The sequence below is a fragment of the Pongo pygmaeus genome, chromosome 12 (assembly GCF_028885625.2).
Source record: "Pongo pygmaeus isolate AG05252 chromosome 12, NHGRI_mPonPyg2-v2.0_pri, whole genome shotgun sequence".
NCBI classification, from domain to species: Eukaryota; Metazoa; Chordata; class Mammalia; order Primates; family Hominidae; genus Pongo; species Pongo pygmaeus.
Window position 1 is genome coordinate 124100745 of NC_072385.2, and position 144179 is coordinate 124244923.

Sequence of the window (144179 nt, forward strand, 5' to 3'; positions counted from 1 at the left end):
CAGGAGAATTTTGTGATAAGCATCAGAGGGACAAGAAGGGAAGCAGGTCTTGGAGTTTTGGGATTGCTCTTCAGGAGTGGCAGAGACTTGTGTGTGTTTGGCCTGAAATTATCATGGGCATAACCATGCTCTCCTGGTTTAGAACTGGGGAGCTCCTTGAGCATTATTTACTTAGGTATTGTGGTCCTTTTAATAAAAGTTCCTCAAGACATCATAAAACCTCAAGTTACTCTGCTCTGGGGCCATTATGGGGATCAGCAGACGGCAGGCACTAACTCTGACATGAAATTAGAGAGCTGTTCGTGTAGATGGAGGACCAGGCAAAATGCAAAAGCCAAATCTTAGTATGCATAGGATTCTTAATAAAGCTAAATGAATGTAGTCATTGCATTGAAAATGCAGAGAACAGCAAACCTGGAAAGTTTCTGATGAGCTGGTAAGTGGAAATTAATTGTATAAAACTTGTAATTACAAACTAGATGTGTAACATTTCCTAGATATGCTTCTTTGGCATGTGGCCTCTATTATCGTTGTGATATTTTTCCCGTAAGATCTCAAGTTTCTTAATCTTAAAATCTACCAAGCTGTCAGGTTGGGGAGGGAGCACTAACCGGAGTGCCTACCTGCCCTGTGGGTACTGGCGTCTGTGTGCACAGCAAGCTCATGGGCCAGCACAAGGAGGCTCCATCTAGAGACCCGGGCATGTGGCACAGACGGTGCATGCCCTTACGGAGGTCTGAGCTCTGTGCTTGGAAACCATGAACTCTGCTTGGGGAGCTGAGGTGGGGAGGGTTGAAGGGAGATGGCATTGATCAAGAGTCCTAAAGGAAGAAGAGAGAGGACATTTCTGATAGAGCATACAGCACAGGCAGAGGCCTCAGTGTGTGAGAGGCCATGGCTTGCCTGAAATCGAGGGTGCAAGGCAGGGCGGGGGATGGGAAAAGTGTTGGGGCCACACTGATGGCTCAACCAGAACACACTGTCTTGCCTCTAGGCAACAGGAGCCACGGGAAGATGCTGCATCTCGGGGAATGGGGCGGGGGTTTAGACCCGATTTGGGAAAATAACTGGCAGAGGGGCAATGTGTGTTGGAGGGGAGAGAGCTTTGCAGCCCCTGGGAGAACACGGGGAGCGCTAGAGCTGGGCAGTGACCATCGAAGGAGGGCGGAGTCCAGAGGTGCTTGGTGGTAGAAAGTCAGCGAAGTGAGGATGAGATTTGGAGGTGACAGGGAGGGAGGGGCTGGAGATTTATGACTTGGCGCAATTAGGTGGACGGGGCTGTCACTGAGTCAGGGAAGGCAGAGGAAGAACAGGTTTGGGGTGGAGGCATGGAGGAGGGGTGGTGAGGATATATGCTAGTTGTAAATGCTCTAGTTTTCTTCTGAGCAGCTTTTGGGCTCCTTAGATTCCAAACTGACATCACCAGGGGTTGAGTCTTGGTGAGGCAGCACGGTAGGCTGGCCAAGCCCACAGACTTCAGCCAACAGCCTGGAATCGGAGCCCGGCTCCATGCTTACCAACATGGCCCTGGGCATGTAACAACCTCTCTGTGTCTCCACGTCCTCCTTTGTACAATATTACAGGACCATAGGGCTGCTAAAAGTATGGATAAAAGAGTCCATACATGTGAAGTGCCTGGCCCACTCTAAGCACTATATAAATATTTGATATGGCCACAGGAATGCCAGGGGCGAAACTTAGGCCCGTTTCCTCCTTCTGTCTTCAAATAACTTCAGTTTGACTCAAAACCAACATTTGTAGGCAGACAACTGAGCCCATTCACAGAATGGTGAAATCACTGAATAGTGAAAACAGTACAGCAGTAGCTGATCAGAAAGTGGGAAGCTTTTTGTAATTTTCCCTTTTCTCATCACTACTTTCATCAAAGCATTTACTGAACATCTGTTGGATTTAGAGTTCTGTAGGAGCCGTGTCTCACGAAAGCCTGTCTAGTTAGTAAACCAGGACACACATAAGCAGGCTATGATAATGTCAAAAATAGGCTGTGCTGTAGGTGCGGAGGAATTGAAGGAAGTGAGTGGAGACACAGAATGATCTGAGGGGTGCAGGAACCTGGGTCCCTCCCCTTCCTGGGCAGCAGCGGGAGATGAGAGGGCGTGATAGAGCTGGGTTCTAAGAGGCCATTCCACAGCTCTGACCCTTGGGCTGTGGTGAGGAGGAGCAGGCGAAACCAACATTACTGACTTTACTACCTGATTCCCATTCCACATGAGGGCTGTGGGCTGCACTTAGCACGGGGCAATGGCAACAAAACAAAACAACAACAAAAAACAAAACCAGTTTTAGAGCAGAAGAGCTGACTGCAAACTGCTGTGGCAGGATGGACAGTGGAGGGGGAAGAGGCACAGAGCCCACCTCCCTACCCCCGGGGGCTCTGGGGCCCGAGCAGGTGACCGCTTGGGACCAGAGGAACCTTTCCAGGGAGACTTTTGTTCTGGTGTCAGTTGCTAAGGAGAGAAAGGTAAAAATAAGTATTCATGTTTTACAACATTTTCTTATCCTCGAACATGGCAAAGAATACATTTTTTTCCTACTTTAAACCTTGGGGGCAGTTTTAAAAATTCAGAGACCACCTTTTTCATTGTAGGTAATGTTTAACTTACTTACTTAATTTAAATTAATGTGGACAACAATGGTGACAAAAGGCAACTGCGTTTAAGTGGCATTCTAACTAAAAATTCCTTTAGGAGTGTCTGCAAGTCACCCAGTTCAACGCAAATATCCATAAAACATGTACTAATTGTCCCAGAAGGGAATGATTGTTTCAGAAGGGCAGAAGGCCAACTGAGCTGAAATACCAGGTTCTTAATTTATAAAGTCAATAAAAGCACTCTTTTGTAAGCTCTTCTGAAGTCATAGCATATTATCAGGTAAGTCTGGCACTAAAGCTCTTTATGCTTAAATACTTCACAAGGGCACAAAACAAGGGAACATACACTTAGAGCTGCTTGAATTCGTTTTGTGAGAGACTTAATACTGTGTGAATTTACTCAGCTTTCAGGAACACAGAGGCATTTTAATTTTTTTAAAAAGTCACCAGCTACATACTCAAGATAAAAACACACACTCTTAACTATCTGCAGTTTATAATAATCCACAAACTTTTACAGCAGGCATACTTTGGAAACTCTATTCAAGGTCTTGCTGAAGATTCAGGAAATCGTGCTCCTTTCTTATTTAAACAATATGTCTTCTCGTGTGAATGGAGGGATGAATTAATTCTCCTTTTTTTTTCTAGGTGGCTTTGCGCCAACGGAGGGAAAAAGAAAAGATAACAAAGAACTAGACACTGTGGGTGAACTCCCGGCCTCCTGCTGCGAGGCGCCTGAGGACCCTGGGCTCTCCCTCCTCGGTTTGGGCTTCAGAAGGTGGCTCCACTTCTGGGTGGCAGTGACAGGCAGACCTGCTGAGAGCCCAGAGAGAAATGCTACCCTGCAGGGAGATAAGGTCATCAACCTGCCACCATTGGTATATTCCCATAATAATGTCCACTGGTCCCAGTTGAGAGGCACCCACTCTTTTTCCTCTTAAGTCTAACACAGGAGTCTCAAGCTGCCTAAAGAAACCCATTTTTGGGAAGAGGATTAAAAACAAACAAACAACAAAACTGTGCTCCAAATGTATATAACCCTGTAGATTAATCAAATATTTGGGCCAAAGTTCTGTATTCTCATAGGCAAAGATTCTCATAGCATTAATATATTCACCGATTTTAACATTATTTTTAACTTAAAGGTTTTGTTTTAATCTGCTGTGACCAAATCTTGGATCACTACAGCTGTAAATGAGTAGATTTATCTAGATATGTTAAATGAACAAATGTAAAATGTTCGATACAGCACAGGTGCTTAATAAGTGGGCTTCAGAGCTGTGTTTTTCCAACATGTTCTGATGATCCAAGTTTGATACTTAAGACAATTAAAAACAAGAAATTTAACTTAGTTTCAGCACATTTATGGTATACATATCTGTACGGCTATGAGCTTAGGCTGGTCATAGACATAAGACAATTGAAGCACTTTTCCACAGGTATCGGCCGCGTTCTATTTCACTTCCTATAAGCATTTGATTGTGCACTACAGGTATTACAGTAGTTACTAAATCTGAGACCATTTGGAATCTCACTTAGTTTTATTTCCCTTTAGGGTAGTTGCCTAAATCAGAAAATTATGCTTCACTGTAGTGGTAAGAAATCTAATTGATTTGTTTATTTATAAGATGGAGTCTCATTCTGTTGCCCAGGCTAGAGTGCAGTGGCATGATCTCAGCTCACTGCAACCTCTGCTTCCTGGGTTCAAGCGATTCTCTTGCCTCAGCCTCCCAAGTAGCTGGGATTACAGGCACCTGCCACAACACTCAGCAAATTTTTGTATTTTTAGTAGAGACAGAGTTTCACCATGTTGGCCGGGCTGATCTTGAACTCCTGACCTCAAGCGATGCACCCACCTTGGCCTCCCAAAGTGCTGGGATAGCAGGCGTGAGTCACCCTGTGCCCACACCTGGCCAAGGAATAATCTTTTTAAAAAAAACATAAAATGTGTTCATGAAAGAGATTCCACCCAAATCAACACATAAATCACTCTAGTGGCAAAGTAGTTTATTTATTATGTTTCCTTAAAGGAGATTAAGACTCAACTCCTCTCCCGGCCAGGGCAGCCTGGGAACTGAGCGCCCCACTCCAGTGGCGCCCAGAGCCTCCCAGCGCCATGTCCATCTCTCTTCCTCTTGGCATCCATTGTGGCACTCAGCCCACCTCTGCCTCATCTCATGGTTGTGTGCTTTTGTAGTTTAGAAACAGCTGCGGCAAGCATTTAGGTAGAGGCCTCAAGCAGACAACCTACAGGGTGCTCCGTGTCAGTGCAGGTGCCTGGGCAGAGGAGCTGCGGCACAGCTGCAGAGGCGGCCCTGGGGGTGGCGGGGGCCTCTGCTATCAGGAGGATGTGGAAGGCCACTGTGGGGCAGCCCTGCAGGGGACGGAGGGCTTTTGGGACCATGGGAACTGAGAGGAGCCATTAGGAGGGGGTCACGGGCTGCAAGTTCCACACTGGGGCCCTGTTGTCCCAGCCGGCAGAAGCACCAGTGACTGTCCCACCCTGGAGCCTGGAGCGAACCAGAGGACTTGTTAAAACAGATTGTTAGACCCACACTGCGTTTCTGGATTGGGAATCAGGAGTAGGCCTGAGAATGTGCATTTCTAAAGAGTGCGCAGGTAATGCTGATGTCACTGGTCCAGGGACCACACTTTGAGAACCAATGTGATAATCAAGAAATGTCTTTTGAATCAAATTTACTAAAATATTCATAAACCTTTCTCCACCCGAAGGATGTGAATGAAAGGGAGACATAGAGACTGTCAAAGCTATAGGCAGTCTGCAGGTGATGATTTTTTTTTTAAAATGTGGTTTGGAATCTGGAGTCTGAGACCTGGACCCAAATCTCACCACAGCTTTGTGCTGGCTGAGCACCCCGGGAAGGAAGGTTACTTCACAGCGGAACCCCTAGCTCCACACCTATTATCTAAAGACGACTGCATGGCCCCCAGAGCAGCAGAGACTGAATTTCGTATGGCAGGACCTCATCTGAATATATAGTAGGTGCTCAATACGTGCTATTACCCTCTTCCCTTTTTGGCAGTAGACAGATAAGCTTTTTCTATGACCGATACTATTTTTAGATGTGAAAACACTGACTCCTAGAGAGTAACATTTCATCACTAGCTTTCAATGGTAATTCACAAAATTTGAAATGCATGGAAAGCCATATTTTTCACTTACTTCTCCTCTCTTGTTAATCTTATCTCATATTCATGGGTGGCCCAAAACTTCATAGCTTTGAGCGCTCTGTCCCAATATTTTTAAGTACATGGAACTTGTTAGCAACTTCGATTTTTTTATTCATATGAAGTGCCATAACACTTCAAATCATGTCAATTCCATGACTCATCTACAAAAAAGATCTTTCAGTTCAAATCTTAGAAAGCAAGTTTTTAAATTATAAAAGATATGCTTCTTATATTCTCCAAATCCTGCTCCTGAGCAGGGATATTGTTTCAATAGTTCATTCCTTTTTCACAGCTAAGTAGTGTTTCATTGTATGGATATACCACCATGTGTTTATCCATTCAGCTGCTGATGGCTGTTTGGGTTGTTTTCCTTTTTTTTTTTTGCTATTCCAAATAAAGTTGCTATGAATATTTGTATACAAGTCTTTGTGTGGAAACATGCTTTTATTTTTCTTGGGTAGATACCTAGTAGTGGAATGGCTGGATCACATGGTAGGTCTAATTTTCACTTTTAAGAAACTACCAAACCAGGCAGGGCGCAGTGGCTCACATCTGTAATTCCAGCACTTTGGGAGACAGAGGTGGGAGGATCACTTGAGGTCAGGAGTTCAAGACCATCCTGAGCAGCATAGCAAGACCCCATCATCTTTACAAAAAAATAAAATGTCTATTGAATCAAATTTACTAAATATTCACAAACTTTTCTCCACTCGAAGGATGTGAATGAAGGGGAGACAGAGACTGTTAAAGCTATAGGCAGTCTGCAGGTGATTTTTTTTTTTTTTAATGTGGTTTGGAATCTGGAGTCAGAGACTTGGGCCCAAATCTCACCACAGCTTTGTGCTGGCTGAGCATCCTGTATATAATTTAAATCACTGTATAAGTCTCATTATAAAAAGTTACAAAAATTAGGCCGGGCGCGGTGGCTCATGCCTGTAATCCCAGCACTTTAGGAGGCCAAGGTGGGCGGATCACGAGGTCAGATCGAGACCATCCTGGCTAACATGGTGAAACGCCATCTCTACTAAAAATTCAAAAATTAGCTGGCGTGGTGGCAGGTGCCTGTAGTCCCAGCTACTCGGGAGGCTGAGGCAGGAGAATGGCGTGAAGCCGGGAGGCGGAGCTTGCAGTGAGCCGAGATTGTGCCACTGCACTCCAGCCTGGGTGACAGAGTGAGACTCTGTCTCAAAAATAAAAGTGCAAAAATTAAAAAATATTAAAAGTTGTAGTCAGCCAGACGTGGTGGCTCACACCTGTAATCCCAGCACTTTGGGAGGCTGAGGTGGGAGGATCACTTGAGCCAAGAATTTCAAGACTAGCCTAGGCAACATACTGAGACCTCTGTCTCTATGAAAAATAAAAAATTTAGCTGGATATGATGGCACATGCCTGTGGTCTCAGCTAGTCAGGCTCAGGAGGAGCATTTGAGCCAGGGAGTCAAAGCTGCAGTGAGCCAAGGTCACGCCACTGCACTCCAGCCTGGGTGACACAGCAAGACCCTGTCTCAAAAAAAAAAAAAAAAAAGAAAAAAGAAAACCTTACAATAAGTGAAACAGGTAGAGAGTAACAAAATATATTCAATTCAAAATGAACTCTCTAACCACTGCCCACATCCCCACTACAGTGTACTCATCAGAGTAGTCAGTGATACTTTTATGATATACGTTGGATCACATCATTCGTTTAAAAATTTCCAGGGGCTTCCTGTGACATTTGAGATAAAAGCCAACCACGGTAAGGTCATCCTTACCATGACCTCAGAGCAACCTCTACCATCCCATCTGCCCATCTGCTCTCCCTCTCCCCTTTAACCACAGCGCTCCAGCCACTCTGGACACCTTGCCAGTCCTTGACTGCATCCAGTATGCCCCTGCTCAGAGCCTCTGCACGTCTTTCCTCTGCCTGGGCTGATCTCCCCCGGGATGGCTGCATGGCTGCTCGTGCTCGTGCTACTGTGTTCCAGGCAAGTTGGTCTCTGCTCTAATGCCACTGCCCCAGAGGATCCTCCCTCAGCCGCCCTTTATAAAATGGCTTACCTTATCATTTATCTTTTCTTGCTTTTTCTTCATTGTACTTAATTCCCCAAAAAATAATATATATTTTTACTATCAGCTTCCATCTAGTTGGAACCTACGGTCTTTAAAGGTGGGGGTCTTGTTCAGTGCTGTATCCCCAGTGCTTAGAACATGCCTGAACACAGGAGTTGCTATCTGTTGCATGCATAAATGAACTCAGAACAAGAATGCCTGATTTTCCAAAGTCCATAGCAGGTTTTATACATCTTTATAATCTTTGCCAATCCAATATGTGGGAAACAGTATTCATTTCAATTTGTATCTCTTGAGTATAAGTGAGGTCGAGTATCCTATCATGTTTTTTGGCTTGGCCTTCAGAAAACTAATTTTTCTTTTCTTTTTTTTTTTTTTTGAGACGGAATCTTGCACTGTCATCCAGGCTGCAGTGCAGTGGCGCAATCGCGGCTCACTGCAAGCTCCGCCTCCCGGGTTCACGCCATTCTCCTGCCTCAGCCTCCCGAGCAGCTGGGACTACAGGCGCCTGCCACCACGCCCGGCTAATTTTTTGTATTTTTAGTAGAGACGGGGTTTCACCATGTTAGCTAGGATGGTCTCGATCTCCTGACCTCATGATCCACCCGCCTCAGCCTCCCAAAGTGCAGGAATTACAGGTGTGAGCCACCGCGCCCAGCCTCAGAAAACTAATTTTTCATATCCCTTACTCAGTTTGCTTTTTTCCTTTTGCTTTGCAAGAGCTATTGATACATTAAATAAATTATTTCTTTGTCCACCATATGCTGCAAAAATTGACTTTGCTATTCCAAGATCATCAAAGCATTCATATTTGTTTTCTACTAATACTTTTATATTTTTACATATGAAAGATTATGTTTAGATCTTTGATCCATCTGGGATTTACTCTGGGGCATAAAGAATAAGGAAGGGATCTAGTTTAAAAAATAAATTTAGCTTTAAAATACAAAGAGTATACATTTCTGGATACAATTACACAATTTGCTATTGTTTTAACTTTCCCTTAGAATATTCATACTCTGAAAAATAAAATCAAACAAAGCTCACCTGCTTTACAATATACATTTTTCTAAGCACACTTGATGTATATGTAAATATGTGTCAGAGTCTATACATACATATGCAGTATTTTCCACAATTCTCTGGAATGTTATATTAAAATCTGATGTTACTATCACTATTAAAATATTTTTCCAGAAAGTTTCTATTTCATTTTCTCAATGTCGTCTCACTTTCTTGGATCTTGATTTCTTTCTTGTTACACTGTATTTTTTCTCAAAAAGTTTCTTCTCAACTAAGCTCACTTCTTCATGGAGAAGGGAAGTCTTTATTCTGAGCAGGAAGGAGAAGAGATTTAGTATAAACTGATAACTCAGAGAATAATTTGATTCTTCATAGGTTGTCACGTGTGTACAATAGCTAGAAGGGAAAAAGAAAAAAGAGTTTATCTTTAGATGGTAACCAAGAAATGCACACACTAACCCCTGAACATCCCCCCAAATAACTTAATATATATGGTTAGGCTTAAAACAGTACCCTGAGCTGGAAGGAAACTTAGAAGAATTTGTTAACTCCTTAACTGCACAAAGGAAAACATGTTCACACTGTCCATGGCTACCACACAAGGGCCACAGGTGGTGCTAGGAGCTGGTCCTTCAACTCTTTGCTCAAAGTTTCTTCACTCCAGATGGGCCACCACTCCACCTTCTTACCATGGTCAAGCAAACAAAAGCACACAGGGAGAGATTCTGAACAGATTTCTAAAACAAACTAAAGAAAACAAATAATCCCTGACTTCCACCCAAAATAAGACACTAGACTTTACAACGTAGCTTGCAATACTATATGTATTGTGAGAGAAGAGTTTACCAAGCCATTTCCATTATTTTAAAATAGTAAAGGCTTCCGTTACAAGATGGCTGAACAGGAACAGCTCTGGTCTGCAGCTCCCAGCATGATCAGAAGACGGGTGATTTCTGCATTTCCAGCTGAGGTACCTGGTTCATCTCACTGGGACTGGCTGGACAGTGGGTGCAGCCCACGTAGGGCGAGCCGAAGCAGGGCAGAGCATCGCCTCACCTGGGAAGGGATTTCCCTTTCCTAGCCAAGGGAAGCCATGACAGACTGTACCTGGAAAATCGGGACACTCCCGCCCAAATAGTACGCTTTTCCAATGGTCTTAGCAAACGGCAGAATGGGAGATTATATCCTCAGCCTGGCTCAGCTGGTCCCTCACCCATGGAGCCTTGTTCACTGCTAGTGCAGCAGTCTGAGATTGACCTGCGAGGCAGCAGCCTGGCAGGGGGAGGGGCGTCCGCCATTGCTAAGGCTTGAGTAGCTAAACAAAGCGGCCAGGAAGCTCGAACTGGGCGGAGCCCACCGCAGCTCAGCAAGCACTGCTGCCTCTGTAAACTCCATCTCTGGGGGCAGCACACAGCTGAACAAAAGACAGCAGAAACTTCTGCAGACTTAAACGTCCCTGTCTGACAGCTCTGAAGAAAGCAGTGGTTCTCACAGCATGGTGTCTGAGCTCTGAGAACGGACAGACTGCCTCCTCAAGTGGGTCCCTGACCCCCGTGCAGCCTAACTGGGAGACACCTCCCAGTAGGGGCCGACTGACACCTCATACAGGCAGGTGCCCCCTGGGACAAAGCTTCCAGAGGAAGGATCAAGCAGCAATATTTGTTGTTCTGCAGCCTCCACTGGTGATACCCAGGCGAACAGGGTCTGGAGTGGACTTCCAGCAAACTCCAACAGACCTGCAGCTGAGGGACCTGACTGTTAGAAGGAAAACTAACAAACAGAAAGGAGTAGCATCAACATCAACAAAAAGGACATCTACACCAAAACCTCATCTGTAGGTCACCAACATCAAAGACCAAAGGTAGATAAAACCACAAAGGTGGGGAGAAACCAGAGCAGAAAAGCTGAAAATTCTAAAAACTGGAGCACTTCTTCTCCAAAGGATTGCAGCTCCTCGCCAGCAACGGAACAAAGCTGGATGGAGAATGACTTTGACGAGCTGACAGAAGTAGGCTTCAGAAGGTCGGCAATAACAAACTTTTTTGAGCTAAAGGAAGATGTTCGAACCCATCGCAAGGGAGCTAAAAACCTTGAAAAAAGATTAGATGAATGGCTAACTAGAATAAGCAGTGTAGAGAAGACCTTAAATGACCTGATGGAGCTGAAAACCATGGCATGAGAAGTATGTGACACATGCACAAGCTTCAATAGCCGATTCCATCAAGTGGAAGAAAGGGTATCAGTGACTGAAGATCAAATTAATGAAATAAAGTGAGAAGAGAAGTTTAGAGAAAAAAGAGTAAAAAGAAACAAACAAAGCCTCCAAGAAATATGGGACTATGTGAAAAGGCCAAATCTACATTTGATTAGTGTACCTGAAAGTGACGGGGAGAATGGAACCAAGTTGGAAAACACTCTGCAGGATATTATCCAGGAGAACTTCCCCAACCTAGCAAGGCAGGCCAACATTCAACTTCAGGAAATACAGAGAACACCACACAAAGATACTCCTTGAGAAGAGCAACCCAAGACACATAACTGTCAGATTCACAAAGGTTGAAATGAAGGAAAAAATGTTAAGGGCAGTCAGAGAGAAAGGTCGGTTACCCATAAAGGGAAGCGGAAAAAATGTTAAGGGCAGTCAGAAAGGTCGGTTACCCACAAAGGGAAGCCCATCAGACTAACAGTGGATCTCTCGGCAGAAACTCTACAAGCCAGAAGAGAGTGGGGCCAATATTCAACATTCTTAAAGAAAAGAATTTTCAACCCAGAATTTCATATCCAGCCAAACTAAGCTTCATAAGTGAAGGAGAAATAAAATCCTTTACAGACAAGCAAATGCTGAGAGATTTTGTCACCACCAGGCCTGCCTTACAAGAGCTCCTGAAGGAAGCACTAAACATGGAAAGGAACAACTGGTATCAGCCACTGCAAAAACATGCCAAATTGTAAAGACCATCAATGCTAGGAAGACACTGCATCAACTAATAGGCAAAATAACCAGCTAACATCATGACGGGATCAAATTCACACGTAACAATATTAACCTTAAATGTAAATGGGCTAAATGCCCCAATTAAAAGATACAGACTGGCAAATTGGATAAAGAGTCAAGATCCATCAATGTGCTGTATTCAGGAGACTCATCTCACATGCAGAGACACAGATGGGCTCAAAAAAAAGGGATGGAGGAAGATCTACCAAGCAAATGGAAAGCAAAAATAGTATGGGTTGCAATCCTAGTCTCTGATAAAACAGACTTTAAACCAACAAAGATCAAAAGAGACAAAGAAGGCCATTACATAATGGTAAAGGTATCAATTCAACAAGAAGAGCTAACTATCCTAAATATATATACCCAATACAGGAGCACTCAGATTCATAAAGCAAGTCCTTAGAGACCTACAAAGACTTAGACTCCCACACAATAATAATGGGAGACTTTAACAACCCACTGTCAATATTAGACAGATTAACGAGACAGGAGGTTAACAAGGATAGATATCCAGGACTTGAACTCAGCTCTGCACCAAGTGGACCTAATAGACATCTATAGAACTCTCCACCCCAAATCAACAGAATATACATTCTTCTCAGCAACACATCGCACTTACTCCAAAACTGACCACATAGTTGGAAGTAAAGCACTCCTCAGGAAATGTAAAAGAACAGAAATCACAACAAACTGTCTCTCAGACCACAGTGCAATCAAATTAGAACTCAGGATTAAGAAACTCACTCAAAACCGCACAACTACTTGGAAATTGAACAACCTGCTCCTGAATGACTACTGGGTAAATAATAAAATGAAGACAGAAATAAGATGTTCTTTGAAACCAATGACAACAAAGACACAACATACCAGAATCTCTGGGACACATTTAAAGCAGTGTGTAGAGGGAAGTTTATAGCACTAAATGCCCACAAGAGAAAGCAGGAAAGATCTAAAATCGACATCTTAACATCACAATTAGAAGAACTAGAGAAGCATGAGCAAACAAATTCAAAAGCTAGCAGAAGGCAAGACATAACTAAGATCAGAGCAGAACTGAAGGAGATAGAGACACAAAAAAACTCTTAAAAAAATCAATGAATCTGGGAGCTGGTTTTTTGAAAAGATGAACCAAATTGATAGACCGCTAGCAAGACTAATAAAGAAGAAAAGAGAAGAATCAACTAGATGCAATGATAAAGGGGATATCACCACTGATCCCACAGAAATACAAAGTACCATCAGAGAATACTATAAACACCTCTATGCAAATAAACTAGAAAATCTAGAAGAAATGGATAAATTCCTAGACACATACACCCTTCCAAGACTAAGCCAGGAAGAAGCTGAATCTCTGAATAGACCAATAACAGGCTCTGAAATTGAGGCAATAATTAATAGCTTACCAACCAAAAAAAGTCCAGGACCAGACGGATTCACAGCTGAATTCTACCAGAGGTACAACGAGGAGCTGGTGCCATTCCTTCTGAAACTATTCCAATCAATAGAAAAAGACGGAATCCTCCCTAACTCATTTTTATGAGGCCAGCATCATCCTGATACCAAAGCCTGGCAGAGACACAACAAAAAAAGAGAATTTTAGATCAATATCCTTGATGAACATTGATGCAAAAATCCTCAATAAAATACTGGAAAACCGAATCCAGCAGCACATCAAAAAGCTTATCCACCACGATCAAGTCAGCTTCATCCCTCAGATGCAAGGCTGGTTCAACATACACAAATCAATAACATAATCCATCACATAAACAGAACCAAAGGCCAGGCACAGTGACTCACGCCTGTAATCCCAGCACTTTGGGAGGCTGACGTGGGTGGATCACGAGGTCAGGAGATCCAGACCATCCTGGCTAACACAGTGAAACCCCGTCTCGACTAAAAATACAAAAACTTAGCCAGGCGTGCAGGCGGGCACCTGTAGTCCCAGCTACTCAGGAGGCTGAGGCAGGAGAATGGCGTGAACCCGGGAGGTGGAGGTTGTAGTCAGCCGAGATCGTGCCACTGCACTCCTGCCTGGGTGACAGAGCAAGACTCCATCTCAAAAACAACAACAACAATAACAACAAAAAACAGAACCAATGACAAAACCACATGATTATCTCAACAGATGCAGAAAAGGCCTTCGACAAAATTCAACAGCCCTTCATGCTAAAAACTCTCAATAAACTAGGTACTGATGGAACATATCTCAAAACAATAAGAGCTATTTATGAGAAACCCACAGCCAATATCATACTGAATGGACAAAAACTGGAAGCATTCCCTTTGAAAACTGGCACAAGACAGGGATGCCCTCTCTCACCACTCCTATTCAACATAGTGCTGGAAGTTCTGGCCAGGGCAATCAGGCAGGAGAAAGAAATACAAGGTATTCAATTAGGAAAAGAGGAGGTCAAATTGTCCCTGTTTGCACATGACATGATTGTATATTCAGAAAACCCCATCATCTCAGCCCAAAGTCTCCTTAAGCTGATTAGCAACTTCAGCAAAGTCTCAGGATACAAAATCAATGTGCAAAAATCACAAGCATTCCTTCACACCAATAACAGACAGAGAGCTAAATCATGAGTGAACTCCCATTCACAACTGCTTCAAAGAGAATAAAATACCTAGGAATCCAACTTACAAGGGATGTGAAGCACCTCTTCAAGGAGAACTACAAACCACTGCTCAACGAAATAAAAGAGGACACAAACAAATGGAAGAACATTCCATGCTCATGGATAGGAACAATCAATATCGTGAAAATGGCCATGCTGCTTAAGGTAATTTATAGATTCAATGCCATCCCCATCAAGCTACCAATGACTTTCTTCACAGAATTGGAAAAAACTAAAGTTCATATGGAACCAAAAAAGAGCCCGCATTGCCAAAACAATCCTAAGCAAAAAGAACAAAGCTGGAGGCATTATACTACCTGACTTCAAATTATACTACAAGGCTACAGTAACCAGAATAGCATGGTACTGGTACCAAAACAGAGATATAGACCAATGGAACAGAACAGAGGCCTCAGAAATAACACCACACATCTACAACTATCTGATCTTTGACAAAACTGACAAAAACAAGAAATGGGGAAAGGATTCCCTATTTAATAAATGGTGCTGGGAAAACTGGCTAGCCATATGTAGAAAGCTGAAACTGGATCCCTTCCTTACACCTTATACAAAAATTAATTCAAGATGGGTTAAAGACTTAAATGTTAGACCTAAAATCATAAAAACCCTAAAAGAAAACCTAGGCAATACCATTCAGGACGTAGGCATGGGCAAGGACTTCATGACTAAAACACCAAAAGCAACGGCAACAAAAGCCAAAATAGACAAATGGGATCTAATTAAACTAACAAGCTTCTGCACAGCAGAAGAAACTACCATCAGAGTGAACAACCTACAGAATGGGAGAAAATTTTTTCAATCTACCCATCGGACAAAGGGCTAATATCCAGAATCTACAAAGAACTTAAATTTACAAGAAAAAAACAACCCCATCAAAAAGTGAGCAAAGGATATGAACAGACACTTCTCAAAAGAAGACATTCATGCAGCCAACAGACACATGAAAAAATGCTCATCATCACTGGTCATCAGAGAAATGCAAATCAAAACCACAATGAGATACCATCTCACACCAGTTAGAATGGCGATCATTAAAAAGTCAGGAAACAACAGGTGCTGGAGAGGATGTGAAGAAACAGGAATGCTTTTACACTACTGGTGGGAGTGTAAACTAGTTCAACCATTGTGGAAGACAGTGTGGCAATTCCTCAAGGATCTAGAACTAGAAATACAGTTTGACCCAGTGATCCCCTTACTTAGTTATATACCCAAAGGATTATAACTCATGCTACTATAAAGACACATGCACACGTATGTTTGCTGCAGCACTATTCACAAAAGCAAAGACTTGGAACCAACCCAAATGTCCTTCAATGATAGACTGGATTAAGAAAATGTGGCAAACATACACCATGGAATACTATGCAGCTATAAAAAAGGATGAGTTCATGTCCTTTGCAGGGACATGGATGAAGCTGGAAACCATCCTTCTGAGCAAACTATCACAAGGACAGAAAACTAAACACCATATGTTCTCACTCATAGGTGGGAACTGAACAATGAGAACACTTGGACACAGGGCGGGGAACATCACACACTGGGGCCTGTCGTGGGGCGGGAGGCAAGGGGAGGGACAACATTAAGAGAAATACTTAATGTAAATGACCAGTTGATGGGCAGAGCAAACCAACATGGCACATGTATCTATGTAACAAACCTGTACATTGTGCACATGTACCCTAGAACTTAAAGTATATGAAAAAATAAAAGTTAAACCTGAATCTGATCAAATCTCTAACTAATGCTAACTGCCAATCCTTTTTTTTTTTTTTGAGACAGAGTCTCACCCCGCTGACTGCAACCTCCGCCTCCCAGGTTCAAGTGATTCTCCTGCCTCAGCCTCCCAAGTAGCTGGGACTACAGGCATGCACCACCATGCCTGGCTAATTTTTGTATTTTTAGTAGAGATGGGGTTTCACTATGTTGGCCAGTCTGGTCTCGAACTCCTGACATCAGGTGATCCACCCACCTCGGCCTCCCAAAGTGTTGAGATTACAGGCATGAGCCACCGCACCTGGCCATAACTGCCAATCTCAAACTAACTACATCAACATATAGGCTATCCAGGGATAGAGGAAGAGGTTAGATGGCATCATATGGCACTGTCTATATGCAAAATCTGGACTATGAGAAATTGTATGGGACACATGACCAGGGTTACTCAATAAGTACATTGTAAGAAGAAAAAAGAGAGAGATAAAGAGGGGGGGCCTTAAGAACTGAAGCACTTACGAGCCACGTCAACCACTTGCAATATATGGGCCTGATTTGGATTCTGAGTTAAACTCATTCAAAAAATTATATGACAATTGGGAAAATCTAATCACTGACTGCATATTGGAGAATATTAAGAAATGACTATTAGTTTTTTATATCTGATTAATGGTATTATGGTTTTACTTTAAAAAATATGATGTTTGAGATCTGCTTCCAAATAATGGGGGGCAGAGGGGTAAGCCACGTCACAGTTGCTGAGATTGAGTGACAGAGACGGGGGTTTCTTTATTCTACTCTACTTCTGAGTATACCAGAAATTTCCCATCATCAACTTTAAAAAGCAAGTAAAGAAATAACACATAGAAGCTATAGACATTGAGATATTATGACTTACATAACACATATGGCCCTAAATTCCTGAATGTCTATGTTTGCACCACAAAACTCTGCCACTTGGTCGGGCGCCGTGGCTCATGCCTGTAATCCCAGCACTTTAGAAGGCCGAGGTGGGCGGATCACGAGGTCAGTTCGAGACCAGCCTGACTAACATGATGAAACCCCACTTCTACTAAAAATACAAAAATTAGCCAGGGGTGGTAGTGCATGTCCATAGTAGCAGCCACTCGGGAGGCTGAGGCACAAGAATCGCTTGAACCCGGGGAGGTCGCAGTGAGCCAAGATTGTGTCACTGCACTCTAGCCTGGGTGACAGAACAAGCTTCTGTCTCCAAAAAGAAACAAACACCCCAAAACAAAAAACCCAAAACCAATCAACCAACCAAACAAAACCCTCTGCCACCCATCAGCTGTGACTATGTATAACTACTCTTGGTTCTCTCATCTGTAAAACGGAAAAAAATAACAGTACTTACACTTTTCTGTTTTTTTTTTTTTGAGACGGAGTCTCACTCTGTCACCCAGGCTGGAGTGCAGTGGCGCAATCTCAGCTCACTGCAAGCTCCACCTCCCGGGTTCACGCCATTCTCCTACCTCAGCCTCCTGAGTAGCTGGGACTACAGGCGCCTGCCACCAAGCCCGGCTAATTTTTTCTATTTTTAGTAGAGACGGGGTTTCACTGTGTTAGCCAGGATGGTCTTGATCTCCTGACCTCGTGATCCACCCGCCTCGGCCTCCCAAAGTGCTGGGATTACAGGCATGAGCCACTGCGCCTGGCCAACAGTACTTAAAATTGACAGAGTTGACAAGATTAAATAAGAATGTATATTAAACACTTAACCCAATTCTTGGTACACAGCAAGGGCTCAAAAATGTTCACCTCCTCTACAGTCCTTTAAAATTAGTTTTTTTGTATTCACTTAAAATCTTATGGCTATTTTAATACTACACACAGTAAACCCAATGCCCTATTACTAGTAGGAAATATAAAAGCCTCAAATGTTTGTTCAATTGGCTTAATAAAGATAAAAAATAAGCCATTTACAGTAATTCTCGCAAAAATGGCCTCTTGCTCTTCTATATATATATATATATATATATTTTTTTTTTTTTTTTTTTTTTTTTGAGATGGAGTCTCACTCTGTCACCCAGGCTGGAGTGCAGTGGTGCGATCTCAGCTCACTGCAACTTCCATCTCCCAGGTTCAAACGATTCTTGTGCCTTAGTCTCCCAAGTAGCTGGGAGGCATGCCCCTCCACACCAGGCTAATTTTTGTATTTCTAGTAGAGATGGCGATTCGCCATGTTGGCCAGGCTGGTCTTGAATTCCTGACCTCAAGTGATCCGCCCACCTCGGCCTCCCAAAGTGCTGGGATTACAGGCGTGAGCCACTGCGCCTGGCTTAGAGATACATATTTTTAAGAGACAGGGTCTCACTATGCCCAGGCTGGAGTGCAGTGGCTATACACAGTCACAATCATTGTACATCACAGCCTCAAACTCCTGGCTTAGAGATACATATTTTTAAGAGACAGGGTCTCACTATGCCCAGGCTGGAGTGCAGTGGCTATACACAGTCACAATCATTGTACATCACAGCCTCAAACTCCTGGCCTCAAGTGATTCTCCCACCTCAGACTTTCAAGTCGCTGGGACTACAGATATGTGCCACCACACCTGCCTAAGCTAAGCATATGACATATTTGAGTCCTTTTTTTTGAGACTGAGTCTCGTTCTGTCACCAGGCTGGAGTGCAGTGCTGCAATCTCGGCTGACAACAACCTCCAACTCCCGAGTTCAAGTGATTGCCCTGCCTCAGCCTCCTGAGTAGCTGGGACTACAGGCATGCACCACCACGCCTGGCTAATTTTTTGTATTTTAGTAGAGACGGGGTTTCACCATGTTGGCCAGGATGGTCTTGATCTCCTGACCTCATAATCCGCCCGCCTCGGCCTCCCAAAGTGCTAGGATTATAGGTTTGAGCCACCCTGCCCGGCCTGAGTACTGTTTTTTCACTATAGTTTAAAAAAATAGTTAAAAATAATTTTTTAAAAATTAAAACCACATTTTTGTGGGGCAGCCAAAGCACTTCCATTTCCTGTGGAATGCAACTAAAGACCACTGCTCTGCCTCATCTGTGGAACTCCCAGGGAGGTCACGGCCACCACCTACAAGAAGTCAGGTCTTCTGACCTAGCCAACTGTTATAACAATTGGAGGAATAGTAAGGGCATTTCAATTCATTGAAATTGTTAACTCTGCCTCAGCTAGGAAGAATAAACAGCCTCCCATACCTGAAGTACTCTTGTGGCCTTTCTCTGCTTAGTTCCCAAGCTCTGAGTGTTTTCAGTTTTACAGCAAATGTTTTGTTTCTTCTGAACCCTCAGAAATGAGTCCTTCTGCCTAACAAAATTCTCTACATAGCTAAATATTTGCTCTCATAAGCATCACTTTTCATTGTAACCATTTTCAATGGTTGTCTTAGAGCATATTCAGCATATTTTAGCCTTTACAATGATATTATTACAGTTGCCTGTTTTTATTGTAGGAACATTAGAAAACATGCTAATAAAACCCACCACGAAGCCACACAGTGTCTTGGGACATGTGCTGTGCTGAAGCAGGGATGTGGTCCCCTTATGTAGTGGCATGGAGCCATGAACTTCAGGCTCTGCGACTGGAGCTCTGTCTGCTTTGGATTCTGATGCTGGCTCTCCTATTGTTGTCAAAGGGTGTCATTTATGTTTGCCATCAAGATTTCTATCAGCAGAGTGCTTCTCGGACCTCTCCTTTTGTTTCTTTGATGATGAGGAGTTTGGAAATCAGACAACTCAGCCTAAGGGCAGAGTCAGGGGTTCTGAGCGAGGGGCTAAAGGGCTCTCTGAGAAAAAAGGCTGAGTTTTAGTCACGGTCTCTGTGGCATTTTTACGGCCCAGCTGAAGTCTTTTTTGCTTCCTCTGCAGTTCTAGGCTCTGGTCTAGAACAGGTAAGGTTGACAGATAAGTTTGGTGCCTAAAGTCATGGTATCACTGAAACTTCATACAGTTACAATTTAGTTTTATACTTCATGCAGAGAAAAAAACCTCAGCAGTTTCATCGCAGACTATACTAAGCTCTATGTATAACTCCCTCCATTATACTGCAGTACTAAATCTGAGATAATCCACAATCCACCCTCGTGCCCTGTGAAAAAGCACAAAGGTACGGATCATGACATAAGCTGCTCAGGACCAACTCTGCAGCTGGAGGAGGCAGGGCGTGGCACACCATGTCTTCACTTGGAGTTGTGGGCAAGCACTCTTCACTGGGGACTACAACTCTTTCTCCTCTTCAGGATAAAATCTGAAAATCATTGACATGACCAATGCAAAGGAATCGATTACCTCAGACATGGAGCTGACCCTGGGTTGGGGTTCTGGCCTTTCCCTGTGGCTGCTATTAAGCAGTGCCACTCTTAAATCAATTTTTTTTTTTTTTTTTTGGAGACAGAGTTTCGCTCTTGTTGCCCAGGCTGCAGTGTAATGGCGTGATCTCGGCTCACTGCAACCTCCACCTCCTGGGTTCAAGTGATTCTCCTGCCTCAGCCTACCAAGTAGCTGGGATTACAGGCATGCACCACATCTCTGGCTAATTTTGTATTTTTAGTAGAGACGGGGGTTTCTCCATGTTGATCAGGCTGGTCTCGAACTCCAGACCTCAGGTGATCTGCCCGCCTTGGCCTCCCAAAGTGCTAGGATTACAGGTGTGAGCCACCATGCCCGGCCAACAGTGCCACTCTTTAATCACTGTAGATGCAGCTCAACTTTTTTTTTAAAGCAGCAAATCTTAATATAGACAACTTCATTTTATCATCTCCCACTGGATTTTCTACAGTTCAATGATCTTTGATTGATACCAACTTAAGAAATAAATTTTTTTTTTTTTTTTTTTGAGATGGAGTCTTGCTCTGTCACCCAGGCTAGAGTGCAGTGGTGCGCTCTCAGCTCACTGCAACCAATGCCTCCTGGGTTCAAGTGATTCTCATGCCTCAGCCTCCCGAGTAGATTATAGACGTGCACCACCACACCTGGCTAATTTTGTATTTTTAGTAGAGGCAGGGTTTTGCCATGTTGGCTAGGTTGGTCTCGAACTCCTGGCCTCAAGTGATCCACCTGCCTCAGCCTCCCTAAGTGCTAGGATTACAGGTGGAGCCACCAAGCCCAGACCAGGAAATAACATTCATTAACAGAAAATTAGCTTTGTTTAAAATAATAATGGTCATACTTATGTTTGATTGAGTACTTACTGTGTGACACACATCAAATACCTCATTCAATTCTCACAAGAACTTGGGGCAGGCCCTATTTTCCATTCATTCATTCAATAAATACTTGGTGGGCACCTAGTCTGTGCTAGGCCCTGGTCTAGCCGCTGGGATTTTTCATTAAATAAAACAGAGTCCTTACACTCTAGTAGTCCTTACATTCTCAAGGCCCTTACATTCTAGTGTGGGGAGATGGATGAATAAGCAAAATAAATATATAATAATATATTCTATTAAATAGTGACGAAAACTACAAAGAAAAATGAAATAGGCCAGGGGACAGAGAATAATGAGGGGTGTTGGGGGAATGATTGGAGCTATTTTAGGCAGGAGGGCTAAGAAAAATCTCTCCAAGGAAGTGAAATTTGAGCAAAAACCTGAAAGAAGTGAGCCCATGAGGATACATGGGGGAAAGAGCATTCTAGGCAGGAGGCACAGCAGGTACAAAGGCCCATGTGAGGAGTGTCTGGTAAATTCAAGGAGCAGCTGGGAGGTCACTCGGAACAGAGGGAGACAGCAGGGAGGTCAGAGGACAGCAGAGGGAAGGTCAAGAGGGCCGTGTTGGCTCCACAATGTTTTCTGGGTCTTCCTTTCAATGAGATGGGAGCCACTGAAGGTTTTGAGAAGAGGAAAAGATCAGTATTATCCCCACATTTACAACTGGGTCAGCACAGCTGTAGAGAAGTGAGTAACCTTCCTACAATTAGCAAGTGGCAGACTTAGGATAGAAACAGCCCAATTCTATGATTCTACAGCAAGTCCTCTTAGCTACTAGAAAATTTCCTCTTGGGCAATTTCTATGTCAATATGGGGATGAGATTACTTTAAATATAGTCACAATGAGAAAAGCCTTTATGTTTTTATTTTTCACACGTTAATTACTGAGAACTTTAGTGAGGGAATATTAGTCTAGTCTTTTTATTTTTAACAGGAAGACACTGAAAGATAAAGTAACTTCAAAGTCACAGAACTATTTATTGAATGGCCTTTTCACTATTATTATATACAACGGAACTAAAACTTAAAATAGGCAAGGAGGAAAAAACTTTATGGCATAGCCTGAATCTCTTTAGTTTTTCTCCTTAAACTTTATTATAAAAAATTTCAATCATACAGCAAAGTTGAAAGAATTTTATAGTAAACACCTATATACCCCACTGATTATCTCTGTAATTTTTAATCCATATACTCCTCTCTACAGCTATTAAGACACTACAGAAGGAAAGTGGGGAAAATATACTCTTATTAAAAAAATCTTCTCTTCAAGTGGACTTGGAAAACAAACTTCCTGAGTTACCTTTGTATCTATCTAGGACTTAGGATAATGACTTATTTTTCTCAAGTACTCAAAAAATACTTTTGGAGTTGATTTTCAGTACAATTAAAGAAAAACGAATGTGCTCTGGGGAGTAATATGTTCTTCACTACCTACTGCCTGAGGAAATTTTCTGAGTCATATGAAAATAGATGGCTGGGCGCAGTGGCTCACACCTGTAATCCCAGCACTTTGGGAGGATGGGGCAGGAGGACTGCTTGAGCTCAGGCATTTGAGATGAACCTGGGCAGCATAGGGAGACCCTCATCTCTGCAAAAAATAAAAAATTAGCTGGGTATGGTGGTGCACACCTGTAGTTCCAGCTACTTGGAAGGCTGAGGTGGGAGGACTGCTTGAGCCTAGGAAGTTGAGGCTGCAGTGAGCCATTATCGTGCCACTGTACTCCAGCCTGGGCGACACAGCAAGACCTCATAAATTACTTAAACAAGAATTTACACTGTATTATTCCATTATCTACCGTTTAGAGGGAATATATAACTCTTCTGAAAAAATAAAGCAAAAATAAGAAGGCAGCCTATTACTAAGCCGGAAGTCTAAGAGCCAGTATGCCACAGAGCCGATCATTAATTAAACCTGATGAAGTCAAAAGCCTGTGTCTTACTATTTAGACATACCAGTTTTCCACTATGTCCTACACAGATTCCTCTCCTCAATGCAGCTTCCCATCTTTAGTCCTACTTTATCCAGACCCAATAACCATAAAAGCGCGTGTTGTTTTCTAGACTTCACATGTCCACATTCGACAGATATGAGGACAGAACATAAAACATGAAATCAAGGGGACAAAGTTGAATGAAGATGAGAGTATTTCACTAGCCAAGTATCTCCCTGCAGATTTTTTATTAGTTGTAAGGGGAAACATAGTAACTACACTGTGGAAAAACCACACAGCACCTTGACTGGGTGATCACTATTAACACCTGAGGGGCAAATGGACCCCTAGTCTCCAGATGCCATACCCTGAGAAATGATACCCTGAGGAGGACACAGCACTTGTTTTGGCCAGGGATGCAGACCCTGAATCTAAACATGAGGAACCATCACAACCATACTCAGAAACATTGTATAACATCACTGACATTTCTAAAAAATACAGGCCAATGTCATGAAAGACAAAGAAAGGCTGAGGGACAATCAGATTAAAGGAGACCGAAGAGATAAAATCAATCAATGCCATACCTACTCCTGAACTTGATCCTGCTATAAAAGGACACTGGGGGTTTAATGAGTAAACTGGAATATGGACTGTGGGTGAGATAAAGGTATCGTATCAATATTAAGTTTCCTGAGTTTGATAACTGTACTGTGGTCACTTAAGAGAATATCCTTATTTTTAGGAAATACTTAAGGAAGTATTAAGAGGCAGAAAGACATGATAAAGGTAACTGACTCAGAGAAGTGATATGTACTAAAAAATACAGCACATTCTCCTGATCAGCATTTACAGCCACTTCTATTGCTTGCCTGCCACACTGCAGGTTAATTTAGGTAGAGGGGATAGTTTGTGCTAATTGCCCTGTATCCTCTTTCTTGATTTTTACCAGCTTTCCTAGAACTCTTACACAAAACTCAATTTATAATTCTGATTTTCGTGACTTTAAGCTCACCAGCTTCTAATTCCAACAAAAAACCTATCTGGCTCTTATACAGTCAACTACTTCAATTATATGTGACTTTTTCTAAAAGCACTGATTACCATCTGCAGAATTTCTGTGTACTAAGCCAATATAATGAATTCTTAGTTAGCAGTGATTGGCCTTTCTCTTTCAGGACTCCCTGAAGGCTGTGTCCATGGAAACACGTTCTATCAGTGTCTTCTTCAGTCCAGTTGAACTGAAAACTTGAAGGGCTTTTTTTTCCAGCAGTTGCTGTTGAATCAACCAGTGTGCTAAATTGTTTCTGTAGATTCACCACCATTTCTGGAAATGGAGAAAAAAAGGAAACAAAATAAGTAATGTTAAATCACAAATAAAGCCTGGAATTTACTTGATAGGAATGTACCAATATTGGTTCCTTAGTTTTGGCAGATGTACCATGGTAATGTAACAGGATAACGTTAAGGGAAAATGAAACTGGAAGAGGTGCGTGGGGGAAACCCTACTTCAAAAAGAATGTACAGTCTAAAAGGAATTCTATCAGCAAAGAATTCCCAAAATCATAATGATTTAGGATTTTAGATTTTGGCAGGAACTGAGGCTCTGTTTTGAAGAACGGCATGTTCCTGAAGTAGATTCCTGCAGAGATTTCTTGCAGAGCATGATGCTCCTTTGGATGTACACGTGCCCTGGAACGTTTGTTTAAAAAAAGTAAAAAACTTAAGCATTCAACATTTCAAGTCCAGATATTTAACTTTTCCACAACTGTGTTGCTACTTGGTATTAACAAGACAAAATTTGACTTACCTCTTTTTTTATATGCTACTGGTTTGTCAATAAACGAGTAGTAGAGTGGCTTTTCACTTTTCCACAGGTACCTGTACAAGGTAAAGAAACAGCTGGAGCAGGATGGAGATGAAACGGACATAAACACATTGTCTGAAGCACTATCTGAGATTTCTGATATTTCGTTATAGTTCTGGCTTAGAATGGCCTATTGGCACATGTCTATATTGTCTATTGAACTTAGGCCCTAGAAGGAACCACTGACTGAGAGCCCAGGCCAAGAGAATGGTGTGCTCCTCTCAAAAGCCACCCAGATGCTGTGACATCTTGAAGAAGCTATTAATTATACAAAAAACATAGAAACGGTTTCCTTCACCATAAATTTCCCTTGCTCCTCATTCTCATAAAGTGAAGCCACCTCAGAAACAACTGTTCCCCATTGCCTTTATCCCAATGCCTTTTTGCTGAGAGTTGTTAGTAGTACTTCTGATTCTGATAACTTACACAGAGTGAACAGTAAATGCGTCTCTCTGGCACCTGATGCCAGGAAATCTATTCTATTCCTGGTGTAAAGGAGAGGAAAAGACTGGATTCCAGGATGACACAGTCCCAGTAGTCCCTGTCCTGACTCAGCCTATTCTTGCCAAGGGAAGGGCGGCCAGGCAGTTTCCACTGTAAAATGGGGATCCTGGATTGCTCTGGCTCTTTGGGTTCCCTCCAGGACAAACACTAAGAGCCATCTAAGGTTCCTGCAGATTAGGGTGATCAGTTCCAGACTCCAAAAGGAAGTGACATGTTCTATTTCTGGTTCTAGTGGCTGTTGCTAAACTTTGCCAAGCAGACACTGCTGCTCTGGAACAGAGACAACAATGTTCATTCTTAGTCTCATTTTCATTATTTCTGTGTTCCCTAGAGCAGAGGACTTTCATAACTTATAATAATTTAAAAAATCCACCTTCTTCTTGATCCCAGGCCATTTCCTTATTTTGAAAGACACTGTGGCAACAAGAAAGAGTACTGAATCAGAAGACCTGGCTCCATCACTTTCTAGTGGTGTGACCTTGAATGACAAATTATGGAGGTTCTCAAAGGCAGAGACTGTCTCAGCCATCCTTATGCCCCTACTGTTATCAGGGAGTGGTGGATAGTAGGAACTCATTTAAACATTTGTTGAAGAATAATTGGGTGAATAAATGAACAAAAAAATGAATTTAGCATCTCTAAACTTATCCTCTACTTTCACAGGGTTATTCTGAGGAATAAGATAATGTATGTATCGGTTCTTTAAATCCTATACAATAATTAGAATTATTATTTAGTACTTGACAAAGTGCCTGGCTAGTAGATACTCAAGAAATATCTGTGAACTTTCCAGAAAAACAGATTAAAAACAGGAAGCCAGAAATACAAATATTTTTAAAATCTGTAGTATCTACAATACTTTCTCACCATTTATTTTTAATACTAGGAAGTAATACGTATATAAAAGCACACATTTTTAACAATATTTTAGTAATATCATTTAGCAAATAATAATTTTAACCAATTTAAGAACTGATGTTTTCAAGAATTTTAAAAAATACTTGATCAAGTCAGTAAAATCATGACTATACATAAAACAGATGTTGACTTTTTCTTTTGAATTTCTGCAATGATATTAAATGTTAAGAACAGAAAGGAGTCAGGCACAGTGGCTCATGCCTGTAATCCCAGCACTTTGGGAGGCTGAGGTGGGAGGATCACCTGAGGTTGCGAGTTTGAGACCAGCCTGACCAACATGGAGAAACCCCGTCTCTTTAGTAAATACAAAATTAGCCAGGCATGGTGGCACATGCCTGTAATCTCAGCTACTTGGGAGGCTGAGGCAGAAGAACTGCTTGAACCTGGGAGGCGGAAGTTGCGGTGAGCCGAGATCGTGTCATTGCACTCCAGCACTCCAGCCTGGGCAACAAGAGTGAAAATCCATCTCAAAAAAAAAAAAAAACCAGGAAATTTTTCTAATCATTAGGTAGCAGTAGAGATGTAATTAATGTTATACAGGAGATGGTTTCCTGAAAATCATGTGAAACTAAACTTTAGTGAACCATACAATATTTAAAATATATCAGAGAGTTTGTCATTTAATGTTATGGTAAATGAGTTAGCGATTCTTTAAAATATATTTTTTTGCTATTAATTTTCTTAAATAATAAAATCTCAAAGGATAAAGAAGTTCCCTAAACAGTCTAATCCCAATCCCTGGGCACGCTCACTGTTAAACATTCCTTGTGAATACCTAATCTAAACAGAAGTTTCTTATATGTTTACAGTAAATGCCTATGCAAGTGGCAATCATGCCACAGATCAAGAAAGCATTATGATGTCCTTGGGGTGATATGCCCCAAGAATGGGAAAGGTGATCTAAAATAAAAATACTCTAAGTGTTTAGATACCTGAAATGAAAGCTTCTTCCAAAATTGACTTTACCTTGCCTGCCTTTTCTCATTACATAAAACTACAAAAAGAGACACATCACAAACCATGTTTTCCAGCTAGATGTTATCCATATACTTCTCTCTTGTCTGTCTGCATATGTTTTCTCATTTTTAAAAATTAAGGTATAATTTACATTCAGTAAAATTTACTCTTTTTAGTGTAGTTCTGCTAGCACTGACAAACACATACAGTTGCATGTGTGTACTCACCACAATTACTATGCAGAACAGTTCCATCACTCCAAAATATCTCCCACATCCCTTGACAGTCAGCCCTTGATCTCAGGCAACTACGGGTCTGTTTTTCTGTCCCTACAGTTTAGCCTTTTCCAGAATGTCATATAAATGGAATCAAAGCATAAGTAACCTTTTGAGTCTTTCACGTAGCACAATGCACTTAAGATTCACTCATATTGCTGGATGCATCATAAGTCTGTACTGCTAAATGGTATTCCACTGTACGGATATAACAGTTTAGCCAGTTACCAGTTGAAGAACATGTGGTTTGTTGCCAGTTTTTGGCAATTATGAATGAAACCATTAGAAATATTCCTATGCAGATTTTTGTGTGAGCTCGTTTTCATTTCACTAGGGTAAATATCTAGGAGTGAAAAACACTGGATAACATAATAAATGTATGTTTAACTTTGAGAAACTGCCAACTTTTCAAAATAGCTGTACCATTTTGAATTCCCACACTTGGAATGATCAGTTTTTGTTTTTGTTTTGTTTTGAACCATTCTAATTGGTATATAATGATATGTCATTGTCGTTTTAATTTGCATTTCCCTATTAATGATGTTAAACATCTTTTCACATGTCATCTTGATACCATCTTTGGTAAAACGTCTTTTCAAATATTTTGCCATTTAAAAAAATGGAGTTTTTTTCTTATTGCCTAAGAATTCTTTATATACTCTAGATACAAATCTTTTAACAGATATGTGATTTGCATTTAATTTCGTCTAGTCTGTAGCTTCTTATTCTTTTAAGTTCTTTTGTGGAGCAGAGGTTCTTACTTCTGATGAAGTCCAATTTACCAATTGTTTTTCTTTTACAGATCATGCTTTTGGTGTCACATCTAAGAAATTTCTGCCTAACCCAAAAGGGAAGGCAAAAATTAGCAGTGAACTCAAAACCACAATGAGATATCACTATACACCAATTAGGGCATAGAGATTTTCTGCACAGGCTTAATTTTTCTCCATGTTCTTCTCAACATCTTCTATAACAGCTAGAAGTCATCAAAGTAGCCCCTTATGCTGTTTTAGGTTTTCAACTACTGTTTATTAGTGGTTTTCATAATCTCATGCATAGGAACCCATGCTCAGATATAGAAAATGTTTTAATAATTTTCATCTGATAACATGGATGATAATATTCAGAGAAACAGAGAAAAATTAGAAATTTATGTCAACATGGGGGTGGGGAAGGGTGAAACCGACAGGTGACCAGCACGCACCGGAGCTCTGTGCCTGAGCAGCAGTTGGTAGTGCTTCGCATATTACTCAGCAGTGACTCACATTGCACGTGTGTGTCAGCTCTCAGCACATACTCTAGGAAGAAGGACCTTGGAAAGGGGTCCCCTCGACAGCCTCCACCTTGGGGCCCGGTACCTCCCTGGAAAGTGCCATTTTATAACTAGACTTACTTTCTTTGGCCGATAAATTATTCCCTAAAGTAGCTAAAAGCCAGTAAGTCTTAAATGTGCAACTGATATAACACTGCAATAACGAACTGGGCCTCCAAGAGCTATGTTTAAAGTGTAGGCTGGTGTCTGGCTTGGGGTAAGGAAAGCCCTGTCACCACTGAGACACCAGGGTGGAATGGCCCCTAGGCACCCAGTCCTCAGGATCCGTCAGGACTAACCCCAGCTAGCACCACAGAAAGGAAGGCTGATTCTCCAAGATGACCTAAGACACATAACAAACTCTTATTCCTGCTGCTATTCTTGTGCCCACTGAGAGCCACTGACTGAAGAGCCACTCCTTCTCTGATGAGGAGGAGGGGGGCCTGGTTTCCTGGGAATCCATGGGCTGTTGGGATAAATTCACCTCCACCCCTCTTCTTCACTGTGCATCAATCCTGCCTACTGAGAGGGAACCTGTCACACTTCCCTGCTTTGGAAAGGATCATCTCCACAGTGCCTTTTCCACCCCAAGAATCTGTTTTTCTATTTAAAAGCCCTCTGAAATTTAGAGGAAAAATAATCTAGTTCTACTCTCATACTGGAAAATTGGGTCTTAATTACAGTATATAAGTGGGCATTATTATGTCTACTTTACTGATGAAGAAATAGGAGCTGAACAAATTCTCATTTCAACTAATTTGGGGAACCTTGATTTTTCTCAAAGGATATAAAATTACTGAGTCGAATTAGTATTACTGTAAATTTACATTAAATACAGAGATGTCACCTTTTTCTTCAAAGCCTCAAAGAGACTCAGACTCAACAAAAGGTTAAGTAACTGGCCCATGGGCACACAGCTAGCTTGTAATGCAGACAGGATTCAAACCTAGCGCTGCTTATGCTCTCTCTACTCTACCACAATGAGCCCACATCAGAATGACAGTTCAAAGAAAGGCAGTGACACTGGCTGAATCAAATGGACTTGCTATCTGCTTTCCTTTGTTTTAATTTTCACAGGGACCTTTATTTTGGGGGAACATTCCAATTACATATGTTGCAAGGTAACATCTGTAATCTTTTTAATATTGGGAAGCATAGATGAGAAATGACTAAATTTGAGAAAGGGAAAGAGGGAGGAGTATTAGAAATATAGGCAAGTCTCATGCAAATTATAAAAAGTTAAATTATAAAAAGTATACTGTGGTATCCTGCATTGGATCATGGAACAGAAAGAGGACATTAATAAAAACACTGGTGAAATACACATCAAATCTAAACTTTGATTAATAGTAATATAAAAAAGAGAAAAGTTAATTAGAGTGTCGGGCTAATATTTCCAGAAAAAAAAGTCACAATGCAGACCAGTGTATACTGATGAAGCTTCAGCTTTCAAATGTAAAGTAACAAGACACAGAAGTAAAGCAGGTGCATCTAAACCAGGAAAGAGAACATACTTGGCCCTTGCTTCTTCCCATTTTTGTTTTTTCTCATCAAAAGCTTTCTTCATAATTTGGTACCACTTTCTGAAATCAAACCATGGCTTATCTGAAAGAAATAAAATCCAAGATTATTAACGAAATAAACCACACTATAATAATATACATTGTTCATTTGAGTTTTCATTAATTGACATAGCTAAACATTTATATACTAGCTCTTGGAATCTATGGATGGAGTCATTGTCTCTCTACCCTAACAGGACTCTCCTGAGGAATCTGTCAATCCCTCCTCTAAGATCCTACCTATATTGCAGCCCCAACTAAATTATACTGAAATCATCTTTTTACATGTCTGCTTCTCCTAGACTTGACTATTACCTCCTTGAGAACAGAACACATATTTTGTTTCCCACTACAAAGAAGGCCTGCTCCTCCTCTCAAACCCAACACCCAGCACAGTGCCTGGCACACGGTGGTGTTCCAATATGATGAATACATGTATAAAGGAACAAATGATGGATAAATGTGTAAAATGATACTATAGTAGCTGAACCCAGACTTCCAGTTTCACTAGCTCCTATTCCCATTCTTCATAATCTTAATTCAAAGAATCTAGAGACAAGTAAGAAAGTGGACTGCATTGGACAGTTGGTGTGAGTGTGTGATCAAGATGTAGACATTAGAGAGACAACAGAACTGAATGCAGTAAAGTATAAAAACTCACTCCTCACTCTTTCACTCCATATAGGGATTATTCTCCATATTCTCTGGTGAAGGCAGTCTCTTTCCATGCCTAACTAAAAATCTTTTCAGCTGGTCAATATGATAATTGTTTAATCCAATATGACCTTGTAGACCATACAGCCACAGAGGAGAGGAAACTACCGAAAGAATTATAAGGATAGAGGAAGACTATAGTAATCAATAGAACTCATGGTTCTTTGACCTGGAGTAAATCACAACTTTTCTAAACCTCAATCTCCCCATCAATAATGCTGGGGGCAGGGGATGGTGATTAGCAGACAGAGCAGAGAGAAATGACAGTGATCTTTGTCCTGCTGACAGCATGGATTTATTTTGAGGCTTACAGGGAGACAGGTCAAAGCACTCTGTTTATTCTACATGTCTACGTAGTAAATTATCACCTTTTAGCATTAGAGGGGATATTAGAAGACAGCTAGTTCAACCTTTCACTCTACGTAGAAGTCAACATGAGCAATATACAGAAAGTAGTATTTTATTTTGCACATATTCTGGAAAGAACACACAAACTGATTGCTTCCAATAAATTCAAGCCTCTAAAACCAATGAACATAAATCCTAATGAGAACATTAAGAAACTGGAATTGAATTTAATAATTCACATATTCACCACACTTCACTGAGTTGCTCTTAGGCTAGTCACTATGTTGGGCACTAAAGACACATTAAAAGAAAAAAAAAAAGATATGATCCCTCCCTCCAGAAGCTCACACTTCACTTGTCTATCTGTCTATCACTTATAAAGTACTTACTAGATGCCAGATACTCTTCTAAGCACTTTACAAATATTGGCAATCTAATAGGGACAGAGGTACTTAGGCCATTAGTTAGACCTCAAGGCACTAAACATCTAGCAGAAGTCTGAACAAGAGTGACTGTGGCAGGAGTTATTAGTTCTGATTTGGGAAGAGGTGAAGCATTGTGAAGTGGATAGGTGTGAAGACCAGACAGAAGAGTGGTGTTTATGCTGCATCTTCAAGAATAAAGAGGCATTTGCCAGGGACTGAACAGGAGTTGGGGTAAGAAGGAAAGAGCATTTCAGATAGAGGGACCAACAAGAGCAAAGGCCGAAAGCATCAGAATAGACAGGATGGTCACAAAGCTGCCTGTAAATTCATGATCTAGCATGGCTGGTGAGTAGAAGTTGGGAATACAAAACAGCCTGGTCTTACATATAATACGGACTCACTGATATTTTTTAGTACCCTAGAGATACAAGTAGGTAATTATATGAAAAAACAATGCTGGTACAATATACAATTTGTATACATGTGTTTGTTTATGTGTATATGTGTATTTTTCAAAGTTGTTTGCCTACATTTATTCCATCTTTTAATCTATCATCTATAACCACTTTGAATTTGAATGATAAAAAATTAAAATACCTTTTTTGTTCTTTTCATTATGCTTTTCAGCAAGATTAGACAAAGACCTGGAGATAACAATAAACAAATCAATTTATTTAGAAGTCATGTATTTGGAAAGATAAATTCTGAATTCTTCTGAGAGAAAAGTATAGAACAGTATTTGAAATTGATACCATGTTTTAATGGAGAAGCAATCACTGAAACAGAGGAGGAGACACTATAAATACTGTCACTCTTTGTTGGCATCTGGGAGGGGTGACATATTAAGATTCCTTTACTTTCTAAAATAATCTTTGAGAACACATATTGCCAGGAGCCTAAAGGGATATAGATAGAGATTTATGAAGATACTTTAAAACTAGGAAATCAGTGGAGCAAAGAGGAACATTGCTACCTAAAGAATAACAGGTATAAAACATGATCAAACAACTGACAACCAGCTGAGTCAAAGTACTGTGTAAGAAATAATTGTGACTACTGGTCAATGTTCTGTAACAATTGAGAGTCTCCATTTTTTGAGATAACATATAATTAGGTAAATACAGTACAAATTTTTTCTTTAGCTCCTTTTTTAAAGTGTCTTCATGACATTTAAAGGTTTCTTAAAAAACTAAGATCGGCACCATAAAATGTTACTTGTCATAAAATTGACGTACACTTACCACTCGAAATTGTCATCCAATAGAAAGAGCAGTTTTAATACCACCACAATGATAGCTACAGCTTGTACATCGTACTTAACAGTTTTTGCCATTTTAGCTATAGGATCAAATGTCAGAAAATCCACTTCTCCCATTCCAGTCATTTTTACCACGTGGCAAGTTAAGCTATGCATTTCATCTGAAGAACAAAACAGTAAAATGTAAAGTAAATTATTTGGCAACTAGACCATCCCCAATGTATATATATCCATAAAATAACCTTTATCTTAAAACACGACACTATGCAAGAACTCAGAGACACACATTTTGTGAAGAAAACATCAAAACATGGCATCTGTATAGAAAAATGAATGGTAGAATCTTAAAACGGCGTATCATTCCCTATTCCAACTTCCTAAAACATCTACTATTTCTAGGACACATCCTGGCATCTGGCAGCCACATACCAGTTGTTTCATCCACATCTCTTGTCTGTGTTTCTATAGCAGTGTTTGCTCACCTAAAACTAACTCCCTATATTATAAGACCAAAAGCTTCTCTAGCAATGTATGTGCACTGGCTGGCATTCTGGCTAGCACACTGGAAGCCCTCAACAACTGTTTAACTAGATATATTGCTTTCCTAAAGAAATTATATGTTCAGCATAGACTACACCTATTACTCAAGACTGAATAATGTGGGACTTGGAACCAGAAAACCTAGGACCTATATTTAAGCTTTCCAATCACTAGCTTTGTGACTCTTGGATCAGAGTCACTTAGCCTCAGTTTCTTCACTTGTAAAATGGGTTATAATGAGAATAAATTCAGGTTATGCTCAAGTGAATAGACTTTGAAAACTAAACAAAAAATTTCTGTACTTCCCAATCTAAGTATGTAAGCTGTGACCACACCCTACTCTAATCAATTTCAAGTATGATAGCCATTTTTTATAAGAGATAATGAGCTTGCATGGAACTGAACTGAACCTTCTACATGCATTCAGTCACCATGTCCTGTTAATTCCATTCTCTCAATGTGGCATATAGTACCATGGTTGAGAATAGACTACGGAACCAAACTGCCTGGACTAGAGTCCCTGCTCCATCACTTACAAGCTCTGTGACTGTGGACATGTTATACAACCTTTCTGTGCCTCAGTTTTTAAACAATCTATCTAAAATAGGAATAAGAATAGTACCTGCTTCATAGCTATTGTGAAGACTGAATTAATCAATACACCTAAGGCACTTGGATCAGTGCTGACTGCTTTCCAATCCATCCCCTTTCTTCCCTTCACTGTTGCTCCTTAGGCCACCCTTATAACTGCTCTCCCTTTCTCTAGTCTTACTCTCCTGTGGCCCAATCATCGTAGTCCCCTGCTCTTATGAACTCACTAAAGCTTTTAGCTCCCAGCCTAATCTCCATAGTTCCCCCAAACAAGCCATATTCTCACTTGCCTCTCTGCTTTGCACAGCTACTTTTGCCCCTTTGCCTAGAAAGCCAGTTTCTTTCCCCCATTCCTCATCTCAGGCTCTGCCTGGCTGAAGCTCACTCATCTTAGAGAACTTGGTTATACCAGTGACCTCCTCTAAGAATAGACATGATACCACAGCCTCCTGTGACTGGCCCTCTTCTGAGTGCTAAAGCAGATGTCCTGGCAGGTACCCTTCTACTGCACACAGTTAAGGGTTTATCTTTCTGTTTTCCTCTTAAACTTGAGGGTGACTCAATCTTGTTTTATTTATCTTCCTAACTGCTACAACTCACACATAATTCGTACTAATTACATGTTTATGACAAAGAATAAATAAAACACAAAATTAATTTCTTTCTTGAAACATTTAAGTAAAAAAATTTTGCTGATTAAAAAATGCTTTGTTACATAGAAACAGAACACATATAACAATGATAATTCAAAATATCGCATCAAAGTATTTTTATATTTACCAGATTCTGATAGCTTGGCTCAAGTTTTCACTTGGCTTTTATTCTTCCAACAAACATTTATTGAGCAACTAGTGTGTTCTGGGTACTTAAGACACAGATACAGTCCTTTTCCTCAAGTCTTTTTCCTAATGAGAATGCAGTATGGTACAGGCTATGACAAACATGGGATGGTGCTTTCAGGAAATGCAAATAATCCAACAAGGCTTTAGTGTTGAATGTTAAGAGGCTGGCAGGGCCAGACAGTGCAGGTCTTTGTGAGGCAGAGAATTTGGACTATTATACTATTAAGATAATTTCAATTTACAGATGTCACCTGAATTTACTCCCGGGCTTTATTCAGATGCAAAAAGATTAGGAGATAGAAACTTAAGCTCAATTCAACAAGCATTTACTGAGTGTCTACTAGGTACAAGACACTGTGCATTAATATAATGGAGGAAATTAGAGAAATGAATGATAGGACTCTTGCACTCAAACATGTACACTTCAAACACGGAAAAAATTAATTTTAAAATACATTCACTAAAATTTTAACCATTATCTATATTAGGTTGCAGAAGGTATAGTCTCTTCTCAGATAATTTAAAAATCAAAACCATATTAGTATTATTATTCTAAAAAATGACATTTCTTGAAATATTTCTCCTTTTAAAATTAATATCTTGGCCAGGCGTGGTGGCTCATGCCTGTAATCCCAGCACTTTGGGAGGCCAAGGCAGGCAGATCACCTGAGGTCAGGAGATCCAGACTATCCTGGCTAACACAGTGAAACCCCGTCTCTACTAAAGATACAAAAAATTAGCCGGGCATGGTGGCGGGCACCTGTAGTCCCAGCTACACTGGAGGCTGAGGCAGGAGAATGGCGTGAACCCGGGAGGTGGAGCTTGCAGTGAGCGGAGATCACGCCACTGCACTCCAGCCTGGGTGACAGAGTGAGACTTTGTCTCAAAAAAAAAAAAAAAAAAAAAGAATTAAGATCTTGAACTGCTCCCCTTATGCCAAAAGTATAGACTAATAAAAAAAGCAACTGGAAGAAATGATGAGAATGGTAGCAAGGACAGTATAGGGTCTTGGAAGGGAGCAGAGGGTGGGAAGAGCACAGGCCCTGGAAGGGGAAGACTGGGTTGTAGGAATCTACTCTGCCATCTACCAGCTGGGTGTCCCTGAACCGCCCTAAGCCTTATCTGTCAAGGGGAAGCCTGCTTGCCCTCTCCTCCCACCTTCACAAAGGAGAGAATTTATATATGGGCACTTTGGAAACTTCAGAAATTACATACATGAAACAGAAATTACATAAATGATCACGAACGCCAACAGAAACTCTATCCAGCAGGCTCGTGGGTGACCATGGGAGGAACCATAGTAGAGGGTGGAGAGTGCATCTGAGCTCATTCGTGGCCATCAAAGGGGCAGCGCTTACTCAGGCAGGGTGTGTGTGACATACTTGCCGAAACCTTTCCCCGAGCCCCAGAGGCTACCTGGTCACCTTTAAAGGCGTTGAGGAGGGGCGGCTATTGTCCCAGCATGTTTAAAACCACTTTTAGCTTTCTGGGAACCCTAACCCTCTCTTTGTAAAAGTACCACGTACATAGATCTCTTCTTTTTGATCAATGGCACCGCACAACTGATGGCATTACCAAGAGCAATATTTGTCATTACAAATGGCACATTCTGGAAATACTCTTATAATCTTACGTATGGGTGGTTTGCAAACCAACTGTAAACATTTTAGAATCTACATCCTAAGGTATAGGGACTATCATAACTTAATTTGTAGATCTATTTTTTGTTAAAAAAAAAAAAAATAGGCCAGGCTTGGTGGCTTATGCCTGTAATCCCAGCACTTTGGGAAGTCAAGGCAGGAAGATGGCTTGAGCCTGGAGGTTCAAGACCAGCCTGGGGAATATGGCAAGACCTCGTCTCTATTAAAAATAATAACAATAAAAAAACTAGCCAGGTATGGTGGTGCGTGCCTGTAGTCTCAGCTACTCAGGAGGCTGAGGTGGGAGGATCACTGGAGCCCAGGAGTTCAAGGTTGTAATAAGCTATGATCACGCCACTGCACTTCAGCCTGGTCAACAGAGCAAGATCTTGTCTTCAAAAAAAAAAAGAAAAAGCTTATTGCACTCCCCGTGCCCACTAATAAGTAATACAACTCAATATAGGATATTTATAAGATACATAAAGGTAGGAGAAGAAAAAAATAACATGTGTTACCCTAACGTAGAAATAGCCACTTTAACATTTTGGTATATTTACTTCTAATCTTTTCATGAATGTCTTCATTTTCTGTAGCTGTGGTTATGTTATACATAATTTTGTAATTTGGCTTGTTTGACTTTTTATTATAACATAAACATTTTCCATGCTTTTATGAACTCTTCATAAACATTATTTTAAAAGCTACATACCTAAAGTTCCACTGAACATACACAACACTGTTTACATAACCCTTCCCTTTCTTTTGGATATTTAAGTTGTTTCTGATTTTTTAATATTATAAATAAAGAGACTAATGACATTTATGTGTAATTTTTTTCTATAGTTCAAATTATTTCTATTGAACAGACTGTGAAAAGTGAAATTTTTCTACCTCCATTTATTATAATACTGCCTCCAAAAAGTCACTTAATAAATATCAAATGACAATAATGTCTCTCTGCATATTATAATGGATTTATTTCTACTCCTTACTCACAGGAAATGTTAGGCAAGAAATACAGTTAAACTATAGATATCAGCCAGAAAACCTATCATCCCCTCTCTGTCCAATAATAAACATGTGAGATAGATGCTTGCTTGCTATTAACCAGGCTGCATCAGTTATAGACGCTTGCTTGCTATTAACCAGGCTGCATCAATTATATTTTGATAATCCCTGGTATTCCTTCCATAACCCAGTATTCTCTCTATAAACTCACGATTTAGAACATAACACAGCATACAAGAACTTTCCGCACTTGAGAGACCCATCAAAGAAGCAGAAAGAAAAAAAAATCCAAAATAGTAATTCTGATCTATACAACATGTCCAAATGCAGAAATAAGATCTTCCAAATTCTGGAATCTTAAATAATTACTGATTTCTGGAATCTCAATAAGAGCCATATTCCTTAGCTTTAGAAATGTTACATTTGAAAAATTTAAATTATTTCTGTTCCTGTTTTAAAAAATATTTTTAAATTATGACAATACTTACATTTATATACATGTTACTACATATTTATATTCATATTTATAGTTACTGTACATACAATTTCATATATTGCTTTTTTCACATAACACATGTATTTTACTCTCCTATTAACAATACATTCAATCACATTTTTTACATTGCTTCAGCAATGGTATAGTCACACCACGTTTGTATTCTCTCTTAAGAATATAAGTCCAAAATTTCTCACATTTCTAGTCTAACAAGAAATTCAGGACTGGATTCCACCAGCAGATTCCATTGAGGTTACCTGTGTGTTCGTATACTACGAACCAGGTATAGTGAGGCTCTTTTTACATTCTATGTTTCACTGCCTTAAAGAGTTCAATATGATCTGACCAGACTTTGATCTCCATTTGTTTTATGGACTGGATATATTATCAAACAACAAAAATGTTACCATAGATTAGCTTCTAGGATTTTTTTAAAAATTAGAATTCATTATGTAATAATAATGCCTCATGCAAATTAAAAAGTGCCGTTTTGGGATGGGGGACAGGTCATTAAAAACATATACTGAAACATTTGGTACTTTACTTGCACTCAGCAAACTTACCAAAAAAATCAAACATATTCTCTCAAGCATAAATCCCTCACACCAAAACAGAACTCTTATTTCTGAAAACTCTATTTCTGAATATTGTCCCTTTAATGATTTTAAAAGGTCTGAATTATTTTAAGAAACGATTTTGACATTAAGTTTTATGTTACCATGGACCTTTTCAGGTGGTTCTAATAGTCTATGATTTGAAAAGATTCTATACTCTGCTTATTATAACTCTACTAGTTAAAGTGTCCCCACAATATATGAAACACACTTACCAGGGAGGTTGACTTCCATCAAGTATTTCATACACAGTATGTTGGGATGAAGATAGCAATCTTCAGTTATGTCTGGAAAACGAGGCAAATCTAAAAATGTGCCAACTTCTATTGTTTTTTTATAGATATCCTCGTAGTCAGGCCAAGACTGAAATAAAAGAGAGACCACCATAGTTGCAATTTTTGCAACAAAAATTATTTTAAAAAATATGTTCTGATTTAGAATGGCTATTATTAAAAAGTAAAAAAATAACAGATGCTGGTGAAGTTGTGCAGAAAAAGGAACACTTATGCACTGCTGGCAGGAATGTAAATTAGTTCAGCCGCTGTAGAAAGCAGTTTGGAGATTTCTCAAAGAACTTAAAACAGAGCTGCCATTCAAGCCAGCAAACCTATTACTAGATATATACCCGAAGGAATATAAGTCACTGACACATGCACGTGTGTGTTCATCACAGCACTATTTACAATAGCAAAGACATGGAATCAACCTAAATGCCTACCAACAGTGGACCAGATGAAGAAATTGTCGTCTATATGCACCATGGAATATTACACAGCCCTAAGAACAAGATCATGTACTTTGCAGTGACATGGATGGAGCTGGAGGCCATTATCCTAAGCAAATTAATGCAGTAACAAAAATCCAAATACTGCATTTCTCACTTATAAGTGGGAGCTAAACATTGAGTACACATGGACACAAAGAAGGGAACAACAGACACAAGGGCCTACTTGAGGGTGGAGGGTGAGGATCAAAAAACTACCTTTACTGTGCTTGTTACCTGGGTGACAAAATAATCTGTACACCAAACCCCCACAACACGCAATTTACCCATGTTACACAAACCTGCACATGTGCCCCTTGAACCTAAAATCAAAGTTGGAAAGAAAAAAAAAATTTCTGATTTAGCAAGTAATATGTTCCAAGCCAGAGTATTTGGAATGCTTAAGAAAAGAAAAACGAACAGATACAACTAATATGCACTCACTGAATAAAATTTGGAATTTGGAGAAAAGCATGAAGGGAGAAAATCCCCATAAACCCTTAATATTTTAACTCAGCAATTTTAAGTCATAAATACTAAATGTTAAAAGCCATTAAAATTCTATTTGGCTCTTAAAACTCTTATGGGGTTTTCCCATGATATGGTAAAATCACTACTTCTTGCCTTAGAAGAATGTGGAGAAAGGATGAAAGCTACAACCCAATCAGAGTTATAATGTTGTCATGACTGCTCTGATACACAAATTCCCTCTCACCTTTCCCACCTGCACTCTCTCATTACTCTCCAAATTCATAGCTAACAAATGCGGCTCACTGTTACATAATATTCACGTGCTTCCATATGAGAGTAACGCCAGGCTTTAAGTCTAGTAGTTAAAAATCCACAATTCAACTTTGTACTAAACTCGCACATATAAAAGTATATAAGATTCTCTTACAAAGTTCAGAAAAGCTATGAACAAATATTAATATATTAATTCTGTCTAGCACTTACTTTAAGAACTCGAAGTTTTTTGCATATACCATTTGTATTTTTGCAATTTATAAACATTCCTAATATTAATACTGCATGTAATTTTTCACTTACTCATCTATTCAACATAAAAAATTTAGTTTAGAGCAGCTGGGTACGGTGGCCCACGCCTGTAATACCAGCACTTTGGGAGGCCGAGCCAGGCGGATCATGAGGTCAGGAGATCGAGACCATCCTGGCTAACACGGTGAAACCCCATCTCTACTAAAAATACAAAAAATTAACCAGGCGTAGTGGCGGGCGCCTGTAGTCCCAGCTACTTGGGAGGCTGAGGCAGGAGAATGGCGTGAACCCAGGAGGCGGACCTTACAGTGAGCCAAGATCGCGCCACTGCACTCCAGCCTGGGCGACGGAGCCAGACTCCGTCTCAAAAAAAAATAAAATAAAATAAAATTTAGTTTAGACCCTATTCTATGCAAGGAATTGTGCAAAGTACTTTGAGAAATAAAAACATGAATAAGATAATCTCAGAAATAAAAAGATGAATAAGACAATCTCCTTAAGGAGTTGACAATCGAGAAAGGAGATAAGGCTTGGATAAATAACTATAGTACAACACACATGTGCATGTGGGATTTCAGAAAACTAACATTTCTGATATGGAAGAACACTATTAAAATTGAGCCTAATACAAAAATTTTGAAAGTCCATTTTGCAGTATCTATTAAAGTTGAGCATATGTACCTCCTAGGTCAAGGGAATTCTACTCCTAGCTATGTATACCCAGCAGAAATGTGTATGCATGCCCATAAAAGACATGTACTAGGATGTTCGTAACAACACTATTTGTGAAAACTCTACGCTGGAAATTACTCAAATGTCCATAAATTACTTATGTAGAATAGATAAGTGAATTGTGATATAATCTCACAATGGAACAGTATTCAGTAAGTGAATGTGCTACATGCAACAATGAATCAATCTTCAAAACATAATGTTCAAAGAAAAAAGCCAGATGCAAAAGAGAATGATTCCAGTTATATAAAGTATAAAACTCAGTAACTCTGTCCCCAACTTCTGTACTGTTACAAGTCAGGATGTGATTACTCTAAGGGTGGGTAGGACATGACTGGAAGGGAGCACCCAGCAGAGCTCCTGGGGCGCTGGTAACGCTTCTCCATGAAGCTGGGTGCTGTGACTGTGTTCAGGTTGTGAAAATTCATCACACTGTATATACATTTATGATGTGTAGACTTTCCTATGTGTCTATTTTACCTCAATAAAAAGTAAAAAAAAAAAAATGCTTCATACATCACCTTTGTGGGAGAAATCATCGCTCAAATACAAAGGTGGAAAGACCTTAATGGTACAGGGGTATATGCTTATACAGAGACAATTACACTGCTAATTTTTAGAATTTATAACTATGCTTGATTTTACTTTGCCTGAAGCGAAAATCTTCTCTGTATTATATTTATTTTGGTACAACTATTTCCATAGCTAAACTCTTACATTTCCTTAGGAAAAATGCCTTCAGTTTATGTTATATTATCAACATACGATTGATCTGTAGCTGAAGAATACAAAGTAATTTTCTCTTAATCCAAAGTAGCAATGTGGCATTTTAAGTTTTTTTTTTAATGTTGGGATACAGTTATTCTACTTGTACACTAAAATACTATTAATTGTATTTTAATCTGTGAATTTTAAAGAGAGAAAAGAAAAACATAAGTTCTCAGTAACCTTTGAAAAGAAGGTGTCTTCCCTTTTATTTATAAAATTAATTAATTTAGACCTCTGGTTCATTCTGCACAGAATTTGAAGCATCTTTTCAAGCTGAGACAATTTAACACTACTAATAAGATTTATGGCAATCTTAATCCTTTTAAATAATGCAGGTAAGAGATGCAATTAAGTACTTTTATCTGCAAACAAAACACTAGAGCAGTAAATGTTCCCCTTAGAAAAAAAATCATCTAAAAAATGATTTAATGGATGATAAATTCATGACAAGTATGTGTAAGGTCATTAATGAGAAGCAATTTGGTAGGCTAAAAGGATTTAGCACATTTTCAAAACTTCCACACTAAAAGTTGATACATGAAACTCAACATCTGGTGACAAAGAGGCCACTATTCTTTCAAATATGAATTGAGGAGAAAATAATTATTAAGTGTGCATATCTACCTGTTTATCCTATAGATTAGATTCCAGATTCTGCTAGTCTCAATTCAGTATTACAGATTTCATTTTTTAAAATTGCTTTTATTTTTAAACTGAACTAACTTTCCTTTTTGAGTAACACTCAAAATATTTTTTTAAAGGTGGCTAAAGGGTTTTCAGTCCTATCCCATTTTCTTTTAACCAGTCTTGTCTCATTGTTATGCATTTAGGTTGTTTTCCATTTTTAAACCAGTATAAATAATGCCATGATAAATATGTTAGGAACATTTAAATCTGATTATAAAAATAACACATCAACATTATAGAAAATTTAGGAAATATGAAATTCTATACTAAAAGATAATAAAAATCTCTGACAACTTAGAGAAACCCTCTGTTAGGATCTGGGTGGACTTTTCTCTCAGCTCATTTGGGCACATCCATATTTATAACATTGGGATTTAAATTCAACAGCCTATTTGATATCTCTACTTGGATTATCTCTCTAGTATGTCAAACTTATATATCCCAACATCTTCCACATCCCTAAATTTTAATCCCTCCAGCAGTGTTCCTTACCCAGTCGCAAAAAGCAAACATTTAGGAACATCCTTGACACCTCCCTTTCCTCACACACCACATTCATTCCATTCCACAGACTGTTTACTCCACCTCCAAGCCTGGTCTTCAGTGATAGTCTTTCTCATCACTTTAACAACTCTACCCCAGACCCGAACTATCAAAAACCTCCTGACAGCCCTATATCTGCTTCTAGCTCTTTGCAACTGGGAGCCAGGGTAAGATTTTATTTTATTTTATTATTTTTGAGACAGGGTCTCACTCCATTGCCCAGGCTGGAGTGCTGTGGCATGATCACAGCTCACTACAGCCTTGACCTCCTGGGCTCAAGTGATCCTCCTGCCTCAGCCTTCTGGGTAGGCTGGGACCATAGGCATGCACCACCACACCCAGCTAATTTTTTGTATTTTTTGTAGAGATGGAGTTTTGTCATATTGCCCAGGCTGGTCTTGAACTCCTAGGGTCATACAATCTGCCTGCCTTGGCCTCCCAAAGTGTTGGGATTGCAGGCATGAGCCACTGCACCCAGCCCAGGGTAAGATTATAAAATGAAAATCTGGTATGTCATTCCCTTACTAAAATCCCTCTAATAGTTTACACTGCTCTTAGGCTAAGCTCCTGCCTCTCTGAGAGCTTTTGTACAAACTGGATTAGGAATATAGTTTCATCTCCTGAATTTTGACCTAACATTATGTTTTGTGAGAATTTTCTAATGCCACGAGATAGCCTGTGAGAACATCATTTTGAGTGACTGGAAAACATTCTTCTTTATGAATCCATCATTTCCTTATTACTGGATATTTATGTTAGATAGACATATCATGCATCATATTTAGCAGCTAAGAAAACGTGCTTTGATAGGCTGTTTTATGATTTAGGAAAATATTCATAGCACAATACTCAATTTTTAAAATGCAGGAGACAAATTTGTATATATGCTTCAATCCTAATTTTGCAAATATGTTTATGCACATTAAACAAGACAATCAAAAACAGCAAATGTTAATGGCATTCATGAGAAATCAGACTGTGATTTTCATCTCCTTCTTTATACTTCTCATTATTTTCTACATTCCTTCTAATTCTGAATGCATTACTTTTGTAATAAGAAAAAAATAACATTCAAAAATATATTATGGTTGTCTAAAAAATTAAATATAGACTTACTATACGATCCACTAATTGCACTTCTGGAACTGAAAGCAGGGATGCGAACAAGTATTTGTATACCAATGTTCCTACTGGCACTGCTCACAATAGCCAAAAGGTAGAAACGACCCAAATGTACACCAATGAATGGATGAACAAAATGTGGTATGTATGTACGTAAATGTATATATATTTTATATAACACAAAGCTAGATATTAGCAAGTAGTATATATAGATTTTGAATGTTTTATATATATCATAGAATATTATCCAGCCTGAAAAGGAATGAAATTCTGACACGAACTACAATATAGGTGATCCTTAAAGATACTATGCTGAGTGAAATAAGCCAGATGCCAGACACAAAAGGTCAAATGTTGTATGATTCCACATGTTAAGAGATACCTAGAGAAGTCAAATTCCTAGAGACAGAAAGTAGACTGGTGGTTACCAGAGGCTGGAACAAGTGGGGAATGGGAAGTTGGTGTTTAATGGGTATGAGTTTCAACGTGGGAAGATGAAAAAATTCTAGAGATGGATGGTGGTGATGGATGCACAAAAATGTAAATACACTTAATATCACTGAGCTGCACACTTACAAATGGCTAAAATGGTAACTTTTATGTATATTTTGCCACCAAAAAAAGTATAAAATGGAACCTAAGTTCTCAGACAAGGTGGCAGGAGAAAAAAAAAAGAAAAAAGGAATGTAAGTAATGTCTGTCTAAAGGAAAAAAAAAAAAACACAACATGTTAAAGAAGTCATAATTAGAAGTGTAATAAAGCTGAAAATTTAAAAAATTCAGCATATATGAAACCTACAGACATTCAAAATCTATACCACTTGCTAATACCTACTTTTATCTTACACAAAACCTCTTATAAATAGAAATATACTTTCAGGGGAAATATGGAGTTATTAAACTATAATTATTAAAAATGTAACACCAAGATATGTGTCTACATTTCCCAGAATAAGAAGCCTGCCAGAATCTTCTCCATTAGATACAATGTACTCTGTCAATGACAGAGAGTAAGGATTCTTCTATCTTTTCAGCCTTGATTTTCACTATTTTCATATATGTTAAACTCATAGACCAGTTTCTCAATAGACATAGTTCCCAAACAGTTTTAAACAGAATCCTGTTTAAAACAACACATACTTAATAAGGTATAACAGCATTTTGTTTTATACTGACCCGTTGGTTGTCTGCTAATTCTACCTCAAATTTTCTGTGGAACAAGGTGGAATAACAAAACACAGACATAGAGATAAGGCTTATATAATGCACTGCTCAAAGCACAATCTCCACCAGAATCACTTGCAAGTTGCTTACAAAAAACATCTTCTTAGAGCCCACACTATACTTATTGAATCAATTTCTGACACTGGGTCTAAGAATCTGCAGTTTAAACAAGCTCTCCAGGATATTCTTATGCATACTAAAGCCTGAGAGCCTCTAGAGATTAATGAAATTGCTATGGATACCCAGAAAACAGAATATGCCGGTTGTAGGAAACAAAAAATAAAATGCAGAGGCTATTTTTCTTGTAGACAGGAGGAAGTGCTCAGACAGTTTTACTCTCCAAGTTTGGAAAGAGAAGCACACATACACATTCCAGTGAGGCTGAGATGATGGTAGCTGGGGGCGGGGTGGGGGGTGGGGGGAAGTGGGCTAGGAACACAAGAAAACACCAGCTGGCTTCTCTCCCTCATGCTGTCTGGGAGGGAAGAGTAGAAATGAGGGAACCTGATCATTATGCTCACCTCAACTTCCCTCAAGAAGATTTGAAACCTGTCAGGTTTCTAACAAAGATTGCACAAAAAATCCCAAGCATTACATGTGGCCTGCAAGAGTAAGAAGGTGAACAAATCTAGAGTCAGGTTTGAAGGCTCTGGGCAGATCAAAATAATCCAATAAGGCCTTCATTTGAAGGTGCTTAAGAAGTGACTGACAGCTCTGGAGGAGTCTTTTTCTTCCTTCAACCAAAAGAAACCCAGTTTCACAAAGGGTGTAAGATTGCTCCAAGGCAAAGTGAATCATCCTGGCTGAGTGCCACGCAGTGGGTTTGGCTGACCCAGTATTACATCTTTTCTTTTTACTCATTCAGGGAGAAGATCAGAATGCTGTTGATCAACATTCAAAATATTGGAGATGTACTTCAGAACAAATTTCCAGTTTCCTCTTTATCCCTTCTTGCTGAGTCTAGTGAGGGATGATGAAATGACTAATTCTTGAGGGGACTGAGAAACACTGCCAAGGACTGTGGTAGAATAGTATCTATGTTACATATTATCTATTTTTAAACTGACCTGTAGGTTTAAAATATATAAAGAAAATCAAAGCTGAAAAGATAGAAGTAGCCCTATTTTAAGTCACTGACAGAATAAATTGTATCTAATACAGACAAGTATATCTAGACAAGTATATCTAGACAAGTATATCTAGACCCAATACTTTGGTTCAATCAATGATCTGATTATTTGGTATGCTGTGAAGAGATGTTGCCCCTGAAAGATACTAGATTTTCAGTTTATTCTACCAGGTAAACTGAAAGATTTTTGCTAGAAGTAAATACGGCTTCAAGTCAGCACCATACTCCAGAAAGTTGAGTCACAAATGAAGCAGTAGAGGCAGAGGCAGAAAAAGGAGAAGAGGGTTATCTCCAAATTAATTTAAGTAAACGAAATGAACTGGCTATCTACTTGGGCTCAGGAATCACAACTCAGAAAAAGGAGATGGCTGGAAAGACTAAAATTTAATTTGCACACCTATCTCCTCTCCTGAGCTCTGCTCTTAAGTCAGGGTAATGGCAGGAAGACTCAGACTCTCACGGCCTGCTTAGAAAAAGAAAACAAACCACATCAACACTCTCTGTATTCCATGTCCCTCTGCTTTAAGTGAGTTTTGCCAGATTTGTTGTTATTAAGACAGAGGGGCCACTGAAATACTAACAGAACAACTTAATGGAAAGAAACAACTCAGCTGGGATAAAGGTTTGAAAAGGTTTTTAAAGCTTTTTTTTTTTTGGTTTTTAGATGTGCTCTCAACTTTCTGGAATAACAAAAATAAAACAAAACCAAACACAGAAGGAAAACAGTCCCTAGCAGCCCACACACAAAACTCCACTGGCATATCTTCATCGCCATCTCCTAGCACAATTGCACCTTTTGTCATTTCTGGTGGAGGTACAGCTGCTGAAGAAGCCAAGACTTAGCGGAGAAAGCTAAGGCATGGAAGGGGGGAAGAAAATGCTTCCTTTGTTAATGAAAAGCCGTTTCCATTTAAAAGTTTCAACATACTATAGAATAGTGAATGCACTTTTGTGAGCAAAAGCAAAAAGCACACAATGAAGAAAAGCTGCCTGTCAATTAAATCAACAGTCATCCGAAGGCAACACAAACCTCTTCTTCTTGAAAAAAGAGGGAAGGAAGGGAGGGAAGTAGGGAGGGAGTGTGGACATTTACTACACTTGGCTGAGGATGTGTCTAAAAAGTAAAATAAATGTGACATACAGGGCTTCTAGAGTGACACAGGTCCATTTCATTACAATAGTAAGAAATCACAAGTTTAACATGTTTTTTAAAAGACCACAAAGCTACAATAAATTGTTCCAGCATGCATTAAAAACGGAGTGCTTGGGAAAGCATTTTATTGAATTTCACAAATATTACAGCGAGTTTATTTTCCTTCGTGAAGCAATACTTTAAGACAGGTAAGGACAGGCTAGAGTTTCTGTTACACAACAGCAGGCTCCTGTGATAAACCTGATTACAATACCCTGTCAGAGGCAAACTTCCTGCTCAGCTATTAAAAAAAAAAAAAAAAAAAAAGAGTGCAGTGCCTCACCCTTACTTATCCTTATTGTTGTTTTGAGGCAGATTCAGCTGAGAAAAAGCTAATGCTAAGTGCACCTGTTAATCCAAACTGTTATCAAGACTCTCCATAACAAAGGAAAATTAACAAGGACTAAAACTATCAGAAGTAATGACAAAGCACTGTAATTATGAAAAAAGAATAAAATGATTCCACATGTATCATGATGCATAAATAGTTCACCTTGCATTTTTAATCTGCTAGACTTTTCTTAATGACAGTAAACCTACCATGTAGTAGAAAAAATACTTTTTTTTTTTCTTTTGAGACAGGGTATCACTCTGTCGCCCAGGCTGTAGTGCAGTAGCACAATCACAGCTCACTGCGGCTTCCACTTTCTGGGCTCAGGTGATCCTCCCACCTCAGCTTCCTGAGTAGCTGGGACCACAGGCAGGTGCCGCCACGCCCAGCTAATTTTTGTATTTTTTTGTAGAGCCAGGGTTTCACCATGTTGCCCAGGCTGGTCTCAAACTCCGGGGCTTAAGGGATACTCCCACCTCAGCTTCCCAAAGTGCTGGGATTACAGGCGTAAGCCACCATGCCTAACTACAAACAATTTTTTTGTGTGTTCAAAATCTAGTCTTCTGGGAGTTTGTGGTGAACATATTGCTTTATGTGAAATATAGTCTTGGCCCTGAGGATGAGGCCTTTTTAGAAACGTGTTGTCAACTTGCACAGACAAACACAAACCTTATGAACAAATACAAAATTATGAACTGCTGACCAATGAGGATTTGCCAACTGAACAGGAGATAATAATTTGTTTTGGCCCCAGGATCAGAGCTGGTAAAAACCTATTGGAGTCCTCCTTAAAATGTGTCTGTTCTCCAAACACTCTGCTGATTGTTGCATAGCCATGTTCCAATTTCACATATCTGTAGTAATGAAGTTTAAAAGATGGTATCGAGAAGAGTAGATAATCTCAAAATAATTTCTATTTGATTCTGGAAGGGTTATGTGATTACTGTTGCAGCAGATTTACCTCTGCTGTTACTCAGTTTAGTTTAGTCTAGTGTAAAACCAGGTTCCCATTCTCTCCTCCTGGAGGGAGAGGTGAGGGAAGCCCCAGGTATACTGGGTACTGGGGCATATTGGCCCAGAATGAAACAAAATCACAGGTAATCCACACAAAATTATCAGCTTCACTTAGCAAATATGAGGTATGATTCTAAAAGAATTGTAAATGTAGCCTCAGATACATTTTCTAGCCTGAGTAATTCACTGTTGGTTTCAGCATACTGGTAAGAATATGAACTGGTAACTTTTTCATATGAATGATACTGACACACCCATAACTCTTATTTTTAAATGTCCTTGCTAACAAGCAGAAGTTATATCCTTTATATATTTACCACTAAAATTTAATAGAATGTTTTTTCTTTAAATTTCTCTTAACCAAATGCCACTATTTAGTGGCCTTCTGATATATTGTATAATAAACATAGCAGCAGCAGTCTGGAAATTTCCCACCTATGTGAGAAAAACTCCCCAACAGATCAATTTGAATTTTTCTGAAAATAAAGTGTTTAAGCTTACTGTTTTATAGCTATTTCAAATCATGTAATCAATAAACACAGACTGAGTCCTTATTTTGTAGACGGAATTATAGTAGGTCTTATAGAATCTATAATATAGATAATAAAATAGAAGCATTAAATACAGTCCTTATGCTCAATTAATTTACACTTTCAGTTAGGGATGTAAGACATATACAAACAAATCATGCACGACATATTGTCTTCTACTCTTCTTTTTTATAAATTCTATTTAGACAACATCCTTTAGCTGCCTTTAAAATTTTGAAAAATGCAAAAGAATACATATACTATATCTGTAAGCTATGAAGCCTGGTAATAATAAACGCCTATGAATCCACTACCCAACTTAAGAACTAAAACATTATCAATATTGTTGTATCTACTAGTATACTTCTTCCCTATCCCATCCCTCTGTCTCTGCCTCCAGAGGTAACTAGTTTACTGAATTTTGCTCATTGTTAACGTGCCTTTTAAAAAGACAGTATTATACCATAGTATGTAGTTTTCTGAGCTTTGCCTTTTTTTAAAAGTTATGATTATTATTTGAGACAGGGTCTTGCTCTGTCGTCCAGGCTGGAGTGCAGTGGCATGATCATAGCTCACTGCAGCCTCGACCTCCCAAGGCTCAAGCAGTCTTCCCAGTTCAGCCTCCCTAGTAGCTGAGACTATAGGGCAAGCCACCACGTCTAGCCTGAGCTTTGCCTTTCACATTCTATATAATGTTTCTTAGGTTCATTCACATTGCTTGTAGCTGCAGTTCATGAATTTTCATAGTAGTTTAATGTACCATTACATGACTATATCACATTTTTTCCATTTTCCTGTTGATAGACATTTAGATTGTTTCTGGTTTTGTTTGGCTTATTTTTTCATTACTTAGCTACCTTGTTTTAGTCTTTTAAGGTACTCAGGAGTAATAGGTCAGGATGGATATAACTTATAATCAGTGATTCAGAAATAAAATTACACAGATACACAAGTAGGTAGGTAGACAGATAGGAAAAATGGCACAAATGATCAAACAATGGCATAAAATGCTAACAGTTAAATCTGGATACAGGATATATGGGCATTCTTTGTACTATTCTTAGTTTTGCAACTTTTCTACAAATCTAAAATTATTCCAAAATAATTTAAGTGCTCTCCAAGATGTAAGTGAAAAAAAGCAAAGTGCAATGGTTGCTACCAAGATGTAATTTCATATTATTTTCTATGCTTATATCTTCCACCAAAATCTCTAAGAAGTCTCTCTGCTTTTTTACCATCCCTTCACTCAAAATTAATTTGAAAAGATGAAAGGTAAGTGTTGGCAAGGATGCAAAGAAAAGGGAACTCTTGTACATTTTTAGTGGGAATGTAAATTACTATAGCCATCACGGAAATGAAATGGAGTTTACTCAAAAAACTTAAAACAGAACAACCATATGACCCAGCAATCCTACTGCTGGATAATATCCAAAAAAATCAAAATCAATATGTTGACGGGGTTCACTGCAGCATAATTCACAAAAGCCAAGATATGGACTCAACCTAAGTGTCCATCGATGGATGAATGTAAGAAAACGTAGTACTGATATAGAATGGGAAACTATTCAGCTTTAAATTCAGAGGGAAATTCTGTCATTTGTGACAACATGGGTGAACCTGGAGGGCCCATAAGTAAAATAAGCCAGGCACAGAGAGACAAATACTGCATGATCTCACTTATATGAAGAATGTAAGGCTGGGTGAAGCTGAGGAGGGAGGGAATGGGGAGTTGTTGGTCAAAGGGTACAAAGTTTCAGATGACAGAAGGAACAAGTTTTGAGATCTACTGCACAGCAGAGTGACTATAGTCAATAATAATGTATGGTCATGCGTAGCTCAATGACAGAGAGTTTCTGAGAAATGCATCATTGGGCAATTTCTTTGTGTGAAGAGTGTACTTACACAAACCTAGATGGTACAGCCCACTACACACCTAGGCTATATGAGATAGCCTATTACTCCCAGGCTACAAACATGTATTACATGTTACATACTGCTGAATGCTATAGGCAACTGTAACACAATGGTAAGTATTTATGTATCTACACATAGAAAAGGTACAGTAAAAATACAGTATAAACAAACTGTACACCTCTATAGGGCACTTACCATGAATGAAGGGTTCAAGACTGAAAGTTGCTCTGGGTGAGCCAGTGAGTGGTGAGTGAATGTGAAGGCTTACAATATTACTGCACACTACATAAATGCTGTACACTTAGGCTACACAAATTTATAAAAAATATGCTTCTTTCTTCAGTAATAAATTAACCTTAGCTTACTGTATCTTTTCTACATAAACTTAAAAATAATTTTAACTTTTTGACTCCTATAATACAACTTAGTTTAAAACACATACTGTACAGCTATACAAAAATGTTTTCTTTATATCCTGATTCCGTAATTTTTTTCTATTTTTAAAATTTTTATTTTTTGTTTTTTCACTCTTTAAACTTTTTTTGTTAAAAACTAAAACACAAACATACACATTAGCCCAGGCCTATATGGGGTTAGGGGCAATAACATGCATGGAGCTGTCATCTCCTGTGGTAACAATGCCTTCTTCTGGAATATCTCCTAAGGAACCTGCCTGAGGCTGTTAACTTTTTTTTAATAAGTAGAAGAAGTACACTTTAAAGTAATGATTACAAGTATAGTAAATGCATAAACCAGTAACAGTAACAGTTATTATCAAGTATTATGTACTCCAAATTATATAAATGTATTAAATTATCACATGTATCCCAGAAATAGGTACATATATCAGGCATCAGTTAAAAAAATTAAGCATACCAAAAAAATTCTTACACCTTACAGGGAAATAAAGTTGGGGAATAAAAGAAACAGGACAGTAATTTTAAAAAAGTATTCTGTATCATACATAATTATATATGCTATACTTTTCTACCACTGGCAGTACAGGTCTGTTTATAGCAGCATCACCACAAACACACAAGTAATGTGTTGTGCTAAGAGGTTATGAAGTCTACAACACCACTAGGTGACAGGAATTTTTCAGCTTCATTACAATCTTATCAGACCACTGTCGTATACCTGATCCATTGTTGACTGAAACAGTTATACAGCACATGACTGTTTTGTATAATTTAAAGTAAGAGAGTAGGCCAGGTGCAGTAGCTCACACCTGTAATCCCAGCACTTGGGGAGGCCGAGGTGGGTGGATCACCTGAGGTCGGGAGTTCGAGACCAGCCTGACCAACATGGAGAAACCCCGTCTCTACTAAAAATACAAAAAATTAGCCAGGCGTGGTGGCGCATGCCTATAATCCCAGCTACTTGGGAGGCTGAGGCAGGAGAATCGCTTGAACCCAGGAGATGGAGGTTGTGGTGAGCACAGATCGTGCAATTGCACTCCAGCCTGGGCAACAAGAGGGAAACTCCGTCCTCCCAAAAAATAAAATAAGAGAGTAAATTTCAGGTGTCTCACCATAAAAATGATAGGTGAGGCGACAGATATGTTAATTAGCTTGATGTAATCATTTCACATGGTAAACATATCTCAGAATATCACTGTACCCCATACATGTATATAATTATAATTTGTCAATTAAAAACAATATTACCTCAAAAAAGAAAACAAATAGATCAACAAAAGGGATTATTACTATGGCAGGTATTTAGGGGAAAAGATTTAAGTAAAGATCAGATTAGTGACAATATTCATGAACAGAGACTACAATTTTTTAAAAAAAAAAATCCAAGAATGAGTGAGCAACAAGATGCTTTTAGGCATCTGAGAAAGAACTGTTCCGGTAATACCTAAAAAGCATCTGAATACTGACTCTATTTCTAAATGTCTAAAAATTAGTATTTGGAACACTTCTGTTTCTGCCCATGAAGGATTACCGACCATGGGAACTGAGCTTCCACCGTATCCAACAGAGAACTAGAAAAAATATATGAAAGAACACGTTCAAGCATTGGACAACAGACAGCATCGGACACTAATCCCTTAGAGAAGAGAAACAAATGGCCCAGCTTACTGTCTGGAGGCAGTTTCCAAACTGCAGTACAGTGCAAGGGTGGGAAGTGAAACAGAGCTCAGTGGTCTTGATGAGCTGAGGAGACAGAGACTGGAGTTTCTGGAAGCTGAGGTGGCTAAAATTTGCAAGCTTAGTACCACAAAGGACAAAATTGCATAGACAGAGAGATCCAGAGACCTGCAAAGGTGCCCTCTCATGTGTTTTGCTGAGTATCAATATGTGCATGTATGAGAAAATATCTGAGGCCAGGGAAAAAAATAACAGAAAAGCAGCAGAGCAAACAATTTCCAAAGCTCACGGAAGGCAAACAGCCAAAGTGCAGAGACTTAGTAATACCAGGTGCATTGGGTAGAGTCTTTAGTAGGGATATGCCTTAGTAGTGAGGCTAAAATAAAATAGTCCCAGAAAAAAAGGGACTATTAATAACAAACCACACACAACAAAACTTAAAAACAAGCTTCTAAAGGACTAAACTGTTCTTCAAGTTACTTAATTATACACTAGAACAAAAAATCTAGCACTCAACAACATAAAAATTACAATGATTGCATCTAATAAAAAATTACCAGTCATGCAAAGAGGCAGGAAAATATGATACATAACCAATCAATAAAACAGACAATAAAACAGACCCAGAAATAACAAAGACAATGGAATTGGCAGACAAGGGTTTTAAAACATCTATTACAAATATTGGCAATATAGCCAAGAATATAAAAGAAAACAAGAACATAATGAGAAAAGAAAGAGAAAAAAATGAGACTAAAATGGAAGTTCCAGAAATGAAAAATGTAGTATCTGAAATGAAAAACACATTGAATGGCTTTAATGACACATTAGAAGATATTCAAGTAAAGATCACTGAATCTGAAGACATAACAATAGAAATTATCAAAACAAAACATAGTAAGCAGAAAGGCCAGAAAAATAAAAAGGAAAAGCCTCAGGGAGCTATGGTACCATATCAAGTGGTCTAGCATGTAATTAGTATCCCAGAAAAATGCAAGGGGAGGCCAAAAAAATTTAAACAAATAATGGGTGAAAATGTCCAAGTTTGATGAAAACTGCACACCCATAAATCTAAGGTAAATAAAACCCAAGCAGAAGGCTGGGTGCAGTGGCTCCCCACCTGTAATCTCAGCACTCTGGGAGGCCGAGGCAGGTGGATCACCTGAGGTCAGGAGTCCGAGACCAGCCTGGCCCACATGGTGAAACCCCATCTCTACTAACAATACCAAATTAGCCGGGTGTGGTGGCCCATGTCTGTAATCCCAGGTACTCAGGAGACTGAGGCAAGAGAATCACTTGAACCCAGGAAGCGAAGGTTGCAGTGAGCCGAGATCGTGCCACTGCACTCCAGCTTGGGCGACAAGAGCAAAACTTTGTCTTTAAAAAAAAAAAAAAAAACCCAAGCAGAAGAAACATAAAGAAAATTGTGACAAGGCACATAATAATCCAATTGGTGAGATCCAGTGATAAAGAGAAAATCTTAAAAAGCAGCTAAAGGAAAAAACGCACATTATATAAAGAAAAGTAAAGATAAGAATTATAGCAGATTGACATCAGAAATTAGGCAGGCCTGAAGACAATGGAATGACATCTTTAAAGTACTGAAAAAAAGGTATGAAACCAGAATTCTATACCTACTGAAAATATCTTTCAAAAATTAAGGCAAAGTTAGGACTTTTTTTTAGAACAAGAAAAGCAACAATAATTCACTGCCAGCAGATCTGTACTACAAGAAATGTTAAAGGACGTTTTTTAGACAGAAATTGGGATCTAAATAAAAAGATTACCAGAAATGGCAAATACATAGGTAAATATAAAATGATTTTTCTCATTTTAAATCTCTTGAAAAGATAAATGATTGCTTACAGAAAAAAAAAAATCCTAATGCATTAAGGTAGAAGTGAAATGTTTGACACTAAAGGATGGGAGGAGGGAAGTGGAAATACTCTGTTGTAAGGGTCTTACTCTATACAAGTAATGGTATATTATTAGTTGAGGTAGACTGAGAAAAGGTAAAGATGAATACTGTAAACCCTAGAGCAACCACAAAAAAAAAGAAAACAAAGAGGTATAGTTAATAAATCAACAGTGGAGATAAAATGAAATTATTAAAAAATTCTTAATTAAGCCTGGGCATCACTGAAAGACCACGTCTCTAAAAAAAAATTTTTTTTTAATTAGTTGGCTGTGGGGGTATGTGCTTGTAGTCCTAGCTACTAGGGAGGCTGAGGCAAAAGGATTGCTTAAGCCCAGGAGTTTGAGGTTACAGTGAGCTACGATCATGCCACTGTACTCCAGTCTGGGTGACAGAATAAGACCCTATGCCTTAAAAAACATAAAACAACAACAACAAAAAATTCTTAATTAATCCAAAAGAAGGCAGGAAAAGAAGAAAAAAAGAAAAAACAAGAGATGAGACAAGTAATAGCAAGATGGCAGATTCAAACCCAACTATACTGATAATTATGTCAAATGTAAATGGCTTAAACACATGAATTAAAAGGCAGAGATTATCAATTAGATGTTTAAAAATCAAAACCCAACGACATACTAACTACCAGAAAACACTTTTAAATATAAAGACACAGATAGGTCAAAAATAAAAGACTGGAAAAAGATATGCTGTGCAAACATCAATTAAAAAAAACTTGGAGTGGTCATATTAGTATCAGCCAAGTAGAAACAGCACCAGGAGAAAAAAGTGACATTAGATAATGATAAAGGAGTCAATTTATCAAGAAGACAAAATACTGTAAATGTTACACACCTAGTAATAGAGCTCCAGTAACAGAAGCAAAAACTGATAGGATGTGAAACAAAAGTTGCAATCATAGTTGGAGATTTCAAAACTCTTCTCTCAGTAATTGATAGGATGAGTAAAAATTAGTATTTGAATGGTTTCAGATCAAAGAGCAAGTAAACACAACTCATTTCACCTCTTAATTTACAAAACTTGTCTCAAATTGTTAAAACTTAAAAGAGGAAGGAAACAGTTTAGATGTGATACAATACTGAGAAAATAATATTTCAGGTTGAAACTGAATTGCTGTCAGAAATAAATGCGACTATTATAGTTGTAGGTACTTCTTACCACACTGCCCATAGGTGGGCAATGTAAATCTTTTTTTTGAGATGGAGTCTCACTCTGTTTCCTGGCTGGAGTGCAGTGGCACAATCTCGGCTCACTGCAACCTCCACTTCCTGGGTTCAAGTGATTCTCCTGCCTCAGCCTCCCAAGTAGCTGGGACTAAAGGTGTGCGCCACCGCGCTCAGCTAATTTTTGTATTTTTAGTAAAGACAGGGTTTCACCACGTTGGCAAGGATGGTCTCGATCTCCTGAACTCGTGATCCGCCTGCCTCGGCCTCCCAAAGTGCTGGGATTACAGGCGTAAGCCACCGCGCCTGGCCGGCAATGTAAATCTTAACTGAAGGAATGAGCTAGGCTTCTGGGAAATGTAAGCCACAATGGCTATTATAGAAACAGTCTCTTAATCTGGTGTATTATATCTCTCTCTTGCAGTCCCCTAAACATTTAGTAATAATGGGATCTATTACTATTTGAAAGAACACATAGAATAAATTTTTGAAAATAATTACTTTTAAATAGTGAAATTTGAGTGTCTATGTGAGTACATTTAAAATGAAACTAAATCTCTTAAAAAGGAAATTACTGATTAGATACCATTTCCAAGCATATAAACTCAGCACAGGAAGCAATATCCTTTGCAAAAAGTTGCATACATGGTAACTGAAATTATAAAATACCATCATGAGAAACAAGATACATTATCCTTTCCCATATCCATGGACTTCCTGGAACCTAATTTGAGAAAACCTAGAAATGAAGGAGCGGGTATAGCTCAGAAGTAGAGCACTGGACTGCAGATCAAGAGAAAATCTAGAAATGAACACATTCAAAAGTTAACAGAATCTTAAAATGGAAACTTTATTTTCCGAAAGGGTACCTTTTTTTTTTTTTTTGATCCAAACAGCTTGATTACCCTCTTAATCCCTATCTTGGGGGAAAAGTTTTTCCAGTCTGGAAGGGAGCCTATTGCCATTTGAATATCTGCAATATGTCTGCATTTTGAATATACTGTCTCAAATAATCCTCATGAAAAATCCTAATGAAGAATAGGTTTACTTATTCCCAAGTCATATTTCTTCTTAGGTTTGTTTCCTTATTGGAAAAATAAGAAAAGTGGACTAAATGATTTCCAAATTTCCCTCCAGCTTTAATAAATAATCCATGATTCTACATAAAATATTCTGATGTCTGTTCCTGAGGAGCTTATAATTTGGTTAGTGAGTTAAAGATAACAACATAATGATTTCAGGCACTAGCAAAATATACAAATAACCTTAACTAAGCAAAAATTATCAATATAACTTGAGTAGTGAATAGCTCTGAGAATTGTTGGCGATTAAGGGAGAGAAGGAGAAAGTGGGGGGCACGGTGGCGAGAAAGAAGGGAGACATACAGAAGAAAGACATTTTTATTAACCAAGACAAAGCTGATAGCTAATGCAAAAGTAATAACTTAGTTCCACTAGTCGCTCTAGGAAAACTGAATAACTATGAAGACATAAAGATACACACCTAGAATGAGGGAACCAAACGTCCAAGCTTGCTTTCTGCTCTCCAAATCTATCGGAATTGCTCCCACTCAAGTTGTTCTAAGGGTGACACCAGTTTTGCTGTAAAAATCTAATGTTTCTACAAATCACTCACAATGACTCACATTCAAAATAAACCATGAATTAATTACATTTATGCAATATCCTTTACAGTTTTTCATGTGGAGGATCAATTATTCTTTCTGTACCAGTGTCACCTTCTATTTGTGTCATGTATAGTTTACAAAGTTCTTTGACATCTGTGATCTCATGTGATCCCTGCTAAACCTCTGCATGATAAACAGTTCAGCTGATATCCCAATTTTACATATAAAGCAGACACCTCAGACAGACAGAATGCCTCGCCAAGGTCACACAGACGGTAATCTGACTTAGAACTACAGTATTTAGGCTTTTTATTCATTGTATCATCTTTTAGCCTGTTTGCCTACTTTTCTGCCCTTCTCACTACCCTAGTTCTCCAAAACACTTAAATAGGTTCTACGAAGACATACTAAGAATTTGTTACACTATACTTCTAAAAGTACTAATTTTGGAGCATTGAGCCAGAAGGAAATGGATGACTAGAAATGCAGCTGAATATGCATGGAACATACCATAACATTTTATCTCAGATTATTAAATATTGGCAGAATTTGCACTGACTTAGAATGTGGGTCACTATGAATGATTTAGAGTGGGAAGCTCCTCTCTGCGGGTAGGTCATCCTGAGAGCACAAGGATGCCCACATCCACAGCTGTGGCTTGGGTGGCTGCAGCAGCACCCGGGGAGCTCCCACCCCAACTCAGAAGGGATGACCAGCTTTAGAGAGAAGCAACCCAGTCCAGGGCCTCCTCTCTGCTGAGAGCTGGGAAGACGATGGGATGCAGAGAGGAACAACCTACTCCAGGGCCTCCTCTCTGCTGAGAGAGCTGCAAAGACAATAGGATGACCTGCCTGCAGACAGGAGCTTCCCATTCCAGAGTATCCTTTCTGCTAGGAGCTGAATGCTCATCAGGACACCCCGGCTGCAGAAAGGAGTTGCCTGCTGTGGGAAACTGAGCTGTTCTGTCGCTCAATAAAGCTCCTCTTCATCTCGCTCACCCTCCACTTATCTGTGTACCTCATTCTTCCTGGTTGCAGGACACGAACTCAGGACCGACAGAATGGCAAGGCTAAAACAGCTGTAACACAAACAGGTCTGAGACATGCCCCTTGCTCGCCATGTTGTGGGCAAAGAGAAGGAAAGAAGAGCTGCGGTCCTTCGGGGAGTCCAGACCTGGGAGCTTCCCGAGCCAGGGCTGTGAATCCCTCTTTGAGGCCCTGTGGTTCCTGGCATCTCCAAGCTCTCAGGTACCACCGTGTTCCCCAATGCCAGTTGCAGAAACTGCTTGCAGTGCGACTGCTCCAGTCGCAGCCTCGCAGAGAGCTGGCAATCATGCTGGCACCTGGAGCTGCCTGCCCCGCTGCAGCAGGTGGCATATCTGACTGGCCAGACCCCATGCTTGCTCACACATCCATCACCATTCCACGCCTGACTTGCCCTTGGCAGGCATGAGACCCAGGCCGGTAGCGTGAGCCAAGCACAGCCTGCCAGGCGGAGTGGGCGAAATGAGCCTAGTGCAAAACTCGGGCAAAGATGCCACCGGCCACAAATGTTTTCCAGCCAGAAAAACGGCAACCCAAAGATCCCGCAACAATATGACATCCTTCCTTTTGCCTTTGATATTATAGCATAACTACAAAGAGAATTATTTCACAAAATATTCAGGGGCTCTATCAGCTTTGCCAGGGAGTACTCTTAATCCTTTGACATTCAAATTTTCCCTTTGGAAGCACCTATTGTGCCATCCTCATTATTGGTTTTCTCTTCTTCAACTTTAAATTCTCTTATCAGCTCTGTGTTTGTCAATGGATTTGCAAGCAGTTCTCCTACATTAATTTCAAAGATAACATGAAATGCTGAAAATTCCATAAAATTTGCAAATTCACTTTATGTCTGCATTTATTAACACTGACAGGCTGGAAAGGGATAAACCTCAACATTAAGTTGAACATCAAAGGGTATCTGAATAGAGGTTACCCTTCATCAAAGTCAGGCCACTATTAAACAGCACTTAACAAATGACTCTTACACCGCCAACAATGTCAAGGTCATGAAGTTCTATGAAAATGATTCCTTAAGTAGGTGAATGGAGGAAAATATTCAACATTTAGTACATCAAAAAAACTTCTGATGAGAACCAAGGGGAAATAACCTTTGAGTACCACCAATAGTGACACAAACTCATAATCAAAGGACAGAAACCCTTCCACTGGAGACATCTGAAAACAGATCTAGAAAAAGACAAACTAACATAAGTGAAGAACTTAAAATAGTACCTTTAGAAACACGGTAATAACTTTCTTCTCTTTCTTCCATAGCAATATAGTGTGCAAATAACAACAACAAACACATATTTTATTTTTAAAAAAATTGAAATTACCTAAAGGTCTCTAGATAAAAGTTCTCAAGTTTAGTCTCAACAATATACCTATCTGCAATGCACACACATCACACTACAGCTATATTTTGAGGATAACCTAAAGGATTAGAGGAATCCACATAAGGAAAATAAAAAATAATAATTCTACTCTTTGTTAAATTATGACTGATGTTCTATATTGGGATAAAACACAAAACACCAAATAATAAGTCAAGCAAGAAACAGAAATTATCATACCACTCTTGTGTCTTATCAGAGACTAGAAAGTAAAAAAGAAAGTAACTTACCTCTATACCAAAGATTCCTCTGTCACGTCCATATAATTTCATCTGTTCTGGAAAATGCTGAAAAGCATTTATGTAAGGAATATGGTTCTCTTCAACAAATCTGTATTTTTAAAAAGAAAAAGGTTTAATGAGAGCTATACACTGATATAGCAGAGTAAATGCTTTAAGAAAAATCTCTTAATTCAAAGACAAGATAAGAATTAGTTAAGCATATTCTATTTCCCACGATTTTAAGGATAAGAAATCTAATCATATCTATTATTCTCTTTACCCATATGTTGGCCTATTTAGCCAATTACTGAATGATTCTCTTAAGTTCCTGTCTAAATAAATATGTCTAAGAAGGACTGGACACAGTGGCTGTACATGCTTGTACCCCTAGCTATTTGGGAGGCTTCGGCAGTAAGACTGCTTGAGCCCTGGAGTTTCAGCACTGTAATCCCAGCACTTTGGGAGGCCAAGGCAGGCGGATCACGAGGTCAGGAGTTCGAGACCAGCCTGGCCAATATGGTGAAACCTCGTCTCTATTAAAAATACAAAAATTAGGTAGGCATGGTGGCTTGTGCCTGTAGTCCCAGCTACTCGGGAGGCTGAGGCAGAAGAATCGCTTGAACCTGGGAGGCGGAGGTTGCAGTGAGCTAATGCCACTGCACTCCAGCCTGGGCGACAGGGCAAGACTCAGTCTCAAAAAAAAAAATGTGTCCAAGAAGTGTGTATCCTACTTGTTAGTTCACCACTAGGCTTTCCAACATGGCATTCCCTGTATCCCTAGCTCCCCTCGCATGATAGGCTCCTACTCATAAATCAATCCTTCAAGGAGGTCTACCTTGATCCCCATTTTCTGTGACAGCCTACCTCCCTTGTCTACCCTTCTGTCTCCAATACCTATAATAGTACATGTTAGATGTTTGTTGCTGAAAGAACCATTAAGGAGTGGGACCTTGCCTGTTTGCTCACCACTCCACCCCAATGCCTGGTAAACAGTGGATCAAATATTTTGAGTCAATTATTGAGTTTGAAGAAAATAACACATATATATAGACAAATATGTTTATTTACGATTCATTAATTTAACAACAATTTATTGAATACTATATACCTAGTCCTATTCTAGGCTGCAGGGAAACAGCAGGGAACAAAACAGAAAAACATTCTTGTTCCTATGGAGTTTACATTCTAGTGAGAAAAGAAAGATACAAAACAGATAAGTAAAATCTGTAGTATGTTAGGTAGAGTGAAATGTTAAGGAGAAAAATAAAGGAGAACTGAGAATGAGAAATGGGGGTCTTGCAACCATGTCAAATATATACATATACCTATATACATTTAAAATAAGAAAATTAAGGAAAGTGAGCTAAAGACAGGAATAAGTATACAAAATGCATTGCCTTGAAGAGCTGGGCTGACATTTGGCTTTCAGCTTTGTAGCACTTGAAGGACAAAACTGATTCAACTTTTTTTTTTAAGACGGAGTCTCACTGTCACCCAGCCTGGAGTGCAGTGGCATGATCTCAGCTCACTGCAGCCTCCACCTCCTGGGTTCAAGTGATTTTCCTGCCTCATCCTCCCAAGTAGCTGGAATTACTTACAGGCACCCACTACCATGCCTGGCTAATTTTTGTATTTTTAGTAGAGACAGGGTTTCACCATGTTGGCCAGGCTGTTCTTAAACTCCTGACCTCAAGTGATCTGCCTGCCTTAGCCTCCCACAGTGCTGGAATTACAGAAGTGAGCCACCAGGCCCAGCCTCAACTTTAATTTCAAATTAAAAATGTGTTTTCTTTAATTTTTACTCTACTGAAAGTTGAGAAATATTTACATAAAAATGGTGTTAAAGCTTCCCCAGCTAAGTCTTTATTAGTATATTTCGTTTATATGAAAGTATTTATGCGCAGTCATCAGTATTTGTATTATTTTGAAATTATATTTTTTGTTTAATATTATTTTATGTACAAGATGTAATGTATATCTGTCACTTTTTAAACTACCTAGTATTCCACTATGTTAATGTGCTCATTATTTATGCAGTCTTCACTCCTATGTGATAATACATGCCAGCACTATGTGGAGTGTTAGGAGTCTGCAGAGATAAGTAAGAGATGAAGGGTCCTCCGCACTCTCACCCTAATAGGTCAGACAAACAGCCTGAACATGAGTCAGTAGAGACACTGTCTCAAGCAGCACAACAGAGGCACAGTCAGTTCTGTAGGAGCAGAGGAAGAAATGAGAGGCCTGACTAGGAGAAGCAGAAATGTCCGCAAAGAGCAGGTCTTCAGTATCTGGAGTTCTAACAGTTTTTCACCATTTATAAATAGTTCTGCTCTTAGCCTCGTTCAAAGTTTTTTTTTCTTTTCAACTTTGAATTTCCTTTTAGAAAAGTATTTGTTTTTCCAAAAAAAAAAAAAAAAAAGCTGCTTACTCCAAGTTCTGAACAATCTATTTCCCTTCCTAGTTATTATCAGCTGGTTCTCTAGATCAATCCAGGAAGTTGACAGAAAAACTGGTATAGACTAAAAGCATCTCATATGCCTCTCCTGACCAACAGACTTTAGCCATGTCCCCTGGAAACACTGTCTCTACTTATAATTATGTAATTTTCCAAAGTTTCAATCTATGATGGGTTAGAAATTTAATAAACTTAACCTTTGTCTCAGATCACTGAAAAAAAGCACTGCATTAGAATTAAGTCATGTCTACCTGTAAAAACAGATCCTGAACCCAGTCACCATTACCACTGCCATAATCCAAGCCACCATCTCTTGCCTGGAGGATAGCAAAAGACCACCTGGTCTCCGTGCTTCCACCCTTCCCTTCCTAGAACTCATTTTCCACAGCTGCCTGAATGATCTTTTAAAAACATCAATCAGATTTTATCTCTCCTGCTGCAATCTTCCAGGGGCTTACTCTCACCCTGAAAACCCGCAGTCCCCCTGGGTATGAGATTTCCTTCCAGAGTGATGTGTCCTGAAAATAGAGACTGCACAGCTTTGCAAACTTTGAAAACCACTGAATTGTATATTTTTAAAGGGTGAATTTTATTATATATAAATTATACCTCAATTTTTAAAAATCCAAATTCCTAACTTGGTTTACAAAGACAGATATCTGCCTCTGATGATCTGTTCACTGTCATCCTCCTACTCCGCCCTAGAATTCTCTGACTCCAGTCACACTAACTCTCCTCTGATCCTTCATCACACAGCTCTTTCTTTAGGGCTTGGCACTAGCAACCTCCTTCTACCTGGAATGCCAGTACAGCAGTCCCCACTCACCCTTTCTTGTGTTGCATGGTTTCAGCTACCTGTGCTCTGAAAATATACAATGGACAATTCCAGAAATAAACAAGTCATAAGTGTTAAATTGTATGCCATTCTAAAGAACATGATGAAATATCATGCCATCTCTCTCTGACCCACGTGAGATGCGAATCCTCTCTTTGTCCAGCACAGCCAAGCTGTAGCGCCACCCAGCCATGAGTTACTTGTAGTTCATTGGCTCATTCTCAGATCTACTGTCAGAGTGTTGCAGTGCTTGCATTCAAGTACCCCTTATATTTTACTTAATAACAGCCTCAAAGCTCAAGAGCAGTAGTACCAGTACACTGTAATAATTATTCTATTTTATTATTAGGTATTGTTGTTAATCTCTTACTAACTTATAAATTAAACTTTATCATAGGAATGTACACATAGGAAAAAACATAGTGTATATAGGGTTCCGTGCTATCTGCATTCTCAGGCATCCAATGTCTTGGAACATATCCTCTGTGGTAAGTGAGGTCTATTGTACTCTTGATATTCACACTGGCTCTATTTTCATTTAAGGTGCAGAGTAAATGCCACCTTCTTGGTGAGGCCTTCCTGAATAACCAATCTAGAGTACCCATCTAGTCATTTTCGATATATCATACCATCCTATTTTAATCTTCTGAATAGCCTTTCCCTGTCTGATCCTTTTCTTATTTATCAGATTAGTGTAAAATTGCGGTTTTTGCCATTAACTGCAATGACCTTTGCACCAACCATATGTATGTGTTTGTTTTTTCCTCCTCTGGTCTTGAAATTTGTGAGAGCAAGGACTTGACCTATATGATTCACAACTGCATCGCAAGGGTCTACATGCCAGAACGACACCTGCATATAGTAGATATTCAATACAAATTACTATGGATGCTGCTAGAGGACTTAAAAAGGGAGTGACATGCACAGTGTTAAGGTATGTGGGTACTTTGGCCAGGCTAATAACGTACTCCCTTAAAACCGTGTTCTTTAAATATTTTTTCAAAGTTTGGCAGTGGTTCTCAAACTTTACCATCCATGAGAATCCTCTGGGCCAGGCATGGTGGCTCATGCCATAATCCCAACATTTTGGGAGGCCAAGGCAGGAGGCCAAGGTAGGAGGCTTGCTTGAGGCCAGAAGTTTGAGACCAACTTGGGCAACATCACAAGACCCCATCTCTACAAAAAAATAAAAATAAACAATTAAAAAAAAAAAAGAATAATCCCCTGAAGGGCTTATTTTAAAGCAGAGATTATCAGGTCCTACCCCAAGGTTTCTGATTCAGAAGGTGTAGGATAGGTCTAAGAATTCACATTTCTAACCAGTTCCCAGGTGATACTGAAGCTCTAAGTCAGGAGGCCACATTTTGAGAACTTATGACTTAGAGCTCTTTCTGGGAGAAAAGCAAAGGAAGAATATCAATGGTGAGAGTCTCTTCTCCTATAGCCCCAAGCAACTAAGCTCTGTTCCCAAACTTGTATATTCCACAGGGCAAAACAAAAGCCCCCCAGCTAACTAGATTTAATCTCCTTGAAGGCATTTTAGAATTGCCCTTGGTGGGGGAGGAGAGGGAAAGAGAGAGAGAGGAGAAAAGAGGGAGGGAGAGAAGAGGGGTGGGTAGTATCGGTATTATCCCTATTCTTCCAACCACATATAATATTCTCCCTGAGAAGAATTCCAGGTAAATACGACTTTCTCCAACTTGTTAGATTTCTAGGAGAGTTCTGTTAGCCCCTTATAGATTGTCCTGGGTAGGATGGCTAGCCCCTTTATCCAGCTCTAATGACATGATTAGATTTATGTTTTTGTAAGATCCTTCTGGTTATCAGGAGGAAAGGATAGAACTGACACAAGATTACAGACACAGAGCTCATCTGGGAGACTATTAAGCAATCCAAATGAGGGTAGAGAGGACAGAGAGAGAGAGGGAATGCAGAGAAGAATGGTTCTGTGAGTTTTTGGACATGTAACTGAGTGGACATAATGACCAACAGTGTACGTAGAGGGGAAAGAGTCAAGGATGATTCCTAGGCTTCTGGATAGGATGCAACAGGGTGGATGGCATTTACTAACAAAGAGAACACTGGAGAAGGAGCTGGATCAAGGAGACAGATGATGAACCTCTAGTCATGCTGATTCTGAGATATCATAAAGACATCTAAGTAGCCGTGTCCAGCAGACAGCTGTACATATGAATCTATGGGTCTGGCCCTCAGTAGACAAGTCTGGGCTAGAGATATAAATTTGAGAATCATCAGTATAGTGGTAATTAAAGCATTGGGAAAAGATGAGATCACCCAATGGGGGCATACAAAGCAAGATCAGGTTTTTAAATTAATAGCAAAACTCACTGAATCATGGGCTATCTGCTTGCAGAGTTAATCAGACCTGAGGAAAGCGTTTTTATTTGGTTGATGTGGCCAAATTCAAAGGCACTATCATCATTTACTGGAGGCATTACATTTAATCAAAGGGGCTGTGCCAATAATGATGATGATGGTGGTGATGATGAAAACAAAAATAATAATGACTAGCACTGAGGTCTTATTATGTGCCAGACACTGCTCTACATGCTTTCCATGTAGCGCTAATTATTGAAAGTAGTTACAACCCTATGAGGTAGTTAATATTAGCCCCATTTTACCAATGAGGAAACAAAAGCAGAGAGAAATTAAGTGACTTACTCAAGGTCATATAATAAATAAGTGGCAAAGCCAGGATTCAAACCCAGCAGTTTGGTTCCTAATTTGTGCTGTTAAAAGCACCCTACATATTGATTAAACCCAAATGTTACTATGCAGAACACATATAAAGCAAGGAGAAAAAAATCAGCACATAAGAATTTTGGCACATCTATTAAGTGAGAAATTCTTACACATAAAACTGTAATTTATTCATTAACCAAAACACTCCGTAGATTATCCTGAAAAATATAAATGCTTACTATCTGGATAACACATCCTTTCTACAGTTTTGTCTTCAACTTTTCCTTATAAACATAGACAACCTATATTTTAGCTCTTAACGCCAATATATGCTTTTGTGTAACTACGAATAACCATTTTGCTAATGTAAAGATCACCTGTTTATCTTTTCTTAGAAATGAGAAATATTTACTAATATTACTCAGGTACTTAAATGTCACTTTTCTCTTCAAAAGATTATATTAGATAATTAATTTTCCAATAGCCCATGTGTGGTAAGTACTATAATTTCTACTACATAAATAAGAAAATCAAGAAGATGAATTACTAGTCCAGGGGGGATTACATTTCAGAATTAGAATTCAGGCTACTCAACCTTTCCAGTTCCTTCCTCAAGTTAAGCCTTCTTATAAAAATCAAAATATCCAAAGTTTGTCTACTTAGTTCATGTAGTAACCAGCAAAAATATTATTATACAAGAGGTCTAGCTAACCTCAAAAGATCTGAAAGTGTTATTGCTTCTCTCTGCCAAAGTAAGGACAGATAACAGAAGGCAAGTGTCCGTGGCACGGTCATCTTCACGATTCCCTTCTCCTTTCGTTGTGAGTATTCAACTCCATCCAGAGATCCAGAGCAGACAGACGTTTCTTAGGAGATAAATGGAGATTTTTAAAAATCCAGGTAACTATTTGGATAACAAAAGAAAAACAACAAAAAATCTAAACAGGCATTTTAAATATTGACATGGTTTGGCTGTGTCCCCACCCAAATCTCATCTTGAACTGTAGTTCTCATAATTCCCACGTGTCATGGGAGGGACCTGGGGAAAGTAATTGAATCATGGGGGTGGGTTTTTTCCATGCTGTTCTCATGAGAGTGAATAAATCTCACGAGATCTGATAGTTTGATAAAGGGTAGTTCCCCTGCACACGCTCATCTTGCCTGCTGCCATGTAAGACGTGCCTTTGCTCCTCCTTCACCTTCTACCATGATTGTGAGGCACTCCCAGCCCTGTGGAACTGTGAGTCCATTAAACCTCTTTTTCTGTATAAATGACCCAGTCTTGGGTATTTCTTCATAGCAGTAAGAAAATGGACTAATACAAATATCTTAAAACTAGTTATAAAACCTTTACAAAGAGCAATTTGGCAATAAAGAGTAATGAAAGACTAGAATAAAATCCGCCAAAAACGTAATCATGGTATCTGTGGGAGTGGGATGGGACAGGATTCTAAAGAGGGATTTGAGCCAGGCACGGTGGCTCACATCTGTAATCCTAGCACTTCGGGAGGCCAAGGTGGGTGGATCACTTGAGGTCAGGAGTTCGAAACCAGCCTGGTCAACATGGTGAAATCTCGTCTCTACTAAAAAATACAAAAAATTAGCCGGGTGTGGTGGACGCCTGTAATCCCAGCTACTTGGGAGGCTGAGACAGGATAATTGCTTGAACCGGGGAGGTGGAGGTTGCAGTGAGCCAAGATCATGCCATGGCACTCCAACCTGGGTAACAGAGCAAGACTCTGTCTCCAAAAAAAAAAGCATTTGAACATTTGAATTTTTTAATAGTGAATATAAACAATTTTTTAAATAAAGGAAAGGATACACAATTACAATGCACAACAAAAGATGTGTAACTGCTTTGACTCTGACCTCAACTCCCATGTCCCCTTCTCTACAAGGCCTCTCCAAAACTCCAAAACTTAGCTAGAGCAGCACCTTCTCCTATCCCCATCTTCCAGGTATCCTCTACCATATGACATTATGGTATCTTCATTCATTCACCAGATGCTTATTCATCTCATTCTTTGTGCCACTCTTCTATGTCTCAGGAAATGACAAGTGAACAATGTCTCATCTCTCTTAGAACTTCTATTCTAGTAATGGGAAACAGACCAATAAACAAACAAACAAGAAATACAATTGGCAGAGGCAGGTGCCATGGTGTGCACCTGTAATCCCAGCTACTAGGGAGGATGAGACAGGAGGATCACTTGAGCCCAAGAATGCGAGACTAGCCTGGGCAACACGGAGAGACTTTATCTAAAAAAAAAAAAAAAAAAAAAAAAATTACAATTGACAGATAGTGATGCTACATAGAAAAATAGCAATGTAGAGTCATACTAAGTGATGGGAAGGGAAGAGATATGTGCTATTTTATATGGGTGTCAGAGAAATCTCATTGAGAAGGTGATATTTGAGCAGATACCTGAATTAATTCAGAAAGTAAGTCTTAAGGATGTTGGGAAGAATACCAAGTATATCAGCAGGAGTGAACTGCAGGAACAGCAAAAAGGCCAGTGTAGTGAGAGCATCATGGGATGCAACATAATATAGTTCCTACATAAATCTGCCAAGATTGTGAGGCCTCCCCAGCCATGTGGAACTATGAGTCCATTAAACCTCTTTCTCTTTATAAGAACAGAAATTTCTGAGGGAAAGTGGTGGGAACGATACTGAAGAGAGATTAAGAACTATATTATGTAGAATTTTGTAGGTCATTATTTGTACTTTGGATTTTATTCTAAGTATAAGAAGTTTCTGGAGAGTTTTAAAACATGGAAGCAACAGGACCTCGTTTATGTATTTAAAAAGGTCACTCCAGCTGCTGTGGGAAGAATGGAGTTATGGGAGGGCAGGAGTAGAAACAGAAGACCACTCTTCCAGGAAAGCCATGACTGGTACTTGGACTGGAGTGGTAGCATTGCAGCTGGTGCGAAATGGTTGGATTCTAGATAGATTTTAAAGGCAGAGTCAAAGAATTTGCTGATAGATTGGATGTAAAGCATGAGAGAAAAGAAGAAAACAAGTATGATTATAAGGCTGTTGGCCTGAGCAACAAGTAGAATGCATTGCCATTTACCAAGACAAGGAAGATGGCAAAAAAAAAAATCCAGTTTGATGAGCGAAATCACAATGTTAGAATTATATGTATTAAGTGTGAATCTTATTAAATACACCAACAGAAATGTTGAGTCAGCAGCTGAATATAAGAATCTATACTTTGAAGGAGAGGTGGGACTAGAGATAGGAATTTTAGTTTCAGCATATAGTTGGTGGTTGGTTAAAGCTATGGTATTAGGTGAAGTCACATAAGGAGTAACGGTAGAAAAGCAGCAGGACTAGGAATGACCCTGAGAAGCTACACTTTCTTAAACACAAACTCTCAAAATAACTCCTCAAAATCCCTTTCTCCAAATTCTGTAAGTCCTTTATTCATAGCACTTATTAGTGACTAAAATGTTCTTTATTTGGTCGCTTATTGCCTATCTCCTCCTACTACAATATAAACACCTTGAAGGCGGACAGTCTTGTCACCATTATGTCCCAGTGCCCAGAACAGTCTCTAGCACAGAGTAGAAACCTGATGTGCAAATAGGCCCAACAGTTCCACTTTGAAGATTTCATCCCAGTGAAATGATTTGAAACCATGCAAAGGTTTCGGGTCAGGGAATGTTGTGGCAGCACTGTTTATAATATAAAAAAATTTAGAACAACCTAAATGCCAAGAATAGAAGTTTAATTAAGTAATTCCATGCAATGGTATGCTACAAAACAATGTCCATAATACTTTTAGATCAGTGGTTCTCAAAGTACACTCCTGGACCAGCAGTATTAGTATCACCTGAGAATGTAATGGAAATGCAAATTACTGAGGTTTAACAAGCTCTTCAGGTGATTCTGATGGATGCTAAAGTTTAAGGACCATCGGTTTTGAATGAATATATAAAGTCACAGATTTCCATAAAATAAATGTACACACACACAATTTTTTGTATATTCCTTGTAATGTGTAAGGACTTCCAGTTAAGGTGGCAAATTGAAAACACATGTTAGCCTCTGCTCTCTCCTGCTATCACAATTATAAAGAGAATTTTTTAAGCATGTAAACCTGAGGACAAATAACATGAAAAAGGTGACAAGAACAATACAATTTTAGAAGTCAGAAAGCATACAGATAGGTGATTATTGGCTTGGCAGTCCTGGGAAAGCTAGATTCAAAGCCAGCAGCGGGGAATATGCCAAAAAGCAGTTTTCACTGGGGATCCCTAAAGAAGGCTCAGGAATTGGAGAAACTCACACCCCTAGAAACTGGATGAAGGCAGGCCTAACACCAGGATGACTGCTTAAAATCCAGATTAAGAAGCAGTTAGACATCCAGATTCTTTTTTTTTCTTTAGATGGAGTGTCGCTCTGTTGCCCAGACTGGAGTGCAGTGGTGTGATCTCAGCTCACCACAATCTCCAACTCCCGGGTTCAAGCCACTCTCCTGCCTCAGCCTTGTGAGTAGCTGGGACTACAGGCGTGTGCCATCATACCCATCTAATTTTTTGTATTTTAGTAGAGACGGAGTTTCACTACGTTGGCCAGGATGGTCTCAATCTCCTGCCCTTGTGATCCGCCTGCCTCGGCCTCCCAAAGTGCTGGGATTACAGGCGTGAGCCACCACACCCAGCCAGACATCCAGATTCTTATCCCAAATCCATGCAGCTAAGTGATGCCCCTCCCTAGTCTTGGCCAAAAACTGGAAATTTCTTCTCCAGAGAGAAGGGTCTCTAGAATAAGGCATGCCACTCACATGCACTGTTGAGAAGTGAAAACAGGAGGCTTAAGTGAAAGTTTACATACTGAATACTAAAACAATCCCCCCCATTCCCCTCCAGTCTTCTTCTTCCTACCCAGTTCCTAGAACAGTGACAGCCAAGATTACAAACCTGCCAAACAGAAGACTCAAAGAGATTTCTCTGAGGAATCTGATCAGCTCGGGAGGAAAAGATTTAATAATGATAATGCTGGGGTTCACTGAGAAAATAACCTTGCATACAGAGCAGAGCTGACAAGACTAACCGCGGAAATAAAGCCTTTTATCAACTTTTTAGTCTCCATGTTTAAGTAAGAATAGCTATCTTAGGCTCACTAAACGTTTGAAGCCTTTCCTGTAAAAAGCAGAGGCCAAAACAATCAAGTCAGGGGTGAAATATCATTAATATTCTCTGTGAAATAAAAGATGCTCCACAAAAATGAGAGGGTAATCCAGGAAAGAAGAAATGGGATGCAGAAAATAAAAAATTCCAACAAAAGAAAAATGACAGAATCTCAGGATGGTGGTAAAGAGAGATCCTGGGCAGGCACAGTAGCTTACGCCTATAATCCCAGCACTTTGAGAGGCCGCGGCAGGCAGATCACAAGGTCAGGAGATTGAGGCCATCCTGGCTAACACGATGAAACCCCGTCTCTACTAAAAATACAAAAAAAAATTAGCTGGGCGCGGTGGCGGGCGCCTGTAGTCCCAGATACTTGGGAAGATGAGACAGGAGAATGGCATGAACCCGGGAGGCGGAGCTTGCAGTGAGCCAAGATCGCGCCACTGCACTCCAGCCTGGGCGACATAGTAAGACTCCATCTCAAAAAAAACAACAACAAAAAAGGAGAGATCCTAAAGTCAGCCAGGCCACAGGTCTAGCGATATCATTCTAGATCAGAGCAGATCAGAGGCTCCAGGGAGACTTCTTCCAGAAGATGAAACTGATAGAATACGTAAGGTATTAAGAGATTATAAGAACTGGGAGGAAGTGTGGAGATACATTAGTAATAAATTATACAGTAGTAATAAACAGAAAACTAAATAAATAACAATTATCAACTCCAAGAAAACCACAGGATATACAGAAAAAGTAATCATAGTAAGCTATACGGCTCAGTCCAAATAATGCGTATACATTTATAATAATTTAAGCAGTAAATACTGATCTAGTAAAAAATTACAGCAATTATATTGAGAAGAGAGAGAATGAGAAATGCACATGCATGTACTGGTGACTATGTGCAGATAAGGGACGGTGAGGAATGTGTGAAAGAGCTAAAACGGAATTCAATAGCTATGTCCCAAACCAGAAATCAAGATGTAATACTAGAAGCATGTGATACAGAAATATGGAAGTTACAAAAGAGCTGAAAATGAATGCCTCTTGGGAACAGGACATTAGCTGAAGGTAGACTACAAATTTTATTTTTTTTTAAGACAAGGTTTTGCTCCGTCGGCCAGGATAGATTGCAGTGGCATGATCACGGCGCACTACAGCCTCGACCTCCTGGCTCAAGCACTCCTGCAACCTCAGTCACCTGAGCAGCTGGGACTGTAGGCATGCACCACCATGCCTAGCTAATTTTTATTTTTTGAGAGATGGAGGTCTCATTATGTTGCCCAGGCTGGTTTTGAACTCCTGGGTTCAACTGATCCTCCCTCCTTGGCCTCCCAAAATGCTGGGATTACAATAGGTGCAGTCCACCACCGTGGACTACAACTTTAAACAATTTTTTATTTTTGCGATTTTTTATAACAAGACTTATAGAATGATTTGTAGAATTTTGATTTAAAAATTTAAAGAATGAAAAAATAATTCAAATTTTTACAAAAACAAAATAAATTCTTTCCCTATACATACATGAAGAAAAACTTTCTGGAATGAGCTACAATAGCAGTAGCCGTAATTTCTAGTTGGTACAATAACTGGTGATTTTATTTTCTTTGTGACTATCTGCATTTTATAGTTTTATATTAAGTTTCATTAATAATTACTTCTTTTTTTTTTGAGATGGAGTCTTGCTCTGTCACCTACACTGGAGTGCAGTGGTGTGATCTTGGTTCACTGAAACCTCTGCCTCCTGGTTCAAGCAATTCTGCCTCAGCCTCCCAAGAAGCTGGGACTACAGGTGCAAACCACCATGCCTAGCTAATTTTTGTATTTTTAGTAGAGATGGTGTTTCACCATGTTGGCCAGGCTGGTCTCAAATTCCTAACCTCAAGTGATCTGCTCGCCTCAGCCTCCCATAGTCCTGGGATTACAGGTGTGAGCCACTACACCCGGCCATTGATTACTTTTAATGTAAAAACTAAAAGAAAGCTCTAGGGATCATCATTCACCGAAAAAAAAAATAAGCAGGCCGGGCACGGTGGCTCACACCTGTAATCCCAGCACTTTGGGAGGCTGAGGCGGGCCGATCACAAGGTCAGGAGTTCGAGACCAGCCTGACCAACATGGTGAAACCCCGTCTCTACTAAAAATACAAAAATTAGCAGGGCGTGGTGGCACATGCTTGTAATCCCAGCTATTCAGGAGGCTGAGGCAGGAGAATCACGTGAACCTGGGAGGTGGAGGTTGCAGTGAGCCGAGATTGTGCCACTGCACTCCAGCCTGGGTGACAGAACTAGATTCCATCTCAAAAAAAAAAAAAAAAAAAAAAAAACAAATAAGCAAACAAAACTGTTACACATAGGTAAACAAAACAATCATGATGCTTTAAAAGGAGCTAATATCTTTTATTAGAAAGTTTCGATGGTTTTACACTCATGGTCTTCTAGGACTATTTGAGCTCAGGCTTGTCTGAAAAGGTGGAGAAGAAAACTCCAGAAATTCCTTGTTGCCCAATTAGTCAATGATCCTAACACTTTACACCAAAAGTAACTTATTTGATATCCGTGTCACTGTGCAGTCCAGCAAGAGATGTGGATACACTGATAAAGGAATGAAGGCCTATACTTTAATCTTAAATATATTCCTTATTTATTTCAAGTTATGGAATTATATCAGAAAGTAAAACACACATGCAACAAGGTAAATTTTACTCAGCTTGCTTTAGTCTATGCTTAGAAACTGGACATATCATCTTTGTCTACTTTACTATATGGCTACATGATAACATTTTTCTGCTACAACTTTTCTTTGAAGACGCTGAGCCCACACATATAGATCTTTTTGAAGTAGCCTCCTTCTTTCTGGATCCACTTGAACTTTATGTCCCTTTAAAATCACACACAAAAAACTCACATGGAGACAATGTGCCTTTTAAAAAATTGCGCTAAGATTTCACTTAGTTTGTCTTAGCCATATGATTCAGTAAGTCATTCTTCCTTGCTAGACCAAATTCCCTTTCCTTGGATTATCAGAAGATTAGACTAAATTATTTTTAAGGGGCATAACAGCTTTAAAATTCTAAATGGTTTGGTTCTCATTTTTACCTGATTGTGATGCTTTGCTGATGGGGAAAGGTTTTCGAGTGTGGATGTCAGACTGAGACTCCGCTCCACTTTCAAGAAAAGGAGGACAGCTGACATCACTTAGCAGCTCAGGCTCACTAGCCCAGTCTGAATGACTTAGATTATCTTCTAATACCTGTTTGCAAAACAATATAAATAAAATTATTGCGTAACAGTTTTAAACAGTTAATTTCTGTGAACTTAAACAACTCCTATCACAAACACCCTAAAAGAAACCACTCTAGAAAACTGCAACTGCCTGCCAAGTCCCTTTACTTCTGAAACATGTTCCTGACAGCTCCCAGCAGTGCTTCTTCGAAAGCAGTCACAGACAAGGATGGGCAAGGAAACCGGCTGCCAGCCTTGCCATCAGGTCTCCTTCTTCCATGAACATCTCTCTTACAGCGCTAATATCTTCACCACTGAAAACTGAAAACATCGTGCATCAATGACTCCACACATGCTAGCTGGCTTCTTTTTACCAAACCTACCTCGGAAATTTTTGCTTTGTATCTTTGTTAATTCTGGTTCTCCTGCCTGAACTATGCCTTTTCCTCCCTCTCTCTAACTCATTACTTACTCATCATGCCATCTTTCCAACCCATTCTTCAGTGATTTCTCCTTTCCTTGAACTCCTATAGCACACATGATTTGTAACATGTAATCAACAAGGATATACTATCTCATACTACTGTTTAACTGTTCACACATGTACTGTTGAAATGACAGTGTCCCTAAAAAGGTCAGCTGGCTGGCTACCTAAAGACCTCATTAGCTGACATTACCCAGGCAAACCGATCACAGTCAAAAAGCCATGATTTCAACCCTGCAGGCCAAGAAACTTGATCTTATTACAGGAAGATAAGACTAAGACTCCTGGTAAAGAGGCTCACAAGACAATGAAGCAAAAAAACAAAAACAAAAACAAAAAAACCTCAGAGAATGAAATAAGATGCTTGTGTCCTCTGTCAAGCATATCCCCTCCCTATACGGAAGCCCCGTGAGAAGGAGGCTACACCAGAAAGCTGGCTGATGAGCATGAACACAGAGAAAACTTCCACAGGTTCCCACAGGTTACCACTGCCAGCAACTCTACCACATACTCTGCCTCTGCCTGATTCTTCTGGATGATTCAAACTCCTGTTTAAAGCCAGTTTCTCTGTTTGTGCACTTGATCCCACCTCTCTGTATATTCAAAGATATCTGTTCAAAGATTCACATCTACTCTTTCTCTCCATTGCAAATTTTTCTTCTCTCCTGCATCATTCCTATCACTACACAAATATGCTACCATTTATCCCACTTAAAAAAATTTTTTTTTAATTATTATACTTTAAGTTTTAGGGTACATGTGCACAACGTGCAGGTTTGTTACACATGTATACATGTGCCATGTTGGTGTGCTGCACCCATTAACTCATCATTTAGCATTAGGTATATCTCCTAATGCTATCCCTCCCCCCTCCCCCCACCCCACAACAGTCCCCAGAGTGTGATGTTCCCCTTCCTGTGTCCATGTGTTCTCATTGTTCAATTCCCACCTATGACTGAGAACACGTGGTGTTTGGTTTTTTGTCCTTGCGATAGTTTGCTGAGAATGATGGTTTCCAGCTTCATCCATGTCCCTACAAAGGACATGAATTCATCATTTTTTATGGCTGCATAGTATTCCATTGTGTATATGTGTGCCATATTTTCTTAATCCAGTCTATCATTGTTGGACATTTGGGTTGGTTCCAAGTCTTTGCTATTGTGAATGGTGCCGCAATAAACATACGTGTGCATGTATCTTTATAGCAGCATGATTTATAATCCTTTGGGTATATACCCAGTAATGGGATGGCTGGGTCAAATGGTATTTCTAATTCTAGAACCCTGAGGAATCGCCACACTGACTTCCAAAATGGTTGAACTAGTTTACAGTCCCACCAACAGTGTAAAAGTGTTCCTATTTCTCCACATATTCTCCAGCACCTGTTGTTTCCTGACTTTTTAACGATCGCCATTCTAACTGGTGTGAGATGATATCTCATTGTGGTTTTGATTTGCATTTCTCTGATGGCCAGTGATGATGAGCATTTTTTCACGTGTCTTTTGGCTGCATAAATGTCTTCTTTTGAGAAGTGTCTGTTCATACCGTTCGCCCACATTTGATGGGGTTGTTTTTTCTTGTAAATTTGTTTGAGTTCATTGTAGATTCTGGATGTTAGCCGTTTGTCAGATGAGTAGGTTGCAAAAATTTTCTCCCATTCTGTAGTTTGCCTGTTCACTCTGATGGTAGTTTCTTTTGCTGTGCAGAAGCTCTTTAGTTTAATTAGATCCCATTTGTCAATTTTGGCTTTTGTTGCCATTGTTTTTGGTGTTTTAGACATGAAGTCCCTGCCCATGCCTATGTCCTGAATGGTACTATCTAGGTTTTCTTCTAGGGTTTTTATGGTTTTAGGTCTAACATGTAAGTCTTTAATCATCTTGAATTAATTTTTGTATAAGGTGTAAGGAAGGGATCCAGTTTCAGCTTTCTACATATGGCTAGCCAGTTTTCCCAGCACCATTTATTAAATAGGGAATCCTTTCCCCATTTCTTGTTTTTGTCAGTTTTGTCAAAGATCAGATAGTTGTAGATGTGTGGTGTTATTTCTGAGGCCTCTGTTCTGTTCCATTGGTCTATATCTCTGTTTTGGTACCAGTACCATGCTGTTTTGGTTACTGTAGCCTTGTAGTATAGTTTGAAGTCAGGTAGCGTGATGCCTCCAGCTTTGTTCTTTTTGCTTAGGATTGACTTGGCGAAGCGGGCTGTTTTTTGGTTCCATATGAACTATAAAGTAGTTTTTTTCCAATTCTGTGAAGAAAGTCATTGGTAGCTTGGTGGGGATAGCATTGAATCAATAAATTACCTTGGGCAGTATGGCCATTTTCACAATATTGATTCTTTCTATCGATGAGCATGAAATGTTCTTCCATTTGTTTGTATCCTCCTTTATTTCATTGAGCAGTGGTTTGTAGTTCTCCTTGAAGAGGTCCTTCACATGCCTTGTAAGTTGGATTCCTAGGTACTTTATTCTCTTTGAAGCAATTGTCAACGGGAGTTCACTCATGATTTAGCTCTCTGTTTGTCTGTTATTGGTGTATAAGAATGCTTGTGATTTTTGCACACTGATTTTGTATCCTGAGACTTTGCTGAAGTTGCTTATCAGCTTAAGGAGATTTTGGGCTGAGACGATGGGGTTTTCTAGATATACAATCATGTCATCTGCAAACACAGACAATTTGACTTCCTCTTTTCCTAATTGAATGCCCTTTATTTCCTTCTCCTGCCTGATTGCCCTGGCCAGAACTTCCAACACTATGTTGAATAGGAGTGGTGAGAGAGGGCATCCCTGTCTTGTGCCAGTTTTCAAAGGGATGCTTCCAGTTTTTGTCCACTCAGCATGATATTGGCTGTGAGCTTGTCATACATAGCTCTTATTATTTTGAGATATATCCCATCAATACCTAATTTACTGAGAGTTTTTAACATGAAGGGTTGTTGAATTTTGTCAAAGGCCTTTTCTGCATCTATTGAGATAATCATGTAGTTTTTGTCTTTGGTTCTGTTTATATGCTGGATTATGTTTATTGATTTTCGTATGTTGAACCAGCCTTACATCCCAGGGATGAAGCCCACTTGATCATGGTGGATAAGCTTTTGATGTGCTGCTGGATTTGGTTTTCCAGTATTTTACTGAGGATTTTTGCCTCAATGTTCATCAAGGATATTGATCTAAAATTCTCTTTTTTTGTTGTGTCTCTGCCAGGCTTTGGTGTCAGGATGATGCTGGCCTCATCAAATGAGTTAGGGAGGATTCCCTCTTTTTCTATTGATTGCAATCGTTTCAGAAGGAATGGTACCAGCTCCTCCTTGTACCTCTGGGAGAATTCGACTGTGAATCCATCTGGTCCTGGACTTTTGGTCGGTAAGCTATTAATTATTGCCTCAATTTCAGAGCCTGTTATTGGTCTATTCAGAGACTCAACTTCTTCCTGGTTTAGTCTTGGGAGGGTGTATTTGTCAAGGAATTTATCCATTTCTTCTAGATTTTCTAGTTTATTGGTATAGAGGTGTTTATAGTATTCTCTGATGGTAGTTTGTATTTCTGTGGGATCGGTGGCGAAATCATCTTTATCATTTTTTATTGTGTCTATTTGATTCTTCTCTCTTTTCTTTTTTATTAGTCTTGCTAGCGGTCTATCAATTTTGTTGATCTTTTCAAAAGACCAGCTCTTGGATTCATTGATTTTTTGAAGGGTTTTTTGTGTCTCTGTCTCCTTCAGTTGTGCTCTGATCTTAGTTATTTCTTGCCTTCTGCTAGCTTTTGAATTTGTTTGCTCATGCTTCTCTAGTTCTTCTAATTGTGATGTTAAGATGTCGATTTTAGACCTTTCCTGCTTTCTCTTGTGGGCATTTAGTGCTATAAATTTCCCTCTACACACTGCTACGAATGTGTCCCAGAGATTCTGGTATGTTGTGTCTTTGTTCTCATTGGTTTCAAAGAACATCTTTATTTCTGCCTTCATTTTGTTATGTACCCAGTAGTCATTCAGGAACAGGTTGTTCAGTTTCCACGTAGTTGAGTGGGTTTCAGTGAGTTTCTTAATCTTGAGTTCTAGTTTGATTGCACTGTGGTCTGAGAGACAGTTTGTTATAATTTCTGTTCTTTTACATTTGCTGAGGAGTGCTTTACTTCCAACTATGTGGTCAATTTTGGAATAGGTGTGATGTGGTGCTGAAAAGAATGTATATTCTGTTGATTTGGGGTGGAGAGTTCTATAGATGTCTATTAGGTCCGCTTGGTGCAGAGCTGAGTTCAATTCCTGGGTATCCTTGTTAACTTTCTGTCTCGTTGATCTATCTAAGGTTGACAGTGGGGTGTTAAAGTCTCCCACTATTATTGTATGGGAGTCTAAGTCTCTTTGTAGATCACTAAGGACTTGCTTTATGAATCTGGGTGCTCCTGTATTGGGTGTATATATATTTAGGATAGTTAGCTCTTCTTGTTGAATTGATTCCTTTACCATTATGTAATGGCCTTCTTTGTCTTTTGATCTTTGTTGGTATAAAGTCTGTTTTATCAGAGACTAGGATTGCAACCCCTGCCTTTTTTTGTTTTCCATTTGCTTGGCAGATCTTCCTCCATCCCTTTATTTTGAGCCTATGTGTGTCTCTGCACGTGAGATGGGTTTCCTGAATACAGCACACCGATGGGTCTTGACTCTTTATCCAATTTGCCAGTCTGTGTCTTTTAATTGGAGCATTTAGTCCATTTACATTTAAGGTTAATATTGTTAAGTGTGAATTTGATCTTGTCATTATGATGTTAGCTGGTTATTTTGCTCGTTAGTTGATGCAGTTTCTTCCTAGCCTTGATGGTCTTTACAATTTGGCATGTTTTTGCAGAGGCTGGTACCAGTTGTGCCTTTCCATGTTTAGTGCTTCCTTCAGGAGCTCTTTTAGGGCAGGCCTGGTGGTGACAAAATCTCTCAGCATTTGCTTGTCTGTAAAGGATTTTATTTCTCCTTCACTTATGAAACTTAGTTTGGCTGGATATGAAATTCTGGGTTGAAAATTCTTTTCTTTAAGAATGTTGAATATTGGACCCCACTCTCTTCTGGCTTGTAGAGTTTCTGCCGAGAGATCAGCTGTTAGTCTGACGTGCTTCCCTTTGTGGGTAACCCGACCTTTCTCTTTGGCTGCCCTTAACACGTTTTCCTTCATTTCAACTTTGGTGAATCTGACAATTATGTGTCTTGGAGTTGCTCTTCTCGAGGAGTATCTTTGTGGCCTTCTCTGTATTCCCTGAATTTGAATGTTGGCCTGCCTTGCTAGATTGGGGAAGTTCTCCTGGATAATATCCTGCAGAGTGTTTTCCAACTTGGTTCCATTCTCCCTGTCACTTCCAGGTACACCAATCAGACGTAGATTGGGTCTTTTCACATAGTCCCATATTTCTTGGAGGCTTTGTTCATTTCTTTTTATTCTTTTTTCTCTAAACTTCTCTTCTCGCTTCATTTCATTCATTTCATCATCCATCATTGATACCCTTTCTTCCAGTTGATCGCATCGGCTACTGAGGCTTGTGCATTCGTCACGTAGTTCTTGTGCCATGGTTTTCAGCTCCAACAGGTCCTTTAAGGACTTCTCTGCATTGGTTATTCTAGTTCGCCAATTGTCTAATTTTTTTTCAAGGTTTTTAATCTTCTTTGCCATTGGTTTGAACTTCCTCCTTTAGCTCGGAGTAGTTTGATCTTTTGAAGCATTCTTCTCTCGACTCGTCAAAGTCATTCTCCGTCCAGCTTTGTTCCTTTGCTGGTGAGGAGCTGCGTTCCTTTGGAGGAGAGGCGCTCTGATTTTTAGAGTTTCCAGTTTTTCTGCTCTGTTTTTTCCCCATCTTTGTGGTTTTATCTACCTTTGGTCTTTGATGATGGTGATGTACAGATGGGTTTTTGGTGTGGATGTCCTTTCTATTTGTTAGTTTTCCTTCTAACAGTCAGGACCCTCAGCTGCAGGTCTGTTGGAGTTTGCTGGAGGTCCACTGCAGACCCTGTTTGCCTGGGTATCAGCAGTGGTGGCTGCAGAACAGAGGATATTGGTGAACCGCAAATGCTGCTGCCTGATCACTCCTCTGGAAGTTGTCTCAGAGGAGTACCTGGCCATGTGAGGTGTCAGACCGCCCCTACTGGGGGGTGCCTCCCAGTTAGGCTACTCGGGGGTCAGCGACCCACTTGAGGAGGCAGTCTGCCCGTTCTCAGATCTCAAGCTGCGTGCTGGGAGAACCACTACTCTCTTCAAAGCTGTCAGACAGGGACATGTAAGTCTGCAGAGGTTACTGCTGCCTTTTGTTTGTCTGTGCCCTGCTCCCAGAGGTGGAGCCTACAGAGGCAGGCAGGCCTTCTTGAGCTGTGGTGGGCTCCACCCAGTTTGAGCTTCCCGGCAGCTTTGTTTACCTACTCAAGCCTCGGCAATGGCGGGCGCCCCTCCCCCAGCCTTGCTGCCACCTTGCAGTTTGATCTCAGACTGCTGTGCTAGCAATGAGCGAGGCTCCGTGGGCGTAGGACCCTCCAAGCCAGGTGTGGGATATAATCTCCTGGTGTGCCGTTTGATAAGCCCATTGGAAAAGCGCAGTATTAGGGTGGGAGTGACCTGATTTTCCAGGTGCCATCTGTTACCCCTTTCTTTGACTAGGAAAGGGAATTCCCTGACCCCTTGCACTTCCCGGGTAAGGCGATGCCTCGCCCTGCTTTGGCTCATGCACGGTGTGCTGCACCCACTGTCCTGCACCCACTGTTCGGCACTCCCCAGAGAGATGAACCCGGGACTTCTGCACCCACTGTCCAGCACTCCCCAGTGAGATGAACCCGGTACTTCAGTCGGAAATGCAGAAATCACCTGCCTTCTGCGTTGCTCACGCTGGGAGCTGTAGACTGGAGCTGTTCCTATTCGGCCATCTTGGCTCCACCCCTCTATCCCACTTTTTAAAAGCTCTCCCTTGACCCCAGCAACCATGCAATTTCTTTGTACTTGTTGCAGCAAAATGCCTTGAAAAAGTCCAGATCTGTTGTCTCCAATCTCTCTCCTCTCAGTCCACCTTATATTCCATTCTAATCAAGGTTTTGATCCCACTGCTCCACTAACCACTTTGCAGCCCTCTTCCTTCTTGACCTAGTGACAGCATTTATCACAGCTGATCACTGCCCTCTTCTTGAAACACTTTGTTCCCTTGGTTTCCAGAGTGCTCATTCTCTCAGCTGTCCTCTTACTTCACATTGTTCCCAAGAATTTTTTTGCCAGTTCCTCTTTTATCCCAAACATCTTAACCCTAGAATGACCTAGAGCTGAGTTATTGGTCCTCTCTCTGTCCTCATACCTTGGTGATGTCATCTGGTCTTATAGTTTTAAATACTAGCTACTATCTTCAAATTGTAAAATGTCCCCCCCCATACCACAGTTTAATATCCTAGAAATTGAGATTTATCTTACAATCACTGGCATGTCAAATTTGTAGCACTCTTTTCTTTTTTAGCAGTACTTAAAATAATGGTGTATCTTACAAACAATAGCATGTTAGATTTCATGATTATAATATAAAACTAACAGCTTCGAAATTTATGTCTCCAGCCCAGACCTCTCTCCTGAACTGCAGACTTTTACATCTAACTGCATACTTGAAATTTCCTCTTGGATGCTGATATGGTTTGGCTCTGTGTCCCCACCCAAATCTCATCTTGAATTGTAATCCCCACGTCTGGAGGGAGGGACCTAGTGGGAGGTGACTGGATCATGGGGGCAGTCTCCCCCATGCTGTTCTTGTGATAGTGGGGGAGATCTCATGAGATCTGACTGTTTTAAAAGTGGCAGATCCCCCTGCACACTCTCTCTCTCCTGCTGCCATGGAAGACATGCCTTGCTTCACCTTTGCTTTCCACCATGATTTAAGTTTCCTGAGGCCTTGCAGCCATGCAGAACTCTGAGCCCATTAAACCTCTTTTGTTTATAAATTACCCAGTCTCAGGTAATATCTTTATAGTAGTGTGGAAACAAACTAATACAGGAAATTGGTACCAGGAGTGGAATACCACCATAAAGGTACTGGAAAATGGGGAAGCAACTTTGGAACTGGGTAACAAGCAGGGGTTGGAACAGTTTGGAGGGCTCAGAAGAAGACAGGAAGATGAAAGAAAGTTTGGAAATTCCTAGAAACTTGTTGAATGATTGTGATCAAAATGCTGTTAGTGGCCAGGTGCGATGGTTCACGCCTATAATCTCAGCACTTTGAGAGGTGGAGGTGGGCCTGACCTGAGGTCAGGAGTTCAAGACCAGCCTGACCAACACAGTGAAACTCCATCTCTATTAAAAATACAAAAAAGTAGTTGGGCATGGTGGCATGCATCTATAGTCACAGCTACTCAGGAGGCTAAGCCACAAAAATCGCTTGAATCCAGGAGGCGGAGGTTGCAATGAGCCAAGATGGTGCCACTGCACTCCAGCCTGGGCAACAAAGCAACATTCTATCTCAAAAAAAAAAAAAAAAAAAAAAAAAATGCTGATAGTGATATGGACAATGAAGTCCAGGCTGAGGTGGTTTCAGATGGAGATGAGGAACTTATTGGGAAGTGGAGTAAAGGTTACTCTTGCTGTGTTTCAGCAAAGAGACTGGTGGCATTTTGCCCCTGCCCTAGAGATCTGTAGAACTTTGAAGTTGAGAAAGATGATTCAGGGTATCTGGCAGAAGAAATTTCTAAGCAGCAAAGCATTCAAGAGGTAACCTGGCTGATCCTGAAAGCATTCTGTCATGTGCGTTCACAAAGACATTATCTGCAACTGGAACTTTTATTTAAAAGGGAAGCAGAGCATAAAAGTTTAGAATATTTCCAGCTGGACAACGAGGTAAAAAAGAAAAACCCATTTTCTGGGGAGAAAATTCAAGCCGGCTACAGAAATTTGCATTAGTAATGAGGAGTGAATGTTAATAGTCAAGACAATGGGGAAAACATCTCCAGGGCATGTCAGAGACATGTCAGAGATCTTCAAGACAGCCCCTCCCATCACAGGCCCAGAGGCCTAGGAGGGAAAAATGGTTTTACGGGCCAGGTCCAGGGCTCAGTTACTTTGTGCAGCCTCAGGATATGGTGCCCTGCATCCCAGCCACTCCAGCTCCAGCCATGGCTAAAAGGCACCAAAGTATAGCTCAGGCCATGGCTTCAGAGGGTGCAAGCCCCAAGCTTTGGCAGCTTCCACGTGGTGATGGGCCTGTGGGTGCATAGAAGACAAGGGCTGAGGTTTGGGAACCTCTGCCTAGATTACAGAGGATGTATGGAAATGCCTGGATATCCAGGCAGAAGTCTGCTGCAGGAGCAGAGCCCTCATGGAGAACCTCTTCTAGGGCAATGCAGAGGAGAAATGTGGGGTTGGAGCCCCAACACAGATTCTCCACTGGAGCACTGCCTAGTGGAGCTGTGAGAAGAGGGCCATCGTCTTGCAGATCCCAGAATGGTAGATCCACTGACATCTTGCACCATGGGCTTGGAAAGCCAGATACTCAACTCTGGCCCATGAAAGCAGCCTCGGGGGCTGTACCCTGCAGAGCCACAGGAGCAGAGCTGCCCAAGACCTTGTGAAATCACCCCTTGCATCAGCATGCCTGGATGTGAGACATGGAGTCAAAGCTTATTTTGAAGCTTTAAGATTTAGTGAATGCCCTGCTGGGTTTCAGACTTGTATTGGCCCCTTTGTTTTGGCCAATTTATCCCATGTGGATTGGGAACATTTCCCCAATGCCTGTAACCTCATTTCATCTTGGAAATAACTAACTTGTTTTTGATTTTACAGGTTCATAGGCAGAAAAGACTTGCCTTGTCTCAGATGAGACTTTGGACTTGGACTTTTGAGTTAATGAGTTAATGCTGGAATGAGTTAAGACTTTGGTAGACTGTTGGGAAGGCACGACTGATTTTGCAATGTGAGAAGGACGTGAGATTTGGCAGGGGCCAGGGGTGGAATGATATGGTTTGGCTCTGTCCCCATCCAAATCGCTCATCTTGAATTGTAATCCCCACATGTTGCAAGAGGGACCTGGTGAGAGGTGACTGGATCATGGGGGTGGTTTCCCCCATGCTGTTCTCATGATAGCGAGAGAGTTCTCATGCAATCTGATGGTTTTAAAAGTGGCAGTTTCCCCCGTATGTGCTTGCTCACATGCACGCATTCTCTCTCTGTCTCTCTCTCTCTCTCTCCTGCTGCCACGTAAGACATGCCTTACTTCCCCTCTCCTTTGGCCATGATTACATGTTTTCTAGGGCCTCCCCAACCATGTGGAACTGTGAGTTAACTAAACTTCTTTTGTTTAGAAATTGCCCTGTCTCAGGTAGTATTTTTATAGCAGTGTGAAAATGGACTAATAGATGCTAACAGCTGTCTCAAACTTAACATGTCCAAAATGGAACCCCTGACCTTCCTGGCCCACTTACCCTTCAGTTGATGGCAACTCCTTCCTTCCAGCTGCTCAGGTCAAAAACCCTAGAGTCATCATTGAATCCTATTCCTCTCTTTCTCTCACATCCAATCCATCAGGAAATTCTGTTGGCTCTATCTTCAGACTTTATATAGAATCCTATCACTTATCACCTCCAGTTCTACCACCTGGTACCAGCCACCATCACTTCTCATCTACACCAGTGCTTCTCAAACTTTAGTGTACTGTGTGTAGGAAGCATATACGGACTTCTTAAAATGCATATCTGCATTCAACTGGTCTTGGTAAGACCTGAAATTCTGCATTTCTTGCCCTAGATATCCCATGGTTTACTCTCTCACTTTCTTCATCACTTCAGCTCCCACATCAGCAAGGGCCTCCATGACCACTTTTTATTAAATAGCACCCTTCCCCACTGTCCCCCTCTCTATATTTGCTTGTTAATTTGCTGCTTCTGCACATTTTCAGTAATTTACCTCACCCAAGATAATACAGCTCAAAAGTAGGGACCAGGCCTCTTACTGTTCTCAAAACAGTTATATCCAAAGCACTAAGGAAATATTTAATGGATACACTTGAGAAAACTATGCTTCTAATTAAAAGTAATTGTTTCCATTTCCTTTCAAAATAGAGTATAGCTGTACTCTTGAAGCAGAAATTACCTTACCAATTCATATATCAGCTTAATATTTTACTTATTGCTTATTTATTCACCAAGATTTTAGCATGATGCTAATATTGCTTTACACGAGAATTTACTCAACTCTAGCAAAACCTTTTTTTAAAAAAAACTTAAGTTAACCCAAAAATATTTAAAGGTCAGAGAATCCCAGGTTCTGATGCATATTTTCTATGTGCTAGGCAAAGTCCCAGGGCATAAATACAATCAACAAATACCTTAGATATCAAATTTTAAAGATCAAGTTCTTAGTAGTTTAGGTAATTCTTTCCTTTCTTTTTCAAAGTGTTACCTTAGAACCATATAGCATCTTTCAATTTTCTTGGGAAGTATCTCTCTCATGTATCAAGACAGTATAATGTTTCATAGTTCTATGATTATAAAATATTATCTTTTCTAGTAAATTCAAGTTATTTCTCTTGAGTTTATTTAACTTCATTATCTCATATTTTAAAACATTCCCCAAACGAACTCCTCAGGTTATTCCCCCGCCTTTTTTTTTTTTTCAGTTAGCTTTCTCAGGTTGGCCCCCACAACTGCCCCCTAGGATAACATTTAACCATCACTATCCTGTATGACTTGACTACTCTAAATTTCTCATTCTTAGGATTGGTATCACATGAGGATACTGAAGGAGCTCAGAGGTTATCTCTTTTGCTCATCTCTGTAACCTACTCTTCACCCAGACCTGGGTTTCTCAGTACTGGGTCTCTCAACTCTGGATGTGAAACCTATGAGAACCCAAGCAAACAAGGAAACACTGGGCCAAATTCCCAAGCCCTTAACAAATGTGTATCAAACAGATTCAGAATCTCTTCTAGCCATATGAAGAGTAACTATAGATGGTCCCTTACTTGTGATGTTTTGACTTTACTACGGTGCAAGCAATATGCACAAAGTCAAAACTATACTTCAAGCACCCATACAACCATACTGTTTTTTACTTTCAGTATTCAATAAATTACATGAGATATTCAACCCTTTATTATAAAATAGGTTTTGTATTTGATGACTTTTGCCCAACTGTAGTCTAATGTAAGTGTCCTGAGCACGTTCAAAGTGGGCTAGAGTAAGCTATGATGTTCGGTAGGTTGGGTATATTAAATCCATTTTCTTTTTTTTTGAGACAAGTCTCACTCTGTTGCCCAGGCTGGAGTGCAGTGGTGTGATCACAGGTCACTGCAGCCTCAACCTCCTAAGCTCAAACAATCCTCCCACCTCAGCCTCCCAAGTAGCTGGGACTATATAGGGCATGTGTCACCATGCCCGGTACGTATTTTTTAATTTTTTGTAGAGTTGGGATCTCATTATGTTACCCAGGCCAGTCTTGAACTTCTGGGCTCAAGCAATCCTCTTGCCCTAGCCTCTCAAAGTGTTGGGATTACAGGTATGAGTCATAACACTCGGCCTGCATTTTCAACTTAATGATAGTTTCAGTTTACAATGGGTTTATCGGGATGTGACCCCATGGCAAGGGGCATCTGTACCACACAACAAAAATTATCCAACTGGCTGGGCGCAGTGGCTCACGCCTGTAATCCCAGCACTTTGGGAGGCCGAGGAGGAAGGATCACCTGCGGTCAGGAGCTTGAGATCAGCCTGGCCAACATGGTGAAACCACATCTCTACTAAAAATACAAAAATGAACCAGATGTGGTGGTGGGCGCCTGTAATCCCAGCTACTCAGGAGGCTGAGGCAGAAGAATTGCTTGAACCAGGAAGGCAGAGGATGCAGTGAGCCAAGATGGTGCCATTGCACTCCAGCCTGGGCAACAAGAGCGAAACTCCGTCTCAAAAAAAACCAAACAAATGAACAAAAAAAAATTATCAAACTTGCTTTTCTTAGAAGTAGAACCATCTTCGACCCTAAATAAAATGTTACATGGCACATTTATAAAGCAGTTACAAAGAAACTGCTAAAAACAGCTGGTAGATGTGGCAGAATACCCAGATTTTATTTTTCTTCACATAAAGCCTTCTGAGAAGATATGATAACTGAGCTAAATCTCGAAATGCCACATAAAGTAAGTAGGTATTCCAAGCAAACAGAATAAAGACATTATTAAATTAAAAATTATTTTAATAGTACAGTGATAGAAACTCTATCTTCTATCTAGAAAATCAACCACAAATTCCTTTATGTTTCAATTAGTCTGATAAGATGTCAAAATTAATTCCATACTGCAGGAAAAAAGTGAAGAAAAAACTTTATTCCAATGTTTAAATCAGTGACCCTGTCCTCTGGACTGTAACAGAAGCCTCTTAACTGAAAATCCTCTGACAAGCACCATAATCTCAGATACTCAAACTGGTCATGAACCCATCTTCATCTCTACATCTCAACAGACATGTTTTTTAATCCAACTTTTCAGACTTGTGACTTACCGTAGGTTTCCTTCCAGTGGTATAAACTGGGTTTTTACAATATGCCTGCTTGCTCTTCTGAAGGTAGCGCTTCCAAAAATTATGTAAAACATCATTCTAAGGTGGAAGGGAAATGAGTGGTGGGTGATTCAGGTTATGACGACAAATGTACAGGCACATCTATGCCACAGCTCTCTTGTATTTTAAATATTAACTTACATATAAATTTCCAGTAAATGTTTTATGCGGTATTCACAAGTTGAGAACAAAATCTTTGGGGTCTGTATGTAGCATCTATCAGAACATGAGTTCCACAAAATGCACACTGGGGATTAATATGTTGAACCAGTAGTTCTCAAGCTTAAGTGTGCATGAGAATCACCTGGAGGGCTGGTTAAGTCTTCCATCTAAATGTATTCTTACCTGCCTTTCCTCAAAAAGAATTATAATATCATCATAGTATCAGGTACATGAGAAATGCTGAAAAAATCCTTCTTAATTTTAGATAGAGAAAGACATTAAAATCACCAAGTTGAGTCCTCTTCTTTTGCATATTAAGTAAATTAAGGATCAGAGTACAAAGCAACTGATACATGACTACACTTTTAGTTAGGGGCAAAGCTGTTACCAAGTTTACTAACCAGTCCCAAGTGATAGTAAAACTAAACAAAAAACTTTTCCAGCTAGGCACGGTGGCTCATTACTGTATTCCCCAGACTTCAAGGCAGGAGAAACTGCTTGAGCCCAGGAGTGCGAAACCAGCCTGGGCAACATGGTGAGACCTCATCTCTACAAAAAATCAAAGTTAGCCAGGTATGGTGGCACACGCCTGTAGTTCCAGCTACCTGGGAGGCTGAGGTGGGAGGATCATTCGAGTCTAGGAGGTTGGGGCTGCAGTGAGCCATGATCAGGTCACTGCACTCCAGTCTGGGCGACAGAGCAAGACCCTGTCTCAAAAAGAAAAAAAAAAGCAAACAGAAAGACTTTTCCATTTATTCGTCATCTACTAGGTACCAGGCATCCCTTAGCTCCAACACAATATTGTAAGACAGCTATTAGCTTCATTTTACCATTGAAGAAACTGAGTAACTTGTCCAAGATTACCCAGCCAGTAAGTAGAAAAACTATCAACAGGATTTGGAGTCAGTTCTGATTCTGGAGCCTGTGTACATGGCATAACGCCACTCAACTGATCAGGTCTAAACAGTTATGCTCATTGGCTAATTTCAGAAAAATTATTTTCAGAATTAACTCCTAATGAGGTGAGCATAAAGCTACATAGGAATAAACCCTGCTACACCTATATAGTGTAACTATATAAAACTGTTTCTAGACATTTATACATAGAATGACTATGTAAGCAGAAATCAGATCACAACCCCCCCACTATCAGCTATCATACCTAATGCAATGACTATTATGGGTTAGCCTCTGTTGCTTCATGCTTTTGAATTTTTAATTCTTAACGCCTTTCAGGGTAGGCCCAGCATCCATTTAGGCCATGCATTGGAATCGTGGTTGTTCTGTTTGGGCTTGCCCCAACCACCAGTTTGAACAGCAAAGGCTTCTCTACAAATCTTTCCTTGGTGACTGCAGCCCATGTTGATCTTTCTCTGTTCTTTTTTTGCCTTTAATATCACTTATGAGGGCCAGGTGCGGTGGCTCATGCCTATAATCCTAGCACTTTGAGAGGCCGAGGTGGGCAGACTGCCTGAGCTCAGGAGTTTGAGCCCAGCCTGGGCAACATGGTGAAACCCTAAATATACTAAAATATAAAAAATTAGCCGGGTATAGCAGCGTGTGCCTGTAGTCCCAGCTACTCGGGAGGCTGAGACAGGAGAATTGCTTGAACATGGGAGGCGGAGGTTGCAGTGAGCCTAGATTGCGCCACTGAACTCCAGCCTGGGCAACAGAGCGAGACTCCATCTCTCAAAAAAAAAAAAAAAAAAAAATCACTTAGTATATCACCATATAAATTCATGTCTATTCATTTCACATATGCATAAATCCCTCTCCCCAACTAGGCTGGACCTCTCAACACTTGGTTTCCAATGAAGCATATGAAGCAAGTGAACAACTTGTTGCTAAATAACTGGCTTTTTAAAGCATTCCTTAAATGACTTTTACTAGATGAAGGAATATGAAATTCAAATAATTGCAGAAATACTGTGTTGCTCCAGGAAGGCAGCAAAGTCAAAGAGTGGTCCCCAGACCGGAAGCATGGGTGTCCCATAAGAACTTGTTAGAAATGCACATTCTTGGGCCCTACTCCAGACATACTCAGAAATTCGGGGATTAAGGTCCAGTGATTGGTGTTTTTTCAAGCACTCCAGGTGATTCTGATGTACACTCAGGTGGACGACTGGTTTAGCATATCACTGTCCAAAGTGCATTCTGTGGAACTCAAGTCCTGATAGACGTTATGTACATACACCAAACGATTTTGTTCTCAAATTGTGAATAACACACAGGACATTCCCTGGAAATTAAACAAGCACATTAACACACAAAAGGTACTAATAAACCCCCAAAGTTATTTGAGTTTTACTTTGTTTAACCTGTTGTTTCCTAAGTATCTGAAGACTAAAACCTTCAAATTTTTCTTTTGGATGTATTGCTTATTTACATCCTGTAGAACACACTTGCAGAACTGCTAACCTACTAAAAGGATTAAAGCAAAAACATCAGAAAAATTATTCTTCCAGTAGCCCTAGCGTTATTACTGATTTCTCCTTAGTTCCACTCTAAGTCTTACTGTTCTTTAAACAACAATATGTAAAGCTAACATCTAGTCACAAATGTACTTACCTTTAACTCTGGGCCTACTCCAAGGTTCTTTAAGGCTTCTGCTTGTTGATAAAGAATGTACTGGAAACCTTCACACACATACCAATCCCAGCCTTTTTCTAAATGACAAATAGCATGTTTTAGCATATACATTCTTAATTTACTAACTTTAATGCTACTACAGTTACAATTTGTGTTTTACACATTGCGACTTGAATTTTTCTTTTTTTTTTTAATTAACCCGGAACTTAGCAGCTTAGCAACTTGAATTTTTTTGTACCATTCAAGAGGGCTTCCATTCTTATATTCTCTTGTTTCCAACCTGGCAATGTGTACACAAATGCTGAAACTAAATATTTTGTATAATTTCCGATTTCAAATGTTTTCCATTATCTGTATTTTTCTGAAATATTAACCTAAGAGGCAGAAAAATGAATAGTCACCATGTTAAAAAAAAGTGAAACAAGTTTTAAAAATGTCTATTTTCCCGAACGATGCCCGGCGGAATCCTAAATGATGAACGATGCCCGGCAGAATCCTAAATGAAAGTACTAAGTCACTGCTTCCACCACTTTTCTGTTCCAACTCACAAGGGAACAGTGAACTTTTAGTGAATGAGTGAACAAATGTCAAGATCTCATTATATACAGGAGTATAGAAAAGGGCAGTAAGAACATTCAAAGAAAATAAACTGTTCAATGGCATTCTGCTTTTCCTGAAATGGTTCTAGGTTATAGGGAGAAAATGAAAGCAAGGTACTAATACCGATCTCAGCCTAGGTGCCAAGTGTGTGCCGGGTATTTTAAGTGGGTTATTTTCTGGAATACTCAAAACTACCCTAAGAGATTGTGAAGAAACCTGCCACCACAATAGACAGAGTTACATGTTTAATGACAACTACGAGCTGAAGGAAAAGTCTGTGAAGACCCTTATGTTTTGCCCCTCACTGCTGGACAAATACTGTAACTCCTCCAAAAGCTTGTTATCAGTACTTTTTACACAGAGCTTCTGAGGTATGTTACTGACTTCAAGATTTCTTCTCTGCGGAATGCCAGAGGACTTCAACTCTTCTCCCTTACCTGAATGTCACAAAGTCTCCCCACCTCTACTGACTAACCCAATTCCTTCCCAGAAAGAGTCTCGAATTGTAAAACAGAAAAGCCAATAATTTTGATGGGTCCATAAGTCGAGGAAGTTTAAACTCTTCAAGCTATGTGCATATACTCCCTCTTCCTGCATACTGTTCTCAGAAACTGATAAAGTTGTATTTTAAATTTTGAGTCTGTGTTCCTATTTTCCATAATGGATGGCATTTTATTCTCATTTTACAAATGAAGAAATTAAGGGTGATGAGGTTGACTATAAGATACTTAACACCTAATATAAAGCACCTGAAGTTCCTTAAGAACTGCATGTTTAAACTACACATTTTAACTATTTAAGTAGGTCAAGGCAAAATTAATCAGGTTTTACTCCAATAAAATTTAAAAGTTAATCAGGTTTTAGCCTAATAAAAAGTCACTACTAAAGGCTAAACAGAAACATGAGATAGCATCTAGGCATTCACTGTTATGCACCTAAGAATGTCAATGTATTTCACATATTTCATAAACACACACACACAAATATATATATATATTTTTTAGTGTGTGTGTATCCTTAAAGCTATCTCATGTAGAAGAGTCCCCATTATCATCAGCCTGGTTTCAAACTTGGGGATTTGGTCCTAGCTACCTAGTCACAAAAATAAAACCCATCAGTTAGACTCTACCTTGATCCTTCTCAACAATGGTTAATTATATGTACTCACTGGATTAATGAAATACTTTGCCTTTCAAAGCACACTCATGCTGAGGCCATTTTAAGGGAAAATAATTTTCCCAATTTTAAAAGGGTGTGTTCAAATTTCAATATGAGAAATGGATTTCTAGAAGTTGACTATCGTATTTAACTCACTTAACAATTCCACGGTTGAATTATTTCAGAAAATAAGCATTTTTTCTATAAAAGCACAGGAAATAATATTTACCCACAATGAATAACAGACACAGGATAGAAGAATGTATGCCAGTAGATAAAATCTGGCATTTTCTCTAGAATCTACTTAAAATTCCATTCCATGTCCTCACATCATGAAGGTGAAAGATGTGAATAAAGAATGTTAAGCATATGTGAAGAAAGAACTTACCAGTATTGCTTTTTTTTTTAAGCCCCCGGTTGAGGGCTTTTATTTGGGTATTAGGAATAAGATCAGTGCTTGTAACTTCCTGAGATCTCTGCAGGAAACAGAAAAAGACCATTAAAAAAGATCGTTTTACATCCCCCTAAGCATATTTCCAGGTATTTTCTGGAAAGTATAATGAACCAGATTGTGAGTGCCAGGACCAAGGATGGTAAAATCTTGGGAAAATTATAAACATTTAACATTCTAGTTAATGTTGATGTTGTTTTTTCATTCAAAATTTCTCAGTAATTAAAACAGTGCCTGGAATACAGTAACCATAAAGTGTTTGTTAAATGAATAACTTTTATTTTAAATCACTTTTTGACTTCTACAAACCAAGCCAAACCAAAAGTTACATGTACTCACTTTTTTCTCCACACAAAATACACTTTGGTATGAAAACAGTTATATGTATTTTTTGTAACTGGTAATGCCTAAACTACAGATAGATTAGTTTTGGCCTACTTTTCCATGTCTTTGAATAATATTCTAAAACTGCTTTCACTTCTGAAATTATAAAAGTACGTATTACATTTTATTTTTAATCAAACTTAGAGAATTTTAGAATGACTAAAATGGTTAGTATAATTCGTATCAGAGTGTTCAATCCTAACTGCTCTCAAGGGCAAGTATCAAAGATTCTGGCTCTCCCACAACTAAAAATAAAGTGTTGAGTCTTTTTTTTTTAAAATGGGGCCACACTTTATTCCATAAAGTAGAATAAATGTTCCTATTATTGAGTCTTTTTTTTTTTTTTTGAGAGGGAGTTTCACTCTTGTCACCCAGGCTGGAGTGCAATGGCGCGATCTCTGCTCACTGCAACCTTTGCCTCCCGGGTTCAAGCAATTCTCCAGCCTCAGCCTCCTGAGCAGCTGGGATTACAGGCATGTGCCACCATGCCCGGCTAATTTTGTATTTTTAGTAGAGATGGGGTTTCTCCATGTTGGTCAGGCTGGTCTCAAACTCCCAACCTCAGGTGATCTGCCCACCTCCGTCTCCCAAAGTGCTGGGATTACAGGCATGAGTCACAGTGCCCAGCCCCCGTTATTGAGTCTTAATGCCAGAAGAAAGATGAGGATTTTTAACCAACAGAGGACATTACTGTTTTTCTAAATTTAGAGATTTGGAATGAAATTTATCTTTAACCCTCCATAAGAATAAAAGAAATGTCTCTACCAACAGGATTTTTGGAACGTAGTCTCTCTAATCACAGAAACCATATTCAAGGCAATTTCGGTATACTGGGTTGGCCACACTGAAAACATAAGACACGTCAAAATAAATACAAAATATCTAGCAAAGACAGTAACACTTACAAAGGGTAGCCAGGAAAAAAAGACTTAAAATCTGTACTAGACAAAACGTGAAAGAGCAAAAAACCTGAAAAAGTGAAACATCCAAAACTAGAGCTATAATTAATTAAATTACTGAATGGCCATTATGGAATATTTACAGTCTATAAAAAATGTCTGCAAATGTTTAGATAAAGTATTTTTCCAAATTGTTAACGGCAGAAGATTGAACAGTACTCACACATCCCTTTCTCCATTTCATACACAGGAAAAAAGAGACAAATGTAGAGATTACTGGTGATTTTAGCTTTCATCTTCACAATTTCCAAATTTTCTATAGTAAACATGCATTGCTCTTATGATCATAAAAATCTATTACATTCACACAAGTCTAGCCTACACCTTTTTAAATATCCGTGAAACTCTTGCAAAAATATTTATTGTCTAAATTGAACAGATGTATGACCTTACATTTTTTTTTTCCTGAATAAAATATACTAGGATAACATTTTGGTTCCTTTATCAATTCGGAAGGCCTTTCCCAGATTGCAGAGGGTGTCTGGAGCTTGAGAGTTACATGCCGAAGAAGAGGGGGCAATAAAAGGGGCAGAAAAATAGGGCAAGTTGCACCATGACTTCCATTCTTCACAGCTGTAACTGTCTCACCTGCCATTCCCCACCCACTGTATTTCAACATCACCATCACCACACTGCTCACTGCTCAGTTCCAGGGAGCCCCAACCACTTCATATTCTCACAGTCCATGTGAAGAACATGCCTGGATCGCCATAAAGCCAAGAATAACTACTGAAGTTGTGCAACACGTAACTTTTTTTCCTTTAAGCCTGTCGTCTGAAAGGAAGGCACTGAACTAGGTTCTTGGTCTTTATAAAGATGTTGTCCACCTTCATGAACTCTACATTCTTGACAAATTACTCCACAGGAGTTGACAGTCTTTCAAATGTGGAGCTAGGTAGAAGTATTAGGATCTTTCAAACTAAAAAATGACTGCAGCAGATTTGATCAAACAGAATCAAATGGAAACGGTATCAAAATCAAAAATAGAAAAGCAATTAGTTAATGTAGTTCAATTCCTATAAAAATAGTATGCTGACTTCATCTACTAATGGCAAATACTCCATTAGACATAATCTTTCTTCACTGTGTTTACACCTGCACTATAGTACAAAATCAACAGTGAGTAAAACTGCCAGCTCGTTACTACACAATAAGGGTGAGGACCAAACTGCACATGGGTCAGGTGCACAATCTGACATACACAGACACACACACAAAATATATCTCCATGAAACCATCACTATAATCAAGATAATAAATATCTCCATCACCCCAACAATTTCATCAAGTGAGCACATATCTTTTTAATATTCTGTGTGACTAAACAGGAAGCAGAGATAAGCATTCCAGCTGCAGACTCAAGAACACTGCCTCAAGGAAAAGCACTTGTGTGACACACCTGCAAGCTCAATTCACCAGTTTTGTCAAGGGAACATTTTTTTCCTTTTACTCGTTTAATATATTTTGTCCAGGTTTTTCATTGTTTAGGGGACAAAGGTAAGTCTGGTCTCTGTTAGTCCATCTTAGCCAGAAGCAGAAGTCTACACAGTTACTTTTAATGTCCCAAATTTGCCTTTGTTAAGCCTGTATGGTGAAGGTAACATTTGTTCCTTCCTGGCTGTGTAGACTGTGAGGAAATCCTTTTCCACTGAGGAGAGTCCTGGCACATTTAGCCTGTCCAGCAGCAGACTCTCTACACCCTTGATCATTTTGGTGATGCTGGCCCGCAGGTGGGTTCACCACAATAGGACCTAGCACTCACAATGTGAAGGTAGCCTTGTTTACCAAGGTTACACAGGACAGTATGACAATCTCTACTTTAAGAGGCAGGTGTTATGGGTAAAATGAACACTGAAGTCAGAAGACTCACATTCAAGTCCTGGTACTTGGGTAACTTTGGCTAACTCACTCAACTTGTGAGCCCTATCAATAGGCTCTCACAGTTTGTGATGAGGAGGAAATGAGATAATGGATCCAAAAACACTTTGTAATCTGTAAGGTGCTATACAAAGATAAAAGGATAACGAAGAATAATTCTAATATTCCCAACAGTCCTCAAGCTTTCTTTCTTTTTTTTAGACAGTCTTGCTCTGTTGCCCAGGCTGGAGAACAGTGGCGTGATCTCGTCTCACTGCAACCTCCGCCTCCTGTGTCCAGGCGATTCTCCTGCCTCAGCCTCCTGAGTAGCTGGGACTACAGGCGCATGCTACCACACCTGGCTAATTGTTGTATTTTTAGTAGAGACGGAGTTTCCCATTGTTGGCCAGGCTGGTCTCGAACTCCTGACCTCAGGTGATCCACCTGCCTCAGCCTCCCAAAGTGCTGGTATTACAGGCGTGAGCCACGGCGCCGGGCCCAGTCCTCAAGTTTTCTAACATTCCATCTTCCAAACCTCTAAGCCACCACGACACATTTAAAAAAATGTAAATAAGTACTAACTAATAAAAAGAAATGCATCATCTTCTAAGTACAATTTTAATTATTTCCCTCAACCATATACTCTGAATAAGAAATCATTTATAAATGGGGCCCAACATAATTTCAAAAACTCATCCTCAATCTAACTGACAAATCCCTTAACCTATGCGTAAGGACCTAAGACCACATACATCCTTGGAATGTTGGCATTGCAGAGTGACAAAAATCAACCCAATTCTTTGGGACTTAGACCACATATCAGGCAATTTTTAAATGGCAATTTTTAAATTTTTGAAACATAAGCAAATTCATAAATGATATTTGTTACTTACCTCTGTAACATTGTGGCAATTAGTGCAATAATATTTGCCTTCATCAGTAAGACCCCATGAGACAGCAGCACACTGAGTACAGCGTTCTTTAAACTCTTCCTATGGGAGAAGAGGACAGAAAAGGTGTTCCCATCAAGCCACATTCAATACATCGTACCTAAACCCTGCAGTTCTACTTAATGGGTTCCTGGCAACTTTATAAATAAAAAATCATGGACAATAGAAAATATATCAGAGAGACTATCCGCAAACAAGGAGAGGAGCGGTATGAAACCGAATTAAACTACTGGAGAAAATTTATTGAAATATGCAGTGTCAGAGGAAAAAAAAAGAAAAGGAGGTAGTAGTGGTAAACCGGAACCAAAGATGAGTAAACAAAGCTCCTTGAAAATGCTGTGAGAAAGAAGATGACAAACAAGTATAGAGAAGACTTTTAAAAAATGCAAATACCATTTGGAACTCCTCCAGGACACTAAAAGCGCATACCACAGAGGAACTACATTTGTACTGGTTTCAAGTTTCGATTTATTCACTCGGCAGCATAAGGGAGTATCAACGATGTGTCTACCAGGCTTTTTACTAGGTGCTGGGGATTCAATGGTGAGCAAAACAGACCAGACATGGTATGGTCCCTAGTCTGGGTACACGATAGCTAATGGTGAGTTACAATTATTAATTTCATCAGCCTAGCATTTACAGAAGCTAGCCAACCATCATTCAATAAACATTTTTTAAGCCTCTACTGTAAGACCGTACTGCTTCTGTATATACAGGCCTAATTCTCTGATCTCCAACTCTTTGGAGTTTGACTTGTTGTTAGCGTTGATCTAATTATCGAGTATCATTTAATACCATCAAAGTGTGTGCCATTTGGCCGGGTGTAGGGGCTCACCCTACAATCCCAGCACTTTGCGAGGCTGAGGCAGGAAGATCGCCTGAGCCCAGGAGTTCAATACCAGTCTGGACAACATAGCGAGACCCCTGCCCCTACAAAAAATTAAAAAAAAAAAAAAAAATTAGCCGGGCGTGGTGGTGCACGTCTGTAGTCCTAGCTCATTGGAAGGCTGAGGCGGGAGGATCTCTCGAGCCCAGGAGGTCGAGGCTGCAGTGAGCCATGATCGTGCCACTGCACTCCAGCCTGGGGGACAAAGTGAGATCTTGTCTCAAAAACAAAAACCAAAAATGTGTCATTTTACGTAGTACCTAAAGCAAAACAAAATGCACGCCAAATTAATTTTGGCAACTTAGTAAAGTGTTCAGTGACTACGATGAATGATAGCTGGACAATTTGGGGAGTTCCCAAACCCGAATTTAGAATCCCTGCAGGAGACAGTGGCGAGGATTCCCGGAGAGACCTACAGGGGTTACCCGGAGGCATCTCAGGTTCCAACCCCTGCCCCTCCCTCACCCACCCCAGCATTAAAGGGAACTTGTGGGTGGTCCAGTCTCGAGGATGAGCCCTGTGGGTGGCCACCCCACAAAACCCACAACTTCATCCTTAAACACACCCATAACGACAAACACCACACCCTCCCTCGCCCACAACCTCGCCGAGCCAGAAACTCCAGCCTCTTTACCAAAGCCGCGCGCGCATGCGGCCGGCCTGCCAGCCCCAGTCCTTACCCCGCCCTGCAGCCCTCCGCCCCGCCTTCCTCCAGCCGGTGGCCGCCCCAACCCGCGGCGTCCTTCGCCGCTCCTCCTCAGCTTCTCTCTCCTCCGGCCCCGGCTGTCGGGGCCCGCCAGGCGCACCGCCTCCTTACCGCCTCCTCGAGGTCCATCGTGGCGCCGCGGGAGCTTCCAAAGCCGGGACCCGTTACCCAGGTAGCGAGCGCAGCTTCCGGGAGAGGCTGGAGAAGCCTTCCGGCCGGAAACGCGAGATCCGCGCTTAGGATTCCGTGCGCCTGCGCGGCAGGGAAACCGAGCGCTCGGGGGCGAGGCTTCGCAAAGCCCGCAGCCCCCTCGCGGACTACGTAACTGTCCTACTCTTGAGAACCAAAACCAACCAATAAGAAAGTGGGCGACGCCTACTGCTGAGTGGTTTGATCAAGCTTGGTTCCGACGATCGTTCATTCCAAGATAGACTTGCTCCTCCGGCGGCAGGGGGGCCGCACAAGGCCGTGCTCGCGAGCGCGGCCTATGTCCTCTGTGGGTTTCGCCCTCCGTGGGTTCTGCCCTCCGTGGGTTCTGCCCTCCGAGTCTCGCCCCTCGCTGGCTTTTTTAAGGGGAAGCCTCGGGGCTTGGAGGAAAGCTCACGGACTGTGAGTTAGACCTAGGTTTCTAGTCACGGCTCTCCTGCTTGCTTGTGCCTCAGTTTCCTCCTCTGTAAGAATTAGATGTTATCTGTGAGCCCCTTATAACTGAGTCTCCACCGGGCGTGGTGGTTCACGCCTGTAATCCTGGGGAGGCTGAGCCGGGAGGATTGCTTGAGGCCAGGAGTTGGAGACCAGCCGGGGCAACAAAGCGAGACCCCTTCTCTACATAAGTAAATAACTGAATAAATAAATGCATGAGTGAATATAATTGAGTCTCAGATAGTAAGTGCTCAATAAATTTAGCTCTTATTGTTTCTTCATCTAACACATTCATTCCTCGTTTTATTTATTAAACAGGAACTGGTTTGTGTCCTGGGGATTCAGCAGTGAACAAAGTAAACAAAAGTCCTTGCCTTCATGGAGATTCTATTCTGATGGGGAGAGACAAAAATAAATAAGGAAAATATGTGGTGTGTTAAATGGTGGTGAGTTCCAAGGAGAAAAATAAAGAGGAGAGGAGAATGGGAACAACAAGGTGGTTTCAGTCTGAAATGGGATGTTCAAGAAAGATCTCATTGAGAAGAGGATTTTTGATATAATCATACATCTCAAGAAGTTAGAAAAAAGATTAAACTGAAAAATAATGGGATGAAGGAAATGTTTAAAAAAGAGAAATTAATAAAAGAGAAAGCAAGCTTCGATAGAGAGGCTCCACAAAGGCTTGCTGTGGTGGCTGGTGCCTGTAATCCCATCACTTTGAGAGGTGAAGGCGGGCAGATTGCTGGAGGGCAGGAGTTGGAGACCAGCCTGCCCAACATATTGAGTCCTCATCTCTATAGGCTGGAGTGCAATGGTGCAATCTCAGCTCACTGCAATCTCCACCTCCCAGGTTCAAGCAATTCTCCTGCCTCAGCCTCCCAAGTAGCTGGGATTATAGGCACGCGCCACAACGCCCGGCTAATTTTTGTATTTTTAGTAGAGACGGGGTTTCACCAGGTTGGCTGGGCTGATCTCGAACTCCTGACCTCAAGTGATCTGCCCGCCTCGGCCTTCCAAAGTGCTAGGATTACAGGCGTGAGCCACCACGCCCAGCCTAAAAGATATTTTTTAAGAAGAGAGTCTCAACAAACTAACATTAGCTCTTTGAAAATACTAATACATTCGATAAACTCTGGAAAGATTGATCAAAAAGAAAAGAGCCCAGCTTGGTGATGCACACCTACAGTCCTAGCTACTTGGGAGGATGAGACGGGAGGTTTGCTTGAGCTCAAGGCTGCAGTGAGCTATAATCGGGCCACTGTGCTCCAGTCTGAGCAACGGAGCAAAGAAAATCAAAATAAACTGATATCAGTGTTATCGCTAACCAATATGTAGGGGCATCACTGCAAGTACCACAGACATTAAAAAGATCATAAGGGCATATTCTGAACAACTCTAGGCCAATAAATGTGAAAATTCCACCAATTTTTTTTTTTTAAGACAGAGTCTTGCTCTTTCCCCCAGGCTGGAGTGCAGTGGCACCATCTCAGCCCACTGCAACCTCCGCTTCCCGGGTTCAAGGAATTCTCCTGCCTCAGCCTCCTAAATAGCTGGGACTACAGGCGCCTACCACCATGCCTGGCTAAATTTTGTATTTTTAGTAGAGATGGAGTTTCACCATATTGGCCAGGCTGATCTCGAACTCCTGATCTGCCCACCTCGGCCTCCCAAAGTACTGGGGTTACAGGCGTGAGCCACCATGCCCAGCCTAAAAGATATTTTTTAAGAAGAGAGTCTCAACAAACTAACGTTAGCTCTTTGAAAATACTAATACATTCGATAAACTCTGGAAAGATTGATCAAAAAGAAAAGAGCCCAGCTTGATGATGCACACCTATAGTCCTAGCTACTTGGGAGGATGAGACGGGAGCTTTGCTTGATTTTTTTAAGAAAGAAAGAAATTTTTAAGAAAGAAATAGGCCAGTCATGGTGGCTCGCACCTGTAATCCCAGCGCTTCAGGAGGCTCAGGCAGGAGAATATTTGAGGCCAGGAGTTTGAGACCAGCCTGACCAACATGACAAAACCTCGTCTCTACTAAAAATACAAAAATTAGCTGGGCGTGGTGTTGCACGCCTGTAGTCCTAGCTACCTGGGAGGCTGAAGCACAAGAATTACTTGAACCTGGGAGGCAGAAGTTGCAGTGGGCCGAGATCATGCCATTGCACTCCAGCCTGGTTAATAGAGCGAGACTCTGTCTCAATAATAATAATAATTTTAAAAAGAAATAAATAACACCCATCTTATACAGATGCTTCCAAATAATGAAAAAAGAAGAGCATTTACCAACACATTTTAGGAGACAAGCATGACCTTGACACAAAAACTTGACAAGGATATTTCAAGAAAAGTCAAAATTAAAAAGCAATTCCTCTCATAAACATACATGCAAAGTTCCAAACAAAACATCAGTAAATTGAATGTACATCCTGTTGTACTCAGCAATATATAAATAGGATAATAAATCACAGCCAAGTTAGGTTTATTCTAGGAATGCAAGGTTAGTTTAACATCAAGCCTGTAATCTCAGCATTTTGGAAGGCCAAGGTGGACAGAACACTTAAGCCCAGGAATTTGGGATCAGCCTGGGCAATATAATGAGACCTCATTTCTGCAAAAAATTAAAAAATTAGCTGGGTGTGGTGGCACAGTCCAATAGTCCCAGGTACTCAGGAGACTGAGGTGGGAGGATCAGTTGAGGCTGCAGTGAGCTGTGGTCACGCCACTCACTGCATTCCAGCCTGGGTGACAAAGCAAGACCTTTTCTCAAAATTAAAAAATGTTAAAAGAAAAAGTAGAGAAAAAAGAATAAAGATTTAAAAAATAAATAAAAGAGAAAAAATAAATCATACAGTAATCTAGTGTGATGCAAGGATAGACCAAAAAATTGACAGAACTGAATAGAAAGTCCAGAAACGGACCCATAAGTACATATAAAATAATCTGATTTACAACAAAGCTGCTACTAAAATTCAGTGAGGAAAGAATAGCTTTTCTCCTTTTTCTTTGTTTCTTTTTCGAGATAGAATCTCTCTCTGTTGCCCAGGCTAGAGTGCAATGGCACAATCTCGACTCACTGCAACCTCTGCCACTCAGGTTCAAGCAATTCTCGGGCCTTAGCTTCCCAAGTAGAGGTAGCTGGGACTACAGGCATGTGCCACCACACCTGGCTAATTTTTGTATTTTTTAGTAGAGACGGAATTTTGCCATGTTGGCCAGGCTGGTCTCGAACTCATAGCCTCTAGTGATCCACCCACCTCGGCCTCCCAAAGTGCTGGGATTATAGGCGTGAGCTGAAAGAATCGTTTTTCAATAAATGGTTCTGAATCAATCAGACATGCATGTGAGAAAATTATTGACCCCTTTCTCACACTGTACACAAAAATTAATTCAAATGGATCCTACATGTGATAGGTAAAACCATAAAGCTTCTAGAAAAAAGACTGGTAAATATCTTTATGATTTGGGGTGGAATAGACTTCATCAACAGGGCACAAAAAGCACTACTCCTAAGAGAAACGGTCATTACATTGGATTTCATTAAATTAAGAACTCTGATTCATCAAAAGATGTTGTTAGGCTGGGCACAGTGGCTCACACCTGGAACCTAGCACTTTCAGAGGCCGAGGTGAGAAGATTGCTTCAGCCCAGAAGTTCAAGATCAGCCTGGGCAACATAGAAAGATCCTATCTCTACAAAATTTTTTAAAAATTTAGTTGGGTGTGGTGGTGCATGCCTGTAGTCCCAGCTACTCAGGAGGCTGGGTCAGGGGGATTGCTTCAGCCTGGGAAGTCGAGGCTGCAGTGAGCTGTGATCATGACACTGCCCTCCAACCTGGGTGACAGAGACCCTGTCTTTAAAAAAAAAAAAAAAAAAAAGACGTAATTAAAGCAAACTAAAAACTGAGAGAAGAAATTCACAATACATATTTGACAAGACATGTAACAAAGGTTTCCTACCAATCAATTAAGAAATAATAAACAATCCAGTTAAAAATAGGCAAAAAGATTTGAACAGGTATTTCATAAAAGCTAACAGCTAAATGGTCAATAAATATATGAAAATGTACTCAACATCATTACTTATCAGACAAGTACAAATTAGGTCAGGCTTGGTGGCTCATGCCTGTAATACCAGGATTTTAGGAGGTCAAGGCCTTGCCTTCCACTATGATTGTGAGGCTTCCCCAGCCACATGGAACTGAGTAAGTCCATTTGAACCTCTTCCTTTTGTAAATTGCCCGGTCTCACGCATGTCTTTGTCAGCAGCGTGAAAACAGACGAATGCAGTGCGTGAGAAGGGAGAGGATCTGCAGCACCATGGAGGGGTCAGCCCTAGCATAGAGGGTTCATCTGCTGCAGAACGAGGAAAGAAGGGAGAGCACGTGGGACAGCGCAGGTGCACGAGGTGGAAGGTCTGTTCTCTGAGCTTCATTGAAATGGAAGCAAGTCATCAGTTGAGAGTGGGGATGGGGAGGGCTGTGGGAAGTTTGAGAGGAGACCAGAGGTGTAATAACTCTTGGAAATGGAAGAATGGAATCAGGAATCTAGCAAAAATTGCCAGCAGCATGAGGGCCTGCTTGACATTTGCAATCATAAATATAAAGATAAGGCAGTCAAGACACCCAGCCATTCTGATGCTCACTTTGTTAAAACATTCCCTTTACCCTGAAGGGACAAATTAAGTGTATTCCCCATTTCAAAAATATCTGCCAATACTACTGACAACTACTTGTCATCCCAGGAATACTTACTTTCCTGTTTTTTAAAAAAGAAGATAACTAGCTCATCTGTGGGTCTGGCAGGTCTTTGAAATGTTTTGCCATGAGGTATCCAAAAGCCTTCTGTGGGGACACAGGACTTTTGTGGGTATTCATGCTCAGTCCAGATGACGGCGATGCCCGCACTATATCTGCACAGTCTTGTCTTCATAAAATTGACTACATCCTGACACCCTCCAGCAGTGTGCACCTTCTGCCTTTAACTTCTGCTGCCACTTGCTGCTGGTGGATGAGGCAGTGGGTGAATTGCCCCCGTGGTGCTATCAATGTCTTCTCTCAGAGCTCTTCTAGTATTCTAGGTTCTTTCACGGTTACACAGACACAATTTTACCACAAAGTGTTGTTTATAAAAGGAAATGGTTTATTGTCTAGAATAGGTGTTTCCTGGTGCATCTTCCCATTACAAGTGGTTTTTTTTTCCTATGTTCCATTGTGGAAATAGAATCTAGCAACTCTCATGCAGAGACATGTTTGAAACATCTGCATCTTATCCATCTGCGTCTTATCCAGCAGCATTGCAAAGCTTCGAATGGCAGATCAGTGTAATTTGTTCTAAGATTTGTCTCTTCTAAATTTTCCGCACTGTTTTCTACATCTTCCAGGGGTATTTGTGACAGTATTTGTCATCTTGTCTTTTGGCCATAGTTATCATGGCAGGATGATAGAAAACAGATACAAATAAAAAATAATTTTAGAGAGGACTAAAAACATTGTAAGGAAAAACACCACACAGCAAGGTATATACCTATATAGGGTGACTTGTGTGGAAGATAGTGAAGAGAATTTTTATAGGGTCATCAGAGAGACCTCTCTGAAGAAGGGCCAGTTGAGCAGAAATGGGAATGGAGAGCTGGGTGCGGTGGCTCACACCTGTAATCCCAGCACTTTGGGAGGCTGAGGCGGGTGGATCACTTGAGGTCAGGAGTTCATGACCAGCCTGGCCAATATTGTGAAACCCCATCTCTACTAAAAATACAAAAATTAGCTGGGCATGGTGGCACACGCCTGTAATCCCAGCTACTAGGGAAGCTGAGGCCAGAGAATTGCTGGAACCCAGGAGGTGGAGGTTGCAGTGAGCCGAGATCGCACCACTGCATTCCAGCCTGGGTGACAGAGCAAGACTCTGTCTCAAAAAAAAAAAAAAAAAAAAAAAGAAATGGGAATGGAGTGAGAGACTTGCAAGAATATGAGGGAATGAGTCTTAGGGAGATGAAAATGCCAGCTAGATGAGGACCCAATGGCCAAAGGTCTCCTGGGCCTACAGGGCTGATGTTCAGCCAATGCACCCATAGTGCCTATTCCATTTGTTAAAATATTTACACCGGGTGTCCCCTGAAAGTCTCACCTCTTGGCCACCATCATTGGCTCCCACCAGGAAAGAGAGGACAGACTCCTGGTGAGCCAACTGGTGGCCAGCCAGCCGGCAATGACTGCCTTGGACTGCCCACTTACCTCATATCTGGGTGTGGAGATTACAGCCTTCATGGGATTCGGGCTTAGGGAGAGCCAGGGAGAGAATTTCCTCAGTAGGGGCCCTACCCAGGCCCCAGCCAGGCATTGAGGGCTTCATTGGAATAGTGGATGCTCCATGACAGGAGGGAGGCTATGGGGGAAGGAAGGGACCAAGGGGATGATTTGGGGCCTGAGGACACCAGGGTGTATGGGACTCCCTCTTTTCACTGTTCTTATTTAACCTCACCTCCGTTTAAGGGGACATGGTCGTTAAAACCCACCACACACCTTTGAGTCAAGGGTATTGACGTTGATTTTATTAATAAAGTGAGAGCTAATGCATGTTTAGCATTTTGTGAGCCAAGCACCAATCTAAATGTATTTTGCTCATTTGAAGTATCATCATCATCATCATCACCCCATTTTACAGATGAGAAAACTGAAACAAAGAGAAGTCATTTAAAATTTATGTAAGCAGCTGAGCCAGTGAACAAAAGAAAGTAGCCTGATGGGGACACACACCCAGTTTGAGCCACCCTACTATGACCCTCTCAGGAAGGATTAGGCTGAACCTAACTAAATATGACGTTTCACAAAAGACTTTTGTGACTTAGCCAATGAAAAGATGTTGAATAACAAGCTCAGATGAAATTGGATAAGGATCCAAAAAAAATTTTAATACAATTGCTCTTAGTCCACCGGAAGCTCAGGAACAATTCATTATCATAAAAATATTGTTATTTGAGAAATTCTCTATTTTGAGACTCTTAGTTACCTAGAAACCACTGATTTGAAGGGAAGTTACTGGAGGATTTTGGAGCATTTCCCTCTGTCAAATCATAACTCCGATTAAGTCATCATCTCATTAGTGAGAATGTATCAAACAAAAGATCATACCAATGACTTGTTTTTCTTTTTTTAACTTTTAAAAACTTTTTCGATTTTTAATTTTTGTAGGTACATAGTAAGTGTACGTAGTTATGGGGCACATGAGATGTTTTGTTACAGGCACACAATGCATAATCCATCATGGAAAATGAGGTATCCGTCCTCCCAAGCATTTATCCCTTCTTACAATCCTTTTTTCCAATTACACTCTCTTAGTTATTTTAAAATGCACAAGTAAATTATTATTGGCTATAGTCACCCTGTTGTGCTAGCAAATACTAGGTTTCATTCTTTCTATTACTTTTGTATTCATTAACCATCCCCACCTCCCTCTTCACCATTCCCTGCCCCTGACCAACTACCCTGCCCAGCCTTTGATAACCAATCTTCTACTCTCTATCTCCATAAAGTGACTTGTTTTGATTTTTAGATCCCACAAATAAGTGAGAACGTGACGTTTGTCTTCCTGTGCCTGGCTTACTTCACTTAACATAATGACTTCCAGTTCCATTCATGTTATTACAAATGACAGGATTTCATTCTTTTGCATGGCTAAATAGTATTCCGTCGTGAATATGTACCACACTTTCTTTATCCATTCATCTGGTGACGGACACTTAGGTGGCTTCTAAATCTTGGCTATTGTAAACAGTGCTGCAATAAACATGGGAGTGCAGGTATCTCTTCAGTATATTGATTTCCTTTCTTTTGAGTATATAACCAGCAGTGGGATTGCTGGATCATATGGTAACTCTATTTTTAGTTTTTTGAGGAACCTCCAAACTGTTCTCCCTAATGCTTGTACTAATTTGCATCCCCACTGACAGTATTTGAGGGTTCTCTTTTCTCTACATCCTCACCAGTGTTTGTTATTGCCTGTCTTTTGGATATAAACCATTTTAACTGGGATGAGATTGTAGGTTTTTGTTGTTGCTGTTGTTGTTGTTTGTTTGTTTGTTTTGAAACAGAGTCTTGCTCTGTTGCCCAGGCTGGAGTGCAGTGGCGCGAATTCAGCTCACTGCAACTTCCGCCTCCCAGGTTCAAGCGATTCTCCTGCCTCAGCCTCCCGAGTAGCTGGGACTACAGGCATGTGCCACCACACCCAGCGGAGATTGTAGTTTTGATTTTAATTTCTCTGATGATCGATGATGTTGCGCACCTTTTCATATACCTGTTTGCCATTTGTATGTTTTCTTTTGAGAAATGTCTATTAAAATATTTTGCCAATTTCTTTATTGGATTATTAGAGTTTTTTTTCTATAGAGTTGTTTGAGCTCCTTATATATTCTGGCTAATAATCACTTGTCAGATGGATAGTTTGCAAATATTTTCTCCCATTCTGTGGGTTGTCTCTTCACTTTGTTGATTGTTTCCTCTGCTGTGCAGAAGCTTTTTAATTTGATGTGATCCAATTTGTCCATTTTTGCTTTGGTTGCCTGTGCTTGTGGGGTATTAATCAAGAAATTTTTGCCCAGACCAATGTCCTGGAGAGTTTCCCCAATGTTTTCTTTTAGTAGTTTCATAGTTTGATGTCTTAGATTTAAGTCTTTAATCCATTTCAATTTGATTTTTGTATGTGGTGAGAGATAGGGGTCTAGTTTTGTTCTTTATTGAAGAGACTGTCTTTTCCTCAGTGTATGTTCTTGGCCCCTTTGTCAAAAATTAGTTTGCTGTAGGTGTGTGGATTTGTTTCTGGGTTCTCTATTCTGTTCTGTTGGGCTATGTGAGTGTTTTTATGCTAATAGCATGCTATTTTGATTACTATAGCTCTGTAGTATAATTTGAAGTCAGTTAATGTGATTCCTCCAGCTTTGTTCTTTTTGCTTAGGATAGCTTTGGCATTCTGGGTCTTTTGTGGTTCCATATAAATTTTAGGACAGTTATTTCTATTTCTGTGAAGAATGTCATTGGTATTTTGATAGGGATTGCATTGAATCTGTAGATTGCTTTGGGTAGTATGGACATTTTAACAGTATTGATTCTTCCAATCCATGAACATAGAGTATGTCTCCATTTTTTGGTGTCCTCTTCAATTCCTTTCATCAGTGTTTTATAGTTTACATTATAGAGATCTTTTACTTCTTTGGTTAATTCCTAGGTATTTAATTTTGTTTGGCTATTGTAAATGGGATTAGTTTTTTTATTTCTTTTTCAGATTGTTCACTGTTCACACCAATTATTTCTGAAAACCAATACATGACTTAGAGTATTAGGCTGATTTGATGCATGCTCTGTGTTATATTAATATCATTTTGTAAGCAGTTTTTATTTATTTATTTTTTTTGAGATGCAGTCTCGCTCTGTTACCCAGGCTGGAGTGCAGTGGCACAATCTCGGCTTACCGCAACCTCTGCCTCCTGAGTTCCAGCGATACTCCTGCCTCAGCCTCTGGAGTAGCTGGGATTACAGGCTTGTGCCACCATACCCAGCTAATTTTTGTATTTTTAGTAGAGATGGGGTTTCCCCATGTTGGCCAGGCTGGCCTTGAACTCCTGACCTCAAGTGATCCTCCTGCCTCGGCCTCCCAAGGTGCTGGGATTACAGGTGTAAGCCACCACACCCGGCCAGCAGTTTTATTATATAGATAAATATAGTTTGGTTCATTTGGAAAATAGAAGATAATATATTTAAAATTTTTGATTTATATAGAAACTTATATATGACTATGCATTCCTCTACCAGTTGTTAAGTATGAGTATTTTGAATATTCTGTCTGGGACCATGGTTAGGTATTTTGATCTAATTCTAAGTCAGTGGAAAAGTCATTGAAGGATTTTGAGCAGAGGAATGATGCAGTCTGATTTACGCCTTGAAGTCTTACTCAGACTGACTATAAAGGATAAGGGCACAATGGAGATGACTAATTGGGAGGCTGTACCAGGAATCCAGCCTAAAGATGTATGTGGTGCCTGTTAGGACACTAGAGAAGGGCAATGAGAAACAGATGTGTTTTGAAGGTAGAGCCAACCATGGACTGGATGTAGTTGTGAGCAAAAGAGAGGAATCAAGGGTGCCAAACTGTAGTGAGTGGAGGAGACTATGAGATGATGGTGAGAAGATATTGGGGTGAAAACTCAAGATTTGGGACAAAATTTGACATGTCTATCGGAAATACAAGAGAAAATATTGAGGAGGAAGTCAACACATGAGTCTGGAATTCCAAGGAGATGTTCTGGCTGGAGATATGAATTTGGAAGTCATCAGTGTCTGTGGGGGATATAAAGCCATGGACAAAGTGAAGACACCTAGGAAGTGAGGGCAGATGGCAGGTGGGAGAAGAGAGCCCAGGGCTAAGTCACAGGACACCATAGCATTAGAAGTCAGGGACAGCAGAAGCATCCGGCAAAGATGATGGAGAAGGAGGAGAACCAGAGGAGTGTGGTGACCGGAAGCCACATGTGGTGACCGGAAGCAAGTTTCAAGAAGAAAGAAATGTCAAATGCTATTAAGAGTTTGAGTGAGCTCAGCATAGGACTTAGCAAGATACACAGCATTGACACGGTGATTTCAGGAAAGTGATAAGGATAAAAGTTTAATTGGAGCAGGTTTAAGGCAGAATGGGAGGAGGGAAAGGGGACACAAGTGGTGACAACTCCCTGAAAGGGGGAGCAGAAACTTGGGCAAGAGCCGAAGGGAGCTGAAGGGAATATGAACGACTGCAGCCTTTTGTATGCTAGTGGAAATCAATTGTGGGTTACGTAGGAGAGAGGCAGAAGTACAGGAGTGAGCCCTTGAGGGTGAGATGGACAGATCTGGCTCTGATGAGACCACCCCTAGGGCTGCATTATTCTTATGTGACCAGGTCATGGAAATTCAAGGAATGTGGCCACAACTCAGCTAGGCTGCAGCCCTGATACCCTGATATTCAGGGTGTGGCCACATTGGAGCTGGTCCCACTGCCTCCTCCTCACCCCCTGATACTGCCAACATCCCAGGACTTAGAACTCAGGACAAGTCAGCTAAAAGTTTAGCTAAAGAGGATACTACCTTGAGGCAGCAGAGCAGGGTCTCTGGACTCAAGAGAGTAGATTTAAGTCCTGGCCCTCCTACTTCCCTGCTAGCTATAGGGCCTGGACAAATCGCTTCAGTGAGTCTCAGTTTTCTCATCTGCAGTATGGGGGTGATAACTTTGTCAAACCACCTTATGGGGCTTGAAGGCACGAATGGGATGCTGGATATACAAGGGCTTTGTCAAAACTTTGTACACGGAAAAGTGAGGTACAAAGACCATAAATTGTCATTAGGCTTATTTTACCATATCATCATCCCCTGTTCATTCCCACAAAACAGCTTTGTGGTGGAGGCATTTCTGAAGACAAATTCCGGTGCCACTCCATTGTGGGCTGAATTTTCACTAGACTTTAAGTTTTTGAAAGCTAAAGAGCAACTCCTGGCTCATTGCAAGAGCCTCCCAATTTCCTCACTGACATAAGTGTATATCACGTCAAGATCATCAGTCAAAAGGGAGGGGTAGACATATGATTATCTTCAAAGCTTTCTGGGAGTCTATTAAATGCTAATCACAAGGCACAGGGATGATCCAGAAAGCAAACACCCTTGTTGCTTCTCATCCACCCTCCATGTTCCTGCTGGAGAGAAGAGAGTATCCAGCACTTGCCCTCTGAATGGATCCTCCAGGCGCTCCAAGGCCTGCTGGTAGGCTGGTCTGCCCATAACTGAAACTGAAACCACTTGCAGTTTGCATAGCCCTGGGGAAGGATAAGGAGTGGGTATTTGCTAGGCACAGACTCTGTCAGGCACTGTACCAGGCCCATTACCCAAATGATCTCTTAACTGTTGTCATTAAACAGTAAAGGAAACTGAGGCTCAGGAGGACTAATCAGGTCACCCAACCAGCAAGAGGCCAAGAGGGAACTTAACTCAGTTCTGCCTGTTCCAAAGAGCCTACTTTTTCTGCTAACAGACCAAGTGCTTAATAAAGGTTTCTTAGTGAATGAATGGATGAATGAATAAAGTACTCTGGATGCAAAATCACTTTGTCAAAGGAGCTCAACAGCCAGAAGGCACAGCCCCAATTAAACAGAAGCAAAACAACCTTCTAAGAGTGTGCTTAACTCAAGAGTTTCCCAAACTCACGAGTGATAAGATCTCAGGCAAGTTGCAGAACCTGCTGGGGACTGGTTTATTCCATTTATAGGCTTGGGGCAAACCGGTCTTGCTCCTCCCTCCCTTCCAGGAAGGAGAGTAACAGAGCCACAGAAGTCTCATTTTAAATAAAAATCTAGGGCTGGGCACGGTGACTCACGCCTGTAATCCCAGCACTTTGGGAGACCGAGGTGGGTGGATCACAAGGTCAGGAGTTTGAGACCAGCCTGGCCAACATGGTGAAACCCCATCTCTAATAAAAATACAAAAGTTAGCTGGGCATGGTGGTGTGCGCCTGTAGTCCCAGCTACTCAGGAGGCTGAGGCAGGAGAATCACTTGAACCTGGGAGGCGGAGCTTGCAGTGAGCCGAGATTGCGCCTCTGTACTCCAGTCTGGTGACAGAGCGAGACTCCATCTCAAACAAACAAACAAAACAAAAAACAAACAAACAAAAAACAAGGGAGTAACCAAGAAAAGAACACATGGAACAAGATATCAGGAAGCAAGAGATCCAAAATATACAAGGCAACATGAACCCCCAGGATGATGGGGACTAGAAACCAGGATGACATCCACCCAGCATCCAGTCTCAACAGAATAAATGGAAGGAAGGCTGGCTCTGAGAAAGAGATCTCCGGGAATTAGAGGAATATATGCGATGTTTGAGATTATGGAAAACATTACTGATGGAGTTGAGGCTGACTTGTTGGGGCATTAGGAAAAATTAATGGTGGATGTGTAGAAAATGAGACAAGTGAGAAAAAGGTGGCAAATGAACAACTCTAGTAAAAATGAAGAACTGAGGAAGAAAGGTGTTATGGGCATTAAGTTACTGGTTTTCTAGTGAATGACATTTGCACAATCATAATAAAGTATATCCTAACTACTGATATAACTAACACTGTTTTATAACTATATTGGGGGGATGGTGCAGAGGAAGTGGGGAGATATGTGAGATTGGAGACCTTATTCATCATTGTGGGAACTCATTCGTAGTCTCAAAATGTACATGAATATGCGAAGGAATAGGGATAACTCCAGCCCCATGACTTTAACTAACATCTATAGGACTTCCAAATTTAAGATGATGAGGGAAAAATGTTCCCACTTATTTTTTCTCTGAAAAATTACCCCAAAATAAGAAAAGTAACTAAACAGAAACACAAACTCTATCCTTGTAACAGCAGACATGGCAGTCCTGAACCTTTAAATGTGAAGCGACTAAGTGGCTAGAGGAATGACAAAAAAGTGGACAAAGAGGAATTCAAGTGTCAGCAGAAGTAGAATTTATATACAACAACACTGACCGATTTTAAGTATACAACGATGAGTTTTGACATCTGTATACAGCAGTGCAACCAGTACCAAAAATGTAATTTTAAATTCTATCCCCAAATCCCCTAACTGCTAGCAACTGCTGATCTGCTATCACTATAGGTTTGCCTTTTCTAGAACTTCATGCAGTGGGCGCATACAGGGAGTTGTCTTTTTTGCCTTAGTAGTGCTTTGCAATTCATCTATTTTGCTGCATGTACCAGCTCATACCTAGTAATTGCTGAGTAGTATTCCACTTAGTAATTTTTCTTTATCTATTTACCAACTGATGGACATTTGGATCACTTCCAGTGGCTACTCTGAACAAAGCTGCTGTGAAAACTCAGGCACATGTCTCAGGTGTAGACTTGTTTTCACTAGAGTTGAGAAAATATTTAAGAATAGAATTTCCAAGTCATATGGTAAGTGAATAGTTAACTTTATAAGTGAATGCTAAACTTCTCTCCTTTCCTTTCCTGTCCTGTCCTGTCCTGTCCTGTCCTCTCCTCTCCTCTCCTCTCATCCTCTTCCATCCCCTCCCCTCCCCTCCCCTCCCCTCCCATCCCATCCCCTCCCCTCACCTCCTCTCCTTTCCTTTCCTTTCTTTTTCTTCTTTTTTTTCTTACTTTTTTTTTTTTGGGACAGGGTCTCACTCTGTCCACCCAGGCTGGAGTGCAGTGGTGCAATCACGGCTCATTGCAGCCTAGCCCTCCTGGCCTCAAGTAATCCTCCTACCTCAGCCTCCTGAGTAGCTAAGACTACAGGCATGTGCCACCATGCCCAGCTAATTTTTTTTTTTAATTTTTTTAAAAATTTTTTTGTAGAGACAGGGTCTGTCTATGTTGCCTATGCTGGTCTCGAACTCCTGGGCTCAAGTGATCCTCCTGCCTCAGCCTCCCAAATGCTGAGATTACAGGCATGAGCCCTTGTGCCAGCCTAGGCTAAGCTGTTTTCTAAAATGATTGTACAGTTTTGTATTCAGCAGTGTATGAGAGTTCAAGTTGTTCCATTCTAATGCTTGGCATTATCAATCTTTTAAATGTTATCCATTTCAGTGTGTATGTAGTGGTATCTCCTTTTGGTTTAAAGTTACATTTCTCTAATGACTAATGATGTTCAGCATTTTTTTCATGTGCTTATTTGACATCTGTGGTTTTTTCTTTGATAAAATGTCTGCTCAAATCTTCTACACAATTTTAATTGTCTTTTATCATTACTGAGTTGTGAGAATTCTTTTTTTTTTTTGAGTCAGTCTCACTTTGTTGCCTAGGCTGGAGTGCAGTGGTATGATCTTGGCTCACTGCAACCTCTGCCTCCTGGGTTCAAGTGATTCTCCCGCCTCAGCCTCTCAAGTAGCTGGGATTATAGGCACACACCACCACAGCAGGCTGATTTTTGTATTTTTAGTAGGACGGGGTTTCACCATGTTGGCCAAGCTGGTCTCAAACTCCTGACCTCAGGTGATCCGCCTGCCTCAGTCTCCCGAAGTGCTGGGATTACGGGCATGAGCCACCATGCCCGGCCATGAGAATTCTTTGTATATTCTGGTACAAGTCATTTATATATTCTGGTACAAGCCAATGAGGCTTGCCTTTTCATTTTCCTAATGGTGCTTTCAAAGAGCAGACATTTTAATTTCTGATGAAGTCCAAATTTGATGTAGTTTTGTTATTTTCTTTTGTAGTTTTTGCTTTTTGTGCCCTATTTTAAAAATATTTGCCTTGCCCAGGATCACTAACATTTTCTTCTTCTTTTTTTTTTAAAAAAAAAAGTTCATAATTTTAGCTCTTACATATAGTTTATGTTCCGCTTCAAGTTAATTTTTGAATTGGTGTGAGGTAAGGTTAAGATTCATTTTTGTACATAGAGTCAACCAATGATTTCATTACCTTTTATCGAAAAGATTGTCTTTCCCCCCATTTAATTGTCTTGACACCTTTGCTGAAAATCAATTGACCATATGTGTGGGTGGGTCTATTTCTGAATTTTCTATTCTGTTTTATTGATCTGTATGTCAAAATTTACTTGAATACCAAATTATCTTGATTACTATTAGCTTCATAGTAAGTTTTGAAACCAGAGAGCATAACTCTTCCAATTTTTTTCCTCTTCACAATTGTTTTGGCTATTCTATGTAAAAAATTTTTTAAATTTCTTATTAAATTTCTTTCTTTCTTTTATTAAAATTGAGATGGGGTCTTGCTATGTTGGCCAGGCTGGTCCCAAACCTCTGGGCTCAAACAACCTTCCATCTTGGCCTCTTAAAGTGCTGGGATTACAAGTGTGAGCACCACACCTGGTCTGCTTATTAAATCTTTTTTTTTAAAAAAAAAGACCTGCTAAGATTTTGAATATTATTGTGTTGAATCTAGAGAATCAATTTTAGGGAGAACTGGCATTTAAGGAATATTGAGTCTTTCAATCCATGAGTGTGGTATATCTTACCATTTACACTCACCTTCCTTCATTTCTCTCAGTAATGTTTTGTAGTTTTCAGAGTATACCTATTGCACATATTTATTAAATTTATTCCTATTTCATAACTCTGTGTGTGTGTGTGTGTGTGAGAAAGAGAGACAGAGAGAAAGAGAGGTTTCTTTATGTTCTGAAAGTTGAGCAAAAGAAAATTTGTTAATTAAGGATTGCGGTTAGCTGAATTCCAGTTAGGTAAGATTTTACCATATTTGGTACTCACAATAATACCTTCAAATTATATCACACCCCATGTTCAAAAACCTTTATTGAGAAATAATCAATTTACAAAGGGAATAATTGGAAACAGCTGGACGGGCTGATTAAATAAGTGATGCTCTATTCTTGCAGTGCAGTCATACAAATCACATTATGCAACAATGATTTTCAGATGGAGTCAGGGTGTCTTACCGGGTCAGGCAGGCATCACGTCTCCTGCTTCTGCTGTGATCCCAGGAGCTCTATTTTTACCCATTTTGGCTCTTGAGGTCCCTAGTAAAATTTTATTTCAAACAGAGCTCCAATGAAGAAAATTTTTAAAGATCATTATTGAAAAAGAATTTTTAATGACTGAGAAAGATGATAATAGAATTATAAGCAGATTACAAAAGAATGTCTATTATGTCCCTTTTGGGGGAAAAAAGAAGAAATACGTGTATAGAAAACAATCAGGGCTGGGTGCGGTGGCTCATGCCTGTAATCCCAGCGCTTTGGAAGGCCAAGGTAGGTGGATCACAAGGTCAGGAGTTCGAGAACAGCCTGGCCAATATGGTGAAACCCCATCTCTACTAAAAATACAAAAATTAGCCAGGCGTGGTGGTGGGTACCTGTAGTCCCAGCTACTCGGGAGGCTGAGGCAGGAGAATCACTTGAACCTGGGAGGCAGAGGTTGCAGTGAGCCGAGATCGCACCACTGCATTCCAGCCTGGGCGACAGAGCAAGACTCTGTCTTAAAAAAATAAAAAAGAAAAAGAAAAAGAAAAGAAAACAATCAGAAGGCTACACATGTATAAAAATATTTATAACAATTATTTCTGTGCAATTGGCTTATGAATTATTTCTAGATGTTTGTCCTCATTTGTATTTTTCTAAATATATATAATGTAGCATGTATTATTATTCTCTCATGAAAACAGAATAAACTAAAATTCCTTAATATATTACTCAAACTCTCCATCATCTGACATAAAATGTCTTTCTAGACTCCTTGCTAAGCCTCAATTCATCAGGGTCACGAGTTCTAGCCTCAAAGAATTATTCACTGTTTCCTGAATACACCCTGTGTTCCCTGGTCCACACCTTTTCAAGGGCTATGTTCTTAGTCAAGAATTCCCTAATCATGCACTACCACTTCCTATAGGAATTCAACCATTCAAAATATATATAATAAAATAAGTTAAAGCAGTAAACAATATTCAAGTATACTACACAGAGAGTATAACTTTAACCAGTTAAAGAAAAAAATGCAAAGAGAAAACTGGAAGGGACGCTGTAAATAATGTATAGTGATGGCCCCCTGCATACTGGGATTATAAGGTTTCTGGTTGTTTGTTTGGCTTGGCAAATCACTTTACCCTCTGAGTTTTTGATTCCTTGCAGCCTGTGGGAAGGATTAAATGCGAGAACGTGAATGTGCTCTGTAAACTGTAAAGGGATGTTGGAATGTGAGCGACACATTTGAAATGTGAGCTGTGTGAAGCTGTCCCCTTTGAGGCTGAGGCTCCATCACCCCACATTGTCTACCATGCCCCATTCAACAAATGGCTGCTAATTTAAATCTTACACTAATCCTGAAAATAGAGCAAAAATCCCTTTGCATCCTGAAATGTTAACAATAGACCTGAGATTTCACAAAGGTCTGTGCTCCAGAGGGCCTAGGATTTTCATCAAGATTGGATTTTCCTCTGCTGTTCCCAGGACTTGTGGCCTTCATAAGCCATCCAGTCCCCAGGCCAGTAATCCATGGGCTCTGGTACAGCCCAGGGGTGCACTTCAGTCTTTTTTAAAAATAGAAAACTCTAGGCCAGAGAAACACTTACACTGAAGATGGCTCTGGAGCCCTGGGCAGAGTCACTCACTCCCCGCCTCTCTAAGCAAGATGATGCCTAGAACAACCTGTGTGCAAGTCCACCTGCCAATGGCCGTTATCAACCGAACAGACTCCAGGAGCACCGAGAGGATGGCCGGCCACCACCTCCCATTCCTCAGAGTCACAAGTAGGGAAGCAACTTACCAAAAGCATATGCTAGTTAGTGCAGCTAGCTGGCACTGGAACCAGAGCCTACCCAAGTGTTGTTCATTTCAGCTGAGATTGCTTTAGGGAAGCAGGGATTCTACTCTGCTTGATACCCTCAGCACCAGGCAGAGCCTGGCCACAGCTGGTCCCCCTGAATCTTTGCTGGACACAACTGTGCATAAGGAGACATCAGTATGTTACTTTCCTGACACCCAACTACTGCCCCCAGAAGAGATTCTTTCCAGGCTGAGAAAGACCCGGCTGCCTGTCCAGGAGTGGGGCTCAGTAAGCCATGAAGTGATTTACAAACATCGGCCACCATGGTTTATTACCGGTAGAAGCAACAGTGAAAATCACGACGGTGAGACCAAGCAAAGCGGATGGACTGAAGGACAAGGACAACCCTGCCCAGCAGAGGGAGGGAAAGCCCAGGCTGGACTCCATGTGGCCGGAGCTTCCAGAGTTGGTTTTTATTTTATCTTTTTTTGAGACAGAGTGTCGCTCTTGTCGCCCGGGCTGGAGTGCAGTGGCGCCATCTCGGCTCACTGCAACCTCCCCTTCTCAGGTTCAAGCAATTCTCTTGCTTCAGCCTCCTGAGTAGCTGGGATTACAGGTGCCCGCCGCCACACCCGGATAATTTTTGTATTTTTAGTAGAGACGAGGTTTCACCATATTGGCCAGGTTGCTCTTGAACTCCTGACCTCAGGTGATCTGCCGCCTTGTTGGGATTACAGGCATGAGCCACCCTGCCTGGCCCAGGGTTGGCTTTTAAATACAGAAATCCTTACTTTTAAAGACGTCCTTGGACTTCTTCTTTTTTTTTTTTTTTTTTTTTTGAGATAGAGTCTTACTCTGTTGCCCAGGTTGGACTGCAATAGCACAATCTCGGCTCACTGCAACCTCTGCCTCCCAGGTTCAAGCGATTCTCCTGCCTCAGCCTCCCGAATAGCTGGGATTACAGGTGCCTACCACCATGCCTGGTAATTTTTGTATTTTTAGTAGAGACAGGATTTCATCATATTGGCCAGGCTGTTCTCGAACTCCTGACCTCAGGTGATCCGCCTGCCTCAGCCTCCCAAGGTGCTGGGATTATAGGCGTGAGCCACTGCACCCAGCCATCCTTGGACTTTTAAATGCTGACTCAGGGTGCTTTAGAACAGTGTAAGGCCAACCAGAATAAGTCTGACCATGTTGTCCATTTGTCTGTCACCTCCAGGATGGACATCTCTCTGACTGATGGCAACCGAGTCTAGGCTCTTGACACCCAACTACTGGGGCAAAACCTCTGGGGTGTGGGGGAAAGATCGCTGCCAACAGAGGGACCCGCTTCATCTGTGTAAGCCTCAGGCTCCTCATTTGCAAGACAGAAACCATAATATCTACCCCGTAGGGCTGTTGGGAGGGTTAAATAAGGTGATGTAGGGGAAATGTAAAATAAAGTACTGAGTGTAAATATACAAATAATAATGTCAGTATGTAGTATCTTTAAGCCACTAAGGTTAGATGTTTCTGGGTTTAAGATCCACAACCCTGGCCAGGTGCCGTGGTTTAAGCCTATAATCCCAGCGCTTTGGGAGGCCGAGATGGACAGATCACTCGAGGTCAGGAGTTCAAGACCAGCCTGGCCAACGTGGTGAAACCCTGTCTCTACTAAAAGTACAAAAATGAGCCTGGTGTGGTGGCGTGTGCCTGTAATCCCAGCTACTCGAGCGACTGAGGCAGGAGAATCGCTTGAACACGGGAAGCGGAGGTTGCAATGAGCCAAGATCGCGCCATTGCATTCCATCCAGCCTGGGCGACAGAGCCCAGAGACTCCATCTCAAAAAAACAAAAACCAAAACAAAAACGAGACTATTTTGGGGGGATAAGCATTTGTGAGTTCAGAATGAACCACGTCCACATTGCAGTCTCCACATATCAGAATTTTCATACAAAGGGCACCATGTGGAAGAGAGAGAATGGAGTGTTGCCACCATAGGGCCATGTGCCTCAGAGTAAGTTCTTTCTTCTCTCTCTGGGTCTCAGTTTTTCATCAAGAATATGAGTGATTGAACCAGCCTCCTTCCAGCTCCGAAGTTCTTAGATGTTAGCCTCCACATCAGTCCTGTTTAATAAGGGCGAAGGCAACAGATGCAGATGGGCTCCTCTGGGGTCCCATTCTGGCATTTCTGGCAGGTAGGAGAGAAAGGAACCTGACAGCCTGGAATCTTCCACGCCCTGACTCATGCCAGCTCAGCTTCACGGTGCCCGGCCTGTGCCCTGCCCTGGGCCCTGCCTACATGGACGGCTGGCACAGCAGCCAGGCCCTCATGAGCTGATGCTGTCATGTCCCCAAGTACAGGTGACCCAGGAACGGGACTCTTTGAAGGAGTTGGGGTGGGGGCTTAGTACAGACATGGGCTGCCTTGGGCTAGGATTGACTTCTCAGATTAAAGTCAGACAGATGGGCTGCTGGTGAGGGCCTCGTGCTGCCTCCTAACACAGCAGGGAGCATCACAGGGCAAGGGCGCACGAGAGAGCTCGCTCTCCAGGTAAACAACCCACTCCTGGGATAATCCATTAATCCATTCACCCACTCAGCAGGGCGGATCTCTCACCCAATCACCTCTTAAAGGCCCCACCTCTTAATATGGAAACATTGGGGATTAAGTTTCAACATGAGTTTCGGAAGGGACAAACATACAAATCACAGCCACCTGGGTCTGTACTTAGGACCAGATCACTGATAATAGTAATCACAGCAAAGTCATCCCTCACTGTCCATGGGGGATTGGTCCCAGGACCTTCTGTGGATACCAAAATCCATGGATGCTCAAGTCACCAATAGGAAATGGTGTAGTATTTGCATATAACCTACTCATGTCTTCCGTATACTTTAAATCATCTCAAGATGACTTATAATACCTAGTACAATGTAAGTGCTATGTAAATTGTTGTTATACTGTATTCATGTCTTTTTGGGTTTTGCTTGTTTGTTCGTTTTGAGATAGAGCCTCGTTCTGTCACCCAGGCAGGATTGCAGTGGCTCACTGCAACCTCTGCCTCCTGGGTTCAAGCAATTCTTGGGCCTCACCCCAAACAGCTGGGATTATAGGCACATGTCCCCACTTCTGGCTAATTTTTTGTATTTTAAATAGAGACAGGGTTTTGCCATGTTGGCTAGGCTGGTCTCGTGCAATCCTCCTGGCCTCAAGTGATCCACCCACCTCAGCCTCCCAGACAGCTGTGATTACAGGCATGAGCCACCGTGACCAGCCATTTATATATTTTTTTTAATTGTTAAATTGTGCGGTGGCTCACACCTGTAATCCCAGCCCTTTGGGAGGCCAAGATGGGTGGATTACCTGAGGTCAGGAGTTTGAGACCAGCATGGCCAACATGGTGAAACCCCGTCTCTACTAAAAATACGAAAAATTAGCCGGGCATGGTGGTGGGCACCTGTAATCCCAGCCACTCGGGAGGCTGAGGGAGGAGAATCCCTTGAACCTGGGAGGCGGAGGTTGCAGTGAGCCGAGATCGCACCATTGCACTCCAGCCTAGGCAACGAGAGCGAAATTCCACCTCAAAAAAAAAAAAGAAAAATAAATAAATTTTAATTTTTTTGTTTTTAAACATCTTTTTCAAATGTTTTCCATCTGCAGTTCATTGAATCCATGGATAAGGAGGGCCGACTGCCCTGGGCCCCGGCCTGTGCGCAGCGCTTCCCAAGGTGCTTCCACACACATGGTCTCCTTATAGAGTGGGCTTCCTCACCCCGAGGGGACAGTGGGGGAGACGGAAGCTCAGAGAGGCTTCCAGATTCTGCCTTAGACACAGTCATCAGGCGGGGTGGCAGCAACTGGCTTGCCTCTCCCTGAAATGCCATGAGCCGTATGTACTGTGCGCCTCCAAGGTGCCTGGCATTGTGCTTAATGCTGTCTGCAGAGTCGTTCTGTCTTTACGGCACCTCCGTGGGGCATGGGTTGTTTTACTAAGGAGAAAAGCAAGAGACAGAGAAGGTGTGTAACTCGCCCATGTTCATGAAGCCACTGGGATCTGGAATCATCAATCGGATCCTTCTAAGTCCAGAGTCTGAGCTCTTACCCCTTCCCCTGCACCTGCTCCCCACCCCCACTCCCGCCTCCACCCCCAGCTTCCTGAAGGAGCAGGGCGGTCTCTCCCAAAGCCAGCATTCCGATTCTGTGACTTCATCTGTGATTTCATCCTGGGAGTCGGTAGCAGCCCTCTTAGGTCTGCTGTCATGATCTCACCCTTTCTCTCCTAACCGGCTCTCCTCCGCGTGACCTTGGGCAAGTCCTTTAACCTGGCTGGGCTGGTTCCTGGTGTAAGAAGGGAGAAGAGAGGCCCACGGTGACTGCCGACACCTGGCAGGCTGATATCCAGGGCTCCTGTGTGGACTTGTGGGTCTCCCTGGGACCAAACCCTGTGTGAAGATCAGGCTCCAGGTTGGCCCCGTGTCAAGCAGGACCTTGAGAACCCATAGACCTGTGTTCTAGAAGCATATACAACCCCAGATCCGCACATACCAGCAGAGCATTAATGTCTCCCCACCACGAATGCCAAACGCTAGAGCTGAGAACGCTGGAGGGACCCTGGGATCTTTAATGGGCCCGGCGTTGCTGCAGAGGAGGCCTGGGGACCCATGGCCGCACCGAGGTATGGTCAGGCCTGGTTCTGACATCACTCAGTTCCCTGGCTCTGGGCCCCAGCCACCCGATGGATGACACCTTGCCGAGTGTGGCGGCTCCCAGGGTTGCTCTTGTGGAACAAGGACTCCAAGCAGAAAATTCTCTGAAGGCAGGAACCACCTAGGGGTCTTGGGTCCTGAAAGGCGAGCATCCTCTTTCCCCACCTCCAGGAAGCCCTTTTCAATATTTCTCACACTTGGGAGGCTAAGGCAGGAGGATAGCTTGAGCCCAGGAGGATCGAGGCTACAGTGACCTATAATCACGCCACTGCACTCCAGCCTGGGTGCCAGAGCGAGACCCTGTCTCTTTAAAAAAAAAAAAAAACTGGGGACGGGGGGGCAGGCGGGACATGCAATTTGGACATAGAAACACACAGGAAAATGCCATGTGAAGATAAATACAGATGTGGGGGATGCTTTCTTTTGTCCCCTATGGTTGATGTTTAGTTCAACTTATTTGTTTTGGTTTTACTCTGTTTTAGGGATCACCCCTCCCCATACAATCTGACTGAATTTTATTTACTGAATATGTAACACATTAACGATGTTACAAAAGTTTGTTGAAACTATGCAAAAAAGGTATAGTCAGAGAAATATCCTTCTGTCCCCTTTCCCTTCTACTCCATTCCCTCCCACCTCTGTAGGTAATTAATTTCATTAGTTTCTAGTTTATCTTTCTTGTGTTTCTTTTTGCAAAAATAAACAGATTTGTATATTTTTTAAAATTTCTCTTTCTTACACAAAGAGTAACATACGACATGTGGATTTTATTTTTTCTACCTACTAACAGATTCTGAAAATAATTCCATAACAATTTATAGAGCCCTTCCTCATTCCTTTTTCAGCCACCTTCTTAATTCGCTAGGTTGCTTTAGGGGAATGGAGGCAGAAATCCAGGTGAGTTTGCCACCTTTGTAACAACAAAACCCTAATGTTCTTCTTTTCCTAATCATTGTTATTGAAGTATTAAGCACTATTTATTTCCCTCCCTCCCTCCCTCCCTTCCTTCCTTTTTTTTTCTAGGTTAAACACACATAGTAGATAGAAGTCTACTGCTTGCCAGGTCTTGGTCAAGGCGGCTGTTCCTGGGCGTGGGAAGCTTTCCTCCACTGAGTGACTCAAGGATTGAGGCTCCTCCCGGCCTCTTGCTCCACCATCCCCTATGGTCTCATCATCATCTGCAAGCAGCTGGGAGAAGAGGGTTTGTGAAGGAAGCACACTCAGGCCTTACTTTTTAACTAAAAAAGTCGAAGTGCACAAATCACATACAAAGAGTGCACAAGTCATAAGTATATATCTTGTTGAACTCTAACAAAGTGAAAACATCATGTAAATCACTACCCATGTTAAGAAACAGGACATTATAATATTATCATCATCCAGTCCTTACCTCCCAAAAGTAGCCAGTCTCCTGACTACCATGCATTAGTTTTGTTTGCTTTTGAACTTTATATAAATGTAGTCACAGTTTATACACACTCGGGTCTGGTTTCTTGGACTCGAGACTCATGTCATTGTGTGTAGTAGTATTAATAGTTTGCTTCCCTTCATTGTCATATAGCACTCCATTTTATAAACATATATTTATCCATTCTCTTGCTGATGGACATATGGGAAGAGCAATGGCTGCTGAGTACTGTACTTGTTTCTTGGTACATCTGCATGCATTTCTGTTGGCTGTAAACCTATAAGTGGACTTGCTGGCTCATAGGGTATGCAGATATTCAATTTAGTAGACAGAGTTTTGATCTTGTTGCCCAGGCTGGAGTGCAATGGCACAATCTTGGCTCACTGCAACCTCCGCCTCCCAGGTTCAAGCGATTCTCCTGTCTCAGCCTCCTGAGTAGCTGGGATTACATGCACCTGCCACTACGCGTGGCTAATTTTTTTGTTTTTTTAGTAGAGACGGGGTTTCACCATGTTGGTCAGGCTGGTCTCGAACTCCTGACCTCAGGTGAACCGCCTACCTCGGCCTCCCAAAGTGCTGGGATTACAGGTGTGAGCCACAGTGCCTGGCCATCTTTTTTTTTTTTTTTAAACTCTGGCCAGAGGAATTATAGAAGGTTCTTGAGAAGGTGGCTTTAAAAAGACCATACATAGGCCAGACACAGTGGCTGATGCTTATAATCCCAGCACTTTGGGAGGCCGAGGCCGAGGCAAGAGAATGACTTCAGGCCAGGAGTTCAAGACTAGCCTGGGCAACCTAGTGAGATCCCCAGCTACACAAAAAATTTAAAAATTAGCCAGGCATGACGATGTTTGCCTGTAGCTGTAACTACTTGGGAGGCTGAGGTGGGAGGATTGCTTGAGCCCAGGAGGTACAGTGAGTTGTGGTCACGCCACTGCACTACAGCCTGGGCAACAGAGTAAGACCCTGTCTCAAAAATAAAAGCCTATAAACAACGATCAGGACCAGGACTGTACTGGGGGAGAAAAGGAAAAGAAATGCCGGGAAGAGGGAGTCCACGGGCAAGATCTGCAGGCCAGAAAGTGACTGGTGGATTTTAGGAATAGTCCAGACTAGTGTGTAGGACTATAGGCCCCTGCGGATTGGACATGGGCAAGCTGTCCTTAAGAAACATCTGGCCAGGCACAGTGGCTCAGGCCTGTAATGCCAGCACTTTGGGAGGCCGAGGTGGGCAGATCACTTGAGGTCAGGAGTTCGAGACCAGCCTGGCCAACATGGTGAAACCCCATCTCTACTAAAAATACAAAAAAAATTTAGCCAGCCGTGGCGGCCAGCGCCTGTAATCCCAACTACTTGAGAGGCTGAGGCGGGAGAATTGCTTGAACCCAGGAGGTGGAGGTTGCAGTGAGTCGAGTAACAGAGCGAGACTCTGTCTCTCTCTCTCTCTCTCTCTCTCACACACACACACACACACACACACACACACACACACACACACACACACACACAGAAACATCCCAGTGTGGTTAAACCTCCGGGCCTCTTCCTGCTTCTAATTTTCATCAGTGAGAATGGGAGAATACTAACTTCTCTCACAGGATACAGAGTATGTTAAGGAGTCGTAATTCATCAATGTTGTATTGGTTTTTCTTTTTCTTTCTTGTTTTTTTTTTAGCCTTTGTTGGTGCTTTGCTGTCTGTGTGGAGGACACAGAGAGTCATAAACCACGATCTCCTCTCTTCCAGAGTTCCTTCTTGGCGTTAGAGTCATCGGCCGGCTGTGTCGTAGCCAATGTACTGAGCTTTGTGGCTCTTGGAGCTGGCTCCCTCCCTCTCGGCTGCCTCCATGCGTGGAGGTCACTTGCTGGAACGCAGATGTGTGCAATGCCCAGAGATCCAAGTAAAATATCTCAACCGGTTCTTGTTGTTGTGGAAACAGCTCTGGCTCCCAGATGGTTGACACAGACAAACAGAAGTCCCTGCTCCGTCTGACATCACGTGGCTCAGCTGCCATCTCAAAAAGTGAGCTTCCTGTGTGGATAAGGCAGCCCCATAGCCAGCCTGGCAACAGACAGCTTCATGAGAAGGGAAAAGATGAAGACGGATTCCTGGGCGAGGCCGACCGTGGATCCGCCATTCCTGCCTGAGCCTCTTCCACAGCTGTCCTTTTTAGAGGTCACCAGACCATCCTCACACAGACCTCATGGTGCCTGCACCTGGACTCATTAGAAGGTTCTGTTGCCTTAGCTTAGTAAATTTTCATGGAGAGCTTTAAGTTTTCCTTTTTGCATGTTATCCTCATGGTTGTACTCTCCAGGGGACTTGTTCCTTCGGTAATTATCTTTAACGAAGGTATTTCCATATTGACGCGAGGTGGGTGGGGTGTTGAAGAGAGAGGGAGACTCAAGATGGTGCATTGACTCTGGATTACATTAGAGGGGTTAGATGGATGAGTGCTAGTTACATCCCAATCAGAACATTTGCACCACTAGGTTTCACCAAATGCCAATCATACTGGACTGAGCTCCTCTGCTCCTCTCCCTGAAACATTAACAAAAAGTCATTAACAAAAAGCCTTCCTTTTCTGAAGGCAAATATCTATCTATCTATCTCATCAGTCTTAGGGCTGGAAGAGATGCAGCTCTGGGCTGGCTCTGATGAGGACTTGTCACAAAGGCTTGGGTAAGTGACTTCATCTTGCTGGGGAGAAATGGTCTCTTGCCCCAGGTTCAAATGGTCGCCACCTTCCAGCTGTAGTAGGGATCTTGGGTGGGGCAGAGTTGAAGGCTAACCCTGGGCCAACGGGTCAACATGATGTCATGTGCATTAAGCAGGAGATTGTCCTTGGGGACCCGAGAAGACGCCTAGGGTCAAAGGAAGCTGATTTTTCTGGTTATTAGAATGGTCCCATTTCTCTGATTTCAGGGACTTCAGAAGACTTCTAGATTTGGTCACCCCCAAAGCCTGAAATGTCACTAGGGGTCACTCCCTTGACTAAGAGTTTGATTGCTGAGGGCTCCTGTTAAAATGCTCAGCCTCACCAAGCAGGGCTGTCTGCATGCACAACGCCTGCTCATAGCCGCACATTCACCCGCGAGCTTCCCTGGCTGTCTCTTAGCAGAGCCTGGACGGAATGGGATTAGGGAGGCCAATTCTGATAGAAAGACTGAGCCTGGGGCCGGGGGACAGGACATTGGGAGGACATGTCCTTGTATGGCCTGTTAGGGAGGGTGTGGCAGACAGGACACTGGGCGGGCATGCCGGGGCAGCAGACGGTGGCCAGCGGCTCTTGGAGCCGTCCCTCTCCACTCCACCTCCTTGTACCGTGTTTCACTGCAGGACACTCTCACCTCGAATATTGCAGCAGCCCCTTTCCTGGTCTCCCGTAGCGCCCACCCCGCACTGAGGCGTCCCTGGGGATGGGAGAGGCCAGGCGGCTGGAGTCTGCTTCCTGTGGGGGCTGCCCCTGGTCTCCGGCCTCCTCCCTTCTCCTCCAGTCCTGCCCTCATAGGTAGCCAGAGGGGTCGAGGGCCTTTAAGAAGCTTCCCAAGGTCTTCTGAATCCTCAGCAAACTCCTGCCCTGGCATTCAACGCCTGCCTGTCTAGGATCCTGTCTCTGCAGCTCTGCCCACATGACCGTATCCTTGGAAGAAAAAAAAAATGGGGATGCACAAAGTGACCAGCACAGGGTATTCGTAATGACCGGGGAACAGCGACTGAGAAAGCAAGAGCCTTCCCTGCAAATCTGGGTTCAGACGCGGCAGAGGTGGGTACTGTGCCACGTAGTACCCACGCGGCAGAGGTGGGTACGTTTTCACAGCTCAGTTCTCACGGAGTCCCCAACACTGGGCTGACTGAGCCCCTCATCCTGAAAGGCCAGGGGGCCTCCTTTAGCGAGGCCGTCTCGCTCTCCAGTGTCCCCCTCGCCCTTGCTGGTTCATCCAGGGGGGCCAGTGCGCTTAGCCCTAAGTGAGGGGTTGATGGCGCCACCTGGTGGCCCCGCGCCTCCATCGCGCTGAACGCTGCTGATTCCAAAGCTTCGGAGCTCGGGGTCTCTGACCGGAAGACCTCACTCTTCCAGCCAGTGTGTCCTGGCTTCCCAGGCCATGGCAGTGCTGGGGCACTTAAAGTACCTTTGGGCCTCCACACAGACTTCTAACTCAGGGTGGACAGAGGAGAGAGCATTCTGGAACCTGCTGGGCTGTCCCAACCCCATCCCCTGGGAGTTTCAGCACAGGATGCACTGGGGCTGGCCAGGCCTTTGGAGGAAGGGCGTACCCGGGGGTGAGGCCACAGCCCCCACTTGCCATGGCACCCAGGGGTTCCCAGGGAGCCTGGGCAGCCTGCTGGCCAGAGCTTGGAACGGAGGCGTCCCTGGGGAAGGGAGAGGCCAGGCAGCTGGAGTCTTTGCTTCCAGGAGAACCACTGGCAGCCTTCCTGTGGGCGCTGCCCTCAGATCAGGACTGGGCCTGGGTAGCATGCGTCCTGCCAGAGAGGAGATGTGGGCAGAGCTTGGCCAGGCCACTCAGGCATCCCTTTCCTGTGGGTGAGTGGGCTTCCCTTCCTGAGCCCCAGACGTGAGAGATCATTGCCAGGACTTTCTGCCAGCAGCCATGGCAGTGATAGGACACTTAAAGCAACTTTGGGCCTCCACCAGGATGGGGGACAGGGGTCCTTGCCACCCCCTCCTCCCCCACGCTCCCTCCACAGCATTGTCTGTTCCCTGGATGCTGTGCTGAACCTCCGCTCCAGTGCTCGTCTTGGCTCCAGCCTCATAGAATCTCCTTCCCTTTCTTCCCAACCAGCTTCTTCAGCTTCTTCTTTCTGCTTCTTCTTCCTCTTCCTCTTCCTCTTCCTCCTCGTCTTCCTCCTCTTCCTCTTCTTCTTCTTCCTTTTTTTGAGATGGAGTTTCACTCTTGTCGCCCAGGCTGGAGTGCAATGGTGCTATCTTGGCTCACCGCAACCTCTGCCTCCCGGGTTCAAGTGATTCTCCTGCCTCAGCCTCCTGAGTAGCTGGAATTACAAGTGCCCGCCACCATGCCCAGCTAATTTTTGTATTTTTAGTAGAGACGGGGGTTTCACCATGTTGGCCAGGCTGGTCTCGAACTCCTGATCTCAAGTGATCCGCCTACCTCCGTGTCCCAAAGTGCTGGGATTACAGGCATGAGCCACCGCGCCCAGCCTTCCATCTAGCTTTGATTAACCTCAACAAACGTTTTCCAATTCCCATGCCCTGGGCCTGGGCGACCTGAATCCCATTCCAGCCCTGTGAGCTTATGGTGATGCCGGAGAAGGCAGGTGGGTAAACAGACTGTCAGTGAAACTGCCCCTCTCTGAGTCGGCCTAAACCCCACTTCCTCTAGGAAACCCTCCCTGCCCCACTGTGCACAGTTGGTTGGTTTGAGAGCAGGGAGGCGCCCAGCTCCAGTGGGGGCTCAAGGATGCTGCCCTAGCCAGGGAGCAGACACCTCACTGCTGCCATGTGTGGGGAGTCAGGGGCGGGGGACTTCTCTGGGGTCTGGTCTGGGCCCCTAGGTGTGGCCCCTTGCTAATTTCAGGCCCAAGAGTCTGGGGGCATCTTCTCCGAGCTCTCAAGCTGTGAGGGCCTGAGCGGCCAGCCCTTCTCCAGGGCAGCACTGGGAAGGGTGCACAGGCTTGCCAGCTTGAGGCCCGCCACCTGCGATAACGGCCCGGATTTGGATTCTGCTAGTACAGGTGTAAATGTGTGGCAGGAGGAGGCCAACAGCGGCTAACAGAGCAGTGGCGCCCGGAGCATCTGCCGGGAACCAGCAGGACACACAGGAGGGGGACGCCGGGGCTCCCGGGGGGAACTGGCCCGGCCGCCGGGGCAGGATAACAGGCCTGAAACGGGTTTGCCGGTTCTCTCTGGCCAGCTGCTGGACTTCCCACACTTTTCCCGGTCAGGGAGTGTGTGATACTGCGCCACTGCCACGGAGCGCAGACTGGGGTGGCTGAGACTCTGCCATTTACTCCCTCACAGTTTGGGAGCCAGGAGGTCCAAAATCAAGACAGGGGCAGGGCCAGGCCCTCTGATATTCTGGGCAGAATCCTGCCTGCCTTTCCAGCTGCTGGCCTGGCCGGGAGCCCCTGGTGTCCTGGCCTGCAGCGGCAGTGCCTCGGCCTCTGCCTGTCCCCACGAGGCGTCTCCCTGTGTGTCCTCATGTACCATTGTCTTCCTCTTATAAGGACAGTTGTACTGGATGACAGTCCATCCTAATGGCCTCATCTGAACTTGATTACCCTGCAAAGATTCAGTTTCCAAATAGGTTCACCTTCACAAATACCGGGGGTCAGGACAAAAACATCTCTTTTTGGGGGGCACAATTCAACCCTGAACGGGGGAGAAACTGAGCTTTGGTGAGATGAGGGGCAGAGCCTGGCACTACGAGTTCCAAGCTTGACGTTTCTTTCCAATCCTGAGTTTGAGCTTGCATTTCTGCATTATTCCCTATTCTGAGTCATGTTTGCTTTAACAGGAAATACAGTATGATTTCTTCAAATCTTTGCCACTTCAATATGAAGAAACGTGTTTATCCTGTGGCTCCAAAAACTTCAGTGCATTTCTGAATTTTCTCAAGGGAATTTATCCCCAATTTGAAAAGTATAAACCAACCTGAATTCGTGTAGTTCTCATAAAAACCCAGGCCAGGCACGATGGCTCAGGCCTGTAATCCCAGCACTTTGGGAGGCTGAGGCAGGCGGATCACCTGAGGTCAGGAGTTCAAGAGCAGCTTGGTCAACATAATGAAACCCCGTCTCTACTAAAAATACAAAAATGAGCCAGGCGTGGTGGCACTTGCCTGTAATCCCAGCTACTCGGGAGGCTGAGGCTGGAGAAATGCTTGAACCCAGGAGGCGGAGGTTGCAGTGAGCCGAGATCACACCACTGCACGCTAGCCTGGCCGACAGAGCGAGATCCCATCTTATAAAAACAAACAAACAAACAAACAAAACAACCCAGTGAAGTATGCATAGTTAACAGAAGAGGAAACTGAGGTGAATCTGCTAAGGTCACACCTCATAGGTATAGGTAGGGAAGTCCACATGAGAATTCAGTTCTTTTTTGGCTTCTTGGTCAGGTTAGGGTTTTTTTTGTTTGTCTGTCTGTCGCCAGGCTGGAGTGCAGTGGCACAATCTCGGCTCACTGCAACCCCCGTCTCCCGGGTTCAAGCGATTCTCCTGCCTCAACCTCCCCAGTAGCTGGGATTACAGGCGTGCGCCACCATGCCCAGCTAATTTTTGTATTTTTAGTAGAGACGGGGTTTTATCATGTTGGCCAGGATGGTCTGCTGACCTCGTGATCTGCCCGCCTTGGCCTCCCAAAGTGCTGGGATTACAGGCGTGAGACACCGCGCCCGGCCTGTTTTGTTTTTTACCATAAGTGCATGATGAGGGGAGATGAGGAAAGGGGAAGAGAGAGAGAGCACTGTGACCACCCCCTAGCCCGGGAGAGAGATTTGTGTGCCTGTTGTGAAAAGCAGGGATGGAAATTCTGAAATAAAAACACAGTTGGACAGTTTCCCACGGAGTGGTAACATAAGCCCACCCAGGCCAACCGTATTCAAGTGCTGTCTATCTACCCAAACGCCCATGTCAGAAATGCCCTTCGGTGCTTCCATGTAGAAGGGAGGGAAGCACTTTTACATTTTAGTTCTGCTTGTTATTTGGAAGTTATTTTAAAGGTCATTGAAGTGGGCTTTTTTTGTTGTTGTGGTTAACAGACAGCTGTTTCCAGCCACTGCTATGAGCCCATCTAAGTGAAACTGTGAGGATTAAGGAGAGAGGCACCCATGACTGCCTTAATCCACCCCTACCCGTCATCTCTTCACCCATCCACCCATCCTTGCTGCAGACCTTTACTGGGCACCTGTGCCAGGAGACCATCACTGCCCATCAGAAGCTCATACAGGGAGAAGCAGTGGCCACAGCAGAGGGCGTCCCGGGTCCTAGAGAGCACTTGGAGAACAAGGGAGGGCTGCAGAAACTGCCCTGTCCGCATGCATGCACGCATGTTCTTGGGTGCATGTCTGTGTGTTTGCGTGTGTGTTTGCTTATGTGCATGTGCAGTGTGTGTGTTTGAGACAGAGACTGAGAGTGCAAGTGGGTGTAAGCACACACACCTGCCCGTCAGCCCTGCCTGTCTGCTCAGAGTTTCACCTGTCACCCGGCCACGCCCTGTGACCCCCCTCCTGGGCTGGGTGAAGCCAGGACACCTGTTGCCAGCCTCGAGCACCTGCCTAGTTGCTGCGCCCGTGTCCTGTGCATGTTCCAAGCCAGCCCCCTGAGGTAATCCAGGCCATGACTCAGGAACGTCATGTTGGGACACCCGAGGACCCCCTAGCCCCTGCCCTAGGGGTCAGGGCAGCAGGTCCCGTCTCCCTTAGCTGGGCTGGGCCCAGGCAGCCTGTATCTCTGTTTGCTCCAGAGGCTGGGTGCGTCCCGCTTGGGGGCTGTGTGAGGCCCGCTTGTTTTCACCCACAGATTCCCAGGGTTCTCAAGGCAGAGGAAAGCGACAATTAGGGCAACACCCATGTTGATTGGATCAGAGTGAATCCCAGGCCTGCTTGGGAGGCTTTAGGCACTCAGCTCGGCCATCTCTGAGGGTGAGGGCACGTCAGCCACTCTGCTGGGGCATCTCTGTGCTCAGCATCATGTGGGCTCATCACAGACACGAGAGTGTATCCTCTCAGAGGGAACGGCCTGGCAGGTTTTGCCTGTTTTCCTGCTCACAGGTTGAATTTCTTGGCCAGCATCACACAGCCAGGCCAGAGCGGAGCAGGGCTGCCTGCTGCACCCAGTGGCTTCTTGTCAATCTCAGCCTCTCGTTCCCTGCCTGGGAGAGGGTCTCAGTGCGAAGGGCAGAGGGGTCTTCTGGAACCAGCCAGTGCTGTGTCGGTGAGAAAGGCCAGGAGGAAATTGGAGGAGCACAGGCCTGAAACTCTCCTGCTGCCTTGCCGGGCGCCCGAACCTGCTCGACCTGGGTGTCTTTCCGGCAGGGGAAAGGGGGGCGGGGCGCGCTGCATCGCTTACTCTGCCTGTGTCTTAGGGGAGCCTACCCATTGCCCTCCAGCACCGGTGAACAAAGACCCCCATGGTGGCCAGGCCTGTGTGGGGTGTAAACAGTGTCCCAGGGTGTCTTGGTGTCCTCACTACTACATCCTCCACGTTCCAGAGGAGAAACCGAGGCCCCGAGGACACCCAGAATTGCCGAAGGTCACACCAAGGGGGAAGAGGTGACATTGAAGTGGACACGGGGTGATGAGAGGGGTGCAGAAAAGGAGATATCCTGGCATGCCAAGCCTGGGGCTGGTTGTTCACATCCAGGAAGGTCCCTGCAAGATTGTGGCACCTTTTCATGGCAAGCAGACATAGCACCATGAATACCCACGGCCACTCCCAAGGGCCCCTTCATGTGGTGGCTGTGCCCAGCACTAGGCACACAGGAACCGAGGCCCAGAGAGTTCTGGGTGGGTGGGGAGAGCTAGAGCCTTCTTCCTGGGCTCCAGGGCTTTTCAGTAGCACCACTGGCTTTCTAGAAGGTTGCTGTGTGATTGGAAACTTGTGCTTTGAAATACGATTATCTGTATGGGGAGGAGGTTGTACTGGAGGCAGCAGTGAGGGGTGGCAGCACCAGGCCAGAAATGGATGTGGGGTCCCCTTGCCTGGAGCTGCCACTCCCCCAGCCACTCTGTCCTTACAACCAAAACCCCAAAAGGGGGCTGAGCCGGCCCTTGTGAGTGAGAGTAGAGGAGAAGGAAGGGGCTGTGGGGGGAGAGGAGCACATGGAGCTGGCCCACATGGAGAGAGGGACCCCAGGTGGCAGGGTGGCATTGGGGGAGATTTGCCATCAGAGTGACCTTAGTGACTGTGCCACCTCGGCCCTGACCTGGGCAATGCCTGTGAGGGCACTGGGGCCCAAGGTCCCAGAGGAGCAGGTGAACTAAGATGTGGCTCTCACAGAACCTCAAATGTATCTCCAGACATCCACATATCTGTGCACCTGACACATGTTTCTGGAACAGCTACTTGGCCAAGCACCACCAGCTTGTCTCTATGCCCCTCTTGCTGGGGAGCCCAGGCTGGGGCAAAGGAAGGCACAGGGGCATCCATTCCAGGCTTTCCAGAATAGGCAGAGCACAGAAGGGGTGCCCACTGGACATGCGGAGGGAGGAGATGAGAAGAGTCCCCAGCGCCAGAAGGGGTGGAGACGGCCTTGCTGGGGGAGGGGGCACAGATAACCTGCTGCTAGGCTCTGGCTGCAGTTGGAAACAACCAAAGTTTTAAAAAGAGGGTGAACCTCTTAGGAAAGGAAATGACATTTGTAAAGAGGTAGGGACGTGAGGGCAGGGACGATGGCCTTGGTGGCCACAGCTCTTAAACCAGTGGGGAGGAGGCAGCCATGCCAGCACGGTGAGATCCAAGCCACAGTGACGGGGCTGCACTCGCTCCAGGTAGATTGCTCAAATGGAAGCTTCTGGATGGATAACTAAGGCAGTACAACCCCCAGTCATTGTCTGAGGGCCACCCCGGGGGATGGAGGGAGTGCAGGCCAAGTGGATGCAGGGCCCACGGCCAGTTTCCAGGGTGAGCTGCAGGGCAAGCTGTGGGAAGCCCCAGAGGCAGACGCTGAGGGATGGGCACCCCAAGAGAGTCCAGGGATCTGAGGCCATCTGGGTGGAGCCTGGACAGCGTCTACTCCAGGGAGCAAAGCTGAGGCAGGAGCCGAGGGCCTTCCAGTGGATGTGGAGACTTCGGCTTACTCCCGCACTGACTTTATCCCATTTCTGAGCCTGTCGCCACGTGTAGAGCCTTTTGGGTTCAGTTTCTCTAGAGACTAACTGTGGCCTCCCATGGGGTGTGGACAGGACAGTCTCCCGGCTGCATGGAATGGGATGCCGACCGAGGGACGGGCTGTCTCTTAAAGACTTGCCACCACACCTCTCTTTTCCATGCCAGGCTTCTGGGGTCCCCTCTGCTGCAGATGCTTCGGGAGTCTCAGTGGTTCTGCAGGGCAAAGCTGGCCCTGACCGTGTGCTGCATGCCCGGAGGTCTGACATCGGTGCTGCTGAGTGGGCTGCCGTGGTTTCCCGTCTTGCAAAGAGTCGGTGAACTCTCACCCTCTCTTGTCTCCTCGTCTCTGTGCCCTGTCCTGCGGGGCTTGGGAAACCATAGGTGATAAACACATGAGCCAATCTGCCATCTCCACTGGAGACAATGCTCTTTCTGTGTTCCCATCAGCCTGCCTAGGACTGAGGTCAGCTCCAGGGTCAGAGGCAGGACTGGAGTTGGATTCTAACTCAGGCAGAGACAGGGCTTGGGAGAAGAAATCAAGGTGGAGGGCAGAGGCTGCAGGTCTTTGCCAGGCGCACCTCAGAAGTGGGTGTGTCAGGCTGTCCAGAGTAGACTGCATAGAGGCTGGGGCTTTGACAAGGGGGTGACCAGTCCAGGCTGACCTCAAAGGCAAGAACTTGACGGCAGGGCCAGCAGGCATCCGACGTGGGTGGGCCCTAAGGAGGCTGAGGGAGATGATAAACTGTGAAGAGCCAGCAGCCCAGAAGCCAAATACAGGGAGGCAGAGAAGACAGGAGAGACGGAGGCTTGCAGGACCTGGTGGTCGGGGAGGGCCAGTGACCAGGTGTTTAGAAGCAGCACCTCCTGTGATTGGGGCTGAGGGTGAACTCTGCTTTCAAGCAGAGGTGGTTTGTCCTGGGTCTTCCGTGATGACACCAGGTCAAGGTGGGCCGTGAGCACTGAGGCCTGTGGGGAGGCAAGGCCTGTGGGGAGGCACAGAACGGAAGGAAAATGAAGACAGACACGCAGGGACTCGGGTGTCACTCTGAAGGAAACCACTTAATGGTAAATGGAGCAACAACATGGTAGCCTTTCCTCTGGGGGAGCCCAGAGACAAGGGGGCTTTGCCACTTGGGGGAGGCTCTCGGAGAAGGAGAGCTGATGCATTCAGACTTCTATTAATATTCATTTCTGGGCCGGGTGCAGTGGCTCACGCCTGTAATCTCAGCACTTTGGAGCCCCAGGTGGGCAGATAATGAGGTCAGGAGTTTGAGACCAGCCTGGCCAACATGGTGAAACCCTGTCTGTACTAAAGATACAAAAAGTTAGCTGGGTGTGGTGGCACACACCTGTAATCCCAGCTACTCGGGAGGCTGAGGCAGGAGAATCACTCGAACCCAGGAGGTGGAGGTTGCAGTAAGCCGAGATCACGCCATTGCACTCCAGCCTGGGCAACAAGGCAAGACTCTGTCTAAAAAGAAAATAAAAATAAAAATTCACCTGTGGCTGCCCCAATGGGGGGAAGGCACAGCCCACGCCTGGATGATGCTTTACCCTTTACAAAGCACTCAAGGGCAACATCATGACCTGTCTTAGTCTATTTCATGCTGCCGTTTAGAATACCTGAGGCTGGGAACTCATAAAGAAGAGATTTACTTCTCACAGTTCTGGGGGCTGGGAAGTCCAAAATCAAGGCTCAGTTGTCTGGAGAGGGCTGCACCCTCCAGAGGGGAGGAGTGCTGTGTCCTCATGTGGTAGAAAGTGGGAGGCAAATGAGCCAGAGGCCGTGTGAAGCCCCTTCTATGAGGGTCTTGATTGATCTTATTAACAAGGGAGAGACCTTCTTGGCCTAATCACCTCTTAGAGGCCATACTCTTCAAGCCATTACATTGGCCACACCTGAATGTTGGAGGGGAGACATTCAAACCATAGCATGGCCCATTCTTTATTTTATTTTTGAGACAGGGTCTCACTCTGTCGCTCAGGCTGGAGCACAGTAGCGTGATCTCGGCTCACTGCAAACTCTGCCTCCTGAATTCAAGTGATTCTTCTGCCTCAGCCTCCCAAGTAGCTGGGATTATAGGCGCCCACCAACTCGTCTGCCTAATTGCATGGCCCATTCTTAACCATAGCCTATGGTGGGAAGGAGCGCCCAGCTTGGGGCCAACACAGGCAGGTCAGGGAGGGGCTGTGCCCAGCGCGGAATGGATGGCACACTCCCTCCCAGAAAGGCTGCTGCAGGGTTCAGCACTCTGAACCTTAAAAGGTTTACCCAACAGAGCCTCCAGATGCTCAGAGTCTTGCAGGCTCAGAACCAGAATTGTCAACTTGCCAAGATGAATCTGTCTCTCGGGGGAGGACCCACACAGAACAAGCATTTGTGAGTGATGTATACAATTTATGTTGAGGCATGAATGTTAGAAGAACTGACTTTTTGCATAGGCATGACCAGAGCATTTTTCTTTCTAGGAAGCAGAAGTTTGCTTGGTAAACATGGAATCGGAACGTGGGAATTGGGCCACTGGGATATTCAATTGCGTCAGACTGTTGTAGCTGATACTCTTGGACAGAGGGGCTTTGCCAACTGGACAGATGTCTGAAGTGTTGCTGACCGAGCTCCTTGCTCTGTGTGGGAGGGATCTTGCCAGCTCCAGCCTTGGTGGTTCTCCTTTTTCTGTTTCCAAGCTTAAATAAGCACTTGGCTGTTCTGATTAGCACTTTTAAAAGCTGTGTTAATAAGTTCAATTAAAATAGAAGAATCTCTCATTCTGTCATATCGGGTTTTTTTTTAATTGCAAACCAATAAAACTTAAATGAACTTGAGCAAAAGTTAATTTATTGGAAGGATATATGGGAGACTGTACTAGGGTTCTCAAGAGAAACAGAGACTGAGGCAGAGAGAGAGACTGACTTTAACAATGATCTCACACAATTGTGGGGGCTGGCAAGTCTGAAATTTGGCCAGCAGGCTGACAGGCTGAACATTCAGGCGAGTTGATGTTGCAGCTTGAGTCCAAACTCCACAGGACGGCAGGTTGGAAACTCAGGCAGGACTTCTGTGTTGCAGTCTCAAGAATTCCTTCTTCAATTTATCTGTCTCCTCTCAAATTTAAGTCCTGGAGGCTGGAAGTCTGAAATCAAGGTGTCAACAGGGTTGGTTCCTTCCAAGGGCTCTGAGGGAAGGGTCTGTTCCAGGCCCCTCTCCTCAGCTTGCAGATGGCCATCTTCACCTTTATGTGGCATTTTCCCTGTATATGTTCCTGTGTCCACATTTCCCCTTTCTATAAGAACACCAGCCATATTGGATCAGGAGCCCACTTACTGTTAACTAATTACATCTGCAATGATCCTAGTTCTAAACAAGGTCACATTCTGAGGTACTGGGGTTAGAACTTCCACATATGAGTTTTGAGGGAACCATCTTAGTTTGTTCAGGCTGCTATAATAAGATACCATAAATTGAGTAGCTTATAAATAGCAGACATTTATTTCTTGCAATTCTGGAGGCTGGGAAGTCCAAGAACAAGATGCTGGTGGATGTGGTGGCTGGTGAGGGTCTGCTTTCTGACTCACACATGGCACCTTCTAGCTGTGTCCACACTTAGTGGAAGGGGGCATGGACGAGCTCCCTTGGCCCTCTTTGATAAGGGCACTAACCCCATTCACAAGGGCTCCACCCCCTTGACCTAATCACCTCCTGAAGGCCCCACGCCTTATACCATCACGTTGGAGGATAAGATTTCAACATATGAATTTTGAGGGGACATAAACATTCAGAGCACAGCAAGACAAATTAAACCATAACAGGCCCAGGTGCAGTGGTTCACGCCTGTAATCCCAGCACTTTGGGAGGCCAAGGCAGGCAGATCATCAGAGATCAGGAGTTCGGGACCAGCCTGGCCAACATGGTGAAACCCTGTCTCCACTAAAAATACAAAAAGTAGCTGGGTGTGGTGGTGGGTGCCTGTAATTCTAGCTACTTGGGAGGCTGAGACAGGAGAATTGCTTGAACTCGGGAGGCAGAGGTTGCAGTGAGCCGAGATCGCACCATTGCACTCCAGCCTGGAAAACAAGAGCGAAACTCCATCTCAAAAAAAAAAAAAAAAAAAAAAAAAGAGTTAGCTGGGTGTGGTGGTGCACACCTGTAATCCCAGCTACTCAGAAGGCTGAGAGGCAGGAGAATCACTGGAACTCAGGAGGCAGAGGTTGCAGTGAGCTGAGATCATGCCATTGCACTCCAGCATGGACAAAAAGAGTGAAACTCCATCTCAAAAAAATCAAAAACAAAAACGAAACCAAAAAACACCATAATGGAACATAATTCAAATAATAACAGGAACCAAGTTCAGAGGAGGGTGGAACTCAGGCTTGGGCATGGCCAACACCCAGGACAATTCCAGAGGCTTTGGAGCAAGAATCACAACCTCTGACTCAGAGCCCAGCAATCAGGGCAGGCAGCTGTCTCTTAGCCTCTTGAGAGGACTGAGGCACCCCAGCCAGTTTCTTTGTCCCTCTTTTCAATAGCCAAACTCCAGGAGGGAGCAGTGACTGACGAGGCTGAGCAGGAGCCTGTCCCTTACCTGCAAGAGGGCAGCAGGGGCAGTGGGGAGGGAGGGCCTTGAATGGTGGTCCCACCAGATCCTCTCCTGTGTGGAAGAGGTCATTCCAATTTTGCACTCTGGGATACTGTTAGGAAGAGGAGATGCAGGCAGGTAGCGAATGTGGCCAGCCCTGCTTCTCGAGTGACTCTCCCACCTCTTCCTGGATGCTTAGGTGTTGATTCCATGGCCTAATTCTCAGAGAGCACAGGCAGATGTGGATGCTGAGGCACACAGGTATTGGAGCTGTTGCCCAACATCTGGCCGGGAGCCAAGAAGCCCAGGTGTCCCTGACAGTGCACCTTGAACCTGGGCCCGCCGTCTTATGTGGAGCAATCAGCCAAGTGTGCGCCGAAGACCTTCCAGTCCAAATGTCTACAGTGGCTGTGTGTGCAGAGAAAGCGCTGGGCTCGGTCCCTGGAGCCATTTCTCCAGCTCTCACATTTCTTTTTCCCAATCCTCTTGTAAGAAACTAAGGCAGCACCCTTTCCTGGCTTCAGGGGAAGAGCTGAGGCCAGGTTTCAGGTGGGCCACAGAGGAGAAAGTACTGGGCTCTCAGGACTTCTCTCCCAGGGCCCTTGAGGATGTGGCCGGCATTCCCCCTAGGGACAGCACCCTGTGCTGCCCAGACCCCTGTCCCCTCCTTGATGGGGAACACGGAGCTTTCCTGGGCTGCTGGCCTACCAATGCCAAGAGGCTGGCCCACAGCCTCTCCAGACTCAGCCAAGAGCCTTGCCTGGAGCCCAGTGTCAGCTGCAGGGCCTGGGACATTTCTGAGGAATCAGAGGCAAGGATGCCAGAGCTACGAGGAGCCTTAGATTCAGAAACAAGGCTCAGAGAAGGCAGCACCTCAGATAACGGGCTCAGAGAAGGTGGCCCCTCAACGCTGCACAGCCAGCCCCAGGCTGATCCCACACCAAATCCCTGTTCCCTCAACACGGCTCAAACTGGAGTCCCCCTGGATCTGTTTGGGGGGCATTTGGGAGTCCAAAATTATTTAGAAATACTTTTTTTTTTTTTTTTGAGACAAAGTCTCTCTGTCACCCAGCCTGGAGTACGGTGATGTGATCTTGGCTCACTGCAGCCTCTGCAACCTCTGCCTCCTGGGTTCATGCAATTCTCCTGCCTCAGCCTCCCAAGTAGCTGGGATTACAGGCATGTGCCACCATGCCCAGCTAATTTTTGTATTTTCAGTAGAGACAGGGTTTCACTATGTTGGCCAGGCTGCTTTCAAACTCCTGACCTCAAGTGATCCGCCTGCCTTGGCCTGCCAAAGTGCTGGGATTACAGGCGTGAGTCACCACGCCCGGCCTAGAAAGACTTAATTGTGAGTTTGTAATCCAAGAAAATAAATCTAAAAAGAATACTATTTGCTTATTCTGATCAGGCCGACAAACCCCCTGTGCCCAGGAGCTGTCTGGGCTCCCAAGACCTGACCTGCCTTGAGGTTGGAACTGTTTTAACTATGGCAGGCTCAGTGAGAGAAGCCAGCGACGACATGGCCCAGGGATGTAGTGGGGGAAGGGGCTGCAGTTCTGCGGGCTCCGAGGTCTGCGGGTTCCAGACAGCCTCAGGCAGCTCACAACCCTGTGATTCATGCCTCATCTTGACTCAGCAAATAGAGCCTCAAGCCAGAGGCAGAATTTTCTAGGCTGTGTGGCAAGAGAACTGAGTGTGCGGAGGTTGGGGCTGCTGCCAAGATAGGAGGCTCTGACTTCCCCAGGGCAGCAGGAGAGCCAGGTGCCTGGATGAAGCAGGGAGCGAGACTCCGGGAGGTGGGCCCGGGGCGGCCCTGCTGAAGCCCACCGTTTCTCCTGGGTCTGAAATGAGTCTACTTCCCGAAAAGCAAACTGGAAGACTCACAAAGAGGAAACGGGCCTCGAACACACACACACGGCACCCTCCGCTCTAGATCCCCACGCCTGCCATGTTTCTAAATCCTCCCCGGGTGCTGTCTGCCCCCACCCACTGAGAGGCCAGCTTCCGGGAGAGCTCAGGGTCAGGCAGTGCCCAGGAAGCCCACCACAGCAGCCCTCTGAGCCCAGGGTGGAGGTTGAGTCTCTGTGCTGTTGGTCATGAATTCTGTTGGGGCTTCTGCAAAGCCATGCCTTGCCCCGCCCTGGAGGTGTCGACAGAGTGGCCAGGAAATTTAGGTCAGCTCTGGGCAAGTCCCTGCAGGTGGGATCTAGTGACAGGAGAGATGGGCCTGGCTGTCAGCCATGAGCTCTGCTGGGGACTGAGCACCCACTCGGATGACACATCCCCATTTCCTGGGCCCGCCCAGAAAACCTTCCCCTGGAGACAGTGCACTGTGAGTGGGCGTGGGAGCTGAGGAGCCCCTGGACCCAGCACTGCTGTCCGACCGCAGGCTGCCACTTTGCCCTCATTCCCTGGGGCCCGGACCGGCTTGGCTCATGGGCCCCCTGCCTCTGATTCTTCAGTCAGTGACTTCTCTGAAGTGCCGGTCCAGCTGACCTGGGACCCTCTGTGGGATCTCTGCTCAAAGCACAGGCCTCCTGCTCAAAAGCCCACTCCTCAGAGAGGCCTTCCCTGGCTCCTCAGAGCACTCCGGCCCCTCCACCCCCACCCGCTGCATCGTCCCTCAGTGTTCACAGCACAGACACAGGCACAGTCCCGGAGGGGGTGGCTACGTTGTGTTTCTTTGATGAAGAATAAATAAATAATGTTGGGTAAACCCTCCCAGTTAGCAGACTCCTCCTCTCACCCCCAGAAAGCTTAGACCAAGGGTCCTCTCAGGCCTCCGCCAGTGAGGAGTCCAAAAGGGACAAGAGGCTTCAAAAAGAGGACAAGCCCTCAGTGGACTCCACTCGAGCTGGGCTCCGAGAGGCTTAGGAGGCTTCCGGGTTCCACTGGCAGTGGGTATGAAAATCCCTTTGCTACAAGTATTCTGAAGCCATGCCTGAATTTCTCCCATTCATTCACTCATTCATTCATTCATTCATTCATGCCTGTCTGCTCATCTATGTTTGAGTGGAACAGGCCCAGCTGATGTCCTGTGTGTACCCGGCTCGGCTGCCACAGCTCCCAGCTTATCCACCCTGACAGCC

At 42.3% G+C, this 144179-nt stretch overlaps 1 protein-coding gene and 1 long non-coding RNA gene across 5 annotated transcripts; one reads left to right on the forward strand and one right to left on the reverse strand.

Annotated features, from left to right (window-relative positions):
- Window positions 1–6228: 6228 nt before the first annotated feature.
- TAF1B (TATA-box binding protein associated factor, RNA polymerase I subunit B) lies at window positions 6229–101978 on the reverse strand. 4 transcript variants are annotated; one of them, XR_010123150.1, is made up of 16 exons: window positions 100830–101978; window positions 99070–99168; window positions 94914–95001; window positions 92747–92844; window positions 89960–90055; window positions 75872–76025; window positions 68348–68501; window positions 61652–61751; window positions 39436–39583; window positions 33473–33650; window positions 32829–32875; window positions 30697–30787; window positions 25160–25230; window positions 24454–24676; window positions 13273–13435; window positions 9099–9270 (listed from the first exon to the last, which is right to left on the reverse strand). XR_010123150.1 is itself a non-coding variant. In XM_054474420.2 (15 exons), the coding sequence occupies exons 1-15, from the start codon at window positions 100845–100847 to the stop codon at window positions 9069–9071; spliced, it is 1767 nt and encodes a 588-aa protein (XP_054330395.1). In that variant the 5' UTR covers window positions 100848–101978; the 3' UTR covers window positions 6229–9068. The 4 variants fall into 4 exon arrangements, 3 of the variants coding, with proteins under 3 accessions (XP_054330395.1, XP_054330393.1, XP_063505047.1); XM_054474420.2 differs by lacking the exon at window positions 13273–13435 and having other exon boundaries at window positions 6229–9270; XM_054474418.2 differs by lacking the exon at window positions 13273–13435 and having other exon boundaries at window positions 6229–9270; window positions 100693–100974.
- A 25207-nt stretch (window positions 101979–127185) lies between these two features.
- LOC129029545 (uncharacterized) lies at window positions 127186–139284 on the forward strand. The gene is made up of 4 exons (XR_008500235.2): window positions 127186–127933; window positions 128320–128383; window positions 129308–129467; window positions 138983–139284. It is a non-coding gene; the product is annotated as an uncharacterized LOC129029545 (long non-coding RNA).
- The last annotated feature ends 4895 nt before the right edge of the window (window positions 139285–144179 follow it).

Bases quoted from the DNA above. Each gene is read 5' to 3' on its own strand.
- TAF1B (XM_054474420.2), bottom strand. The intron at 95,002-99,069 runs GTAAGTAACAAA...TGTTTCCTGCAG, and splicing joins ATTGCCACAATGTTACAGAG to AGATCTCAGGAAGTTACAAG. The intron at 9,271-24,453 runs GTAATCAGTGCT...TTTCCCTTCTAG, and splicing joins ACACAGAAATTCTGCAGATG to CTATTGTACACACGTGACAA.